At 40.5% G+C, this 113,830-nt stretch overlaps 13 protein-coding genes across 21 annotated transcripts; 9 read left to right on the top strand and 4 right to left on the bottom strand.

The window, feature by feature from the left end:
* Positions 1-520: 520 nt before the first annotated feature.
* Positions 521-7,061, top strand: LOC106651692 (MAGUK p55 subfamily member 7). Of its 2 annotated transcripts, XM_014370326.2 has the most exons (9): positions 2,214-2,253; positions 2,327-2,613; positions 2,681-2,812; positions 3,130-3,156; positions 3,631-3,798; positions 3,873-4,203; positions 4,568-4,747; positions 4,816-5,159; positions 5,230-7,061. In XM_014370326.2, exons 1-9 carry the CDS (start codon positions 2,229-2,231, stop codon positions 5,401-5,403), a joined length of 1,668 nt encoding a protein of 555 aa, XP_014225812.1. In that variant the 5' UTR covers positions 2,214-2,228; the 3' UTR covers positions 5,404-7,061. The 2 variants fall into 2 exon arrangements, with proteins under 2 accessions (XP_014225813.1, XP_014225812.1); XM_014370327.2 differs by lacking the exon at positions 3,130-3,156 and having other exon boundaries at positions 521-2,253; positions 5,230-7,060.
* Positions 7,062-7,680: 619 nt separating this feature from the next.
* Positions 7,681-17,791, top strand: LOC106651702 (cortactin-binding protein 2-like). Of its 5 annotated transcripts, XR_001339358.2 has the most exons (10): positions 7,681-8,095; positions 10,735-10,917; positions 12,189-13,166; positions 14,290-14,419; positions 14,527-14,667; positions 15,324-15,508; positions 15,567-15,841; positions 15,988-16,017; positions 16,092-16,349; positions 16,422-16,510. XR_001339358.2 is itself a non-coding variant. In XM_023463591.1 (8 exons), the coding sequence occupies exons 2-8, from the start codon at positions 10,840-10,842 to the stop codon at positions 16,558-16,560; spliced, it is 1,920 nt and encodes a 639-aa protein (XP_023319359.1). In that variant the 5' UTR covers positions 7,682-8,095; positions 10,735-10,839; the 3' UTR covers positions 16,561-17,791. The 5 variants fall into 5 exon arrangements, 4 of the variants coding, with proteins under 4 accessions (XP_023319359.1, XP_023319358.1, XP_014225830.1 ...); XM_023463591.1 differs by lacking the exons at positions 15,988-16,017; positions 16,092-16,349 and having other exon boundaries at positions 7,682-8,095; positions 12,195-13,166; positions 16,422-17,791; XM_023463590.1 differs by lacking the exons at positions 15,988-16,017; positions 16,092-16,349 and having other exon boundaries at positions 7,683-8,095; positions 12,192-13,166; positions 16,422-17,791.
* A 54-nt stretch (positions 17,792-17,845) lies between these two features.
* Positions 17,846-24,451, bottom strand: LOC106651703 (dnaJ homolog subfamily C member 22). Its single transcript, XM_014370347.2, has 5 exons — positions 23,668-24,451; positions 23,368-23,515; positions 22,745-23,109; positions 22,561-22,668; positions 17,846-18,082 (listed from the first exon to the last, which is right to left on the bottom strand). The coding sequence occupies exons 1-5, from the start codon at positions 24,100-24,102 to the stop codon at positions 17,867-17,869; spliced, it is 1,272 nt and encodes a 423-aa protein (XP_014225833.1). The 5' UTR covers positions 24,103-24,451; the 3' UTR covers positions 17,846-17,866.
* Positions 24,452-25,551: 1,100 nt separating this feature from the next.
* Positions 25,552-30,055, top strand: LOC106651636 (U2 small nuclear ribonucleoprotein auxiliary factor 35 kDa subunit-related protein 2). Its single transcript, XM_014370251.2, has 5 exons — positions 25,552-25,996; positions 26,084-26,943; positions 28,372-28,635; positions 28,720-29,074; positions 29,150-30,055. The coding sequence occupies exons 1-5, from the start codon at positions 25,727-25,729 to the stop codon at positions 29,438-29,440; spliced, it is 2,040 nt and encodes a 679-aa protein (XP_014225737.1). The 5' UTR covers positions 25,552-25,726; the 3' UTR covers positions 29,441-30,055.
* A 6-nt stretch (positions 30,056-30,061) lies between these two features.
* On the top strand, positions 30,062-32,596 carry LOC106651637 (putative serine protease K12H4.7). Its single transcript, XM_014370252.2, has 10 exons — positions 30,062-30,271; positions 30,377-30,558; positions 30,628-30,811; positions 31,039-31,087; positions 31,153-31,288; positions 31,351-31,417; positions 31,486-31,693; positions 31,768-31,900; positions 31,981-32,150; positions 32,211-32,596. Exons 1-10 carry the CDS (start codon positions 30,077-30,079, stop codon positions 32,351-32,353), a joined length of 1,467 nt encoding a protein of 488 aa, XP_014225738.1. The 5' UTR covers positions 30,062-30,076; the 3' UTR covers positions 32,354-32,596.
* A 210-nt stretch (positions 32,597-32,806) lies between these two features.
* LOC106651638 (alpha-tocopherol transfer protein-like) lies at positions 32,807-37,496 on the bottom strand. The gene is made up of 7 exons (XM_014370253.2): positions 37,282-37,496; positions 34,808-34,989; positions 34,134-34,293; positions 33,984-34,045; positions 33,478-33,671; positions 33,132-33,345; positions 32,807-33,061 (listed from the first exon to the last, which is right to left on the bottom strand). Exons 2-7 carry the CDS (start codon positions 34,977-34,979, stop codon positions 32,856-32,858), a joined length of 1,008 nt encoding a protein of 335 aa, XP_014225739.1. The 5' UTR covers positions 34,980-34,989; positions 37,282-37,496; the 3' UTR covers positions 32,807-32,855.
* Positions 37,497-39,409: 1,913 nt separating this feature from the next.
* On the bottom strand, positions 39,410-42,895 carry LOC106651410. Of its 2 annotated transcripts, none has more exons than XM_014369892.2 (3): positions 42,705-42,895; positions 42,307-42,530; positions 39,410-42,233 (listed from the first exon to the last, which is right to left on the bottom strand). In XM_014369892.2, exons 2-3 carry the CDS (start codon positions 42,495-42,497, stop codon positions 40,931-40,933), a joined length of 1,494 nt encoding a protein of 497 aa, XP_014225378.1. In that variant the 5' UTR covers positions 42,498-42,530; positions 42,705-42,895; the 3' UTR covers positions 39,410-40,930. The 2 variants fall into 2 exon arrangements, with proteins under 2 accessions (XP_014225378.1, XP_014225377.1); XM_014369891.2 differs by lacking the exon at positions 42,705-42,895 and adding an exon at positions 42,620-42,704.
* A 148-nt stretch (positions 42,896-43,043) lies between these two features.
* On the top strand, positions 43,044-46,922 carry LOC106651408 (protein GPR107). Of its 2 annotated transcripts, none has more exons than XM_014369888.2 (10): positions 43,044-43,569; positions 43,639-43,749; positions 43,820-43,986; positions 44,057-44,211; positions 44,494-44,711; positions 44,791-44,927; positions 45,034-45,301; positions 45,374-45,646; positions 45,744-45,916; positions 45,988-46,922. In XM_014369888.2, the coding sequence occupies exons 1-10, from the start codon at positions 43,489-43,491 to the stop codon at positions 46,142-46,144; spliced, it is 1,740 nt and encodes a 579-aa protein (XP_014225374.1). In that variant the 5' UTR covers positions 43,044-43,488; the 3' UTR covers positions 46,145-46,922. The 2 variants fall into 2 exon arrangements, with proteins under 2 accessions (XP_014225374.1, XP_014225375.1); XM_014369889.2 differs by having other exon boundaries at positions 46,000-46,922.
* A 490-nt stretch (positions 46,923-47,412) lies between these two features.
* LOC106651270 (probable G-protein coupled receptor B0563.6) lies at positions 47,413-50,464 on the top strand. The gene is made up of 4 exons (XM_014369709.1): positions 47,413-47,617; positions 48,884-49,036; positions 49,431-50,008; positions 50,327-50,464. The coding sequence occupies exons 1-4, from the start codon at positions 47,413-47,415 to the stop codon at positions 50,462-50,464; spliced, it is 1,074 nt and encodes a 357-aa protein (XP_014225195.1).
* A 3,144-nt stretch (positions 50,465-53,608) lies between these two features.
* Positions 53,609-63,718, top strand: LOC106651694 (frequenin-1). The gene is made up of 8 exons (XM_014370329.2): positions 53,609-53,946; positions 54,495-55,064; positions 60,735-60,759; positions 61,191-61,239; positions 61,317-61,406; positions 61,609-61,687; positions 61,765-61,853; positions 61,933-63,718. Exons 2-8 carry the CDS (start codon positions 55,001-55,003, stop codon positions 62,122-62,124), a joined length of 588 nt encoding a protein of 195 aa, XP_014225815.1. The 5' UTR covers positions 53,609-53,946; positions 54,495-55,000; the 3' UTR covers positions 62,125-63,718.
* Positions 63,719-66,836: 3,118 nt separating this feature from the next.
* Positions 66,837-71,830, top strand: LOC106651678 (4-coumarate--CoA ligase 1-like). The gene is made up of 6 exons (XM_014370306.2): positions 66,837-67,254; positions 67,328-67,535; positions 67,855-68,517; positions 68,595-68,819; positions 71,137-71,366; positions 71,442-71,830. Exons 1-6 carry the CDS (start codon positions 67,102-67,104, stop codon positions 71,598-71,600), a joined length of 1,638 nt encoding a protein of 545 aa, XP_014225792.1. The 5' UTR covers positions 66,837-67,101; the 3' UTR covers positions 71,601-71,830.
* LOC106651679 (zinc carboxypeptidase-like) lies at positions 71,597-74,547 on the bottom strand. 2 transcript variants are annotated; one of them, XM_014370307.2, is made up of 7 exons: positions 74,460-74,547; positions 74,191-74,343; positions 73,210-73,740; positions 73,045-73,129; positions 72,771-72,973; positions 72,153-72,237; positions 71,597-72,065 (listed from the first exon to the last, which is right to left on the bottom strand). In XM_014370307.2, exons 2-7 carry the CDS (start codon positions 74,341-74,343, stop codon positions 71,872-71,874), a joined length of 1,251 nt encoding a protein of 416 aa, XP_014225793.1. In that variant the 5' UTR covers positions 74,460-74,547; the 3' UTR covers positions 71,597-71,871. The 2 variants fall into 2 exon arrangements, with proteins under 2 accessions (XP_014225793.1, XP_023319357.1); XM_023463589.1 differs by lacking the exon at positions 74,460-74,547 and adding an exon at positions 74,416-74,455.
* A 3,019-nt stretch (positions 74,548-77,566) lies between these two features.
* On the top strand, positions 77,567-79,720 carry LOC106651493 (seipin). Its single transcript, XM_014370017.2, has 5 exons — positions 77,567-78,151; positions 78,219-78,373; positions 78,456-78,658; positions 78,734-79,019; positions 79,093-79,720. Exons 1-5 carry the CDS (start codon positions 77,922-77,924, stop codon positions 79,245-79,247), a joined length of 1,029 nt encoding a protein of 342 aa, XP_014225503.1. The 5' UTR covers positions 77,567-77,921; the 3' UTR covers positions 79,248-79,720.
* Positions 79,721-113,830: the final 34,110 nt, after the last annotated feature.

The raw sequence follows: 113,830 nt of genomic DNA on the forward strand, positions 1-113,830 counted from the left end.
GCGGATATCAGCGCGACTACTTGCCGTGTATATTTAGGCCCGTGAATTTCATTTCGATAGTGCTATTTTTGAACGAGGCAATCAAAAGGCTGGTAGGAGATGGCTCGATTCCGAAAATTCGATCGATCTCGCGAAACGCTCCATTTGTGCAGGTAGTTCGTTCGGATCATCGGAAAACCCGCATATATAAAATCCCTCTGCACACGAGACTTGTCGCATGCCGTATTTTTTTTTGTCGGAAACGAGTCGACAAACAGTTCGCTAGTAGCGAATGTTTTCGAATCCAAGGTCGTCGTCGTCTGGCGGTTGGCTCGTGCCAGTCGTGTGTCTCTCTCGCTGATTTTCGAAAGGGACGCATGCGCGAAATTCCCATTGATGTACGGCCGTAGGCATTGAGGCAGGTCGGAATGGTCGGATGACGACGAGAGACGGGCGAGACGATGCGGGGGGCGCCCTTGCACAGACACACACATAACAATAGTCGCACACACATAGCTACATGGTGTTTGTGGCAGTTGGTGTTGTGCAGTGTGCGCGCGAGCTCGGCCACGATGCAGTAACTCGCTACCTTTTACGCTCGTGTATTTCAACGTGTTTTCTCGTTTTCTGCAAGGGTCGTCCCCGAGTCCAAACTTCGACTCGTGTCCGAAGAGCCCAAGTGTGTGTGTGTGTGTGTGTAAATTGGGTGCATAATTGCTCGAGTTGCGACGTTGCGTCTCGAGAGTGTCGCGCGTGCATTAACCGAAGTTAAACATAGCCGTGTCGCAGACTCGCGACTATAACTATCCAAGTAGAGAGACTGTGATAGCAGTAGCCAGAAGTATTATATAGCCACGCTCTGTGCGTGTGTGTATATTATTCGCGAGATCTTGAAATAGCCAATGGGGAAGCTGTCGGCTCGCGTCACGCGTCGCGCAGTCAGCAGTTGCTCCGGGCTAGCAGACGCTCGGCTCGCGCTCCCGCGTCGTCGTCGTCTCTCGATCGCTGCTGCTGTTGCTGCAGTGTAGTCTAGGCGCGCGTACTTGAGAATGAAGAATGATTAGCCGCCGCAAAAACACGCTCAAATATATACACCTATAACTCGACGCGAGAGCAGGCGCTGCAGCTGCACACGGATATATCGTCGCAACGTCGAGCCGATCTCGTTGTTGGGCTGTTGCATTGCGGAGTTGTACAGTCGTGTCCGCAGCTGTCGCGAGCTGCATAATCGATGCGTCCGAGCACGCCACGCGTTTTCGCATAGACAACATACAGACACACACTGCCCAGTGTCGAACTGTCGACGCAGCCGCGCGCTACAGTGCCTCGCTGCTGCTGCTGCTACTGCCTCGCGCTACAAAGACTCGTGTGCACTTCCTTTTCCCCTTTGCTGACGACGGCTGAATTGCCAAAGCTCGCGAGCTACACCGTCGTTCCAGCTCATTCTCTATCTCTCTGCTGCCTTTCCACCAAGTGCGTATATACGTTATTAAAGTGTCGAGTGACAGCTTTCGCTTACGTAAGCTCGAATATCGCACACACCACCAACTCTTCGAGTCAATAATATACACATACATACATTCAGCGAGCTTGTACAGCGACACGGCCGACCATATAGGCAGTCAGTGCGCGCCTATATATACCTACACAAGTGTGCGAAAGCGTGTACTGCGCTAAGTCTGCCTTCTCTGTGCTGTGCAATCGTCGACGGACTTTGGTGCGCGGCAGCCCGCGGCTATAAAGATAGCTCCTCGAAATATATATCAGCGTTCCGGGGGCTCGATTTACTCGCGTGACTATGCTCCGCTACGTGCACCTTACGCCAGTATAGGCAAAAGATCATGACTGCGATCGCCGTCATCGTCCAGTGACCCGAATTCAACGAGCTCTTGTGTTCTCTCTCTCTCTCTCTTTCGCTCGCATTCCACTCGACCCTTACCTTCGCAAGCTTCGTAGCTTTTTTCCCCGTACTTGTGAGCTTGTCTCTCTCGCTCTCAGCACATTTCCAGCATACACACGTACACAACTTCTCGTATATGCATATATACTGCATACAGACAGGGACGGAGCTGCAGTGCCACGCGTGCGTTGGCCGTTATTGTGTCTTTTTTAATTGTGAGTAGTCAGTCACCTGTAACTGACACGAGTGCTTTTTTTTAAGAGAATACAAAAAGAGGTTTAAAGAGCGAGATTAAAAGCGCCCACCTTGGCGCAAATTATGACAAGAGGTATCACCAGCTCCTATCGCTATGGACAATTTAAACTGGGATCCTGGTAAAGTCCTTTTTCAATCTCATTTTCATTTATTTCACATAACTACTATATGATAATCTTGTTGGCTTTTCAGCTTTGAGCAAACTACTAAGTGCCTTGGAAGCCAACAGAGCTGCGATTCCCAGCTGCACAGACGAGGACTTCAACTATCTCAGCGAGTTGTTGCAGTCCAAGGAATTGAATGCACTTGTGCATGTCTACAACAAAATTTTAAGGAACCTGAAAGATGACAAATTTTGTCCTATTCTTTCTAATGCCATGGAAATCAATGTAGAAGTTCTCAACCTACTCTCTGCAAAGACTCATGTGAACGATGACATCAAGGAACTTTTTCAAACATTGCAAAAGCCTCATGTACAAGTAAGATAATTATGTTGATAATAAATCTCTTGTATTCAAGATACTGATAAGTATTTGTTTATTCTAGGCTCTTCTCATATCTCACGATACGGTTGCTCAAAAAGATTATTATCCAAGATTGCCTGATGTTCCAATGGAAATAGATGAGGATGAAGAAACTGTTAAAATTGTGCAATTGGTGAAATCTGATGAACCATTGGTATGTTGTTAACGATGTTTTGTGTTTGTCTTTTGTGTCAAATTAAGTAAACTTAATTGATAATTATTACAGTATTAACTAGAGTTTTACAAAACAACTAATTTGTGTTGTGACAAGTTACATGATGACTTGCATGCCTTGTTTTCATGTTTGACTAAATTATCATTTTGAATGTTGTTCATAAGAAATATTTTTTCTATGAAATTAATTCTTACACTAAATACTGAGACTACAAACTTTTGTGATAACTTTATAGTTACCTGTGATATACTTGTGAGTAATAATGTTTTCCTTCCTTTTTAAAATCTGCTCTGAAGTCTGGTTCAGGGGTTGAACCAATAATGGTAAGTGTAAGATAACAGTTGCAGACTGAGATTAAATGAATATATTTTTTACAATTGATGGATAGCACTATTTTATTCAATTCACAAATTGTATTATTTTTTATTTGACAAAGAGCTTTATTATTATTGTATTGTACATGCTGTGAACTTGTGTTGAGCTATTTTTCTTATAAAAATCTATTTGGTTTTACTACCTTTTGCTTTAAGAATGTTGTTTGAAAAATGATTATTAATCGTTAATGTTAATGTACATATTTATGTTTGTATCTTTGTCTACAAATTGGGCATATGCTTTTTATTTATTTTTTGCTAAATAAAACATTTTAAAAAAAAAACGGCATATCAAATTTTTTAATTTTTCCCTAACGCTTTTTCTTCCAATTTATGATTTTTATCCGCAAAATCCACATTAGTCTGTGTCGAGTAAAAATCTCTCTGCCACGCTATAAATATTTGACTTGGTAAATAATGTAGGGTGCAACCATAAAGACTGACGAGCAAAGCGGCAAAATTGTGATCGCTCGAGTGATGCACGGTGGTGCCGCTGACAGGTCAGGTCTCATTCACGTCGGCGACGAGATTCAAGAAGTCAACGGCATCAGCGTCGAAGGAAAAACTCCCAATGACGTATTAAAAATTTTGGTAACACACTTTATATATAATTCAACCTACTTTTCCACGATCGCAATTTTACAGCAAATTTTCTTTTGTTACAGCAACATTCGGAAGGGACGATCACTTTCAAAATCATACCAGCTGACAGTAAAAACATTCTTCGCGAGAGCAAAGTACGAGTGCGAGCTCACTTTTCGTACAAAGCGTCGGAAGACCCGGAGACGCCGTGCACCGAGGCCGGCCTGGACTTCGAGAAAGGTGACGTACTTCACATCGTCTGCCAGGACGACGCTCACTGGTGGCAGGCGCGGAAGGAAGGCGACCGCAACATGAGGGCAGGCCTGATACCCAGTCGGGCGCTCCAGGAGCACCGCATCACCGTTCAGCGACAAAAGCGCGAGAAGCGCGACGAAAACGAGGATGATACCTTAAGTAAGCCACCGGTCAAGTATATAACATCTCTCTCACTCACGCATAACAATTGTCACTCATCGCAGCTAACATTATATATATTTTCGCTCTCATCGCATCGATCATCCGCTCGCATAATACCATGTGTGTGTATGTGTTTTCGCCACCGCAGGCTTGTGTTCAATTTCCGTGCCTTTGACCGCTCTGTGCCCCATAATCCTGCCCCGTTCCCGCAAAAGCTCGCTTACGTCCTGCTTGCACGAATCGCAGCCCGACACCTTCATTAAAGGCATCGACGATTGTAACGATCGCTATTGCATCGGCTTGTCATCGCCACAGCTTCTGCGTGCCAATAATAAGATTAAAAAAATCATCTATGACCTAGCGGAGAACGAGGACTTTGATCGCGAGCACATACCCACTTACGAGGAAGTGACGAAATTGTATCCCCGACCCGGACTCTATCGACCGGTCGTTCTCATCGGACCACCAGGGGTTGGTCGTAACGAGCTCAAGAGGCGACTCGTCGCCACGGATCCGGAAAAGTACCGATCCCCAGTACCATGTAAGTATCGTGTGGTTTCGGAACGTCACTTTCTATCTATCTCGCTCATCCATTCTTTGTTGATGCAGTTACATCGAGGCCCCCAAGGCCAGGTGAGATCGACGGCAAAGAGTATAACTTCGTGTCGCGCGAACAAATGGAAGCCGACATCGGAGCCGGTAGATTTATCGAGCACGGCGAGTACAAAGGCAACCTGTACGGGACGAGCGCCGAGAGCGTGACTTCGCTGGTCGAAGCCGGATATCTCTGTCTTCTCAGTCCACATTATCAGGCGCTGAAAATGCTGAGGACGCCTCAGCTCAAGCCTTACATACTTTACGTGCAGCCACCGAGTTTCGAAGTGTTGAAAGAGACCAGAAACGCGACGAAAGCCCGCTCGACTTTCGACGAGACAAACTCGCGTGCCTTCAATGTGAGTTTCATCGATCTATTTACTTTACTTTACCTCGCATCTGTACTGAATTATTGACAAATTTTTACAGGACGACGAGTTGAAAGATATGCTGCGCAGCGCTGCCAGAATAGAATATTTGTATTCGCACATTTTCGACGAGACAATTGTCAATGCCGATCTGGCCAAGGCTTTCGAGCACCTGCTAGTCGCCATTCACAAACTCGAATCTGAGCCTCTATGGGTGCCGGCTTCGTGGGTCTGAATCGTTTAACATTATCTCTCTCACCGATCCCCTTCAACCGCTGATGACGTTCACATCTTCCAAATACTTGTCAAAATTCAACTATATCACAAAAAATGTCTTAACCGTAGAATTTCAATCGCAGTCTACGTGGATTTTGTCTTTTTAACTTAGTCAACAAGTAATGCAACCATATCAAACGTCTTAACTAAATACAAGCTCGTTCTTTGGTCGTTTGTAGCGCCTTAGGATATGGAACGTATATAAAAAAAATATATATATTGTGAACTCGGTGCTCTATACTCGGATGTACTGACCAATAATAATTTCCACGTATATATATCTGTAAAATAAAATTCATATCCGACTGAACTTATGCTACTAATTTTTCAGTATGATCGTTGTGTTCGCGTATACGTATTGACACAATGAACCAAGACTGAGTTCGTATGAGTCACGACATTTTTCAGCGATGCTAACCAATTAGAACTCGTGAATAATTTTGAATAACTTCGATTTTTCGCCATAGTACGTACAGTCGTCATTATTGATCTAACCAACTGCCAGACGATACACTCACGGATGTGTTTTGACGCTATTCCATTTAGAGACGCGTTATCCTGTATCAAACTTTTTTAGACGAGCAATTGACAACGGAGCCAATAAAAAATTTCATAATTTCTATACTTTATTTACACATGTGTAAGCGACGTTGTCATTTTTATGACTCCAAAAAAGACCTTTTTCAGATTCTGAAGAGCATGTTTGTTATATAGAGTGAATTTTTGACTATAAGAGTATAATATTGTAACAAGCGAAATACCTATAAATACGTTACACGTCAAAAAGTCCAAGAATTACTTTGATAATTTTTTGGTAGAATTTATTATATACATTGAATAATAATGTTCTCTGCCGATGCGTCAACTTGCGCAACACTTGCCTTTCTCATTAATATTTAAAAACCAAGACGATTTATTCGATATCCATATATTAAAATTAGTAAATATTAAGCGGATGAAAAGTGAAAAATATGTAATTGGGATTCAGAGTAATATCGCGAGAGAAAAATCAGTACAATAAATAAATGAAGGATAATGGAAAAATCGCTAAATGTGAAAAAAGCGAGATAATTTAGATTTTATGTGCAGTGATGTACACATAAATATTAATATAATTAAAGTTAATGAACGATAAATTTTAACTCGATTAAGATGGTGTGTGAGTGTGTAGAAAAGGATCCACAGCTGTTTTTAATATACTTGTACAATTTTTTTATCCTGCAACAAGTAAAAAAGTGTCATAAGTCCCCATGACAACTTGCGTAAATAGAAATCACCGATATTACATATATTGTTCCAAAAAGACACTGAGAATGGGTTGTCATGTTGTCATTTGTGCCATAGGTTGTATACTTTATACATAGATTGATAAAAATCGCTTTAATAGTGCGTTGAATCACTGCGAAGAAAATAAAAGTTTCGTTTGCAGTATAAATAATAAAAATATTCAAAAAACAAAATGTAAGAAAGAAAAATCATTTACTTCTATATTGTATAATCTAAATAATTATTATGAAGAAAATTATATAGAAGCACTGTTGAGACTCTAGCGACACAAAATAAAAGAAATTCAAATTGTTGTTAATTGTTGCCAAATAAATAAATGTGTTTAGCAATATATAAAAATTATATTACTAAGAATTATCATTGAAAATAAAAATGTACATTGTACATGACTTATTAAAAAAAGAAAAGAAACGGCGTAAATTCGTGCAATTTTCTTTTTCTCCCGAAATTTGGCTCAACGCACATGACGCAGAAAACGAGCTGCGAATCACAAACGATATTTGAAATAACTCGACGTATAGATTGTTGTCTCGCGCGTACGTTTCGTAGTCGTCGTCGTCGTATTCGTCTTCTTGCAATGCCAACGCACTGCGTCCGACTAAATAAAGCCCGAGATTACACAAGCTCGGCTCTCGCGCCTGCTGAAATAGAAAAGCTCCTCGCGCGGCTGCATACATACGAGCCGCAAGCTCGCACGCGCTCGTAACGCGCGATTCTCCCAAATGCGTCGATCCGATGGCGCGAAGCTCGTCGACTACGTCGGTGGCGGCTGATGCTGCAGTCATGTGACGACGAAAAAAAAAACAAGCAAAACGAAAAACGAATCAAAAGCTGCCGCTGTTGCAGGCAGGTGCCTGCACGAATATGATGGAGTACAGAGAGCTTGCGAACCACTACTATACGTGTGCCGCGACGAGCTGACGATGTGCGCGCCTGCGTCGTTTTTCGGTGCTCCGCTGGGCTCGGCTAAAGAAGATTTTGAACTTTGGCCCATCATCGTCTTGATTGCGCCGCTCGCACAGTAGTGGATAGTGGCTTAGTTTAGTTGCACCGCCGAGGCTATATAGTAGCCAGTCGGAGCATCATCGTCATCATCATCGGCAGCGGCAGCGTCAGTAGCAGAAGATTGCATGTATGTATAAGCAGTGGGCGCATCGCATTTTGTTCGCGCGCCTATAAGCGAAAGTTTACGAAGCGTCGGCGGCCAGTGTGCCAGCGCGGGTAAACACACGAGTCTCGGAACTCGCCCGTTGCCAGTTTTCCCAGTGTATCGAGTTTTATGGCCGTGCAATTGCGCCTCACGATGAAAACTTGATTATCCGCCTGTTTAACGATCGCGCCGATCATCGACACTGTCCAGATATGTAAGTCGAGCTTTTTTGCCTTTTTTCCCCTCTCTTTTTTTTCTGCTGCTGCTGCTTTTTCCGCTGAGACGGCGGAAAATGCACGAATGTGTGTCTGCGCGTCTGCTCTATATATGTGAGCGTGTGCGCGCCTCGTATACATCATGCAACGAAGCGGACACGAGTGGAAATTCACGTAACGGATTTATTCTCGATCGATTCATCTTGAAAAGCGAGACTTTTGCGCGAAGATGCGATATCGCAAAGACGCTCCTCCGGCCCGTGAACTCATTGTCACCGATTTACTCTCTTACACAGTTGTGTTATCTTTGATACTTACACCGAGACATCGCGCCCCCAAAAAGCCAAGGAGCAGTGATACATTTTTTTTCTCATTTACCGACGGGTGACACGTATTTTGCTGACCAAAGCGGTTTTTCCGTTGTCCCTCTCTCTCTTTCACTCTCCGTCTCTCTTTCTCGAGATACAGAGATACACGACGAGTCGTAAAATTAACAAGGCCTCGGACGGTTTGCTCGGCATTGGATCCCAAAATTATGCAACTCGAGAGATGAGAATCGAAGTCGGCGCTCACTCACGGCGCTCGATACGTACCTTCGATCGGCGAAAGATGCATAATTGCACTCGATGTGTAGGGTGCAATATACTCGCGTACATATGAATGACTGAGCAGCTCATCGGTTGGCGTACATAATGAGGATTTCGATCGAGCCGCGGGGCGTTTATATGCCAGAGAAACTCGATAGAGTTCCGCCTATAGCTTTTGGTGCGGCTGACTCGCTGTTGCGCTTCTGCTCTTCGCGGCTCGTCTTTATTGCAATAGCACATGCACTTTGGCTCATCGCTGCGAGCTGTTATCTATCGCGAGAGTAAGTAGAACTTTTCACCTCTGAGGGGCCGCCGCCGCCGCGCATACAGGCATTAAGCCGATCATCATCATAATTCATTCTATTAAACTTTCGGCTCGCTCTTGTTGTTCCTAGCTGCTTTTGTTGTTTGCAACTTTGAACGCGCTCGGCCCACCACCGACTTTGTCAAGTTGAGCATAATAAACTATAATAAACATTCGCGCATACACAGGAGTCTCTATAGATGTATGTATGTGTGAGTATACGACGTTTTTCACGAGTGGCTGCTTTGAAAGTAAACACCTTGATCATCCCGAGCTCTTTGGCATAGAGTATATTATGCGGCGCGCGACCTTCGTTTTTCACGCTCGATCGATCGAAAAGTTTGCCCTGTAGCTTCTTGCGTCGAGCTGTATCGTCGTAGTCTTATCTCGAATCGCAAATTTTCTGCCGCCGAGTTATTTGTCTTTGAGATAATTGGTCGATCTTTTTGCGAGTGTGTCTCGCGACGAGGAGGTGTGTACGTGCACGAGTCGCGCGCAAAAAGCGGCTATGTACTCTCGCTCGCGCACACAGAGGCGATAAGAACGAAAATATTGGACAATGGCCAATATTAGCACCACGTGGCGATGCACTAATACCAGTGGGTAATCAACCGAAATAGAGAAGTACTAACGTGCCGTGCGTGCGTGTAAAACAACGTGTTAATTTCCACGAGCTTGCGCGAGACTCGAGAGAGGCGAAGCGAGCTTTCAACGGCGAAAAAAATTACTCGAAGCCGTTCGTTCTTTCAATTTACTTTTTCTTTCGGCGGCAGCGAGAGCGTGTGCAAGCTCTCATCGCGACGAGTATTATTATACGGGCAGGTTTCGAACCTGTATACTGTTATTACACGAATTATTCTCTCGCGATTGGCTTTTACCCTCCAGGCTCGAAACGCGAGGGGGGCGCGAGCTCGCGCGCGGGGAGCCTTCTGCAGGCATATAAACGAGCTGTCAGAACTTTCCAAGTTCAAATTCGTGTTGAACATTCAATAGGGCCGATAATCCGCGAGCACATCTGTTACGTGTACAATTGCGCCTATGAGAATTTTTCAATTTGTACCTGCTATAACCTCGGTCACGTAGCATTTAGGTGTAGCGGGGTATTTTTGTTTTCGCGCGCAAAACTTGTTGTTTTCTTTGTACGTACTAAATGACAAGCGCTGACGAGCGCGACGCTACATACGTCAACGAAAAAAGAAACTACTGCTGCTGCTGCTGCTGCTTACTTGGCAGCTTGGGGGTAACAAATTGATATATACCATAAAAGCTCGCAGCGACCTTCGTGAAATATAGAGTTTCGTGGGCTAATTAGGTAAGGCGAAAACGTGTACACGGGCCAGGACACAAAAGCCGTGCTGCTACTGCTTCGATATAATATCTTCGGGCTTGCGATCGATTATCGCGGAATCGATAAAAGCTAGCGGAAAGCATTTTAAGCATTTTCGATAAAAGCTCCGCGCAGCTGTAAATCAGATAACGCCTCGGGCTTCTGCCGCGCATCGTCGGAGCATACGCGCAAAATGTTCTCGCGCCACCCTGCATATGGAGCGTGCCTGAAAGATTAGATTAAGTGTGCATGTATTTGACGTCGAATAAAAGCTCTGAAAGCAATTCTTATATCGACCTTGCTCGTGTTTTTTTCCAAAAAGCTCGCACACGTAAGCGCATGGTTATAGGATTTTTTCGTGCGTTACGGACGTTGTGCGCCAAGCCGAGAAAAGAAAACATTCAACTTTTATGCTTGCAGGGAATCGACTCGAGCGTCAATTCGACGGCTCGTATTTACACACGGCAATGAGTAACTCGCGCCGATGACCTTATAATCTTGGACTCGTGCGGCCCGACGGACTCAATGGCTCAATCGAGCACAAAAACGACTACGAGCAATGGCAACGGCAACGCCACGACTCATCTACATCATCAACAGGCCGTAAGTCATACGCACGTCATTTTCCTCCTTTCGCAGCCCAGAATCCAGAACATACTTGTTTCCTTCTGTTTTTTCCTTTCTTTTTTTTTTCATATTATTATAATTATTATTATCACGTGCGTATAATGCAGGATACAGGAGGAGCGAAGACTCGTCACCGCCTGCGGAGCTTTTGCCGATGTAAAATATCGTTAATCGATAAATCATGAATATAAAGTTCCTCTCTTTCTCTGTCGCTCTCTCAAGGGTTGGCCGCTACACCTCAGTAGGGCGGACGACACGTATACATACACAGGGAGAGAGAGTGAATGTCTGCTAGTGAAGTTTGCGCGAGCTCGTATATATAAGCTCACTCGAGAGCTTTTGTAGCAGCTCGCGTCGCTCGCCTACCTATATACATCACGTACAATATACGTAGATGTATTTATTCGTCGGCCAACGCCGGAAGCGTATAATATCTTGACACTTGCGCGTACCTCAATGTATACATGTATCTATCCTATGTATGTATATAGGTGCGCACGAGGCCGATATAGCTCGAACGCGTTACATATCATGTATAGAGATGCGGCTGCGGGTTCGCGCGCTTACACGGATAAATAAAAAATCATGATAATAGTAATTGAAAGCTTGGCCTACACCGATAATACCTGAGTGTGTGTGTGTTTAGGGACACTACGCGCGCGTGTGCGTTGCTGTGTAAGTCAGTGTGTGAGTATGTGTGTGCGAGAGAGTATGAGCTGGAGCTTTGAAGAAATTACCGATAAATCGCAAAAGAAAGCCTTGGGGAAAGTCGCACATGTGTGTAAGCTCGAGTGTGTTCGTAAGCTCGTTCTATGCGCGAGAGCCGCAGGCTATATTTATCCAGAGAGAGAAAGAGAGAAGAGAGAGAGAATCGCCTTCCTTCTACGTGTGTATATATATACGGCCACGCACTGACACACTCACTCTTGCACACATTTAGTTGCGAGAACGTCTATCTTTAAGCTCCACGTGTAGTTCAACGCACATCGAGTCTCTCTCTCTCTCTCTCTCTCTCTCACTCTCTCTACGGCTCTCTGGGAGTGCAAAAGATAGAGAGAGAGAAAAAAAAGAAAATCATAAAAAGAATGAAAGAGAGCAAAAAGAGGAAACGACAAGCGACAGAATTGAGCGTGGCAGTTGTTTCTGGGGGGTTGAACAAACGCGTGCTTGCGCGCGTCAGAAACTCGAGTTACAGCACTTTTATATATATATGTATCGTATTTATCTTGTTACGAAAATGTTCGCAGCAGCAGCAGCAGCAGCAAAAAGTACGCAAAGTACTGGTGGAGAATCGTGGCACTGGACACCTGGTTCAGTACAATCAGCGTAGCAGCATCAGCAGCATCAGCACAGTCAGCGCCAACAGTAGCAGTAGCAGCATCAGCAGCAGCAGCAGCAGCAGCAGTGGTAGTAGCAGCAGCGGTAGCGGCAGTAGGAGTAACAATAGGGAGAAGGAGGTAGTTGTAGCCGGCAGCGGCGCCACACCACAGCAGCAGCCACAGCATCGGACGCAGCAGCAGTCGAGAACAGTAGCGAGCGTTAATATAAGGAAGAAGCATCAGGCAACGCAGTCGGAGCGCGCCAACAACAATCGTACGCGTCGTCCGGTGAATCTCGACTTGCGACCGGCAAAGTCTAGCAGTCTGCCGAAATCGGCGTCGCTGCCCTCGGTCATCCCCCGTCAAGGCATACTCAAGTTCTCCTCGGCGGACTCGAGCAGCAGTCCCCAGCGCAAACAGCATCAGCCGCAGCAACAGGCCCCGACCAAGTGCCGAAGCTTCAGCTCTCTTCTGCAGCAACTGCGACACCCTAGTCGCAAGTCGGCCAGCAGCAGCAGCTTACACATCCGCGAGCCATCGGCGCCACTGATAGCGGTCCGGCACTCGTCGTCGAACGAGTCCTCGCCGGTCTCCCCGTACAAGTCCGTGTCGTTCAGTCCCGACACGAGCTTCGCCAGTGCCTCGGAGGCTCGACCCAGCCAGAAGCGCAAGGGCCAGCAGGCCAAGCTCCACTCGTGCGTGGGCTATCGGCAAGGTGTGCTCGCGGACGACGATCGACTGCAGTGCAATCTGCCATCCTCGTGGGAGGAGGCCCTCGGCGGGCCGAAAGCTCTCCTGATAGCGGCCCAGGATGCCGACGACGATGTCGTGCGACGCATCGTCAATCTCGTCGGCAAAGCCGGCCTGGGCGACATCGACGTCAACGCGAGGGATCCCAGTGGCAGGGTAAGCTATACCTACTCGGCTATAATCTACCTGTTGAATACACCTTGCCAAAAAGTCGATCGAATTGAATTACGCGCCGGAATACATGTACGAAAGTCGAAAGTCGCGTGACGGCTAGAGCCGAGCCGAGCAGGACGTCACTACGTTAACGCGATGTAGCGAGATCATACGGATCGGGCCGCCTCGTCTCGTGTCTCGATTCTCGACCTGCACGAGTCGCGCACAATAGCTACTGCGATGCATATATATGAGTCGCATATTATACGGATCGTGTGACGCATATACGTGTCTCGCGCGTTGACGCTGCCGCCGCCGCTGCACCGAGACGAGCGCTTAATAAGCGGACAATGAAAGGAAAAGAATGAAAAAAATTGATTACCAATGATGCGCTCCGCAGACTCGCATACTCGCTTTCTCGTGTCCACATCTATAGAGACGTCGTCGACGACGACGAAGAGACTCGGCGATCGCGTTTAATAGGAGCATATAGCTTACTGCATTCTCTCTTTTCACTCGATCCGTCGCGCTCCTCTTATGTCTGTATATGTATATTTACGCGCGACACTTACATTATGGACGAGTTCGGCATTCCGCAGCGATAAGTAACCTATGCGCATCGAGCTTTCGTTTCATTCACGGCACCTATACAGGGCCTTTTATAATGGATGGATAGGTGCTATCGGCACTCGTCTACGCACGTCCATATACTTGTGTACAGCTGTATGTACTCGATGCACTGCGACGGTGGCAGCGTTTATGTAACCCGATCGTATAGCTTTGATAAGCATGACATTGTGTTATTCGCATCGTCCGCGCGCATTTGTGCGAGGCAGAGTCGCTACTCGATTTCTCACGAGCATAATAATGATTTGCCGCGAAACGGACGCGGCGTCGGCTGCGACGAGCCCCGCAGGATACGACTCGCTCGCTGCTGCGTATCCGATCTTTACTCGCGATTCGTGCGACGACGATGACTCGCGACTTTTTCGGCGAGGCCCAAGAGCAAAAATTACTTTAAAATTATATAAAACGAGCGACTGTGTTTTGTCCGGTAAATTGGCGTTTGCATCGATGCCGCCGACGACGACGACGACGATGACGACGACGACGATGATACCGGTAGACGGCGATAAGCTACATGGCTGGCAACGGCAGTGCGCTCGTGTTGGAGGCCTGTCTGGGATTCCCCGGCGCCGATGCCAATCTACCGGACAACGAAGCCAACACGCCGCTGCACTTTGCCGCCCAAGCTGGTGAGTATAACATACAAACAAACATGATCCAACGGTGTGCAGCTCGCGTATTACATTCATATGCAGTTTTGTATTATAAAAACGTCGATGTCGACGATGATTCGCAGGACAGACCGAGTGCGTGAATATACTGCTGCAGCGCTGCCCGAGCATCGAGGTTGACGCGAGAAACTCACTTGGCTTTACTCCACTGATGAAAGCAGCGCTTCAAGGCAGGACAAAATGCGCCAAAATTCTACTTTTCGCCGGTAAACGATCGTCGCACCTCGATGTTTTATTATTAGTAGCGCTAGCTCACGCTTCGCTAATCTATCTACGCCTCTCATTTATACGCTCGCTCGAGCAGGGGTGTGCGAGTACGCTCAAAAAGTTTGACTCGCTTGAATCGAGTGTTTTTCTTTTTTTAGTTCGAGTGGAGCAATCGAATTTTCTTTGAGTACTCGAATTTTTTCGGAGGCTCCAGTTTTTTTTCTCTTGTCAAACGAGGCTTTTAAGTTTTCAATTTTTGACACGCTGTATATCGAAGTGCGTTTACTTTTTAACATTACTTATTGAATATCTTTTAAAATATCTTATCCAACTCCTCCTATAACTGCACTCCTAAGTTTAAGTTTAAGCTTTCTAGTTTTAAATTCCCCGTGAGGTGGCAATCATTTCGAATAAGTAATTAAAACATTAACATTTGAAAAAATGCGGTTATTTTATTCAACTAATGGGTTTGAATGTGCTCTGTAAGTGTCAACTGCTCGACCCACGATCTATTGTTATTTTTATAAAAGTCACATTAATTCGGTAACGATAAGAAAGTGTACGTGAAGTGTAGATCGAAGCTGATTCGTCGATTTCGAGTCGAGTAAACTTGAGCTCACCTCCACTCATGCCTCTAATATCTAATGTTAAACAGGTGCGAATCCGACGTTACGGGATCACGGGCGGGGCTTCCGGGCCGAGCAGTGGGCTCGTTTCTGCGGCCGCTACGTCTGCGCCGAGGTCATCGAGAGGTTCGCCCGCCACAGGCTGCTGGAGAAGAGCAGCTCTTGCCGATGGGGTAGCGAGCCCGAGCTGGCCGCGCAGATTCTCCAGGGCAAGGTGAGCTGGCAGCGTAACGTGACGAAACTCACTCTCACGTGTCCGCGCAATTTTGCAGTTCATGGCGATGCCGCCGCCACCGCAGCCGGTGCAGCATCACGGCACGGGCGGCAGTCTCAAGTCCAAGTTTCGTCGGGTCTTCCGTACGACTTCGAACTCTGAGCGCAGCAGCGGCGGCGGCGGTGGAGGTCACGGGAGCGGCGGTGGCTTCTCCCTCGTCTCGCAGCTGACGAGCGCCGCCCTGTGCGCCTCCAGCCCCGTACTGCCCAAATCGTCGGACGTCTCGCCCGTCGTCAAGAGCCTGCTCAGGCCCCTCAGCGTGCCCCAGTTGAGGTACAATTCGAGCTTTTACACGTAGAAAGTTTCTTATCACTGCGAATTATCTCTGCTAATTTGGCTCATCTACTGCTAACTTTCGCTTCTACTTCTGTTTACATTATGTATGATATAACTATATCTTTATGCTTTTATTTTACTAGTATACATGCTAATACACTTGGCTTTAGACGGTAAAGTGCAGCTTACGATATTATAATGCTATTGTATTACGATTTAATCATCGAGTCTGCTTTTCTTTTTATAGTAATCGCTTGTTGTAACTATCTTACTGTTAATCACGAAAATATACTTGTTATAACAAACTCGAGCACGACGCATGTTTTGCTTGAAATTACGTCAAAACCATGAAAAACAAGCCGAAGAAATGCGCAACACTAACGACATACAACACACCATCAGCAACAAAAGCATCGCATCTGCTGCTGCTACTTCTTCTCGCCTCTTCTTCTACTTCTTGTATACTCGTTCTTCATCATGTCTATCACGCTTCGCTTTTATAAAAGTAGTCGCACTTTGTGCAAAGCGTATTATATCTTGCGCGACTCATCGCACATTGATTGGTTATTTTTTGAAGGGTGACGCTGGTGACTCAGGACGCCGCCGAGATCGACAGAATCGATGCGCAACTGCAGCAACAGCAGCAGCAGCAACAGTCAACTACAGTCGTCAAGCCCGCTCGAACGAAAAAAAAGAATAGCAATAATAGTACGTAGTGCTGGTCACTGGCCAGTGCGATACACGGTGTGGTTTCGTATTATATATGTCATGTTCACTTATCTCTCCGCGTCTCTCTTGTCCTTTTTTATCATTATTATCGTGCATTTCAATCGTGAGATGAAGACGACGGCGATGTTTCTTTTTATAAACATATCTATATACAATTCACGGATACATTGTAGGCTCGGATAAATGACATAAATCATGGAAATTTCAACGTTCATGTTTATATTTATTATAATATGTATCAAGGGACATATATGTGTTTATGTAATAACGCGCATATATATACATAAAATTATAAATATGTAAAATATATAGAAGCGAGTTTGAATCTTGCATTTTGTACGAAAAAAATCGTTGTTTGAAATTATTTTATTTACATATACTCACGCATGATTCTAAAACGTCGGAAAAGTAAGATTGGAAAGTGCATTTGGAGCAAGCCTCGACAGCATCGCTCGATGCTGTCCTTTCTACCATACAATACACAAGATACATGTGTATACATAAATAATATATATCTATATGTAACAAAAGTTAAACAACGACGGCGGGTATACGATTGTTTACCATACAATAACATCGAATTCTATGCGCCGGGGCGCGCGTAAAGCTCGATCTCTTTTCAATTAATTGTCCACGGCCGAGTAGGCGTAACAATGCAAAATCTGCGCGCGCTCTCTCTCTCTCTTTTTCTCACTCGTGCTCGCTCGCTCGCGCGCGCGCAGTTAAATAGGTCGTTTACCACTCAGCCCGACGACCAAGTTTCTGCTGTCTCTCCGTGATTTCTGTATTATACACGTACTATTTTCATACTCGTTAAAATGCCCTGCCATTGTTGATTTTTCAAAACTTTTCGCGCGCGTATAGCGTTATTTAGCGCGAAAAGCTCGAAGAAAGAATTATTATAGTTACGGTGGCGCGTACGGATTAATTTTAGCCTTTTCTCATAGCTGTTGCGCGCATGATCGAAGCTTTACGAGCTTTCGCAGCACACGCACGCACGCACATACATTCACACACATATACACAATCGAGTATTTTACCCTGCGCGCAGTCTATGTAAACAAATACTGTACTATGCTTGTGGCTATAATTAATCAAACTATCCACAAAATGATTTTATCGATTTTATAAGATACGCACGTTGACTCATTGAGACCGCACAAATACACATTTACAAATAAGCGTACATACACACGCACGCATACACAGCGCTCCAACATACATATGTTACGATCAGACGAGTTATCACCTAGTTTATTTACAATTTATAAAAACACTTCATATTTTTTGAGGCTACAGATCATGGTCAGACTTTTTGTTTTTTTTCTGTCGTCGATTTTTCGCGTTCGAGAGGATCTCGTAGGCTTCCTGAATTTCCATGAATTTTTCTTGCGCCTGGCGACGCTCCTCTTCTGTACCCTTGCACTTGTCAGGGTGGTTTTCTCGGGACAATTTGCGCCACCTGGTCGTGACTTCTGTCTGCGAAGCTGTATGAGCCAACCCGAGAACCTGCAACAACAAAAAAAGATTAGTTGTAAAGACGTTAGCAAAGTATAAAAAAAATAATAAAAAATCAATATTTTAAAAATATTATTCAAAAATCATTGAAATATAAAATTTCAGTTGTAATAAGGGTTATTTAGTCCATTTTCAGCCTTTGATAACCAGATTTGAGCATGAATGTATACATTGTCCATACTTTCGACACGACCTGACCGTTAAAAGCTAGTTAAAAGGTAGTTTTAGTACTTGTAGACCTACCAGACAAACTTCATTCGGTAGGGAATAAAAATCAGAGGTGATGCAGATTTATTAATACGAAGACATGCAGCTAATCATGTCGAAATTTTATGCTTTGGATACGAAGAAATTACTATCTAAACATTTTTATCCTCAAAATTTTACTTGAGTCAGGATCAATATCATATCGATGAAGTGACGAACTTTTCGAACAAAATTTCAAAAATTCTGCAGCTTTTCTCTACACCAAAAATCTCACGAACGACAATTTTCAGGAAAACTTTACGTCCACATCGATAATTAACTTAGACGACGTTGTCAGATAATATTTTTCAGATAGATATTCGTGGAAATCGAAATAATTGCATGAATTTGACCATATTTCACTAAAAAATATTGATTAAAATAATTTATTTATCGGCAGAAACTTCCGTATCAGGAATTCAACATAAGGTAAAAATAATACATTGGATTGAAGAATCTGAAAATTTAGAGGACAACACTTGAATATAATGAACTCTTGGTACGCAAAATTATGTTTTTTTACAAAAAGACTGAATATAAATGTTTGCATAAATAAAAGAGCTAAAGTAGAGCCCCAGAGTCGTCCATCTGCGGTAACCACGGCAAGTGCAAAAGCCTCCCCGCCAAAGTACCGTCTTTTTTCATATATAATATTATATATTCATTCGATCGCAGAATCAGCGACTCACAATATGCTTCATCTGTCGGGGGATTTTTTGATTTTTTGCGTACAATCAAGCGCACGTGCGTATAAAAATAATGCGGAATTTCGAGTGCTACTGGATTCTACCTGAACATCTACATATATACAAAAAGAGGGAGCGAGAGTCAGGCAGCGAAATATCTGAAATTAAGTCGAAAAATCTTTCGGTAGTAGGTAATGTAAGTATAAGCTCGAGGAGCTCGATGCCCTTGTGTATATGCCTTCAATCCCATTACTGCATGTATACAGACTACCCGTATCGGCGAGACGGAATCGATGTAATCATCGGTTTCTCACCTGTAAGCGCACTCGAGTACTATACTTAGGCATTTCCCTCTCCCTAGCCTACCTCCGAGCTACGTCATAAAAAACTTGTATATGTGTACATTTTATAAGAAAAGAAAAAAGGACGAGAAATTTTGATGCTGCACAAAGTGAAGAATACAAGAAAAAGGTCGACGAGCTGGCCGCTGAAAAGTATACCGCGTGTCGATGCGCTCATGGGAAAATACATTGAAATTAATCTCATGTAATTCGTGTAAAGGTGTAGTTTAGTAAGGGTTGTTGGCAATATATTAAAAATTCGGTCCCACTCAAAGATAACTGCTTAGCGCGATGATTTATGACATAAAATTATTTGAATGCTAGAAAACTCTGTATTATTATGTTGTCACGGACACTACTTTATGCGTGTAAATGTATAAGGTGCGAAAGGAGCATCCTTTCACGCAGCTATAACGTTGAAATGAAACTTGCACCGGAATGAATGAATATTTTTAAACAAAAATAAGGCAAATTTTTTGAAATGTCACTTCTTTTAAAGATAGAAAATTTTGACATAATTTATTTTTGCAATTTGTATGTGACAATGCCATGTATATTATTAATTTATTTGTGACTTGGATGAAACTGACATCAACAAATGTTAATTATTGTTTTATTCTGAAAAAGAGTGAGAATGCCGGAGTATTCAATTTTTCGAGCTTTGTTCGAATGAGTTGTGTTCGTGTTGAGTTCTCAAATGTTTTCGAGTATTCGTCCTTTTCGGGTATTTGAAATTTTTAAGCTGCGTTAAAGTGTATTTTTTTAAATACTCACGTTTTTATATGTGTATAGGATATCATGGAAATGAATGTATATTTTAATATCTTTAACTTCAATTGATCGTGGGTTTATAGAAAAATCGATGCTCATTTTTCAAATTTATTTATTAGCGTGGAAAACATTGTAAAGGTTTTACAGCTGCCAAACAAATATTCCATAAATCTTCGTTATCTAAATACCCGGTGATTATGTGACAGCAAAGAATTGGTATTCGGTATTGCGTCAATTCCCAGAAAGTCATCGATGCCCATCGCCGAAAAAATCTTCTTAATAATATCTCTCCCAGGTGCGCAGCACAAGCCCCATTAGTCCTTTTGGTAAGGTAATAACTATCATCCACTTGCGCGAACTCGACAAAGTCATTAAAATCCTCAAATGTGACGAGTTTTGCCGCCACTTCGGGTCGCAACATCATAAGGTCGTAGAGTGAAAGACTCGAAGTTATCATAGTCTTTCTCGCAACTCTCCTGAATCTTTCATCATCACAGCAATTTTCGTCAATATCCGTCGATCTTTTAAATAATCTCTTCGTAGCGAATAATTTCATGATCATTAAAACTTCGTCTCGGTTCAGTTTGTATCCTTTTTTTTCAAGACTCTCGACGGTGGTTAGCAGACGAGACGCTAGTCTTAATTTAAATGGAAAATAAATGAAGAGATCCTGTTGGTGAAATTTCTTGGCCAAGTGCATTAAGTAGGAATAATCGATCGACAGTTCTGCACCGCGATCCAAGAGTATATCGACGGTTTGCGGCAGGAGATGCGACACGGCCAATTTCAGCGGTGTCCAACCTAAATTATCCGGGGCATCAATCTGAACCTTGAGCTGGTTATCGTCAACGATTTGGAAGAACATTTCCGTCAAGTTATGAGATTTAGAGTGCAAACCCATGCAAATAATGTGCAGAGGAGTCAATCCACTTCTGTTGGCCAAATTCGGATCGGCGTTTCTTCTCAGCAGCAATCGGGTAGTCTGTTCAGTATAATTTTTGCTCATTAGAGCATAGTGTAGCGGCGAGTAACCGGTTTGTGACACAAGGCAATTGGGATCGTGGCCAAAATCGAGGAATTTCTCGACCATGTCAACACAGCCAAACATGCAGGCCATGTGGAAATGTGTGCTGCCCCACTCGCTGATGTAATTAACGTCGACTCGATGGTAGATTTTAAAAAGCTGACCAACTATTCTATAAAACTCATAGTTATAAAAATGTGTTAAATTTGGATCACATAATAGAAACGCATGATGCACTGGAGTGGTACGACAAGACGATAGCTTGCCGTCTTGGCCAATTTCGGGCTCGTCCCTGTAGCCGGTTTGGACCACAAACCTGATGAATCGTTCTCCAATTACATAACCATACCGATTTAAGGAAATGTAATTTATGGAATCTGAGAGAAGCAAATCTATTTTTTCTGGTTCAATAATGTCTCGGAGATCAGGAAGTTGGTCGTTCCAATTGTTGATTAAGTTGCGTAGTTTCTTGAGAAGTTTACCACGCTTTTTTTCGGAATCCCATTTAACTTTCTTTAGTAATATTTTCAATTTTTCCAAATTTGAGCGTTTGATAAGTTTAAAAAAGCAACCTATTTCTCGAATTATAGACAACATTTTGTACAATTAAACGATCTCAAACACTAACACTAATCATTTAAGATTAAAAGTGGCTTTTTAAAATCACTTGCTGCACTCGATGTGGTATTTTTTAGGCTGTTCGCGTTGCAGCTTCTTGACGTGCACTGATCATATACACTTACTATGGTCTATACTAGAGAGTAAAAAAAGCGTGGACAAAGTAAAAGTACATGTGCGAGCTATGTACAGTCGTTGGATTCGGTAATCGTTTGTAGGGGACACTCGTGTATATAACATAGGCGGCATAAATCAAGAGAGTGCACGACTAGGCATGAGTAACGCCTCTATTTTACTGGATGTAAACTTTCTAATCATTACTGAATTAAACGATTCCGATTTACATACTATTTGGGTTGACGATGAGTCGCGTGAACACGCACACATGCATTGGAGAGGCACACAGATGCTCGAAGTCAAAGAGACACTGCATTTATTTGAAACGAATCTTACTTTCATTAGCCTATTACTAATGACTTTATATACTTTATGAAGTGTTTAGAATTGGTAGTTATCGTAGTAGCAATGCGATGCCATATGTCGGGAAAATTAGAAAATTCCCAGAACACATGCACAGTTGGTGGCCTGGGTAAAGACAAGCATTTTTCGTGGTTTACGCCTGAATACAATTTTAACGTAACGAGGGAGCGAACTCGTGTCGAAAACATGTATGTAAAACGTAGTCAGCAGGCCAAACAGACGGCAGGATAACTCTTTCTCGAGTTCGCATGTACTAATGTAATAAAATTACGACTGAACGTGATTTGAGAAAAAAAAACTTACCTTATAGGCGTTTATTTCCCCACGAGGATCGGTAAAATCGATGATTTGTCTCCAGGTCGCCCAAAAGCCGTGGTGTCTCGCGTGCCGCCATGTTTCGTCCAAGCAAGTCTGCAATGACGCGGAAAATTCAAAAATTATTTCTTACCGAGGAGTTGAAGAGAGAAAAAGAAGAAAGCAGACTCACCTTGAGGTCAAGCCAAATGGGTGATCTTAGGAAATGCTTGATCGCCTCGGATACTTTGACTTCCTCGCCCAAGCTGTCGGTGAGCGTGGCGTTGAAGTAAAAGTAGCTGGTCCACATGGAGGAGTAAACCAGAGCAAAGGCGACGAAGACGACGACGCGTCTCATGGGCTTTTGCTTTGGTTTCTTCTCGAGACGCCACTTCTTGGAGAAGGTGTCGAAGGCCAAGGTCGCGGCCACGACCATCACGCCCAGCCAGAGGGTCTCGTCGCCGATGTAGTCGAGGGTCGGATAGAAGAGGTAGGCCACGAGCAAGCTCGCCCATATCGAGCCGCGCTCGCGACCGACGTTACCGACCAGCCAAGTTCCTTTTCAAATTCAAAAATGCAATCAATCATTGGACGAGCAGCACCATTAAATAGTCGATAATAAATATTGCACGGCCCGCGTTATCGCGAATTCGTGCTATGTAAAGCAAACAAGTATAAGTAATAAGTGCGCGTGAAGTTATTGTAATAGCTTTTCGTGGCTTTTTTTTCTTATCAGTTTCGTGAAAAAGCGTCAGAGCGGGTTACGAGTGTGCGTCGCGTGCATGTTTATATGTATTGCGTTCGTATAATACTTACCAAAGGCAACTGCGATAGGAGTCAAAATAATCAGCGGCCTGAAATTGATGCCGTAGATCTCGTCGCCGGGTATGGCCATGATGAACAACTGGCCGAAGAGGTAGGCCACGATGGTCGCACCGACGTAGCGCACCGAGGCAAAAGGTGGCTGCGAAAAGTACCCGACATGTCAATTTTTCTCTTTACATCGCTGTGTATTTTGTAATTCATTTTGCCGCTTCGAGCGGGTAAACAAAACTTGGTCGAGAGCCGATAATATAAGTGGCGATAATTATGCCGAAGTCTCGGCCAAGTACTCACCTTGTTGTAAAAGCGGACACGATATTTGAACCAATTGACGTACTCGGACTCGTCGTTGGCGTCGGCCACGTAGCTCGGCAGCCGATAAATGTCCCTGAGCCATCCGCAGCCGAAGTAGCCGCCGAGGGTGCAGAACCATATCAAGGCGTGATCGTCGCGCTCGAGGTAGAAGTGGTGGGCCCCGAAGACGCCGCCGAACAGCCACCAGAAGTAGGCCCAAAACAGACTCTTTTTCCTGTCGTCTTTTTGGCTCGGTTTGATCGTCCCCGAAGACGCCTTGGCTCCATTTGTCTTGCTGTCATTGCCGTTGTTTGCATCCTTGGTCCAGGACCAGCTGGACGCCGTCTTGTTATTGGAGTCGCCGCCGCCGCCGCCGCAGCCGTTCGTCCGCGACTGCTGCTTACTGTCAAAATTCATGCTCTTCTGCTCGCCCATATGTGCGCGCGTGCCTACGTAGACGGAGGCCGATGTGACTGAAGACGCGTGCGTTTCACGACACTGATCGCGCTTTACTGTGCCTGTATGCCCGTACTAACGCTCTGTACCTGCGCGACGATCGACCTAGCTCTCTTTTCTTTCTTTCTCTCTCTCTCTCTCTCTCTCTCTCTTTCCATGCGCAACCACACAGCTGAGCAACAGGTGTGCGCGTGTCAAAGCGCTACCGAAACTCTCAATTGTAAAAACAGCACTGGCTCCTACGTTCCAATGACTTTTGACTCCGATGCAATTGGCCTTTTATTCGGCAATTAAATTTTGCGCTATGCAACGAGCGAGGACGAGTCGAGCATCGCGAGCCTGTGTTTACGGAAAAAGCGCACCAACGACTAACTGACTGACTCGCGCAGCAGTGCAGGAGTGGAGCGTGTGCGCGCAGCGAGAAGGATATAACGGTACCGGTGAACTCTGTATACAGATATATTATGATGCACACCGCGGAGCCACAGCACCGATGCCCTCCTTTTCGAGACGTCGCCTTTGTTTTGCTTCACGACTCGATGCCGGCCTGTACTCGAATAACCTCGGCCCTCGTCGCGTACTTGGCACGATATATTCACCATCCTTGCTCCGAAATTACGATTTACTTGCGTTTCGAAAACAATTGATTTTTCCCAATCGATGTTTCGGTACGTTTACTCGAACCAATCCTGATAAAACACGTAAGTGCATTACGGAACGGTACATTGCCATTGAAACGTTGATGCGATATATAACGTCATACAAACAATTTTCGATGGTAATGTAGAAACCTGCTCTCTACTTTATTTTAATACACGTGAAATGCATAATTTTTATTTGATTTCTTAAAATAACGTAGAAAATCCTAGAATAAAAATTAAAACTAATTTTACTCAATTTATTTAATAGAATGAAAATCTCACCATTATCTGTATATGACACACCCAAAAGTGGCGTATCAAATACTTTAGTTATCTGAAATTAAAAATCAAAAAGTTATTTTCAATTATTTTATATATTTCTATTGATTAATTTTAATTTTTCTAAAAATTGAAACTCGGGTCTCAATCTCGATATAAAATATCCACAAGTAAGAAGGAATTCTTTGGATATAGTCTGACATCTTGAACAAGTACGATTTACACAAATTAAAAAAATATTGAAATGAAGGTAGGTCTTGACCCGAGATAAATCTTTCCTTTTATGCAAATAACTTTTGAACGACAATTCCGCAAATAAAAATGAAGAATAACCCACGAGTATAGAATTCAATTTCCATAAAATACTTCTTCGGTTGAAAAATGCATTCTCTCTCCTTTTAAATTTCGCGCTTTTCAAAACTGTCAACTAAGAGCGCTGTTAGCCGTTAGATGCGCACGCAAAGCGAAACCAACATAACCCGGCATTTCAGCCATCGTCATTCGTGATCTTTGGCGCGGCTGATGCGACCATTTTACTTTCGTTGTTACGACGTATATAACGAGCAGTATTGAGCGTAGTTGCCGGACACGTTCTTTCATCAAATACTTTTCACGTATAATATTAATATAATATTTCGTAAAACAAGAAAGGTGTTTCAACAAAGCTTTCAAAATGTTTGGTTATGGAAAAGGAGAAGCCTGCGTCAGAGCAGCAGCAGCCTCGTAAATCTCATCGTGAATGGAGAAGACTCGTTAAAAAATTACGGCGCCAACGTTTGCGACGAAAAGCAGCAAAGCTCCGCGACCAAGAGTCAGAACAATTAGACCTCGTTCTTCAGCGAGATCCCAAATACATTGAGTGGAAGAAACAACAGGCTGAACAACAATTGAAGCTTGAAGAGGAACAACGTGCCGAACACGAAAGACTTGAAAAAGTTTGGTTAGAAACCGAGGTAAATATTCTAATGGCCTACAATGTTTATCTTTTATCCGACATTTTTCTATAGACATGTGACTGACTCATTGTTTTGTTCTTATAGAAAAAAGCGCAAGAAGATTGGGAGATAATTCAAGCTCGTAAAGTCAAGGCCCGAGAAGAGCAGAGAGCTCAACAAGAATTATTGCTCAAAGAATACGAAGAAATGCAGGACACTCATAGAAAAAAGAAAGACGCGGAGCGTCGGCGACGAGATGAGCAGAAAAAGTCCTATGACCGTATGAAAAAAGATTTTGATGCATACATAGATGATGGATCAAGGACTCCTAGCAAATTGCGCACCATTACTGAGACTCAACCAGGCAAGGAAATCTGCCCATTTTTCAACAAAACTGGAGCATGCAGATATGGTGACATTTGCTCTAGGAACCATCAAAGACCAGGTTTGAGCACTGTTATTTTGGTGCCAAACTTTTACACCCACTACTCGTTAGAAAGGCACGAGTATGATCCTGATTCAAGATTGGAATATGATCACAGAGAATCTCGCGGACATTTTAGAGATTTTTATTTCGACGTCGTACCAGAGCTTGAAAAATTTGGCAAAATCAAGACCTTACAGTACTGCAAGAATACTGAGCATCATCTAAGAGGAAACTTATATGTTGAATACATGAGTGAGCGTGAAGCTGCAAGAGCTTTACGTGGATTGAAAGGTCGTTGGTATGCTGGACGCCAACTGCATTGTGAATTTGTCAACTTGAAATCATGGAGAGGAGCCATTTGTGGAATGATGCACTGTCCTAAAGGTAGTGCCTGCAATTTTTTGCATACATTCAGAAATCCCACGGAAGATTATGGTGTCAAGAGCCCACCTTTATGGCAAAAACGACAAGAAATGTTTGCTGATGGAGCAAGAGGAGGTGGCAGCAGCTCTCGTAGAGGTGGTTTCAACTCAAGCAGGTATAATTTGACTAATTATCTTCGTAGCATAAAAATTTTGCTTGCAACCTGATATATTAATGGATTATCACAAGGAATTCGATTTTTTTCTCTTGCCACTCAATAATTATCCATAAGACTTGAAACAATGAGTGAAGTGATATTTGCTCATTAACAGTCTCACAAATGATTACAGCATTACATTTTTCAAAACTTTTACAGTCAAAATCTTTTTTCATTCAGAATTAAGTATGGAATGTGTTTAGTTATTGCTAAAGGCATTATCTGAAAGTATCAATTACAATTAGAATGGTGAAGATATCACAAATTTTACAGATCAATGTTTGCAATCAATTTTGATCCATTATGCTCTTTCTTCCTCTTATGTTGCTTGAAATATCCTTGCTGTTGCTGACACAGTTATTAGTTATTAGTAAGTTTAAAAGGAAAGCAACAGAAATGCTAACTGAATGCAGTTTATAATTGTTTGAAATGCATTCTAATGGTTAGCATGGAAGACGATTTGTGTAAGTTCTTAGTGTTCAGATACTCCAGGTGTAGTTTCCAACTCATAGTAGATATGCCTTTATCTTAGAGATTTTGTTTCATTTGCCTGCAAACAAAACTCCTGACAGGATGCAGATAACAGAAGATTTTGGTATTTAAGTATTCTACTCAGGATATAGTACAAAAAGAACATTAGATAACCAGTACTCAGATATTGAAAAGATTTTACAGATTTGCAATATTACAGATTCAATTGAAAAACTTACTGAGTTTTTCATCATCAAAATATAGAATTGTTCATACTTGAGAAATAATCAGTACGTTATTATGAAAGATTAGCAGAATTTAATTTTAATCGAGAAATCAGTAATATGCACTAATACTAAATTCTAAGGGTCAGTAAGGCATATTACAATTATTAAATAATTTGACTTGAATGATAGAAAAAAATTTCTGAAATTATCAGAATAACTGCAAAAGTGTATGATAGCAAATTTCGATTGAATTATAGTAATTAAATTTTTAAAAGGGCCTACATTAGGGTAAGTTACAAATGTACCTTTAAAGCAAAATTTTCATTTTCTATCAACTTTTCAAGGAAACAAAAATCATAAGTATTACATTTTATTTTATAAATCACTGTAATACTCATTTTACCATTTTACTTTTCAATAAACTTTCCTTGCAATGTACATAGAAACTAGAAAATAGATCATTTTAAAATATGGCAAGTGCAGTAGGCCCTTAATTTTTGATTTTCATGTGCATTACGGTTTTGGTTAAAATAAAAAATATAATTTTACTCTGCTTTCTGCGTAATAAACATGTTCAACAATTTTTGTATCTTGGTAAATACAATAAAAGCTCTGTAAAATATAAATTTAAATGGAAAGTATACAATTAATATGACTCTAGCTAATATATTCTTTATTTGATTTATAGGAGAGGTTGGGAAGATCATGATAATGGTCAAAACAGAAGAGATTGGAGATGGTCTGAATCTCCTGAACGCGATGGACGAGGAAGAATGAATCAAAGAATGAATCATAGGAATTTCAACAATCGAGGTGGTGGTCGTGGCTTTGACAATCGTGGAGGCAACAACTTTGATCGAAGAGATAACAGAGGTTTTTACGCTAGCAATAGAAGACCTAGACAGTTTGATAACAGAGGAGGTGGCAGATATGAAGATGATGGATATAGAAAGTATGATTTATTGCAATAATTTCTTTAAATATCTCTAATTTCATGAATCAATAATATATTAATCATTAATTTTTATTTCTATAGTAATTTCAACAACAAATCCAGAAGGAGGCGAAGCAGGTCCAGGTCTCGATCTCGCTCTCATAGTCGTTCTGTGTCCAGATCACGATCCCGTTCTCCACGATCCCGTACTCCACGCTCCAGATCTCGTTCGGCGTCTCGTTCCAGAACCCCTGTTTCTCGATCTCCTTCGAGATCCCGATCCAGGTCTAGATCTCGCTCTCGCAGCCCATTGAACCCAGACGCCATGATCGAAGTTGATGTTTATAATGCGAGTAAATCAAGAGATGCTGGCTCTGATAGAGAAAGCCGATCGCCATCCAGAGAACGTAAATCAAGGCGTCCACCCTCACCTAGACCTTCATCTAGAAATTCCAAGGTACCTTTTGGAATTTGAAAAAATATCATTAATAAAACAAGTATCAAAAACGTAAATTTTTCATTTAATTTGTAGAATTCAAGGAAACCGCCTCAACCTCCACAACCTCCAACTAAATGGGATACAGGTAAACGCGATCCTTCAGAGACAAGAAGCCATTCACGCTCTAGGTCAGTTTCTCCTCCTCCTCATTTTAAAGAAAAGATGGATATGGACAAAAGTTCGCATCATGAGCAAATGCCACGAGAACAAGGTCGACGTAGTGGTAGCGGCGGTGCCCACCATAGTTCAAAAGGTGGTGGCCACTCTTCTAAAAGTTCAAAGCAGGAATATGAGTGGGATACAACAGATTCGGATCGCGATTAATTTTATGTACAATTATTATGTAACTATTTAGTCTTAGTCATAAATATTACAAAGTTTTCTTTTTAAAAAGAAATATTTAAGTATACAGAATGCTCTATTACATTTTCATGATGAATTTAATGTAAGTGAACGTTAATTAAGGAGGCTCTTTATAAAGAAAAAAAAGCATTGGTAATAAAATTTATAGAAAAAGATTTGTAAAAACTTTAAACTTGACGAAAGAAAAAAAATCGTAAGCCAGGGACGAAATTATCTCGTCTTCATTGTATAATTCCAATAATTCACAGCTTGAATTATTGATTTTTCAATGGCCATGCGCTGCTGGCGTAAGCGTATCTGATCCCGCGCTCACTGTAGAACAACTTCCAGAAGAGCCTCCTTAAATAATCTTATCTAGGATCTTCGTGTCTTTGGTTTTAATTACTAGCGTATTATCTTCTAATTTGTACTAAAGCTATGCGCGTTCTTCGCCTGAATTGATAAGCTATCAAACTCAGATAGCCGTGCGTATTTAAACAAAAGTGGACAGCGTTATTCATTAGACGCATTGAAAGTTTGTAACTATTCATATAAGTAAATGTACAACAACGGATGCATTCGTATTGATAATCGAAGTAACAGTGCAAAGCATACATAATGTCAACAAAAGAAATTACGGTTTTTTTAATTGTGCTGCAAGTTGGTGTATTAATTGAAGGCTTTGGCTTTCGCGGATTGCATTATGATGGAATCGAAGAACCTGAATGGGTTGGCGTGCGCAGAGCGGATGATAAATGGGTTGAACAACCGATCGATCACTTCAATAACCGCGATAATCGAACTTGGCTTATGGTATGTTTGTAATCAAATGTTATTTCTATAAACGAATAAAACTTGCCTAAAATGAATTATAAAATTTCTTTATTTATTACGAAAACTTCATACTTGACCTGACAGAGATATTTTGAAGAAAGCAAATTTTTTAATGGATCTGGACCAATATTGATCATGTTGGGAGGAGAGTGGGAAATAAATCAGGGTTTTTTGCATGCTGGTCTAATGTATGACATTGCAGAGCAACATTCGGCTCTCATGTTTTACACCGAACACCGTTATTACGGACAAAGTAGACCAACCGAGTAAATAATTACTTTTTTTTTATTGGGTTTAAAATAGTGGAAAATAAAAAATTTTGATTCTGGCTAAAGGGACATGAGCACGGATAATTTGCAGTACCTAAGCGTCGATCAAGCATTAGAGGACGTTGCACATTTTATAAATATAAAGAAAAAAGAAAAAGATTTGCCAGACGCCAAAGTCATCGTTTTTGGTGGCTCCTATGCAGGTAACATGGCTGCCTGGATAAGAATAAAGTATCCTCACTTGATACAGGTAATGTGGGCTCATTATTGTTTTTAAAAATATTTTTTTATCGCGCATATTTTGCTACGTCACACGTTGATCCTAATCGAGTGCGGAAAAAAGATAAATTCTTAGACTTTAATCTCCAGACAATCTTGTATTGTTGATAAACATTGCCACAAAACTGGGTCATGTTTAAATTCTTTCTCATGTGCCTAAAGATAAATTTTACGCATAAAAAATTATTGATTGCTTAGGGAGCCGTATCGAGCAGTGCCCCAGTGAGAGCTAAAACTGATTTTTACGGTAATTATTGTTAAGCCCAACATAAATTTACGCAGTTGTAATTAATAGCGTTCAATTTCAAACAGAGTATTACGAGATTATAACCAAATCGATCGAAAAGAACAATGCCAGCTGCGTCGAGAGTATTAAAGAAGCGATCGATAAGACGGAGCAACTGTTAAAATATCCAGAAGGATTTACAAAGCTCAAGACGACCTTTAAGTAAGCAATACCGTTATGACAAAAAATACGATAAATTATGATTGTGCTGTCTTCACTTACAGTCTTTGCGATGAACTGAGCATTAATTCGACGAAGGACATCGCTTTTTTCATGAGTAACGTGACTGAAGTACGTTGAATTGCATGTATAGGTACTCATGATTATTCTTAGACTCTTATTTAATTTTTTCGATTTAGTTATTCGCGTCAAAAGTCCAGTACAACCGAGTCGTGAATGGAACGAGCTCGATAGACAACATCTGCAAAACCATGGGCAACTCCAGCATTTCAGATCCTGTAGAACGCTTGGCCAAATTAATCGGTTCGGGCTCGGACTGCCAAAAGTACAATTACTCGGAATACATCGAAAAGTTGCAAAGCCCGGATTGGGGAAACAGCACAATGAGTAATGAGCTTGTTTTTATGCATTCGAGGCAGGTAGCGCGCAAATTCGATAACCCATATTATTGTCGTTATCAGTGAGGCAGTGGATCTATCAGACCTGCACGGAATTCGGCTACTTCCAGACGACCGACTCGGCCAAATCAGTATTTGGCAAAATCTGCGACCTCGACTTTTACGCCGACATGTGCACCGATATTTACGGCCCTTAGTGAGTACTATATAATCCCGTATGTAGCCAACGACGCGAATCCGACACAAATTAACGTCGAAACATTTTTTAATCTGCAGCTTCAAGAGAAATCTGGTCGAGCGTGGCGTTAATCGAACGAACATCGTTTACGGCTCGGATGTGCCGGATGTGACGAACGTCATTTTTGTCAATGGAAACGTCGACCCTTGGCACAGTCTCGGGGTCCTTGAGGATCTCAATGATGCGTCACCGGCGTTCCTTATCGACGGTAATTAAAATTATGGTAATTAAAAGACGCCAAGTTAATTTTTGCTCGGTTTTTTTGCAGGATCTTCGCACTGTCAGGATTTGAATCCCGATAACATGGATGCAGATCCAGAGGACTTGCTTGAAACAAGGAGTAAAATTAAAACAATCGTTTCTTCATGGCTTAATAGTACTGATTATTCATCTAATTGTCGTAGTCTATGATTACAATTGATCGTTTGTAAATAAAGTAGATTTATGTAGGTGTAAAATTTTTGTTGCATATGGTGCAGAAACATTTTGCGCCAAGAAAAACAATTTCCATCCAAACGTTTTCTCTTACAGGCTAAAAACAATATGTTCAAGAGGAATAAATGAAATTTTGTACATTGAACGGAGAGTTCGAAAGGAGATGACGCAGCACTGCCTTTTTCTACTCGTGCGTTGCACATTTGTAACATGAAAATATCATGGTGAGTGTGTGTATAACTACGTGATGATTAAATGACCCACAATACTTTGCGTGAAGAGTAATGTCAATAATGTGGCAAATAATTCCCTGCTATGAAGTTATATGATATCTAAACTGCACCGTGGTGTGTATGCGTATCCATAATCGCGATCGATGCTGCGGTTCTCTTCCTATTCTCTTGTCCCTCCTCACTTGTATCTCTTTCATTCGTTGTAATGACGCTACGATAGCATATAATATTTGAGACGGCAGTCATCAATCGACCTCGAGTTTCCTGAAGGAACCACAAATTCCATGCATGGTGGATTCGCCAGTCGATACGGTCGAGCAATTGAATCCCTGCTTGAGAGCGGATACGGCGCCTTCTCGGGCCTTTTCCGAGTACAACTCGGGTCTCACGCGCATTTTGTCGTGGCTCAGAAGCGTCATTCTGAGGCTCATGAGTTCCTCGCGCCAGGCATCTGTAAAGCACGAAGCGAGTTTAGAACAAACTGGTATCCCGCCGTCGTCCAAGTACGTATCGAGCCTTACTGATCATCTCCTTCATCGGTATTGTGCCACCGTACTCCTTGGGCAGCATACTGCAGTCCATGCCTTTCTCTTTGGCGTCGTCGAGGCTCGTGTAGATGGTCACGCGGCTGCGAATCTTTTCCGAGATCAGCGACATGCCGAAGTCCAGGGCGAACTTGAGCGACGGGTGCACGTTGATGGCGTGCACCTCTTTGTGACGCATCGGCAAGGTGCGCTGAGAGAGACGAGAAAAAGTTGAAATTATGGTTGAGCAATCCAAAAAAAAAGGAAAAAAAAGAAAAAGAAGCCGAGTCGTGTCCGCGTATTGCGCAACGGCAAAGTACGCGACCTTGGCAGTACTGCTCACCTCGCCGTTCTTGACGATGCGCACGGCCTCCTTCGGAGTGAAGAGGGTCAGATGCGGGAAGCTAACTCCGGCTCCGTCGGCAAAGTGCACGAATCCGCGCACTTGGCTCTCCTCGTCCTCCATGAGCGCCTCGTAAGTCAGCCCGTGAATCTTGCACATGTCGGCGTTGGTGTATTTGTACGGATCGAAGACACCTGCGAGAAGAGAGAAACAAAAAACAAACACACACGCACACGCACACATACGTAACACACGATAATTTTTTGTTGTCGCTCTAACTTATTACAAAGTTGGCAAGCGAAAAAGTGCGAGATGAGTGGAAAGCGTCCGAGCTAGGAAAATGAGAGAGATTGATGATTTTATTCGATCGCGAAAGGTGAGGACTTTTTTTCTAACTCGGAACTTGATGAATCGTCGCGATCGGTAATTTGCAAAACAACATTGTATATGAGACCGATCGATGATTTATGAGGTGAATCGGCAAGTTGGCTAGTTTATTTGTTTACCGGGTCTGGCGACGATGACGCGACGTCCTTTGGGATCTCTTCCTGGCACGGCAAATATGTAGCTGTATCGTGGGGCAAGGCACGTGTTATACGTTACAATTAATTACGATCTTTGTACAAAGGAAAAATAATAATCGTCGCGAGGCTTACCCCAGAGCCAGCAGTTCCTCCATGTTTTTTTCCTTCACGTCGAGATTGTGAAAAGCGGGCTGGTAGACTTGGCGCAGGAGGAGGTAACGCTCGATCGCCTCTTGGGCCATTGGTACGTTGAACTTTTTGCAACGCAAAAATCTCAGAAGAAATCTCGCATCTGAGTAATAAAAAAGACAATCGGTGGATTAAAATTAGCTGACTGTAATTTCACATAACAATATCCCTGGTAGAAATGCTCAAAGCCGGAAAACGTTCGTTTAAAATATTTTAAAATACATGATCATAAATAAATCTGTTTTGGCGATTTTTCTGTTATAATTATTTTGCAAATATTAAATGGATTTTAAATGACGTAAAAATGAAAATTTAACTATTTCAAAAAATGTAGACCAGTTTTCAAACACTTTAAATGAAATAATACCAATAGATGGTGAGTACCTTCAACTATAAAATTGCAAGTGAAAAAGTAAAAATATTGATTCAAGTACGATTTCGCGAAATGGACGCAGTAATACTTCGCGGAAGTTAGTTAGTTTTGCGGTGTTTCCGAAAACAAGTGAAAATAATAAAATTTCAGTTTATAGTAAAAAACTGCGGTAATTAAAAAAACCGTCTATGAAATGTTGAGTGTTTCCATCAAGGACGAGGAAGAAAATAATGCGGGAGCATACCCATGCGGCTGTTCTCAACGCGAGGGTTGAGCTTGAGCCAGCTGCGCAGCTGCTCGAGGGCCTGGTCGCGAGTGTTCTTGTCCTCGCGCAGCTCGTCCTTGGCCATCTTCTGGGTCTCCTCCGACAGCTGACAGTCGTAGTCGTCCTCCGGTGTAACCCACTCGCCGCTCATGATGATGAATCTTTCGAATAAAACGAGAACGAGAATGGAAAGGGGCTATGATATAATACCGAGATATTCGCTCGTGTGTGTACCGGAGACCTACATAATTACGTGTGCAGCTGACCCAGTGCAGCGCGAGCCAGTGCACACAATAATGCGCATACGTATGGTGTATACTCGCGGCGATCTATTCGCGTCTCTTTCTCTCTCTCTCTCTCTCTCTCGATTCCGATTGCGAATATAATGTAATAACCATTATGGCTATGCCGTAATAGCGGCTGGAGCATTATATAGCATAAATATATATTATTACGTCAGCGTGACTGCAACTGCACAGTGAGTCTCGGGGAGAGTATAGCAGTAGTAGTGGTATTGCTTTTTGGGGCCTCGTGTGCGCTCGCGCGCCGTTAAATGACATAAGAGGCCCCGCGAGCGAATTGTACACCGTGTCGAGAGTCCGTGGCACATGCATACACACACAGACACTCGCATGCACATGCACACAGAGCAAAGCAAATGTGCAGCAGTATGTAGCCGAGTGTTGAAAGAACTTTCTCTCTCTCGCTCTCCTCAGCTGCGAGCCGAGCCTGTGTGTAGTTGCTACTACTACCTTATGTAATCGACATTTTTCGCCGTTGCTCTATAGAACGCGCGCGTTAACTACGTATTTTATTCAACGCTTATTCACCTAGATAATCGTTTGTTTCGTTAGTACAGGCGATTTTTATGCGTCGATTGTCAAATTTTTTTTTCTCTCTCTCTTTCTTCTTATCCGAACGAACTTTATAGTTGCGCAAATTTTCAGCATTTTCATCGCTGGAAGTCGCTTGCGGTCTGTGGCTGTTGGAAATTTAATCGATCGGCGGCATAAACGGCTAATCGCGATGCGCTGCCACCAATGTTTGTTTTATACTTTTGCCGTTGCGAAAGAGACTAGGAACTTTTGGCTTTTATAATTGCGTCTTATAAAATGAAGACGTTTTCGCCGAGAAAACGTCAATTCTCGCGTTACATTATCTCATTGCGAGCCGGGCTTCTTGTGACAGAGAAAATAACGTCGCCACGTAATCGCGGAATGGAAAAAAATGAGAAAATAAAGACGAAGCGAGAAAACCTGCAGCCCTTGATCCAGTGACCCGTTTCGAAATACTCGAGACGCCGCCGACGAAGAGAGCGAGAGCTGGGGAATTTATAATAGCGATCGCGCCGGGGCATATAATTCTGTGCATTGTCCCGATACACCCAAGGCAAAGTTCTCGGTAGCAAAACTGCACTGCATTGCGATACATGGACTTTGCGAGAGGGAGAGAAAAAAGGATCGACGACAAAAAGTGCACTTGGACGAAAAGACTTCCTGATAGAAAGTCTCTCAGACTCGACTTGGCTACGCACACGTGCTTTGGCAATATGCCGCCTATATGCGCATACGCACACAGGCCGCCGCCGCCGATTGCTCCAGCTTCTCATTATATATAGAATAACTCGACGTGTATTACGTCGTCTACGCGCGCACATGCCTTTTACCCGTCCCGATCACAGCACGCCGAGAGAGAGAGACGCGAATCGCCCATTATAAGTATATGCGTGCGCGCGTGCATGCCATAACGCATAATACGCGTTGATCCGCGCGCGCGGCTCGTGTATAATCTTCAAATATTTTCCAGCGATCTTGCGCAATTGCGGACTCGTGGGAGATCGGCATGGCGCGTGGCCGATTTTCGACCGATCTCGTGCTCGACCGATCGCGCGTCTCGAGTTTCGGAAGAAATTATGAGCACACTTGCTTGCGCACACGTACGGGTACGTACGTCTTTGACGCGACACACACACTCACACAGCTGCACACCTGCGACTTTGCGTAACTCTAAAATTCACGGAAAAAAGTGCGCACGAGTGACTAATTTTCCACTTTGTCGTTTATATTCCGATGCACACAGGCTGAGGCGATTTTTTGTCCGATTCATTATGCGGCGAACTCGTCTTGGCTTCGAAAACGATGAAGACTCGAGCTGCGCGACGCGCAAAGTAGAGGAAAAAGAAGAAGCACGATGCACAAACGCGTTTTATATATATTGTGTATATATCCGAGCGAGGATGCGTTCAAGGCCGTCGAGTGCGCATCCAGTAAATACTGCAGGACGTCGCTCTCTTTATCTCTTTCTTTCTTATACTCTTCCTCGCTTTTCCTTGCCCTTCGGCCGGTTCACTTGTACAAATCGAGCACTTTTTTTCTATACAAGTACACACTGCGATAGCACTAAGATATTTTTTTTGTTGGAAGTCGATTTTATAAAATGAAACAGTAACATACCAAAAAAGTTGGTCCCGTAGGAGTGACGAAAACAAAGCAATAACAATCGTCTGCGACAATGCGTCGATCGAGCTAGCACGAGACGTTTGAAACGACTGACCCCTTGGCGCCGAAGCCAGTGGACTTTTATAATCTCGGTGCCTGCGCGCGTTGTGTTGGCTGCGCGCCTTGTCTACTGCAGCGAAGCGACGACGTCTCGGCTTTTGCCTACCTGGGCAGCTCCTCGCGCGATCTCGTTCGCGACTCTCCCTCTTTCGCGCGCGCCACACACAAAACTCGCCGCCGCCGCCACCGCCACGGCGCAGTCGAGTGCATTATGCGCTATGCTCTCGCTCTCTTTCTCTCTCTTTCGCCTTTTCGCTCCTCCGTTTCTCGGGGCCTCTATGGATTATGTTATACTTGTACTTACACTTTCGCAGAGGAGAAGGAACGCATCTATCCACATGCGCTGCACACTCTTAATGCGCGCTCTTGAATCCACGTTGTACACGACTCCCTTCTACTCGCGACGGTGCACTCTATGCAGCATCGACGCGATCAATGCGTTTTTTTTTTTTTTTTTGACAAATTTTTCAATCCATGTCGTTGGTTTCTTATTTTCTTCTCGCTCGACGCTCGTATGCATAAATTTGAAAAATGCCAGCCGAGCTTGACCCTGACGTCACTCGTTACGATCGAAGAAGGACGGACTATAAGATACAAATATATGCAAGCACTGGCACGGATCATCTTTTCTCGACGTCGACTGACGCTTTGATTAGCACAAGAAAATCGGCCCGAGTCTTTCCAACTGTCCAACGCGCGGCCAATTTTCTATAAGCTAATATCTGTAGCGGTCGATTTCAACACACCCGGACGGTATTGTTATTGCCAATTTACGCAACAAATCGCGAGTGCAATAAAAAAGAAAAAAAAATAGAGAGAAAAAGAAAAAAAGAAAAATAATAAGAGCCAATGGGTCCTATTAGTCGGGGTGAGGGTAATGTAATTCAATGGTCATGCTAATGATTCACGCAAAGCTGGCCATTACGAGAGAGAGAGCCGGCTTACGGACTCGCTGCGCGTTTAATGCGAGGACTTCGGCCATATCATCGACTTTCGTAATTGCGCCTATATCCTCCTATCTCTTCTTCTGATATAATTAAAAAGTCTCGAAGGCTCATTGTGTACTTTCGCATATCACACACTTGCACGCATATACAGATGTGAATGTGTGGCAGGAGGGAACTCCGACACAAAAGAGTTGTATAAAGGGAGTCATGTTCTCGGAAAATCAGCTGCGGGTGTAATTTAGCGAAAGCCACTGTGCACACTTTTCTCTTTTCCAAAACGCGACTAGCCCGTGCCATGTATTGTTTGGTCTATACCAAGAGCTGCAGTGTTCTGAATTATGTTCATTTTTCTTTCTTTTTTTGCGAAATCGCGATTGTATAATTGCTACACTTTGTCATTATAAGCGTTAGGTAACTTTTTTTTTGCACTCCCTGAAAATATAATATATTTTCCAAAAATTAATTAAAAGTCGGGGAGGGACTTTTGTAAAAGTTGCCGAGATTATCATACGAATGCAGAAGGAGAATTTTCTTTTGCGAACGTTCGTAAAAATGATCGTAAATTTTTTGGAATGTTCCTAATATCGCAGAGCTCTCCCGAGTTTCGGGAGACTTTTCGCAACGGGTTATGATTTTTATGCTTTTTATCATTCCAACGATGCTGCTCGCTTACAAAGGCAAAAAGTTTATTCAAATTAACGAGTTTTTGGTTTACTTCTTCGCAGACTCCAAAAATATATCGCAAAAAACGAGACTAGGATGAGCTTGGCTAGTGAAGGAATGGAAACTAGTTTGCTTTCGAAATGTTGTCCAAGTAGCGCTTGAAAATACATACGCGTTTGGATCGATCTGGCGCGGCTATCAAATATCTATTAAGAAAATGTAAATCAAATCAGTATTTGCGTAGGTGTGACGTGGAAAGATACTCATAATGTCATCTAGGAAAAAATATTCAAATCAATTAGGAATTACATGTGAAAATCAGGTGATTTTTTGGTTCGTTAAAATAAAAAAAAAGTACTTGAAAAGGTAACAATTTATTTATTAAATCATTAATGAAAACAATCTTAGCCACTATTACAATATATTGTAAACAATCGTTGACTATATACCGATGTTTCACGCGGTTGTACAAGTTTTCGGTAAAGCTCATGAATTTAATCATTAATACGCTCTTTGACGCAGTCATCATCGGCTATTTCATAATGTGTACGCGGCAAGAAATGCATTTGCGTATAGGTTCGATAAATCTGCTCGAAACTCCGAGTGCAGTCACATGGGAGCGAGAGTCACAAGAAAATACGCGACACGTGTCCGCGCGGTGCGTGATGAAACGAAAATATATAATAACGAAACGAAGCGAAAATATAATTTCCATCAACATTAGTCAAAAGATAATTGAGCCTCGGAGAAGTGAAAATGCAAAAGAAAAAAAGAAAAATGCATATTATGACACAAAGTATGTAGACCAGCGAGGAGCACGAAATTGAACTTTTACTTTTTTTTGTGCAGTAGTAGTGGGTAAACGCGACGAATCGTTCGCTCGTACATAGGTGTATAGGCGCGCACAGGCGTACGTGCGTTACATAGGATCATGTAATGATAATCATTAGACGAGCGGGCGCGCGCGCGCGCGCGTACGCATGACAACGATCCAGACTTCGGAGCGGCCAACGCAGAACGATGGGGGAAAAAAAAGGAAAATAATGAAAGAGCAATAAAAATTGGGCCCCGCGTTATTTGCTTTGATCTTTGCATAATAAGACGCGTAAGACGTTGCATGCGACGCACGGCCCAATAGTAAAATGCACACGAGCGATCGCTCGCTCGCTCGCTCGCGCGCGCCCGCCGCAGCTATTATATATTATGGCATAGCGAGCCATAGCGCCTTCTCATAATCGGAAAAAGTGAAATGAAAAATCGAGGAAGCCTAATACAGCCTAGGCCTAACAATTACATGATGACGGAATGGCTCACTCAACGGTATGTACTCGCCTGCGGTCGGCTTTACTTGCACGAAAATTCATACCGATGAACTACATGCACTACACTGCATTGAGCGCCGTAATAAATATCGAATATGTAATGCCATAAAGCCGGCTCGCGCGCGCGCGTTCAATTGTGTCTTATGCACTCGCGTAACACGCATTTTCGTCTAACAATCAATTTTGCAATAGCTATTTCTTTATTTTCGAATGGTTTGGCTTTTTTCTCTTTGTTACATATCACCGAAATGGATTTTTTTTTCTCTGTTTTCCTTATTTTTTAATCACGATCGATTTATTTTACGATGGTTAATTAGATCGGGCTTATTCACGAATATAATTGATAATGTATTGGGACTGTACGTTGGTTAAGACCTGTTTTTTGTTGTCATAAACTTTTTCAGAATATTAGCAACCATGCAATGTTAGTACAAAAAAGACTCATTTATAGTTACGTGAAGCCGATCGTCTTTGTTTAGTGCTATTGTAGATTATAACATTTCTCGAGGACTCAATAATATTTTACATCACTTACTATTAAACTTAATTTTAATTATTAAGTATCTCTTCTGTACTATCACAGTTTGTTACACAGTTATTTTTGAATTTTTCTTATAACTCCAATTTCATTTTATCATTAAACAATTGTACTTTAGCATTAGCTCCTTTGCATCCACTATCAGAGTTTAACAAATCGCGTGTGATATAATTTATTTTCTCGATTGAAAGTACAATATTATTATAAACAGCTGCATCTTCGATGCATTTTTTCAAAACATCAGCAGTTAATTGTTTAAATTTGATTACTTTAAATGGTGTATCTATTTCGTTTTTAAATGAATTTTCAATCATGGAGGTGGCTCTCTCCCAATCTATAGATCTTTTTAAGTTATTATCAGTTTCTTGAATGTTAAATATTGCTAGAACAAGAATACAATAATTAGGTGCCTCACTTTTCAATTTTTTTGCAAAGTGCACAACATCTAAAACATCGTCAGTCTTTAAATTTTCCAGTACAATAAAATTGCAGCGACATGCTGATAAAGATGAATATGCTTCGCTTTCTTTTTTAATCAGCGGAGAAAAAAAGTTTAAATTATGTAATGTATCTCCTAATGTCTCTTTTATAATTTCTGAGGCATATGATTTACCAACACCAGTACCGCCTACAAATGAAACAATATTTAAACTACTTTGATTTTCAATGTTAACAAAATATTGATTCAATTCTCGCATGGCTAAATCTTGACCATAAAGCCTATCTTTCAATTCTTTTGATGCAGAACTTAATTTGAATGTAGGTTTACAAAACCCATCTGCGCTGTCTGATTTGTTGAGAAAAAATAAAGAATAAAAAGTCACTAATGATATAAATGCAGTAAACATGATTAACACTTGTAGCCACACACGAGTCTTTTTTTTTGGTTCTTCAGCAATGAGTGATCTCAACCGTTTCTTTAATTCAGATGTGTCAACCTTATCGTCCTCTTTTATATCACTACTAGAATGTTTATCCCACGTTATTTCATTGAAACTTTTTCTCTTAATGAGAGAATTTTCTCTTAATGCTGCATCTCTTTTTTTCCATGTATTTTTTATTGATAGTTTTGGAGTAAATAATGGTTTTGTAAATTCAAAATCACTTTCATTTGAAATCTCCTTACTTACTTCATTTCCATTACTGAAATTTGGGTCTGGTATTATTTGTACAGATTTGTCATCAGAAAGAACTAACTTTGCAGGAGCTATTAATGAAGGTTTTTTTCTTTCTGTTTTGAGTGTTCTAGAAGATTCAGCAAATGGATTAAAACCTTGATTCAAACCTCTAAAAGTAGGAATTCTTGTTGGTTTAGATTGCCAAGTAGACTTTTCTTTTCGATCTCCTGATTTGATAGTTTCAGATACTTTCAAATGGCTGAAAAATTGATAAATGAGATTTAATATTTTGATTTTGGGTACTTCTTCAGCATAAAATGTAACCAAATTACCTTGAATTTGATTTGTGGTCATATATTTGTTCACAACTATACTGTCTTACTAAACTATCCTTATTATCAGTTTCACATTTTTGTTCAAGCATTACCTTATTGCTAGAAGTTGTCAAATTGGAAAAGCTTGCCGCTCTAGACAATTTGAAATCAGAATTGTCTGAATCAGAAAATGGATAACGATTCTCCATAACATCTAACTGGGAACTGTTTACTTTCTTTTACTGAAAAAGGAATAAAATCTATATGAATAATATTTCTTGAATATAACCTTTAAAAGTTTAAATCCGTACTCAGAGATGTCACAACGTACAATTTTAAATTAAAAAAAAATTGATAATATCAGTAGCATTAATCTCAAGTCACTAATTAAAAATTAATTTGGCTGACATACTCACCATTCGATAATGGAATTCGATAGCGTTTGCGGGAAATTCCGCTAACGCAAGTCATTTATTGGCTCAAAGCTTCAGTTGAAAGAAATGAAAAATTAAACTGTTGTAAAATTATAAAAATGAATTACCAAAGTTTGAAATTTATTTTAATAAGATATGTTTGTTTTGCAATTGTGCATACAATGCAATACAACGGTTTTAGTAACTCATATTCCTTGAATTTTTAAGATACTCTTCTTTATCGGTTGGTATCATAATTTTCTGTCCCGATCGATAAAAGTGGGTGCTCCTTATCGGCTTCAACGGCTTGCAGAAATTCGCAAATCTCAGACCATATATTTGAGATTTTAGACTCGCACGGCGTATATAGGCGCAAACGTGTACCGCGCATCAATGACGAAACGATTATTTTCATAATAATAACATCAATCATTCATTCAATGTATACATGTAGTTTTTAGTGCTGCACGAATAGACTCACATACACGTCGATGATACCAGCTGATAAAGTGCAAGAGTTAATACGCCCGCCGTTGAAGTTTTTTTATTGACGTTCTTCAAGTGAGTCAACGATGCTGTAGGAAGCATTTCAAATGAAGAACGAAGCAGCGAAGTATTATACAGCTTCGTAGTAACTAGCATAAAAGCCGATATTGAATTTCTTACCAGTGATGTGAACGATTTCGACATCAACTTATAAGAATTAGCATTGCACTACACGCTCACTTGCATTAGCTAATACAGGTGGCACGTGTAAACCGTGCTTTTGGTCTTTTTCTTTTTCAAGATGAAGCTCCAATTTGTACTGGTTAATCTTTTGTTGATAGTCGGCTTCGCGACTGCTCGAATCCACAAATTTGACATCAAAGTATGTTTGTTATATTACCATTTATCCTTTCATCACTCTAGATTTATGACATTATTCAACTCTTTTCAGAATGATGTTCGTCGATTTATATCGCTTAGCACCTTTGGCTTTTATAAAAATGGCATTTTGGACGTAAATTTGATCAATTTCAAAGCAAATCCATTCAATGACAATGATGTTGTAAGTATAATAGAAATTAGCTTATAGTATACTGGCTTTGTTTTCAACTTTTTTTCATTTGTATTCGTAGTATGGTTTTAGTCTTGATAGGACTTTAAGCGATGCCTTGAACCCGTACCTGGATAGTCATGACCAGTGTGTTCTACAAGGTGGCGTCCCTTATTCTGTAAAATATGATTATGATCTAAAGGATGAGACTGCTGTTATATATTTTACTTTTGACTTGAAACATTTGCAGTAAGTCTTTTAGCTACATGAGGGAAATGAATTTTTGTTCCTTTTGAAACAAAATCATTTTATTTTATAGACTCAAGGTGAATTGCAGTAGCAATGTACACTCTGTCCACATATACAGAAGTTCTTCTGAAATCCGAAAGGCTCAAGATTTAAAAAATGCTCAATCTGGAATTTTAAGTGATACTGCCCTATTTCCACGTAAAAAGAGAGATTCCTTACCTCATGGTACGTATTCCCAATCATACTTTTAAAATTTTTATCTGTGTGAAGTATAAAAATGATTTGGTCACAAACTGTTATTTTACATCATGTTTAAAAGTTTTTGGCTCTGTTCTAAGTCATAAAACTCTAGTTTAGCTGGTAGAATAAATGATGATGTATAAATTTGACAAATTAGTTGTAGAAATTGGCAAAATTACAACGGCTTATTATTGAATGGTTTGAACTAAATAGATCAGTATAATGACTTTTTTCACAGAAAAAGTAATATTAACTTTAATTCTGTAGATATTCAATCAGTTAATTCTGGGAAATCAGGAACAAATAATCAGGAAACGAGTGCTTGCGTTTTAACATTACCAATGACAGTTAAAGAAGTGCAAGGTGAGAAATTATACAACACTAGTTTTGCTATGTACGTAGCAAATGAAGAAGAGGAAGGATTATACAATTTGTACTTCCATAATTGCCCAAATTACAATCGCAGAGTTACCGTTGATTTTTCAGTAAGTTTGAATAAAATAATCAATGAGCAATAGAAAAAATTTCTCTGTTGATATTAATCATTCTATATTAATGTTTTAGATGGAAATCAAAGAGATTAATGAAGATAACTTCTTGAGTGCTGGAGAAATGCCTTTACCAGAACTATATTTCATGATGGCTTTGCTATTTTTCTTATCAGGATGTTTCTGGGTTTTTTTCATCTTAAGAAAGAGCAAGTAAGTAAAAAATGAAATTCTGAAAAAATTTTATCAGTGAATTTAGAATCATGGTTTACTCTGAAATTCAAAACTTGATTTGACAATTTAAAATTTTTTCTTACAGAAATCCAGTTTTTAAAATTCATTATTTGATGGCAGTTCTTGTTTATTTGAAGTCATTATCTCTGTTGTTCCATGGAATCAATTTTCATTTCATTCAAACTAAAGGGGAACATGTTGCAGCATGGGCTATTCTTTATTATATAACTCATTTGTTAAAAGGAGCTGTTTTATTCATTACAATTGTTCTTGTGGGTACTGGTTGGACGTTCATCAAACACATCTTAGCTGATAAAGACAAAAAATTATTTATGATTGTCATACCTCTTCAAGTAAGAAATATTCAAACCATTTATCTACTGTATATCAAATTTTATACTTAAATACACATCATCTACTATTAGGTTTTGGCAAATGTTGCTGAAATTATCATAGAAGAAAGCGAAGAAGGTGATATTGAACACAAGAGGTGGCGTGATGTGTTTATTCTTGTTGATTTAGTATGTTGTGGTGCAATCATGTTTCCAGTAGTATGGAGCATCCGACACTTGCAGGAAGCTGCGCATATGGATGGAAAAGCTGCTGCTAATTTACGTAAACTAAAACTGTTTAGGCACTTTTATATCATGATTGTGTGCTACATTTATTTTACAAGAGTTATAGTATACTTGTTAAAAGTAAGTTGTCCTCATTAAATATATAGAGTTAATTAATGCAACATTACATTGCACGTGCATTGATGTTAATTAATGAAACATTGATTTTTTCAAATAGATAACTGTGCCATTTCAATACAAATGGTTGGATGAAATGTTTAGAGAAATGGCTACATATGTATTTTTCGTGTTAACCGGTTACAAATTCAGACCAGCATCCGCTAATCCTTATTTCACTCTATCACCCGAAGAACTGGCTCAAGGCGACGATGACGATGAAAACGATGTCGTGTAAGCTATTAAACTTATTTTTATCAATCGGGAGTAGATGTTTAGAAAAAAATGTAATAAATCTATCTCAGTTTATTTTCCAGTGTGTCAGGTGGTAGTGGACTAACTGAAGGTCTCAGCAAAGTAAAAGTAGTGAAAAATAGACCTTTGATATCAGAAGTACCATCGACTGAAGAAGAAAGAGACAATCTAATTAGCAAAAGGGAATCATCTCTTGAGTATGATTAAACCTTTTTCTACTATTTCAATATGAATGTGATTGTTTGCATTGATTATTTGTGAGAGAAGATTTGATTTAAGTTTTAAAAATGTTTTGAAATTTTGGTGAGCTTAATGATAAAATACTGCTACTTACACACCACAACATTTTTTGTAAGTAGTGATTTTTACAAACTCTGAATTGTAGAATTGCTGGTGTATATTTTAACAATGTATTATAAAAACTAACTCAGTGTAGCTCCAAAGGATGAATATCAGTTTACTATATTTGAAGAATATGAAACTGAATCAACCTTCTGAGTGATATTGAACTTAACTTTTTTTTTTGTAATGTCAATATTTTTCAAAGTATAATTTCAAATTTAACATGATTATGAATTACAGTCTATTGGTTCATGTACAATATCAAGAATACCTGAATCGACGAGGGTAATAATGATTTGCCAAAAACCCTGTGAGTCATAAAAGTACTGTAATGAGTACCATAATCAACAATATTTTTTCATAAAAATGAAAGTTAAGGATAATAATAGGATTAATGTACAACACATTTATATCGTAAAGCCTAATTCTGAAACGCATTAATTTTTTAGCATGTAAAAAAGACCAAAATAACATTTATGCTGTAAATTGTGATGTATTCTTTGTAAATAAGTAATTATATTTCGCATAATAAGTACTTTTATTCAACGTTACAAGTATGAATTTTTTAATGATTGTAGTTTAAGTGTATTAAGAGCAATAATGTGCTACACTATACTTTGAAAATAAACGAAAATAGGATCAAGTTGATTGATTTTTTTATATTCCTTATAATTTACATTTAACTTTACAAGCTTGTTAAAAGAAATGGTTATAAAATAAACATATATTTTATAACTTTATCAAGCATTTGATTAAATTTGGTGCACGAGCCCGTAACGAAGTTTGTTAATTGATGAAAGTAAAACAATTTGCACTAATTGACGCACGCGAATATCAATTAAGCTAGCTCGAATTGAGAAAAAATCGATCGTTGCCCTCGCGGCGAATGCGAAATGCACTCGATGCGCTCATCGCTTTGACAATATAGGCATCGTTCAATTTCAAGCACCCGCATTTGTCGCATGCGACTTATCCCTCTTATGCCGCCTCGAGTTGCAGCAGAGAAAGAGAGTAGAGAGACAGAGAGAGAAAGAAAAAAAAGTCAATCCGACTCCTCTTACGTTTCGTTCGCATCGGCCGCGACAGTAAAGAGTTTTCGATCGAGGAAAATATTCCAAGTTGCGCAGGCAGGCATGAATGGCACGGCGCTGCCGAGACTCGCCTGTCCGTTCAATCAGAGCCTGGACAGCGAGGAATTGAAAATTTATAATTTACGCAAAATCAGTTACGGCGCGATCATGCCGATAATATGCCTGTGCGGCATCGTCGGCAACTCGCTGAATCTCGTGGTTTTAACGAGGCGCAATATGCAGGGCATGGCCTACGCTTACATGCGGGGTGAGTTTTTCATCCTCATTATTTTATCGATACACGCTCGGGAAGCCGTGCAGGATAATAAAAATTTTAATATCGCGCATTAAAGCTGAACGCCGCACGAGCCGGTGAGGCGAATTTGATGGCTTAACGCTCGATTATATATTTCACGTCGCAGCAGCATCAGCTACTAGATAGACGCGTTAAACTCGAACGCGCGGCACAGTCACAAAAGCACTAGACTTACACGTGCCACGGCCAAGTGCTCGCGGGACCGAGTTTAATTCATATTCGAAATTAATTGCGAAAATGTTACGACAAGTCGCTCTCTCCCTCACTCTCTACCTATCTATCTCTCGTGCCAAGTACTCGAGAGCTCGACTGTTAAAGACGCGCAAGCTCGAGCGCGGATTAAACGTTACTGGCTGCGATACGCGCGAGCATACGCGAAATAATTAGCTTTATACGAGTTGCTGCACGTCTCTCGCTCGAGGGACGACGAGACAAGAGTTCAGGCATTAAAGATGTAACGGACAGGCTTGAGATACAGCGATCATCATTTTTTATTCCCTCTTTCTTTCCTTTCCGACGCTTACACGCAAGTTTTCCGATTATATTTTCGACACACTTTGCGTTGAACAACGCAGCTAAATGCAAAAAAAATAAATAAATAAATGAAATCTCTGGGCTTTATTCTCCTGAGAGAGAGAAAGTCTCGCACCGACGTTGAATTTTAAACAAATTTACGCGCCGATGGGAATCGCTTCTCGCTCGCTCGCGCCTCTCAGCGTTATATGTTTTATTCCGTTTCAGGCAACAAAATAACAACGGGCGCGCGTGCGTATACTTTTCCCAAAAAAGTAATAATACACGTGCTGCAGCGAAATTTTGAGCATCGAATAGAAAAAATAAAGCTCGCGGGCATGGGAGGGAGGGGGCATGTGTGTATATAAACGAAGAGAGAGAGAGAGAGAGAAGTGAAGGCAATCTCATCGGCAGCTGGTTCAAAACTGATTCGATGCAATTTCGTGCGCTTTGCAATATCGAGTGCGGCGCACTCATACGTACATTTTCCTTTCGCGTTATAAAATACAGAGAGAGAGCAAAAACAACACGAATAGAGGCCAAAGTATCTGCCGAGTATACAATACACCTCGCGTGGCACACAACACACACGGCTATAACGCCGTGCCACTAGATTAAACGACAAAACTTGCAAAATGTTTTGAATCAAATGAAAAAATCGATTTGATGAAATTATAAAAACAAAAAACCAAAAAATAACAACAGGATACTCGTTGGCTTCACTTCTCGCACTGTTGTTCTGCATTCCATTTGTTTCGCGTATACTCGGCAGCCAAGACGAGAACGGCTACTGGACCAGCTGGCCTCGAGCTTTTTATCACGCCCATCTTGAGCTTTACCTGGGCAACAGCTGTCTCGGTACGTATAACATTTATTTTATTCATCTTTTTTTTTTTTTTTACTTGCTGCACTTGGAGTGCAGCAGTGCATTCTTCGAGAGACATTCCCCGAATGCAGCGCTCGCTCGCGAGTTTTATATATATATCGATGCTGAAAAGAGGCTAACGATGCATTGTTAACGAAGGCTCGAAATAAAATAAATATAAATTTTTTTTTGCCGTTGCTGTTGCTTTTTTATCGCTTACTCGTCGCGCGCGCTCTGCGCATTGCAGCTTTTTCAAAGCTCGCGCGCTTCGCGGCAATTTTTCTAAGCGAATTGATTAAAATTATCCCGCTTTTCAGCCGAATGAAGATATACACACGCGCACACAGACATTGTCGTCGCTTTTTTTTCTGTATGTTTTATTTGCAGGAATTGCCGTGAGCATGTTGTCCGCGCTAACAGTCGAGAGGCACGCGAGACTCTGCTGCGAGCCACCCCAGGCCGGCGCGGCTGCAAGCACGAGACGCTGCAATAAAAATGCCTCGCCGCTGACGCGTCCCGTTTCCTCGAGGCTGTTGCTCGCATGCCTACCCCTGGCTACGCTAATTCTCCACCTGCCGCTGGTCTTTAGAGCCCGCGTCGACTCCTGTTACTCCACGAACGACGCCGATGCCTACGCCGCTGCTACCTTGTACTACTGGAAAAACGATAATCTCTCCTCCAGGCAGTTGAATTACTTTCAGCTGTACAGAGTAGTTCTGGAAATCGCCTACAAGCTCGCTCCCACTGTGCTCATAGTGAGCATGAACTTGCGCATATTCATGGTTTACAAGCGAGCTTACGAGCGACGTCTCAAGCTGACTATTCGCGGAGCCAAGAGCGCCGAGAATCGACGACTAGGATTGTTTCTCGGCACGACGAGCCTCCTGTTTCTCGTTTGCGTCAGTCCGATGGCCATTTTGCAGGTCACATTGAACAAACACAATCTGCTCTGCTTTCCCTATCAGGTAATGGTATTTTACTAATCCAGGCCGGGAAAAAAAGAAAAATTCCCTAGCGCACGTGCGATTAGTGGCCGAGGCGAATCCGAGGCTGATAAATACGCGCCCTGGGGTTTTATTTTTTTCTGGTCTAGTGCAGTATGTTATTTTTCATTCGAAAATAGCAATTTCCCGTTTAGCATAGCGATTGGGAAATGCTACTTTCGGTCCGCTGGTATGAAAACGGATATTACGTCGCAGCAACAAGTACGCTACGAACGTGTAAATCGAATATACCGAGCCAAGCAATCGAAATGATTTTTTGTCTTCCTATGATATTTTCAGGTATTCCGAGCAACTGCAAATCTACTCGAGGTGGCGAATTACGCCCTGTCGTTCTATATCAACTGTCTCTTCTCGAGGGATTTTCGTGACACTCTTGTACGAACGCTCAAGAGTTGTCATAGAGTCCAACAGACTTGAGCTCGAAACTTTGGCCAACGAGCGAGCTGGCGAACGAACGAACGAGCGAGTGAGCGAGCGACGACGACGACGACGACCTACCTAGTATTATATGAATAAAGTGCACTCGTCGCTTTTGCCTTTTCTGCCGCCTTTCCTTAAAGCCTCCACCTACATAAAGTAAATTTTCTATTTAGTTTTTAGTCTCAAAGATCTTTGAATGCGAGCGCGCAAAATAATTATTTGCGCTCTTTTTTCGCCGTAAAGAAAGAAAAGCGCCCGGGCTCGGGGAGAATAAAAATGTTGGGCCACGCACTGTAAGCTTTGTATGTATATGGAAGAGAGAAAGCGACTCTCTATATATTTACATTTGACGGCCGAGTTGCAGCTGCAGCTGGAGAGAAATGTCAAAGAAGGGCCGAGTGCAAAAGTGCGCGCGGGTGGTAGAGAGAGGGAAGATGTAATCAAATAGTCGACGTTGAGCGATTGCCCATTCGCGTACATATATGCGATGCGATGTATGTACAGTGTATATATAGAAAAAGTTGCGGCAATATAGGTAGTACATATAGCCTGGCGCAACGGCAGCATTTGAGCATTGCACATTTACATGGCACGGCATGGCGCGCGCGATCGCGAGCTTTTGCCGAGGCAGCCCTCGAAGCGTAATAAAGTAGATTACCCTCGCGCTGCCAAAAACCGCTATATCCCTTTTGCAAACAATAAAAAGAAAAAACCTTGGGTAAAACCAAACAAGCTTTCGTGTGTGTGTGTGTGTGTGAGCTTGCGCACGTGGCGTACAGTCACTGTATTTCTATGATATATATATATACCGCTTGCTGTGATACACAGAAAAAACGTTATATAGCCTCGAGCGTCACATGTGTGTGGCGTGTATACAGTCCGGAGTGCGCGGCTCGCTCGCTCGCATGCCGTCCTATCACATACATAAAAACACGCGCCACCTCTATTGTATATAGATGTATAGACGAGCCAAAGTATAAATCGTTTGAAGTTTCACTTGGTCGTGCTCCGCGTCCCTCGCTGCTGCCTCTTGCTTCTCCAAAATGAAGTCGTAAATTGTAAAAGCCCAGCAGCCACAGCAGTTGATCTCTTCTTTCCCACCTGCACGTACGCGATCGGAATACAAGCCGCGCGCTTTTCTTTCCTAAATGCAAAACTTGACCCAGTTCTCTTGCATTTTGTTATGAAAACATAATTATCTTCGGGCGTGGAGGAGAAAGAGAGCGTCGTGCTCGAGATTCCGCTCGCGCGCGAGAAAAGGACATTTTCATTTTTTAAGGCGCCTTTTGGAGGGTCGCTGCGGAAAAAAGGGCTCGAGGGAGGCTCTGCCTCGTCGATCGAATGAGCTCGTTAAATTTTACGATAACGACTCGCAGGGCCAGCATTTGTATTAATCAGCAGTTTATCATTGTATAAATAGAAACTCGGGCGAAACTGCGAGCGGCAACACGATGAACTTTATATATTGCGTAATTATGATAAATCATACAACGAGTCTCTCTCTCTCACTTTTGGTGAATTCCGGTGCGTACTTGCTCGTCGCTACAATAGGCCAGGCCGGGGCCTGCGAGTTACCTACTAGGTATGTGCGCGTCTTGCTACGTTAGTTTTGCAGTTTGTTACTGGCTCTCGCGCGCTCGAGATACGCGCGCCTTTGCACCGCCGTCGCCGCTGCTCCGAAACTTTACACGAAATTGCATTAAATGGCCTATGTATATATGCAGGGTGCAGCGGGCCGGGGCTGCACGCTGCAAACTCGAATTGTGCAGTTTTAACGAGAGAAGAAAACTGTAATACTGTCCCTGTGTGCTCTCGCGCCTGCAGATCGCGATGCCAACTGCAGACATTTTAACCTAATGAAAGCTCGTTATGTACGCGCGTACGTGTATACCCTGTAATATAGCCAAAGGTAGTGCAGCAACTTACATTGCTCTCACTCTCTCTCTCTATGTTCCGTTTGCTTCAAGCCCCATTGGTTCCGCTAGATACGTGCAGCCTCGACAAAGCTACCTTTGCTCGTAGCCTCTCGTGTTTTTCACCCTTTGCCCAAGTGCAGCTTGCGTAAGTTCTAGCTCGTCTTGGTAAACGTCTTGAAAGCTCCGCGTCGATGCGGGCTAAATCTTGCCCCCTCGGTTAGCTTCGGAATTTCGACAAATAGAAATTAGTCGGTGGGTACATTGCGTCTCGAATTTCTCAGCAAACTTACACGCAGATTTCTAAGCTAACACGGCGGAAGGGCTGCACAGAGCAGTACTGTACTCGTAGCGCCTCGTCTACAGCTCCAACAAAGAGATTCTCGAGCTAACGAGATGTACACTTACTTCATACGTTGATATAATACATAGCAGCTATATGCATGCGGTGCATGGCAGTCGCGAGGTGTGCGCGGGGGGAGGCTCTCCGCAACGAGATCTTCACAAACGAGTAGAGCTTGCTGCTGCTGCACCGCAGTACTCTCTTACTATGTGTGTACGTTATACGTTAGGTGTGTACAACACACGAGCGAGCGTCAAGTGAGAATTTGCATGTCAGCCACCCTCCTAGCCACGGCACTTGGCACTTGTACTTGCTCGGCGCGTACGTATTACGTGCATGTGTACCTATACATGTCTATATACGCGGCGGATACATATAGGACACGCAGACGACACGGAGCGTGGCTGAACATACCACGGACTCTAACTACTATATATGCTCGCGTGTGTGCGTTTAGTTCTCACGCTCGTTTTATTGCGTACCCCCCAAAGTCACGCGCGTTTCGCTTTTAATTATGGAATTATCGTTTCAGTGAAACGATTAAAAGCTCGCTCCCCCTCGAGCGATGTTTTTCTCTTCCTCTCTCTCTATTTGATCAATTTGCCGAGCCAGCACAAAGCAAATTCTCCAGTGTGCCAGTGGCGTTTAACGCATTTTTCAGCTGAAAAGTGATCAGCAGCAGCAGCAGCAGTGGCAGAAGTAGTAGTATAGTATGTAGTAGTGTAGCAGTAGCAGTAGCAGCAGCAGCAGCAGAAGCAGCGGAGGAGCTGCGCATGCTTTCGGAGGGTTTGCAGCAAAATTCGCTATATATCCTATGCGTATCGAGAGCTTCTATAGCCGCGCGCGACGAGAGCTGTCGTGGCGAGCGCCAGTCCGACGCCCAGCGCCGCGACGCTATGACGTCAAGCCGCAGCCCGCGCAGCAGTCAGCTCACGCTAGCCACCAGTAGTACCAATAAGAGTTTTCGCGAGCGATTTTCTCGAGCCTCCTCGCTCTTGTTGTTGTTGTTTCCGTTGTTGTTCTCGCGCTGCTCCTCGACGTCGACGTTGCCGCAACTCTGGCTTTTTTTATGACAATCGTGGCCGTTGCCGATGACCTTGTTGTTGTTGTAGTTGTTGCCGTAGTCGCTGTTATCGTTGTTGTTGTTGTTGCTCTTCTACTTTTTACCAAAGAGATTACTCGCTTGTTTTTCACTGATCCTCGTGCACCTCTACCTGCTGTTGGTGAGTCTGAGCTTTTTTTCATACACACGTACTTTTCTACGACTTGACGAAAAAGAGAAAAAAAAACAAGCATGTTTTTACCTTGTTTTTCTTTTATTCGACATTGAAGCTCGCGACGGCGTGAGCACTTGCACACTCGTGCAAGCTCAACATTACGCTTCGATGATAAGTGAGTGGTCGCGGCAGTGCTCAGAAAGCGATTCGTGGTTTTACAACTAGTGCCTGCAGAATGAGACAAAAGCAGAGAGATGCACATCTCTGCACTCTTGACTTGCTCCGCACATATACACAAATGCTATACCTATATGCACGCTTCACTGCAGAGACGTCTATCCTCCGCTCGCTCGCTCGTTCGCGACTCATTATTCGATTCATTTGATCGCCGACTCTTTTATTTCTCTTTGCTCCGTTATTTTATTCTGATTTATTTTTTTTACCATTCGTGCATAGATATAAGCGTCGTTGCTTCTAGTTTATTGCGTTTACACGCCAATTTTTCAAGTATTCATACAATGATATTTTATTCCTTTGTACTTTTTTTATTACAGAGTTTCTGGACACGGTTAAATGTGCTATATCTGCATAGGCGCATATAAGCACGTGCCTATGGCTGGCCGATACTGAATAATACACGCGCTATCGACGCCTGTTCCTCGGAAACACACAAAGTGCATTCAACTTTTCGCTCGCGCGTGATTTTCCACTGTGAGAATGCATAATTGCGATCGTCCGGGCGATTATTTGTGATCGCGAGACGACGAGCGTCGTAAAAATAAAAGGAAATAAAAAGTATAAGAAAGAAAGAAAGTAAAAGTGCGTAAAGACGACGACAACGACGACGACGACGACGTCGAAGTCGACTACGTCGACGGTGCGAATAGCTTTGAAAGAGAACAAAGAGAAGAAGAAGAAGCGAAAAGGCGAAGAAATTAACGCTTTGCCGATCGCCACAGCTCGTCTCTCTTGGCACATCATCGAGATATCGCTGTTGTTACAAGAATAGAGTGAGAGAGAGTGAGAGAGAAAGTCAGGCTGGCGCACGGCGGTCGCAAACATGGGCAAAAAAAACAGTAAGCTCAAGCAAGACACCATCGACCGACTGACTACCGCCACCTATTGTAAGTGTCACCCACCCTACTTTACTCTGGCTAAAGGCTTTCGTTGTTATTATATGTATACTATAAAAGGTTTGCATGAGCGGGCGCGCGCGCGAGCTTGTGTGCTAGCGTATGATGCCAAGCGACCGAATGAGTGAGTGTGCAACTGCGTGTGCAGCTGTGGCAACTTTTCCTTTTTTTTTTTGTTGTTTCTTTTTTACCTCGGTATAAGCGCGCGTGTGGATGGCTTGTGTATTTTATATATTATACGTTTAACGGGACCTGTCGATACGATAAAAAATTCAGGACGGATTGAATAATTCGTCGACACGTACGATAAGCGCTCCCTTATATACAGCTCGAGCTCTATTTGTTGTTTATAGCTCGTAAGCTCCGATTAAACGAGTAAAAAGCTTCGAGCGCTCGGCTTTCGATTCCTTCGCGTAATAGCGTATCAACTTTGTTTTTTTAATTACTTTTCTTTACAACGTGCAATAAACGATTTTATTTTATACGCGAAAAATGCGAAATACCTCACTTTTATGCGCCTTCAAAGAAAAGAATGCACTTATTGCGAGGCACTCGCAGTGCAGTCCTGAAGACAAAAAGAAAAAGATCGCAAAATCGCAGTTCTAGCTTGCATGTAAGTACACGTAGACGATTATGAAAATCGATCGCATACCATAAGTCTAAGGCAGTCGATGAAAGAGAGCTTGCAAGCTCTCTCGTTCGCTCGTTCTCCGATACGTGAGCTGCTCAAAGCACGTATAGCGAGACACGTATACGTGTATACGTGTATAATAGAGGCGCGCTTCGTGTATGCATGCGAGTATCGTGATTAACATCGGTACGGATCGTTGATCATTTCGCCTAAAAGACGCGGATGATGATGAGAAGTCGAGGCGTGTGTGTGTGTATTATACGTGTCGTGTTGTATATACGTACATATAAACGTGGGCAAAATACACTATACATCTCATCACGCTCCAATTTGCGAGCTCTGCTGCTGTCGCACACACATATTATACACGTCGCAAATACAGATGGGTTATTTTCGTTCGAGTTCTCACTCTTTGCACGCGTATATATAGCAGCAGCGGAGCATGAAAAAATTGTCGTCGCCGCCTGTCCGATTGCTAATAAATAATTCAGACTCCGCCGACTAGACCTTCCTTTTGTCTATATCTCTTCGTCGGACTGCCGTGTGCGTATGTATGCATGAATGTATAAATGTATGTGAGTATACGCGTCGAGCTCCGCCGTCCGTGTGTACGTGCATACTTGCATATTATAAAGAAAAGTGGAACGCTATATCGGCTCGTTTTTCATTCTATACGTGTTTACGCATACATAAGCCTTGTATACAAAATACTCGACTATGTATCAATCGATACATTATCGCTGTTTTAAAAGCTCACCCGAGGGTTAAAAAAAGTCTGCGAGTGGAATGAACGTGGCATCGGTCAGACGCTCCTATCCCGATGCACTCGTATGCATAACGTAAATATCGTGGCTAACGATAAAGAAAATACTCAACTCCGCAATCCAGAGATTAATACCGAAAAGTAAAAAGATATAGCGAGTATAATCCCCCGAGGTGAAAATTACGAAGGCAGAGAGGAAAGAATGAAGGAGAAAGAGAGAGGGAGGGAGAGAGCCACTCGTCTTTTCTTTTGTTCATACCCCTGCGATTAACTTTTATTGCACTTTTTTGAATGCCGTAAAAAGATCCACGAATTACAAGCCGAAAATAACTGCTCCTGCAGCTCTTTATTTTACCTATGAATATCATATTGCCTATAAAGCACGCTGTAACGTTTCGCGGTAGACATCGTTCAGCTGTTGCGCTTTTGTGTGAAGGTATGCGTGTGTGTGTATGTGTGTGTGTGTGTAAGCTTGCAGGCGTGTATGTGCATGTGTATTCGCGCGGTATACACAGCACAGTATTGCAGATATATCGCGTACGTACAACAGCGCGCATTATAATACAAAGACTCAAGAGCGTTGGTAATTTGCGCCGGAGCGATCGCTGCTCCGCTATACGCCTTAATTGCTCGATCAATTAAGCACGACGCCAATCGGGAATGGATTCCTCGGGGGCTTTGTATCATACCGAAATAAAAAAAAACGGAAAAACAAGTCGAGCAATAGAGTACGAGACTAAGCCGATGATTTATGATTTCTCGAGCTTTTTTCCCACCTAAAGCTCTTTTGAATCGATATTATCGGAGTGAGCTCTCGTATTATGATTATCGTATCTGCGGCTATCAATTTTTTCCCCCCGAGCGAATGAAGATTTTATCCCATTTTAAAAATCGCCCACATAAACACGCGCGCCCCTATACCTATGTATATAATCCACGTATGCGTACATGGCCAAATACATTATATATACAATGTAGAGCCATGCACTTATGTATTTGTGTGTGTGCGTGTGTGTGTGTGCGTCTGTCGATGTGATTTATGAAGGAAAACAAATGAACATTGTTGGCTGCCGGCCAAGACTTGAAAAGCTTATAGCTAGAGCTGCTCGGCTGCTGCTCCAAAAAGGTGATCGAGATTGCAATCACGTGACTGGAATATCTTTGCACGCGGGCCATATACTATACGCGTGCAAAACGAAAAACTGTGTAAAAACAATTTTTCGAAGCTTCGATTTTCATGTTAGCAACCTACTTTGTATGGGGAACATCGTGCAAAATTCAAATTTCCACGGGTATTCCTGTCACAACAACGATCATTCATTTAGTCGTTGCAAGACGATCGTCTCCAGTTTATTTTTTAGCAAGAAACTGAAAATGTTTTACAAGTGAAAGTATATCTAATTTCAGCTGATTTAAGTCAGATAAATGAGACAACCTGTCGTTTTGATAAAAATAAATTTGACTGTCAGACAAATTATCGCTAGTTTGCAAATTTATAGAATTTCACAAAAAATTTAAAGACAATTTTAAAGTTGGCTTTTTCTTTTAATTTTTTTAAACAGCCCGATTTTTCAGTCATTTAATTTTTTCTGAATAATACATTCACTAATGGATTCAACTTCAAATTTCTTACGATTTTAACTATGACTGATTTTGCGTTCAAATTATTCATTTTATTACTTGGCATTTATCCATTCATGTCGAAATATATAAGTAACAGAAAATTTTTTAATCAATCAAAGAGCATATGCGAATTTCTCGGAAATTTTTCATGAATCTACAAGAGAAAATAATTTTTTTTAAGCTTTGTAAATTTATAATAGAAACGTTATAAATCGATTCTTCTAGCACGTTGTCGAGCGAGTCAATGCTTTAAAAAAATTGCAATGAATTCAATGAAAATTTTACAATAAAAATAATACAGCTTAACTTTGAAGAGATCGTATTAAATTACTATTGCACCACATATTTATTTTCGATAGTGAGTATTGAAATTTTAGTCAATGAAAATAAAATAAAATCAATGGAATTCGAGATAAAACCTATATAGTTCGTGAATTCTATAGAATATTATTTACATTATTTTCAATAGCGAAATAAATATCTACGATAATTATAAAATTCAAACAGTCGATAATATTGCACCGCATATTAATTTTCGATAGTATTGAGATTTTCGTCAGTAAAAATAAAATCAAATCTGCGGAATCCGAGATAAAATCGATATAGTTTCTGAATTATATAAAATATTGCCTACATTATTTTCGATAAAGAAGTTAGCAACAGATAATTAAGATATTTGTAAAACCAAAGAATCAATTTCATTTCTAATTGTTTTAAAAATATAACGATTAATAAGTAATCTTATCTCAAAAAAAATCTAATCAAATTTTTTTAAACGTTACTTATTCAAATGGATAAGTATGTAAGTTATACACAAACTGAAATGAGGTGAATATCGACTACTTCCAAAATGTTTATTTAGATCGCGTATCCAGAGAAGTAGTATTTATTGTACAATGGTCCAAGTATTCATATCAGTCAAATTTTTAGAATTTTTTTTTTTAGTTGCAACCGTAATAAATTGGACGCGCAGAGAAAAAAAAACATATAAAAACCGTAAAGGTAACTTTTTTGGATTAACCAATAACAAATATCTATCAAATTTCTTAGGAAAAACTTTTGTAGTGCCTTTGGATCGCTTATCCGTTTTCTTAATCGTATTATTGGATTACGTGAATAATTCAATTAACTACAGCTAAAGCTTCATGTCAGTACATAAAATATGTCTCCTGACAATTCACATAAACTGAGTTTAGCCATTGGCTAGATTAGCGACTAATACATCACGTACGGCTCCAGTATTATTAAGCAAAATAAATAAGCAAACAAACGACTGCAAGTCTCTAGCGTAGCCACTCGCTTTTATTAGCTTACGGAAGTACCCTGACTTAATAAAGCTTGTTTTTACCGGCAACTTTAGTTGTATCTGCAGTTGTTTCTTCGGCTCGAGTTTAAATCACCTGCTTCCTCCCCTATCACTGTAGCGCTCTCCTAACATCATCAGCGGAAAAATCAAGACTAGTGACACCTGCACAAGCTTGCTTGAACTATAATTTGAGCATAAAACAGACGAGTACCCTCCGAGCTGTGCCTATCGCTTATGTTTCCGGCGAGACATTTATCTACTTGTACATATTCTATGCGCATAAAGTATGAGGATTACTTCGAAACTATAATATCAAATTCGATAATTTTGAACATGAATATATTCTTGAACTTTAGTATCCGCGGGAAACTGTACCCTTACTATCACTTTACCAATCAATACATGCAATCTCGGTGTAGCGTAGAAAATTTAATCGAGTACTGTTCATAGATTTAATGCACATGATTTTTTGAATTCCCTCTAAATAAACATTTATCAAAAAACTTATTTTATTAATTTTCAAGGTACCAGATTAAATTTAAGCATTAAGTTAGATAAAATTTGCTATGTATGAAATTCTATAAGAATAGTGCACATGAAAAATACTGAAAAAGCTCTGTCTCCTTGAATTAAGACGCTGATTTTGTACAGTAAAAAAAAATAATTAACAAAGGAAGAAGTCGTTTTTTTCTCACGATAACTATCATTTTGTCAGTAAAATAAGTCTGAAAAACGACTGGAAAACGTACATGTGTGCGCGCACATAGTGCTGACGAGTAATTTTATGCGATACTATATATCTTCCGGACCACTAAGTAATTGACGATGAAAAAAAAAGGAAATAAAAAAGAGCTTGGTTTTCAGATTGCTGCACACATACACACACACATACATACCCACACACATTCGCAAAGCTAGTTAAAATCGCAAGGCATTGTCCTTAGAGCGAGACAGAATAAAAGCTCATAGAATAAATCTCACGGCAAACAGCAGCCGCGAAAGCTTACTTTATCTCTCTGTCCCTCTCGAGCGAGCTCTTTTAGTGCCACACATCGCGCATACGCACACAAGATTTTTTCTCGCTCCCTCTGAAGCAAATTTTTTTTCAACGGAGATGCATTGCTGTGTTTGAATACCCGAGCAAACGTATAGCCTTCACCTACATATGACTTCATAATGTTTCCTAGTCCACGTTTGTCTGCGCCCGTGACTTCTATATATTTGTATGCGGGTGACATATAGTGTTGATATTTATATGATTTACTTTGATAAAAAACTGAAGAGTTTTACTACTGTTGTCTTACTACTATTAATTTATTTTTATTACTTTTGTTACAGTTACCGAAAAAGAAATTCGTCAGTGGTAAGTTATCATTTTGTGAATTGCCCTTTTTTTTATCTATACGATAATTACAATTGCGTACTAGGCACAATTAATGAAAATATTCTTCCCTATCTTTAAAAGTATTAATTGACACGATCTCACATATTAAAACCATTTCTGAAACTCCCCTTCATAAGGGTCAAGGTTAATCGTTGAAATTTTAATGGACTTTGAAAAAACCTTGTCGTTATATTAAACTTATAAATTTTATCTTTAAACCCGGATTTAATTGAAAATTGGGTAAAGTTTTTTTGTTGGTGTACTTTTTTTAATGTTTTACTTTTTTTAAAAATTCCTTAACGCTTTTAATCTCTAATCAAGTAAATTTGTATGAGATTTACGTGCATTGAAAGTTACTGCTAGTAATTTAAGCACGGATGAATGTAAAGGATATAATCTATGTTCCACAGGCACAAGGGTTTCTTGAAAGACTGCCCGGATGGATTACTCACGGAGCAGGTAAACGAAAAATAATAAAAAAAACCTACCCTGAGGTAACGACCAGAATATTAATTTAATTAATGTGTATTATACAGGGATTCATTAAAATTTACAAGCAATTCTTTCCTAATGGCGATCCCTCGAAATTTGCTTCTCTAGTGTTTCGAGTTTTTGATGAAAACAACGTGAGTATTTGTTATTCTCATTACGAATTATGCTTCATTTTCATCTGAAATGAAAATCATTATTTGAACATAATATAAAATTATATTAGAACAAAATGTATGTAATTATTTTAATATTGTTATGTCTCGTAACATTTTAGTACATTTATCGCCCTTTTGACATCTTTGTGTTCAATTACAATAAAAACTTTTTTATGATCAGGATGGTACAATTGAGTTCGAAGAATTTATCAGGGCATTGTCAGTGACGTCAAGGGGAAATCTCGATGAAAAGTTGCATTGTAAGATTTCTATAAAATGCTATGTGGGCAAGTTCCATTGCCAGTGATTACTTTTAATGATGCTCTTACAATTTTAGGGGCATTCCGGCTTTACGATGTCGACAACGACGGATTCATCACGAGAGATGAAATGTACAATATCGTCGATGCCATATATCAAATGGTCGTACGTATCTGATTGTGCATTTTAAATTACTATTGAATATTGTAATCGATTGATTTGTCAAAATGTTCTGCTGTTTCAGGGTCAAGCTCCGCACGCCGAAGATGAAAATACGCCTCAAAAGAGAGTTGACAAAATCTTCGATCAAATGGACAAGAATCACGATGACAAGTTAACTCTGGAGGAGTTTCGAGAGGGAAGCAAAGCCGATCCTCGTATAGTTCAAGCTCTATCATTAGGTGGTCCACCAGTGTCATCAAATCAGGAAGCTTAAACTCTCCGCGTATATGAATATCTGTAGTCCAGTCAAAGTGGATTTTTTGATTTTTACAAAAGTCTAGCATTTTTGAGTAATTTGACTGGCCTACAATACTTTAAACTCCTTATAATCTCGCTCTCTTTATTAACGTTTCGGAAAACTGCAGCTTGGCTCAGTCTTCTCATGTACGCGTACGTACACACATATCGATTGAAGTGCATCAGGGACAATGGGGAGGGGGTAGTACACGATGCTCGCGAAACATAAAACCGTAGCTCCTTCTTTCGAATGAGCCTCTGTCCACCATATGAAAATCATTACACAATTCGAGATTTTTCTCTCATTCTCGTTTCAATCGTGACGTTATCAGATCATTATTTTTTCTCGTAAAGAATATTTGACATTGCTCTTACAATCATATTCTAGAATAATGAAAAAAAGTTCACCACATCAAATTTAAAATGAGCCACCAGAAAAGCCCTTATTTATCTTCATATATTATACTATATTCTACCGAGCTGGCGAGAGGAGCGCCGAGTGGTGCATAATATATGTATATACATACTTACACATACCCCACAGAACAGTCGTATATGCTTGCCCCATTTTAAGATAATGCAAAAATTTCATAGTCTCGCTGTACGCGTAGTTTTTAATTTAAACTTTTGTTACACTCCAGCTCGAGCGAGAATTTTTTACGATTATGTCAATGCGGTGTATGTGATATTATAAAAATTCGCTACTCAACCTTCGTACATTCCTTTATTATATATATTAACAAAAAAGCGATGGACAAGCTAACATTTTAATACCCAACGCTGAAGCAAAAAGAGAAAAAAAAATTAAAAATTTTCCGTCCACTCACTCGTTCATTCTAATCCTTTGAAGATATTCGGCAAATACACGTTGCGAATTGCTGATCCATTTTCTGTACTCACTGTTGCTAAATATCCAAATCAATCAAGCGATATCATTAACGGGTTACGGTTGGCGCTATATATCTGCGATATTATACGAGTGTTTACAAATGTACCGTGATGAATCGGACAGATAACTCACTATTCGCCTAATTTAATCGTAAATATGACATATTTATATTTATACTATAATGTTCCATATTGTAATCCGATCTAAATCAGTAAAAATGTACGAACCGTTGCAATCATTATCGGTCAATTTCAAATATATAGCGCGAAAACGTATACGATAAAAGCTCAATCTATCTCATAGCAATAACAAATTTAAAAATAAAAAAATAATCAAGGTGTTTCGGAAAAGGCACGCCTTCGTAATTTTTGACATTTGACTTCCATGTAGTGATTAATAATACTCTAATTTAATTTAACAAGTATGCGTTTACTGTGAGGCTTCAAAAATTTGAAGCTGTCAAAGATTGTACTATTCACCTATATTTTATTGTGTACACACGTTTTTATAGACAAAATTTTAATGGGCTTGAAACGTAAATAAAGTGCACATCGTTGGTTTTTGAAATATTATGCCTAAAATGCTCGCAAAAAAATGATTATCGTCATTTGAGGTGTGATACCTTTTTTAAAATCTAATTCATAAAAATACTCAAACTTTTCAATCGCTTAACTAATAAAAACATTACAGCAGCTTGCAAATTTGTGCAACCTAAAAATTTATGGAAAAATTTTTTCTTCTTACTATTTTTGGTGCATAACTAAAACATGGATTAACTAAAATCTCACTAAAAATTTCCAAAAAAAATGTTTTGAAAATTGCCAATATATGAGCTTTCAATAAAAAAAAGTAAGTTTCGAAAAAATTTATATTTTTAACGCACGTTGTTAAAGCTTTTAGCTGGTAATGAACATGAAATATATTTACATTTTTTCACCAGTTTGCATCACCCTTAGTAATAAAAAATAATAGAAATAAAAATAACAATAATAAGATAAAAATTAGATTTAACAGTTGTATACACACTGTTGAATTTTAAAGCTGAAGTAATAAATAAAAAATCGACGGTCACGAATGAATAAAAAATGATGATATTGTAACGATATAAACTTCACGGTCATTAATTTATGAACTTTCTGTGATAATTATCAACAATCAATAAATAATCGCGACTTATTATATGTAATAGTTATTTAAGTATTAAGCGAAACGAACGAAAGCTCGTAAGCTACGTTATATACATCTATGAATAAATATACATGATATTATTAAAAGTTTGTAATATTATTAATGCTGTGTACGAAGCAAGTGAAGAGGAACGTTTTTAGCCAAATGCAAGTTCTTTATAAATGGCTGTACGTATGTGATGGGCTTAATTAAGTCAACCATAAGGAGCAAAATATTTAAATCCAAATTGAATTGCGAAGTATACGATACCCCAGCGTTTCGGGCAGTATTCAATAAGAGCGTTCCATAAGAACTAGAGGAAAAGGGTAAAATCAGCCATACTCTATTTCTCAAATTCTTATGTAAATGAACATTGAATGCTTAGAGGTATTGCGGTACGGTATACTCCCCAATACTTAATATTTTTAAATTTATTAATTTTGAAGATTATTTAAGCTATAGATCTTTACATCATTTCTTTTGAATTTTATCGAGAATTAAAAATAGTCCGTGATCTTCATAATTCCCTTCCCATTTTTGAAACAAGTATATGAAAATAAAAATTGTTTATATGAACATTTAAATGTTCACAATCATAAATTTTGACAACAAAATTTGACAAAAAATGAGCTCCCTTATATTGTTAATCAAAATTTTAAAAACTTAATTTAAAAAATCTGTAAATGGTTGGTGGATAATAAGATATTAATTTGTACATCAAATTAAATTATTGATGCAATATCTTATTGATTTTGTCATCAATGGAATGGGAAAGACTGTTGAGCTTAGATTATGGATTCATCAACATGAGTCTGTTAATACTCAGAGAATACGTATTTTACAATCGGATTACACAAGTAAGTTTAAAATCGTTAAGCTTAAAGATAAGGTTAATTTTCTGTTTACAATTTGTATCATCCTGAAAATAAATTTTTATATTTATTTAAATAAGCCGGAAAGTCATTTAACTTAAATAATCTCGAAAGATTCTATGCACCTTTAAAATAGTATATAGTCAAGTTTTACTTTTCCATTTGTAGTGGTTGACATGCTTAAGCCTTATAGCATATTGATGGAACGTTCAAAGTTCCTATAAAATAAAAAAAACATTTTTAAGATACATCAGCTTTGTTGCAGCGCGTAAAATTTTCTATCAATATTTCAATGAGTCAAGCATGCACTATTGGAATACAATTGCCACATTTTAATAATGTTAAATTTGAAAAAAAATTGCTCTCCGGATGCATCCGACACACGAGCATGCAGAAAAAGAGCGGGGGTGCTTGAACGCCGCAGTCAAAAAATATATTTACATTTTTTAAATGATTGTTAATTAGATAATAAAATTTTAATGCAAGATTCTATTATGCAAGTGCACCTACACTTACTCGTCAAGTGGCAATAAATCAGAAAAAAATTATATGAGTTGATACTATATGCGATGTCACGATGATGAAGCATGCGCTACGTGGCAATATCGAATGTACCGTTCGATTTCAGACGATCACAATGATTACGTGAATGAAAAAGTTATACAATTATAATCTGAAATATAAAGCCGTGTCTTTATAGATGATAATCGTACCTTATAATTATAAATAAAAATTACGTAAAAAAACATAATTGCTAGTTTATTAAGTCGATTTTATTGTTGATTGTGCTCTGCGCCTTAAATAAAACAACTATAAACTACACGATATTATGCTCATGTACGCATATGTACTTAAACGCAAACGTTCGTAATGATATTACAATTATGCCATTTTTTAACGTCAGTGTTCAATGCCCGAGCTGACATAACGATAAACATACATTACGTACTATATGAACATTAAGAAAAACATTGCTACCGAAAAATAAGTATTATAATGATATATATATTATACACATTGTTTGATGACGCCGAAATAAAATTCATCGCGTTATTGCACCGCGTTGATCGTTTTCACAAAAAATGAGCATTATATTATTGATGAAAAAAGGCTAAAAACCTAATATTGTACGCATTGTTATTTTATATCGACCCATACATGTTTTTTAAAAAGCAAAACCCTGTTATTATATTGTACGAAATAATTATACATCATCGTATGATAAAAAATATATAGAATATGAATGAAAAATACAAGACTTTTAGCTATAAATATATACTTATACAGCATAAATCGTTACAATTATAAATATAAATATTTTAAAAACATCAATCAAGCATATTTTTAATAAGTTTTAATTTTTTGTTCTCATTTGATATTTTTAGTTCTGATAAGATGTATGTAATAAAAATTTTTAATTATTTTGAAAAACAAATAAAAATAAATGAAGTGCTCTTTATTTATTCTTTAATCCAGGTCAGTAAGTATACAACAAGAGTGATTGAGTGAAAGAATCACAGCGAATTCTCAACTTTGGTTTTAATTTCTTAACGATTTAAAATAAATAACCTATACACGATTAGTAAGAATGAATGAACAATACATGAATGACAAGACGCAATTTTCTTAAATTCCATCGTTATCATTCACTGCACATGTTGGATGACTCAAGAGTTATTGGACCATCTTTATCATAGGTGATCAGGCTGTAAGTCAGAGTTAATGTTTTGAAGCAATTCTTTCCACTTTTGAAAAATTTGAGTAATACAAAAGAATCTGCTAGTCATCTCGCGTGTTCCTTCTTGATTCAATAATTGTATATTATCTAAGTCAATTATGTCACGTAAGTGTACCATTGATAGTTGCGAAGATAAATGATGAACATTTCCACTTCTCTTTCGCTTGTCAGTCCAGCACTGGCAACTGATGTACGTATACAATAACAAGATAATTTTCCAAATAGAAGGAGTTTAAAGTTTCTAGCGTGAATACATAGAAGTGTAAAATTTGAAAACAGTGGTGAAAAATGGGATCCAAGCAAGAAATTACGCAGCCGCTGAATTTCGTAATCGATAACAATGTGCTCAAGGGTGCAGTGAAAAATATTAACGTACAAACCAAGACTATCGGGAAATCTTTGCTGAAAATATTCAGCGATAATCCCAATCATGTTGGACAGGTATGTAGATAATCATTTGTTTTTACCAATGCCCGAGTCAGTGGAGAAGAAACAAAGCTAATCTTTTACACAGATCGAGGCAGAAACTGGAAAACAAACGAGATACTCTGAGATGCGGGAAAATAGCATCCGATGCGCCCAGTGGTTGCAAAAACAGGGCATCAACCATGAGGACGTTGTGACCATTTGCACACCAAACCAATTGGACGCTTACATTCCGTGCATAGCCACTTTTTTGGTCGGAGCGGTATATAATCCCTGGCATCACGAAACTACGTTACGTAAGTTTGGTTTCATGATCGCGTGTAATTTTCATCAATTTGATGAACAAAAAGTCAACTTCTTACATACTCTAATAAAAAATAGAATTAAGCTTGGCTTGCAACTTTTCCGGCTCTAAGATTTAAAATTAATTTTTTGGAAATGAATTATTTTATCTAATAATTATGATTAGCAATATTTTTTAAATTTATTGATGAAAAAAAGCTTTGAACTTCTTAATATTAATTTAAAAATGTTGAAAATTGCCAATACTCTGTTATTCTATTAATTTATTATAATCACAACGCCGAAAATATATAGTATTTATTTTGTATTCAGCAATGGCCAGGCATCTTATAAATTTGACGAGACCAAAGTTTATCTTTGCTTGTGAAAATTCAATCAAAATATTGAAAGAAGCTGCGATCCTTGAACGCTTACACGATGTTCACTTCGTTGTTTTTGGCAAATATGTAAATTTCGTGTCTCTTCGCGATATAATGCGCCTACAAAGTAATAAAGAGGTCCTCGAGTTTGAACCTCGGCTCATTGAGAATCCAGATACGCCGGCGATGATTTTATTTTCTTCGGGAACGACAGGAATGCCCAAAGGAGTAACGCATTCGTATCAAACGCTCTTCACTAACTTGGAAAATTTCAAATTGTTGTCTATTAAGAATTGCGTTTCGCTGTGGTACTCGTCGCTCTACTGGATAAGCGGCACTTTGTGCATGCTTCAAACCATTTTGGCCTGTGCGACTCGTGTTGTTCATGCCAATTTCGATCCTGAAGAAACGTGCAAAGTTATTGAAAAGTATAATGTCAATTGGTTTTTCATTCCACCGAGTTTGATTACTTACTGGTGCAAATCTAATGTTCTGTCCAAATATAAAATGCAGTCACTGAAATCACTTATGACAGGTGGCGCAAAATTGAGCAAAGAAATTATTGTATCGTTGAAAAGAGATCTTCAGCCTCACGTACAATTCAGTCAGGGATATGGTAAGGCATCAGAACATAATTTTTTTAATCACCCGGTCGTTTATAAAAAGAAATTATTTATTTTCATGATTTTACAGGCATGACAGAAATTGGTGGAATCGCATCGATTCAATCGCAAAGTTGCCAAAGTATCGAATCAGTCGGCTTCGTAGCTCCAAATATGCAAATAAAAATTATTGACATCGATACCGCAGAGATATTGGGCCCTAATCAACAAGGTGAATTATGCATAAAAACACCAACGGTGATGATCGGATATTATAAAAATGCAGCAGCAACTAAAGAAGCCATCGATGAACAAGGTACGTGTATTTGTTTGGTGTATATAGCTAGTTTCCTTATACCCTCTAGTTTCTGGATACTTTGAATAAAACCCCACTTTTTTAAACTAAAGTTTACTAAGAGTAAAAGCATTAAGCTTCAATTTTTTAAGGGTAATTTTTAATAAAAGTTTATCGGAGTCGAACTATAATAGCAAAATAATATACTTTTATCGTTAGATGCAAATTATACTTTGCATCGGGTGAGTTGTATTGTCCCTGCTGGCAGAGCTTTCTTATCGATGATTAAAGTTGTTTAATTTTTCGCTTGAATATGGAAATTCGTTAAGAGATCAACCTGTGAAATTTAAAAATAATTCTTGCTTCAAGACCCGGAGCTTTTACTCGCATATTTATCAAGAGCCAGTACTTGGGAAAAAGTTCAACTGAACAGTAATATTTAAAAAGAACGAATTAAAAATGAAATCGTCTCAATGTTTAAGTTTATGTACGAAAGGTGAGAGAAAGGTTTTTCACATTTACAACAAAATAAATAGTAGTTTGAAATAGTTTATTTTTGGTTTGCTACAATTGTATGCTTTCATCAAGTAAATTTACTCTACGATTGTGTGCTTTTATCAAGTAAATTTTGAGTATATTCGAGTATCCAAATGATTCGCAACAAAGAATACACTATAAGGATTTGCTCTGTTTATGTACAGTTAATAAGTGTTTTTTGAAGTTACCTTTTAGTCCAAATGATTTTCGACAAATGTCACATTCGAAAGGTTTCTTACGATCATGTACTGTTATATTGTGCCTTTCAAGGTCACTTTTTTCTCCAAATGATTTGTGACAGATATCACATTCGAAGGGTTTGTTTCGATTATGTACTATATTTATGTGTTTATTGAGGTGACCTTTTTGTCCAAATGATTTTTGGCAAATTTCACACTCGAATGGTTTGTTTCGATCATGTACTACATTGATGTGTTTATTGAGGTCACCTTTTTTTCCAAATGATTTTTGGCAAATTTCACACTCGAATGGTTTGTTTCGATCATGTACTATATTTCTGTGTTTATTGAGGTGACCTTTGTGTCCGAATAATTTGCGACAGATATCACACTCGAATGGTTTGATTCGATTATGTACTGCATTGATATGACGTTTCAGGTAGCTTTGGTAATCAAATGATTTGTGACAAATATCACACTCATGTGGTTTTCTACGATTGTGTACTGCAAAATCAATGAATATTTTATCATTTATGTGATTAGTCTGATTTTCATTTTCTATTTTCACAAAAGATGGATAACTTTGAAGCTCAATTTTGCAGATGGTCGTCGATAAAGACTTCATTTCAGGTTTAACATTTTTACACTCAAAGTCTACGAATATTTTTTCATCGAACTCTTTTTTAAATGACATAGTCTCGTTCGTGTGTTTTCTCTAAAATAAAAATTGATTGATAATTTTTAATTGTGAAAACGTAGAATAAAATGTCAACCACTTACTGATGATTTATAAAACTTGAACGTTGCAAAGTTTTTTGCTTCACATAAGTTTACAGAATCAAAAATATTATCGTCACCTGCATCTGGTCCAGTATCTTTCGATTCTTCCTTTACCCTGAAGACAAATCAAGTTTGATGAAGTAATCGCTTCAAGAATATCATCATTTATATAAAAAAATGTATACCTAATCATATCTACTCTACTTTCCAGCAGTCTTTATTATATGTATTCACAATGAATTTCCACAAAATACGTAGAAAAAATATTCGAGGTTATACTACCTTGTGTAGCCAACATTTTACCTCAAATTTACCCATTTGTAAACACGTGTGTATATTGGTCAAGTGACCCCGCAATTGTGATAGCTACTTGGTGACTCTTTCCCCCTCTACCGTAGACTAGCCATATGTAGTAATGTTCTGCGATATACCTACATTTATAAAGACATTTGCATGTCATTGAAGGGAGCTTACCTGTCTAAATTGAACTTTTTTACCGTGGGTCATTTTTAATAGAATTAAAAGGCACGTCTTAATGATAATTTTCACGTCTTTCACGATTTTGAACAACATGAAAATTGTTTTTTAATAATTTTAGAACCATGTGTAATTTTCTAAAAATGAAATATGACATTCAACGCCTAAGATTCCCCTTGTCCGAAAAAACTCATATTCATTTTCTGTGTTATAAATGCAAATTTTCAGGACATAAAAATGTTCTAATGAATAATATCGTTGAAAAATCGTTTAAATTAATAAGTGAAAGCCATTAAAGTCAAAAGTATCTCAAATATCCAAAAACTACTCCAAGTACTTTGTGCTAATATTTAAGTTTTTTGCAGGTTGGATACATACAGGTGACAAAGCTTATTTTTCTAACTTAGGAGAAATATTTATTGTTGACCGATTAAAAGAAGTAATGAAGTTCCGAGGACACCATGTGTCTCCCTCTGAAATCGAACAAGTATTAAATGCTCATGACGGTGTTATTGAAGCGGCCGTAGTTCCAGTGCCACATGAATTGGATTTAGAAAGACCAATGGCTTTTGTCAAGAAAGTTCCTGGATCAAAAGTAAAATCAAAATCATATTAGAAAATTGATATACTTATTAACACAAATAATAATTTAATTTTGTTTGCTTCTTAGGTCACTGAAGAGGAGCTCATTCAATTAAGCTCTACTTTAGGTGAAACAAAAAAATTATGGGGAGGTGTTGTATTTGTTGATGAATTACCTTATACGGCCTCAGGAAAATTGAGCCGGAAAGATCTTAAAGAAATGGCGAAACGATGCATTGTCAATTAAATTTTCAGTATGCAATTTATTTAATAGTTTAATTTACGTCAATATGTACATTCATCATCTCTAGTCATTGCATAACGAAATTCGAAGTACCAAAATTCATTTTATAATTTATTAAAATTGACTTTCAATCTCATTAGATATTGTACAATTAATATACATTCAAATTTTGACTAGTTTATTTATATAAATTTCTTAAATAAAGACATTAGCCTACGTGCTTAAACAATAAACTTTGTATAATTAATTTTACGTCATGTAAAACATTCCTTTATTAATTGGCTATCGTGACTCTGGCTTCTTTGAACATAGCCAGAAGAGAATCCAAAACTTCTTCCGCATTCGGGATTATTTGATTTGCTGGTAAGAGGAAACCGTAGTCACCTGTATCTCGAAGTTCATATGTAAAAACGACTGGAACTCTATACTTTGCCTTAACCCAGTCCATGGATCCACCGCTAGCCACGTCTAAGTTAAAAAAAATTTTAAATTAATGTTTTAGTTCGAGGACAAAAATATATGAAATAAGTTAAAGGTAATTTAAAGTATTCTTACATATGGTCTCAGCAACATTTCCAGTAACATATTTTGTGCCGTATCTTCTGGCAAGAGCCGCAACAGTTTTTTTACCGATGCTCAGCTGAAAATATAAAAAGACATATTTTTGATAAATAAAATATTCAAATTTATATTAAATATGTATCAAATCAAAAATTCAATATGAATCAGTATGTGCCATCGGGTTTTCGTTGTGATTATTGATAAAATGGTATTATTTTTGACAGTGGTTGTTTATTTGATATGAATTAGTTTATTGTTTCTGGAATTTATTTCTTACGTGTTTATAAAAAATAAGATTAAGCTTGATTATCAAATATCAATACTATACAGAACAAACAAAATTGTCTTCATTTGGAATTCCCAAGGGAATCAATTTTGTTTGTTAACGAAAATAACTTGAATCGTTTAATAAATAATCTATTTGCACATTAATTTGATTGTAAAAATGAAAAATAAAATTAACATATTTGAAATGAATTTACTGAAGTTGCATATTTAATATTATTGATTAATATATTTTGGTAACTTTTAAAGTTGTTTTTTACGCAAGATCGGGCTAATAAATTTTTATCTATAATTTGTTAATTAAAAAAATTGTCTTCAATTACTCACCGATTCATCATAATTATCCAAATGAGCTTTAGTATGTCCGTACGGGAACAACAGTAGTTGAGAGTAGCTGTGGAACGAAATGTAAGCGTATAGTTTTTTACCGACAGTATCGATGTACTCGGCCATGCTTCGTGTTTCGATTTCGGAAAAGGCTTTTCTACCGGCAAACGTGTCGGAGCAAGGATTGTTGCTGGCACCGCCACCTGTAAGTAAATTTTTTTACTCGGCTGTTCGAGCGTTGGCCATGATAATTCAATAAGTAGATGAATCTTACTCATCCATTTGTAGCCCCAGTTACGGTTGGCATCTGCACCTCGGCAAAATCCATTTACCGACAGAGTTTTCCGCCACAAGCGATTCTGCGAGTTAAAAAATAAACATCATAAACATTTGTCCGCGAGATACGAGTGTAAAATATAAAGAAACGCGCTGCACTAACTCTATTGTGAGTGTTGACGTATCCGTCGGGATTGAAGGACGGGAAGATGTGCCACTCGTAGGACTCGGCCAATCGGCGCACTTCCGGCTGTTCGCTCGTGAGGAATTGATTAACGATGTAAGTCACCGTTGCGGGCGATATCCATTCTCTAGCGTGGATGCCGCCTTCGATGAACACCGTCGATCTCTCCGTGCCGTTGGTCTGTCTTCCGAAATTCAAGACGACCCCCTTGATCGGGCGACCTTGGTACGTACGGCCGCCGTCGACGACCCTCACCTGTCCGGGATACTGCTTGCCGAGGTACTCGAGCCAGGCATAAATCTCGTCGAGAGTGTGGTATCTCTTCCAGCCGAAGCCGCCTTCGCGAGTCAGCGGCTGCTCGGTGTCGATCAGCCGCTGCACGTTCTCGATGTAAGTGTGGTAGTGCACGTTCGATGACGACATCAGATTGACAAAGTCCGATTGACTCTGCGGACTGACCATTATGTCGACCGCGTGACCTACCTTGTTGGGCGAGCTCCAGTAAGAATACTGCAAGAAATCGTAAAGTTTACACTGCGTTTTACGATCCGGACGACGATGAAACGTGATAAGTATTATGCAGATGAATCGCACGCGCTCAAGGTCCATTATCCGACTCACACACTATAACATTTCCTATCGATTGCTACAAGTAAAGACCGAGGTTTTCTACACTTTTTTTCTAAAGATAATTATAAACAACGACGGATACTTTAAATTAGTTCTTCAAGAGATGTCAAAGCCAACATAAAAATAAATTCTTTTTTTAATTTGCAGTGTACAATATTTAGCACAGTCGAGTTATTTGACATTTTCGCTTATTTTTTTTCAAATTACCATAAGGCTTTCTAAGAGAATATTAAATCATGAATTTCCAGAACTGCTTTTGAAAAGTTTCACTCATACATTCGCTCAAATAATTTTTTAAGAGCATGTAAATTATCGAAAAGACGCGCTCACCTGTCCATTGTAATTTTCTAGGTGTCTCAGAAGTTCCAGTTCGTCTGTGCTCTTTGGTACCACACGAAAAACTTTATAATTTTGAAAACTAACTTTTTCAGCTGTCGCAAAAGCTGCGACAGCGAGAAGCACTAAAACGATCCGCATGATCATCTGTAGAAAATACAAAAACGAAAATCAAATTTAAACTCTTCAAAATGATAGATATACTTATATAAAACCAACCGATCAACAAACACAAAGTAGTAATAGAGAATAAATATAATTACCCTTTGTCATTAGTCGGAGATAAAATTGTGAGTGACTTTGTTGCCGGTGACGCGTATTTATATAAAGAGTCAATCCCCACTTGTTAATTTTGCATCTAGCTAATATAGTCTCCAGTAATTGAACAGTTTCTCATATCGCGTACCTTAATTTTTCGTCTGATACCAATCAAACCTGCAAAATTTTTTCTCTTTTTGTTTTTTTTTCTCGCGAAGATTATTATCAAATCGATTGTATCTGACATTTTTCAAACTGATGCAATTTCGCTTTCCTAGACACTCATATGAGAATTAAAATTTTGAGTAACGGGGTTCTGCTATCTTTATTGTTGCACTTATTGTTTATTCAGAAACAGAAAGTAAAAACATATTCATAAATGGATTTTTCCCTGAGATAAACAAGATTTATTAATGTAGGTCAAACCTTCACCTGAAGGATGACTATATAGTGATACGAGCTGCACGTTGTTCTAGTTACTAATTACGTCGATGATAAATTTTTTGGCTATTTTACAGATAAAAATGTTATTTACTTCATTTTTATTAAATTTATAATAAAAATATGAATAGCGAAGTGATTGTTATAATCGTGGAAATGATAAAATTGTTTCTGAATAATGGAGTAGGAAATTTTGCGATAATTCATTTGGCACGTGCGAGCGGCCTTGCAAACAATGATGTTTTACTCGTGTTTGTAATCAGTAAACATATACGTATGCAGGTGAATATTGCCAAAAGCCCATGACATTGCTCAAGATTTCTTGCGTAAAAATTTATTGAAATGCGGGCTCCACGACGGTTCAAGTTCACACGCGAAGTGTTGGATGAAGAGTAGAAAATTTTTCCATTTTAATTGGCCACGTGAAATTAGAATTCATGTAACTACGCTTCGAGTTGCGACTGTTTGTAAATAAAGATAAAGACTTCTTGCCACTTCTTGTACAATTCGTCGATTTGAGATAATTTTCGGTTATCTGGTGCAATGCGCAAATCCAATTTCACCGAGTGAATTTCGAACTGGGCAACTTCAGGGAAAATTGACAAGTGACAAATTCAACTTCGGTGAAAATGCTCTTCAACTGCATGAAATTCTATCCGAATGAGCGTTGCAAAACCGAATACGTGTTCGTCCACCTGAAAGCGATTTTTCTTTCCCGGAAGAAGTAATTGATTGACTGTTTGTGCTCGATTAAAGAAATACCTATCATTCTCGTCGCAAAATCTAATCGGCTCGAGACTTAAATTTTTATGCTCAGATAAAATTGTCTACTGAGAGCACTTATGTTTACATACAAAAAAATGTTTGTTGTCAATGATGTTTACAAATATTATTCAAGATGCGATTTACACAGTTACGATTAATTTTTTATTTTATTTGCGGAAAAAATAAATGGCACAAAACGGGTTAAGAAGGTTGTCTACCCCCGAGTGTTGAAACAATTTTATTTGAATATTGATTTCGATTCGATTGAATAAAATAAATCGTATAGAAAAGTAATAGTTTTTTGGATGAAAAAATCTTAACTAAAACGAATACAAAGTCTAGTCTCTATCTTAAGTCGTGAAAAGAAACATTGTCCCACATTCAGGGTTCACAACTTCAAGAACAGCAAAAGCGTACAAATGTATCTTTACTATTTGTATTATTTGAGAACATGTCTGATCGAAACAAAACGCAAACTTATCGCAGTCAAATCATTAGTCATGTACACTTTCTTTGAAATCATGTGTGTCTGATTATAAACTCTCAGTAACAGTCCTACAATGCATATTGAATCAAGTATTCCATAAGTATAATAAATTGATAATGAGCTTCAGTTAATAAAAAAACCTTATACCTATTGCTTATTTGTACCACTATACAACTTAATGGTAGATTACATGACTAGGGGGCTGAAAATTAGAAAGCCTAATATTGGTCTAATGACTAAAAAATAACCATTTAAAATATTTTAAAATATTACATGAGAATTTATTGACTTGTTTTCGAGGTTTTTTTAGATCAGTTTATAACCACTTTAAATACGATCACGCTATTTTAAGCGTTTACCACTAGATGTCGAGCACTTTTATCTATAAATCTGCAAGTGGCAAAGTAAAAATAATGGTATAAGTCAAAGTTCGGATGCCATAAAAAAATTAATTTCTACTGGAAGACTTCTGAAAAATAGTATACGCACCTATGAAAAAAGGAAGCCTTGGTTTATCCGTTTCGACTGATTACGTCCTCTGAAGCTTTCCAGTTTTTCGCTTCCTGACCGTGTAATCAAACAATTATATTGTTTAAATATGCGATCAATTTTTTTGCTCAAAGTAATTGATTTAAAAAATAAGTTCGATAACAGTGATCAGTTACAATAAATGTAGAAAGTTAAAGGAAAATATTCGACAACATGAGCTAATTTTCTGCGATTTTGATCATCGGGTGTCATAATCAATTTAAAAAAAGATTTTTATTATCTGACTATGTATTATCAAATAATTATGAATGATAAAATTGATATATCTATACTGACCGGAATTGCTTTCGTCAATTAGCCTTAAGGAGGTTCGGGGGTCTCAGAAAAATACAGCCAAATTTTTAAAAACATTTGTTTGCTTTGAAACTTCATATTATGAATGTTAATATAACAAGAGATCAAAATGTACTCCCTAGTCCAAATCCAGATGTTAAGTAGTTTAAAATGGTAAATATATCAGTGAATTGAATAGATTATTGTTGTTGTAATTTATCGATAGCATTGCTACTCTTTTCAAAATTAATTTACACAGATATTACTTGCATTAATAAATTATAATGTTTGAGAAATGTAGTGCTACCTATCCTTTTAACGAAATTAAAGTTCCAGAAGTTAGAGAGCACTTCAAATACTCTGATTATTTCAAATTTTAATCAATTATATTTGTGCTTCCCATTTTATTGTATTTCTAGTAAGTTTCATATGATTTACGTATTAGCTACGAGAAAACAACATTTATACAAAATTTCAAAACTTTATCGACGATATCGAGGATTCCTGCAATTATTTCTGAGTGATAAGAGAGTGAATTACATTATCATCACTCAATACATAGAATGAATGTTATTTGTTAGGTTATGACGTTATGAGTGAACAAGTGGTTTTTAAATTATTGCATCTTGCAATTTACACGTTGATTAGATAGTATCAGAGGTGGAACATGTGCTAAAATTGTTCAAGTTAACATACATAATCATGACTTAGAACTGCAATAATCTTCTCACAAAATTTACGTATACGTATTGTGACATCTGCAAATTTTGACAACTTGATGCAGTCAATTGATGATTACTCCTTCAAATTAGCTTGGCATAGCAAGATACACGCTAATCTTATCGAGAGTTACAGTGAAAAGTTACATGAATCTGCGGCGAGCGTTAAGCAATGATATTAAAACCCACGAAATCTTCAGTCTACAGTCGAAAATTTTAAATTCGAGTGAACGATGTCTAATATTATCAATAATATAATCGACAGAATATTTGAAAAATGGTTCAACGTTCAGAAAAAAACTTCAGATGGGGTGCAATCGGCCAAGGATGCTATGTTTCGAGGAGGATTGATTGTTATAGTTGCAATTCTTATAGTTTGGATTTCAATATTTTTGTACACAGCCTTCTACTATGCTTACATGCCAAGTATGACATATGTCAGACCTGTGCACCTTCAATTTAGGTCAGTTGAATTGTGTATTGATTTATAAGTTTTGTTTACACTTTTCATGGAAATTTGTATTATTTAGGGCATGTGATCAAGAAAAGGGGGTGAAAGGAATGTGCAGTTTTCCTTCAGCTTATGTTCACATCACCAACAAACAACAAGCATTTATGGTTGGTCAGCCGTACAAAGTAAACTTACAATTAGAAATGCCTGAATCTCCTGCTAACAAAGATCTAGGTATGGTAGCAGTTATAATTTTTAATCTACTGCATTTGTTAAATTTGATATATGAGATAGTACCACCATGATGCTTTTAAAGGTATGTTTATGGTGTGTGCCCAAATGCGTAGTCGAAATGCATACATGGTTGCTCATTCCTGTAGATCAGCTATGTTACACTATCGCAGTGATTTGTTGCATACTCTGAAAACACTTACTTTCTCACCTATGATGATATTTGGATCTGCTGAAGAAAAGCAAAATGTTGTTCTGGAGCTTTTTGGTAACTTTGAAGAAGATCAAGTAATGCATTTTTTATCACTCAATTAATATCATAATTTAAGTTTGCAATAATAACTTTTACTATTGAAATTTCAGAGTCATCCAGCAACAGTCTTACATATTGAAATTCAATCACGTCAAATTGAATTTTATTCAGCATCGGTTGTCATAAGAGCACATTTATCAGGCTTGCGATACTTAATGTTTCATTGGCCCATTTTGTCAGCCTTTATTGGCATTAGTACCAACTTGTTTTTCATAGTACTCGTGTGCATTTTATCATACCTACACTTTTCTACTGATGATGAAAATATGGAAGAAACATTCAACTATCTCAAAGCAGAAATTGAAGATGAAAAAGATTCAAAATTTACAGGGGACAGTAAGGAATCTTATTTATCATATAAAATGAATTGTTCTTCAAAGTATCACTGCTTATAATTAAAATATTTTAGCTGGTGCTGATACTTCATCTACTGAAGATGTATCATTATTAGATGATGTATCAAAATTAAAAGCCGAAAAAATTCCATCAACAATGGAACCATTGGAGCCAATTATAAGTAAAACTAGTTATGTAGAAGAAATTTCTAATTTAATAGAAGAATAGCCCTGAAAGACTAGGAAAGATGAATAACTCGACATTTATTTTTATTTTTGATGCAACTTTTGTGATTATAAAATGCTACAATGAAAACTATTTCATTCCAAAAGTTATAAATGTGATCAACTTAGTGCCTTAAGAGTGGAGAGTTGAAACCAGAATATTGTTACATTTAATTGTTTATTTTATTTTTTTAGCTTATTTTTTACTTGTAAAGGACGCCAAAGCCAATGTACATAAATGTTAAAGTTTAAGCACAGTTCTCATAAGTTTAAGCGAATTATACGCAAAAAAATATAGAAAAGAATTTGTCTCGTTGTTCATCAGAAACTTGCAGTTATTTAAAAAGAAAATTCTGTACAAAATGCACAATGCTGAATATAAAAATGATTGTTCTCTTCGTTCTCAAAGTTTATTGATGATATGAAATTTAGGTCTATAGAAAAGTATTAGTTTAAGTTTTGATATTTTCTGTTAATGGCCAAATGAATAAATTTATTAACTCTTCTCAAAATGATGAATTGGTTGTTATAAAAATATGGAATTTAAATTTGTAGAAAAAGAAGCAATGTAATAATATTATGAACATTCAAATCATTGATATTATTCGAGTGGTTATGAGTAGTAAATTTTATACAACGTCAAACAATTGAATTTCAAGATCGCGTTAAAACTATTTATGATGCAAGTAACTAGTTATTAAAATGCATTCATGCTACGTTACAATTATGATAAGTGTTATAACTTGACAATAACTTCGATATATTTATGTATTATACGGTGTGCGGAGGATATCTGCAGTGCAATAATCATATCTTCTAATCGGGCGCTACAGGGCATTCGCGAGCGCTCGTGCGTAGCCAGCGCAGCACATCTCATCATTTACCTCGGCGTGTGACAGTTAACGCTTCATAAATGTGCGCTGATCGATAATGATGAATTGTCCGTTACATATGATTTCCCCCGAGAGAACTTGGACATCGCACATCTTCAATCACGCATTATGCACGGCCTACGAAATTTAGGACTCGGCGGAAGTGAACTAATGTATTGTTGTGCGCTGCTTATACTAACAACAAGCTGATATATGCGCGCACTTCGGAGCGACGAATTTACGAGGTAAACTCGGCTATAAGCCATTGTTATTTAAATGCACTTTAATAGTGTCAAAGTTAACTGGTCAATTCATGTTTTATGTAATTGCAACGGCTTTATTTAAATAAGCCGTGTATTTGGAAGTATTCAAAAGTTAGACTAACAAAAGGACCATCGTTAAAGAGTTTAAACGCGATAAAGATCCGTTAAGAATAGAATATTTATATTTTGATATGCAATGGTGCTCGAAAATGATTTTTTATGCAGATTTTGACTGAGTTTATAGTTTTATTACATTTTTGTTAAAAAATGTCGTTTCATAGATACTTTATGTAATATAGCATCTGCGCGTTTCGAGATTTTCTAAAAGTATTGATACTGGAAATATGGTTGGTAATAATCATAACTTAAATTAAGCTGAAGTTTTAATGAAAATTGTAAAAAGTGAATTTTATAGTCGCAAAAGTCACGCTAAGGGAGCTTTTTTCTTAATAAAAAATACGAGAAAAAGCAATTGTTTTTTGCGAAGCTTTGAACGTTGAAAAGAGCGAGTCGAATGAAAATTTAGAGCAACACACAGGCGTGCTCGGGCCAGTGAGAGAGAGAGAGAGAAAGAGAGAACGGGGAGAATAGAAACAAATGTTTAGAGGTGTTTTCTCCTTTGAATCCAGCTCGTTGTCTCTGTTTCTCGTAAATTGAATATTTATATCGTCGATATCTGACATGCGCCGCGTATAAAAGTGAAATATACATATAAGCCCGAAACAAGATCGTTATCCCGCGTTGACTCTTGCACACACGCGTTGCGTAGTAGTACACGTAGCACGCGTATGTATGCAGAATATATCTATTCTCTCTATGCGCGACGAGCTCGCGTATACGCATGTAGTAGTGGTGCATACGCGCGATTCGCCTCTGCGCTACGGCGCCGCGCGCATCTATAACACAGGCGCATACACGATAGTCGGGCCGCTGCACACGCTGCAACATTTACCCTTACACGCGTAAGCGTCGGCTGTATACGGGCGACGGTGGCGGCTATATGGCAGCGAGCCGTGTTCACCTGAAATATGCATTTCCAAAATCACTCGCGGGCTATGTGGTTTGGCGTTTGTCGTGTATATAGAGCCGAGTTTTGTTTACACCGCAGCTCGCGCAGCGGAGCAAGAGCGCCACATATAGTATATACGCGTGCATCGAGGGGGGTAGGTAGTAGGCAGAGCTTGCGCGTATTTATAACAAAGGTTTCAACAAAGTCCAAGGTAAAATATTATACGCCCATTTTCTATATGAATAAACCATCGTCGGCGATATAGATGCGCTGCCATTATTTTCGGGCGTTTTAATCCGTTCGGAGGCAACCTCCGCGCCCGCCGACGACACATAACAAAGTGAACGTTATATGTACGCGGGGAGAGGAACGAGAGCAACATTTTTAACGTTAAATCAGGCGTGAAATAATAATCGACGAGGCAGCCGCTTATATAATATGATAAAAGGGAAGGAACAAACACGTGTAGCTATGCGCGTTGCCGGGCTCACGGCTCTCCTGGGAGATATCGCGCCCCAGGTACTACGCTCTGTACTCTTACGATTTTGCTGCTGCTGCTGCGAGCGCGAAAAACGAGCAGCGATAGCAAGTATCGAGCCGAGCTCGAGCGCAGCCTTTCCAACAAATGCATAATGCAACAAATAATAATAATAATTGTCGGAGGTATTTTGTGCGTGCACTGCGTTCTTGTATTTTTCCGGCGTTTTTTTTACAATCCGTACTTGCGAGAGCGAGTGCTATGCTTAGAAATATTAAAATCTGTCCTTTTATTTATTGTGAAACGAGTACAATAAATGTACGTTTGTTCCGGAAATTTTTGTTTTGCGAAGAATTCTTTCTTTTCGTAGTCTTTTATTATCTTATTGCTACATTTTCACGAAATTCGTTCGAGCAAATGTTTACGTACACGATTTACATACTACTATATTATTACATAATTTCAATGTATTCAACAACTCATATTTTGTTGTTTGTGATGATCAATGAGAATTATTTTAAAATTCAAGTCGATCTCTTACGAGTATTCGAATTCTCGATACTCTGGATTGTCGCTACAATATCCTCCCTACAAATCTTTATGTTCGTCGAAATAGTCGCGAAGTAGGACCTTTTTGAAAAAAAACAAAAATATGCGACTGTACAGATTGAATCATTCGCAAAGTTTTACGCAAGCGTAATAAGTATAAGTTTTGCGTCTCAAAGTGTACCATGTATCCTTAACCGGCTCTCACTCGAAATCGGCTGTATTTATTATAATAAACACGTGGCCAACGTAATGGGCTGCTCGCGCCTATAACAATGGAAAATGTATGTGTCATACCTCGGCGATCTATCGGCACAATAAGTGCTGTACAATAAGTGTATATTATATATGTACCTGCCAAAAGCAGCGTAGCTCTGCAGCCACGTATACTTCCGATACATATTTAACGCACTGCCGCGAACGAATTCCACAAAAGTCAAACGATTTCGTTGGCCGATATCCATCCAGTTTACGCGACGGGAGAAATTTTGCGCCTTCAGTACGCGTGCAGCTGCTCAGCACAGTTTCTCGGAACATAACTTTTGGCTCTCAGTTCTCGCGTGAGTTCAGCTGCATCAAAACAATGCAACGCGCTGACTCCCTGCAGGATAAATTGTGTATACGAGTGTTTAAAGGGTATCTACGGATCGCTAGTGTGTATACGTGCGGCCGTACGATAGTGTTGTAAGAGCCGCGCGGTAATTGGCTTTATCATCGATATATATGTAATAGCACGATATAGGCGCGCGGTGTAACTAATCGGAAAACTAGCCTAGGCCGCGCGAGCTCGTATTAAATACGTATCGACGGCCAGTGTAGGTAGTGGCGAATCGAACCTTGTATATGGAGAGCCTAGGTAACGCTATACACGTATTCTTATTTTATTTTTTGTTTGTTGCTACTCTTACCTATAAGCCAAGCGTATACTTATATGTGAATTCTCACGCACACAGTCGCGCACGTTTACATAAGGATACGCGAGCTCCGCGACTAGCTGTTTTTCTCTTTGTCCCTTATGGTTTTCGATAGTCGAGCCGCTCTACATAATATAGACACGTGTGCGTGCCGCTGCAGCCGATACATACGTTCGTTCGCGCGTCGATCGGCATATTACATATACACATGCAGTACTCCGTTTCGAGCAACAAAGAAAAGGCCTCCGCGTATGGCCCTAAACTCGCTTCTCTCTCTCTCGCGAGATGCGTGTGCGTATATAATATTGCGCAGTACGTATACGTGTATGCACGTACTCGAGCTAGCAGCGAAAGGAAAGCTTATATTTATTTATCCTTGCGGCGCTTTCGATCCGCACCGGGCGTAGCACGGCTCGCGCGCACACGCATATAATAAAACCGGTTGGCTTTTTCGCCGCGCGTTATACGCTATATATACAGGTAGAGGTGTACGCGCGTGTACTCCTGGCGGCGGCAGCGGCCAAGGAAAAACATATTCAGGAGCTCCATAAACCTTGTGCGTACCGACCTCCTCCTCCTCCTCCTACTTATTCTCTTTTACAATATATTTTATGCCTATATACGCAGTACTTACCCGGGCTCATAAGACGCGATATTTTTTATTCCATTTCCGTTGCTCGAGAGCCCGAGTTTCTCTGTTGCTGCTGCTACTTGAGGTGGAGATGGTGGCGGGTCAGTTGCTGCCGATTGGATGAGCACCTCGCAGAGGACAAACAAAAAAGAAAAAGGATATCGTGTGATGTATCCGAGGCTGTGATTGTGGGCGGATTCAATTTGCGAATGGCCCGCGCGAGAGTAGGTGGGAATCATGCTTATATTGTGCAATCGGCTCAAATTCGTACATATGTCGAGTCTGCTCGGCTTAACGAGAACCTCGTTGTTGTTGTTGTTGTTGATACGTATTTACACATTACAGCACACATACGCAAATGCTGAGTTGACTCGGCTCGTTTTAGTTGGAGCAGCTGTAATAGGCGAGAAAATGTTCCATTAGCCACCCATCGACTGGTTTCCATTTCGAAGGTCATCGATCAAAATCTCGGCGCGCGATCGATTGACATTGGAATTCGCCGCCGCGCATATATCGCAACTCTATATGTATTTGTAACAATGCATCAACGATATCTCGATATACGTACATTACACCGAGCGTATATTAAATCCGCCGAGACAAAAAATATAATATATTTTAATCAATCAATTTCTATGTGGCGTGTTACAATAACATAGCGTACCACGTGCATATTCACGCCGAGAAAATGTGCATACCCTCGATCACGCGTATCATTTTAATTCTCTAACAAATTGTCAATCAATTATCACGCGGTAAAAATGCATAAGTGTTTCGAAGGAGAAAAAAAGGACAATAAGTTATGAAAAAAAGTAAACGAGAAACCCCAAAAAATGTGGTGCACGGATAATTAGAATCTTGAGGCCTTGCGACGACGTCGACGACTTATGCATACTTTCTTCGGTGTGCGTCGCGTCCTTTTAAAACACCAACTACACAGATGTAGAGTAGAGCATCGCTAAGGTTTCATCGCGATATGCTCCACATATATCCTCTTGTTGGATTGGACAGGTGTTCCCTTCTCGAATCTCCTTGCGCGCACATATACTCTTATACTCGGGGCTATTACATATATACGCACACGTTCGGCGATCGGAGGCAGCCTACATATATGCAGCTTCAATCTTCGGCCCGTAGCTCTTTTGCTTTTTTCGTTTTTTTATTTTTGCACGTGTGCGCTCCGGAGGTTGTACGCACTTTCGCTCTTTTTTTCCCATGGAACTCCTTCGGCCTGCTGCGCGTCGTATTTTTTTCTCTTCGCCTCGAAGAACATATAAACAGAAATCATTAATTCAGGTCTTTTTCATTCACTCTCAGCTGCGCGAGAGATCGTAATCGATCGACTATTTCAACTAGACTCGGAGACATCCGTATATAAGAGTATTTAACGCGCACATATAGCCTCGTCGGTTTTGGAGTCGTGCGCCACTGAATTATCCGGCATATCATGCACATGCATATTGGATAACTCATTCGACAAATGTAAAGTATATCATGCGCACACACACGTAGACGCGCACGCAAGGGAGAGAGAGAGTGAGAGAGAAAGAGCAATGGATTAATACATAAATGTTGCAAAAAGGTCGAATACATTGGAGAATCGAAATATTAGCCGGCGGCTAATTTCGTTGCGGATATTAATGCCTTCATGAATACTCGAGTTGTCTCTCGAGCTGCTGCTGCTACTGTGCGTATTACGCCGTGTAATACGCGCGTGTGGCTTGTGCTGCTAATGCTGCTGCGGCACGGCGACATATTATAGTCCTCGTTTTACGCAATGACTACCATCGCGGCTCGCATCATCAAGAGACTAATGACACATGTTTATGAAAGACGATGTTCCAGTTAATCTTATGCTCAATCATATCTTTGTGCGATCGGTGAGCAGATTCCGAGTCAATTTGTCAAGTATCGAAAGAATTCAGTCAACGCGATCATGGGAATTTTTGAAAAATCACCGCCGCGTCCGTCGCGTCAATTTATTCGTCGGCGATCGTTGCATCAACAACAAATGTTGTTTATTCGCACGGCTCGTCGCCATGCATAAAGAATAATCTATTTATAATGCGTAAAATATATAATGCATTAGATCATACACTATAGGCGGAGAAGGTTGAGAACGAAAGAGGCGGATGCGAAGCCGTTATTACATAGATTGGATGCTGACATTTTTTGCTGCTCTTTCCTATGCGCGCACCACAAGCCTGTGTATGTGTGCGTAAGTGTGTGTGTTTATGTGTGCGTAAGTGTGTGCTGCATGTGCATTCAAGGAGGTTTTCCTGCCCCGCTGGTATTGCTGCTGCTGCTGCTGTATTGAGTCGATGCACGTGAAAGTTTACACCGGAAGCCTTGTGCAGGCGAGAGCCATGTTTGTGCACTTGCATCGATTCTTTATTATATGCTTACATTGCTCTACTGAATAGACGCGCAGGATACGCCTGATTTTTGGTCTTTCCTTATTCTCCGAGCTCTCGCTGCAATTTCACCCATGCAAATTCTTCCTTTAGCGGAAAAAAAAACTTTCGTATATTTTCGTATAATACGTGTATTTTAAGGACAATTTTTCTATCATCGGCAGCTGTACCGATTCATCCATGTGCTTAGAAAAATTTCAACTATACTTTCACGTACGTCAGTATTATCATATCGACGTATAACACTTGCTTGTAGAAATATTAAATACTCTTGATAAAGTGTCAACTTTTGCAAAAGGATTAAAAACCCGTTCTAAAGGATGAGAAATTGAAATTGAAAAAATTGATGCAAGCTTTCATATTTAGGGCAACATTTCAGTAGTTTATATGACAATACAACATGTGAACGGATTACACAAATCTGTCATATAACTTTTTCGATTACTTTAATGTATATATCAAAGCCAAATCTTACTTTATCTGCGTATTGTGAGTCAATGATTCAAAGAGCTACGACAAATCCCCTTGGAATTTTTTAGAATGTCACTCGACCAAAAAATCCACTTCCAATACATTGTCGAAGAGCTTCCTATTAAAAATATAATCAAGCCCATATTTGAGTTTAATTTTCTAACTTAATAAGACATCATCCTGTTTTAAGGTATTTTTCGAATCCCCACAATTTTTCGCCTTTAATTAAAAGCTGCAACTGAATACCATAAGTTGATGGATAAAAACTCCTTTTCGAGAAAATCATAGAGTTTCCTCAAGTAAAAGTTTTTTACACCCATTTTCAGATAGATTGTTGCTTTGTCAAAGAAGCCATAAATCAGGTAAAGCTGGTAAGTTTAATCAGTCGAAATTCGTTGGAATTCGACCAATTTATCGTATCAAAGATATCGATATGAATCGCGGTAAAATACCGCGGGGAATTTTAGAAAATAGCGTAATTTTATTTGGGCTTGCAGAGAGCGGCGCTCGGTACACATAACGAAACGTCGGTACATAGTATATATAATTATACTCGAAAACGTACTGAAATTTTCAGCTAAAATACTCGGCGCGCGGGTACGCGGCTTGGTATATAAATATAGAGACTAAAATATAACAGGCGCAATACGGACTGCACTTACAGCTGCGAAGCCAGGAATGGCGTATAACAACAACAACAATAAAGTACATTGCGTAGAATAATATATACATACGTATTCCGTAATGAATGTGCATATCGCGAGCGCACACACACACACACATGGTATCCCCGTGTAAGCTGGAATCAGCTCGTTATCTTATATTTAATTTGCATCCGTACATTATATATAAATAAGCCGGGGCGCCCGTCCTAAGGTATACATTAGCAAATGTAAATTTGGAATTAAAGTTAACGCGAGTGAAATTATTGAGTAAATAAAGCCTTGCAATTCGACTAGTGACTACTAGTTGTTTGCGTGCGGCACATATCAGTCAGTTCATCGGGACATTCGATCTCGAGTTTGTCGACGGTTCTTCATGGAAGGTAAAAAGACGACGACGACGACAACAACAACAGCAACGACAAAGAAGAAGAAGAAGAAGCTATAAGGAGAAGAAGAAGAAGCAGTGCTGCCGTATGCGCCTATCCAAGCCAATACCGTACACATACGCACGATCGCCTGGGCGAAATTGCCAACTTGTCGATGCGTAAGAAACTTGGATGTTATCGGATCTTAATTCGAGTGCCTGCAGTATATATCTATAGCAGCCCTCAAATCACGTCAATTGCGAACTTGTACAGATTCCCCCCGGTCGGGGCCCCGCGCGTCCGACATGTGCTGCCACTGATGCCACGACTGCCACTGTCGATGATGCGGTAATTCGAACTTTTTTTTGCCCGTTTATACGTATACACTGTCGTTCACCGACGATCCTGTATAATGTGCTCGCCAACGAGATTCTCGAATGCGTTGCGGTTTTTCAAAACCTCTTCTCGACCTGCCTCTATTTTTCGACTTGCCCAATTTACGACTCGCTCACGGCTATAAATTGCCATGCCCCGGCTTTGCAAAATCTGCTCATAATCCCGCGCGGACGCCGAGAGAGAGAGCCCGAGATCGTAGATTACGGCCCGGTCGCGCGCGCGCTACCGCAGCGACGAGCGTGTGATTTTTCAGCCTATATCTCTTAATTAAACAAGTTGTATACATGAAATTATCATTTATTTTATTATATATATGCGCCGTACGCCTCTTTCGCTCTTTTCTAACGCAGCCGTGTATACGCGCGTAGCCGCAGCAGCGACGCGACAAGCTTTTATCGGCGAGCTTATAATTTCGTTTCGCGCGCAGCATGCGAGAACGTGATTTCCCTTATCACGAATCTAAGATCGAATTTTCTCTCTACGCCGCGTATTGCGCGCACACGCATAGCGCTGGCTTTATTGCCAATAATAAGCAAATTAACGAATCGACTTCCAATTTGCATCGTACCGTCATTTCCCACGGAATTGGACTCGTCTTGCGCGAGACGAGATTCTATGACGCAAATGCATCAATGAACCGATGACTCTATATTTATCAAATGTCATTTGGATTCATCAAACTTTCCGATCCTTTTTTGTTTTATCGCTCTCCTATATCTTAACCTTGATTGCTCAGAGAACAACTATTGTTCCCATTAAAAAATCATTCGAGCCAATAATTTAAGATAAACGAGGTGCTTGCAGTTTTATACTGCTGCGTGAGCGCGCGCGTGGCGTGATCTACGAGTGATACGAAAATTGCATTATACAACCACTTCTAATCTGTGCGATTAGATAATAAATAAAATTTTTGAATGCTCGGGAAAACTAGACAAGTAGTTGCTCGCGCGCGTCTCGCGAGCGATAAAATAATTCAGCTCCGCAGGCAATCAAATTATTATGGGGAAAAACAGTTTCGCGCGCGCGTTCGGGATGAAGTAGAAAAGCTAAGAAACGAGCTCGACGGTATAAAACGAAAACAAAAAATAAAGGAGAGGAGAAGAGAGAAAGAGGAAAAAAAGGCAGGAACGCGTTAATTTTAGCGCCGAGAGTAGCGCGCGCTGTGGTGCGTGCAGAACTCGTTCGGAAAAATTAATGAAAATTCGTTTTTTAACGACCCAATATAGCAGCTGTGGGGAGGAGAAAAAAAATAATATCCGGACTAAAATACACAAGCGAGAGAAAAAGAGTGAGAGAGAGTGAGAGAGAGTAAAGGAGAGAGAGCAGGAATAACACGATGTTGTATGGATTATCGATACTGCTTAAGACTGATCGACAGCTATAGGTAATTCAGCTGCTGAGAGGTCAACTGTTTAAAATGCATAAGTAGCATTATAAGTTATAGGATCGATATTTGTTTGGGGCCAATAATTTACATGAAATATCATTGTAAGCCGATTTGCCATTGTTTTGCCGGGCAGAGATTGGAAAATTCCTTGATTTTCTCTCTTGCTCACTCTCGCAGTCGAGTAGCCGAGAGCTGGTTGGTTGGTTGGTTGGTTGGTTGAGCGCGTCGCTCAGCTGTAATTCAGGTCACATGCAATCCTTAATCAGGCGAGGTGGCGCGCACACATATTGTCCACGCGCATAGTTGTAGTAGTACCCTATATGCTCTCGCGAGCTCGAGCACAAATATGCATATGGAAAGCATCCGATTGCCATTTAACGCTGGGGGGCTCTTCTCTAGTGCGCGCTGCACTCGTATAGCTGCAGCTAGGATCTCTGCGCGTGTACGTCTGTGTCGCGCGCGCGACTACGCCACGTCTATATATTATTTCATTCGCATGCACACATGCGCGCATAAGCAGTAGCAAGCAGATGTGAGTGCGGTTGCAGCCGAGCTATTCTCTCTGCGCATCGCCAGAGTCCGCGTGCATACGTATACGTACAAGCTCGAGCGTCGCTATGGGTCTATTACCGAGAAATCCTCCACTAATTCTCGTCCGTTTGTATGTGTGTGTGTGCAGTGCAGTGCAGTCGAGTACGCAAGCAGATCGCGTTAAATGCACAAGATATTCTGCGCAATCAGCACTGCACTGCACTGCCCGAGCTGCGATCCGATTGTCCATCGAATTTATATAGATAGCGTATACGTATATATTCGATACATTTTCAAGAGAGAGAGTCACGCTGCAGATCACCATTTAGCTGCTGCTGTCCGAGCTTCGGCTTGCTCATCTACGAATTTTCAACTATCTTGCTGGTTTTTTTTTATTATCGGGCGACCTCGTCGCACTATCGCTCGATATAATCTGGCCAAATTTGAGGAATACATTATCGTATACACCGAAACAGGCTACGCAGCTTAGGTATATAGTCAGAGTTGATGATAATTTATCACCCGATCATATTCTCTTTCTGCGTCTCTGATGCTCATATTGTGCAAGCGATCGCGGCAGAGGATATGCCGGCGAATCCCTCCAATAAACTGTCCCCGATGGTGTCTACATCAGCTGCGTCGCGTTTATCGAGCGTATACACAACGCCAGAAACAGCAGTCAAATGGCCCATCGAAATCTGCTGCTACTGCTGCTCTCTGGTCTGCGAGCTTGACGACTTAATCTTTGCTATGTGTATGTGCCCGGGATTAATCCGATGCTGCCGCTTACGCTCGTTAATGTCATCGCGCTAGACGCCTACCAACGAGCCACGCTCCAAGATTTATTGGCCGATGCGATTTTTTTCGTTGCTTTTTTTTGGCTGTCTCGCGTATACACACCTCTATACGTGCTAAAATATTCGCCGAGCCAATTTTCTCTCTCTCTATCCTCGACTTTTTTTCCTCCGGCACGAGGACACGACAAAATCATACAGTCCGCGCGACGCACGCGCATTTATAATTATTGCGCACGCGGCTGCTCGCTCGCTGCGCGCCAAACGTGCACGATCTCGCGAATATTAAATGAGCTCGCTTGTCCCCCTGATAAAATGAAGATTTACATGACAAAAATATCGAGATTTTCGCTCGTTGCCTTATAAATATATGTACTCGAAAGGGAGTATTGTAACCTGTGCTCCAAGAGCCACTAGTCTGCGCGTATATAAATGTGCTCCGCTTTTCGAAATATGCATGCGTGTATGTGTGCAGATACATGTGACTCGGACCAACTCGCTCGAGTTATGTGTATGTAAGCGGGTTGCGCGCGTACATTGGTTCGATGCCCCGTCCTGATTGGATTGGGATATTTATGGTGTATTTGTTCATACCAATATATACAAAGACATTCGTGCGCCAGTCTGGGTATGCATGCCTACAAGCGTGTTTATACTCTCACATATACTTGATTAATAATTTGATTCCAGCGTAGATATAGAAAAGCTTTTTTTCGAGCTTTTTTTTAGCGAATTTACATGCAAACGCGCGAAATACAGGCAGCCACGCGTGCGCATAAAATCCTTGAGAAGTGGCCTCTCGGTCGTCGTATTTTCGCAAATTTACTACTGCACGCTATGCGCGCAATAACTTTGAAATGCGGGCAACATCATCATCATCATCATCGTCGAGCTATTTGTCACCTGTATAGCAAGCTCAGTCTCTCCCTTGTCAATATTTGCATTGCGGCCAGAACGATAATGTCGTATTGCATTGCGCGAGCTCTGCGCTATGTTTATACGCGAAAAGCTCGCAGTCGAGATAGAGCTTCGGTATCTGCACGGTATATATACGTCGATGCCAATTATGCGCACAAAGCGCGCAGAAATCACGTGGCCCACATTTGTTGTGTAATAATCGAGGGGCTGACTTTTCGTCGTTAATTTCTCGTGGAAGCGGGGCTGGATCGATTTATAGGAAGAGCGAAAGAGGGAGAGAAGAAAGTCGGAAAAGAGAGCGAGTATTGGTCGAGTAAAAAAATTACCTCGCAAGTCGAGGAAAGCCACCGGCGTTGCTCGCCGCTTATAACTGTATATATCTATACGGATATCCGAAAAACTTTCTCTCGCCCAACTCCCCCCCGCTCACACATATACAGGTAGACTTGCCAAATCTCATTTTACATCCCCTAAGGGTTATGCCGTATATACACGTATACACACACACAGCGTAGGCACACATTCACATATATAGAGAGCTTGAGGGAGTCAGAGAGGCCAGCTTGAGCTCTGAACGTTAAGTGAAAAACGGCAACGGCAGTCGATCGGGCTCCGATGTAATTTCATTGCACTCCCAGCCTCTCTTTCCTCTCTCCCTCTCTCTCTCTTCCTCGGCGTATAAAAAAACTATATATACGTTTTCGATAAGCTAAATAATCTGGGCGTTGGACCACCAGATTGCGGTACACAACTTTTTTTTCTTCTTCTTTATCTTTACTCATTTTCGGCGCAACTTCGGGCTCCGGCAATTTCGGTTATTTCTTCGCTTTTATTTTTTTGTTATTTTAACAGATCCAAAAGTATAATAATAAAATTTTTGACTTATGAAATTTTGCTTCTGCTGCCAGCGGCATACGTGAAAGCACAGGTCGCAGTACGTAGAGACAGTCAAAAATTCGTTTTGCAAACTTTTGTCAGACTACAATATGAACGGTGTAAGCTTCTTACGAGAGAGAGCAGGGGGCTAAAAGTGCACGTAGGCGCGCGCGCGCGCAGCCGAGTCGAGTCATATTGCATTTGTCGCGGCGCGAGAGCACACAAAAACACGTGTGCGCCTGTGCCTGTGCTGTAGATGTAGGTGAAGGAGGAGATAGCAGCTAGCTGCAGCTTGTTATACTTGTTACAAAAGGAGCGAGCAGCAGCAGCAGCAGCGGCGGCGCCAAGAGCACAAGCCAGAGATGGGGCAAAAGTTTAAAATTATTTCAATCATCGGCCTAGCGAGGAGAGCAGACTAGAGGCTATATAACAAGGAGCTTTTCCAAAGTTGTTTCACTTATCAGTTTCGATTTCCTATTGCACTGCTCGCTAGACCCTACTGCCGCTGCACTTGTTATATTCTGCGGTTCTTGTGTATACGTGCGCTGCTCTCGTCTGGCTACGTATATAAATATAAATACGTGTGCCGCGCAGCTTGTGTATAAATTCAATTTAACTTTCTTTATGCTCATCTGCTACTCGCTGCTTAGCTCCGATTGCAATGAAATTTTTTTGCCTCGTGCACATTTTGTATATAAATTCATGCACTCGTCATATTATATATCGTGGCTTTTTATGGGCGTACACACACACACACTCACACACTCACACGCGCGTACGTATACGAATCGGTGAGCTCAATTTCAGCGGCCGCTGTCCAAAGAGCGCACATAATGGCCAAGTGCGGTCAATCGATGAGTAATAACATTAGAAATTCGCATGATACAAATGGAACGAGATCTCGGAAATATTATCTGGAGCATTGCGCGGACTCTCGCAGTATAGTAGTCGCGATCGATCTTTCAGGCGCGTCTATATATATGTGCGCGGAGCGAGATAGAGACGGGACATCAATTTTCTCTCTCACAGTGGCCAAGAAGCCCGAGAAAGCGACACGTGTAATCTCTCATGGTTTCTAATTACATCGTGAACGAGTATAAAGATCTGCTCGCGTGCACTGTGTGTGTGTGTGTGGATACGTGTGGATGTGCTGCTGCGCTGCTGCCGCTGATGCACCGTTACGGTATATGGATTATCGCTAGCTGTGACCAAGCATCAGCAGCGGCGGCGCAACCGTGGGTATAAATATCTCTTTTCATTCGAACTTTTCTCTCCTATATCATAGAATATATCGGGCTATCATTTATTTATCACTTATTTGCCTCGGTGCGCGCACCGCTCATGATGAACACACCCTGGAGGCTCGTTTCGCTCCTATCATGCACAGGTATTATATATACCAGTCGGTCGAGAGCGCGAGCCTCTCTGTAAAGCCCGCAGATTTTGTATTATCTGTCACGTTTTGCTCGCTCTCTCTCTTCTCTCTCGTAAACGATCAACATAGACTACGGGGCTATCATAATCGTAATATAATTTCTGGATAATATGCATCACATGTGTATGCATAGACGCGCGCGTTTGACCCTAATTGAGGTGGTGCATGGAAAAATATTCAAAACTTGATTGGCGTACAAAGAGTGGCTAACTGTTCTTCTCATCGTGCTGCATAGCAGGTACACTGTATGATGCAGGGATTTTTTACGCGCTCGTAATCGATATGACAGGTACTTAGCCGAGAGAGAGAGAGAGAGAGAGAACTTGTTTACGTATTAATGCATGAACGTCTGCGAGAGACTGCATATTGACAAGCATTTGAGCTAAGAATTAAATACATTCAGCGAATTTAATATTAATTATATTTGCTCAAAGAGCTCGTTGCACTGTAGCTGTTACTACTGCTGCGCTTCTCTCTCTCTCTTACAGCTAATTAATTCCCTGGATAGTTGTATTCCGCGTGTAATTGATATGCGTGCGGGCGTCTTTACATGCTCCATACATGTTTAATTGTCTAGTTGGGTGAATTAAATATTTGCCAACTATAAGTGTGTATGCGTGGCTAAGGAGAAGAAGGGAGAAAAAATGAGGCTCGACATTGATGAATTCCCGCGATTAGTAGCAATGACGAAACATGATTAATGAAAATGAAACGACGTAGGCACATACACACAGACGTACGGGTACTCATGCACGCGTTGAAAAACATAATTACACGGATGAAAAATGTTTGATTCGATTAAAGGCGAGTCGGTGCCGCGACGACGACGGCGGCAACGATGCGCATCGGGAGGTGTTCGATATATCTCAACGTAATTTCGACTTGAATAACATTACCGCAACGCACGCTATACTATATATAGTCGAGTATACAACTTCATCGTCGTCGTTGCTGGCCGCCACCACTGCCTGTTTAATCGTAAACTCTTTTTCTCTTTCTCTGGGTCGTCCTTGCGAAATATCCAGGCGAACGAGAGACGCGGAGAGATGCCCGAGCAAAAGAGAGAGAGAGAGAGAGAACGACGATTAAGTATACACTCGAAGACGTCGACAATTTTCTTTTCAACTTTTCTCTCTCTCGCTCTTCCTCTCTAAGTTCGCTATATGACGAAGACACGCTGCACAGAGTCACATTAAGGATCTCGTTAACGAAGCGAAAATAGGAGCGAGGAAGATCCTTAACGAAGATGTCCCTGCTATACTTGTTACCGATGTGCATGTCCCATCTACATCTATATATGTGCACGTCCCAACTCTCTCTCTCTCTCCCTGTGTAGTGTGTATGCGTGTCCGAGTTAAGTCCTGTTTTATGAGAAAGAAAAATAAAAATGCCACGATGAGTTTCTCGCTCTCTTATTTCGAATAATATATATGTATACATTTTTTTATATTTATGTTCACATATATATACACACTCGTTATGCTCACCGACTCGCAATTGTCACAAGGGATTTAGTCGTCGTCGCTATTTTATGCATGGCGCGCGCGCGCGTTTGAAATCGCATTATAAAAGAGAGAGAGAGAGAGAGAGAGAGAGAGAGAGAGAGAGAGAGAGGAAGAGAAAATGAAAACGGAATGAAAAAGAGCTTCGCGTGCGATTCCTTTTTTCTTCCTGCTAGTGCTGCAGCCACCACCGTCGCCGCTGCTTTCTTTCTCTCATTCCCTCTCTCTCTCTCTTTCTCTATCTCTCACGGAGCTTTAGGTCGCGCGATAAAGATACAGGTATACAATGTTGCACTTTGTTGTCCACCGGTATAATGTACCACAACGATGAGTATTACATGGCTGGTTTGACAAAAGAGAGAAAAAGAAAAATACGATAGAATAGAATTTGTCGATGCTTTGTTTGAGGCCATTCTTACTCTGCGAAAATTGCGCGTGACTATTATCACGCGACTCTACTGCATAGAGCCTCTATACATACGAACTTCCCGAAGTATGTCAGTGAAGAGCTGAGAAAAGTAATGAGTTGGCATGATTTTTCTAAATCGATTATCGACTTTTTCACTAGAAGTAATATATTTTTTTAAATTATTCGGCAATGATGATAACGACACTATAAAAATTATTCTTTTATTTTCAAGTAATTTTAATAGAAGTTCGTACCGGATTATTCAAGTAGCATACCTTAATGACCTTTTATATTATATTTAATTTATAATTATGATAGTTACTACTAAATAAGCAATGATTTCTAAGGTAACCAATATTAAAATTAATGAAATGGTACTGATAATAGAATTTAAGTAAATGATCCCCACGAAGAGTAATACGTTTGTGTGTTAATTTAAATGGAAACGTGTTACTCTTTGCGGGTACGTACTACTGACATTTTATGAAATTTTCTTCCAATACTCCCATTGAAAATAACGTATTTTGTTTTAAAAATGGATAACTTTAATTTATTGTGAACTAAGGCAAACAGATTGAGAACTCCTTTGTGCTAACCCATTTTTCAGGCACAAAATAGTTCAGAGACTAATGCCAGATGGAATATAGCAGAACAAAAGAGAAAAAGCAAAGTATTAGGATTTAAATACTTGAACATGAGTAAAACTTGAACTCTCTTGTGTGCTTTGATTTCAAAGTTCTATACTTTAATTATCAAACCAAGATAATTTTTGTAATTTCTATGTACTTATTATTAATATTCAATTACAAGTAGTTAAATTCAAGATCTACTGGAAAATTGCATTATAGTCGAGTTTTGAAAATGTTTCAAATATTTCAATTGAAGTTTCAAGTAGAAAATCTTTACAGTGAACGAAGTTGCTCTTAATTCACAATAAGAATAAAGTGACTGCAAAGCAAGAAGCGCAGAATTTTTTTATTTATAATTCGATCAACAAAATATTTTCACGAGAAATCGTTCAATCTTAATTTTCTATTGCGTGTTAGAAGAAATTAATTATGTAAAATCTTAATTTATTCTAAAACACGAAACACGTTCCTTTTCCTGTTGCGCGCGGGCATAAGTACGTATTACAGAGAAATTTTTTATTTCGCATTTATAACTTGTTTTTGATAAAGCCAGGAGCATGCAATCACGCATGAAAAAGGAAGTTATAGTTGCCGCACATACACACACACACACATATATACACAAGTGTATAAGCACAGAGATACACTGCAGCTGTATGTAGGTTTTTGCCGGAAGCGTCTTCGTTGTAGTGCGCGCCGCGGCGGCGATTTTACGCGAAAGCTGCGGCGCGGCGCATATTGCATACCGTAGCAGCTTTTAATATCGCATGCAGAAAAGTAGCCTAACAGAACTTGCTCAGCTAGAGGATGCAACTACCTCCCTTCCTCCTCCTACTTCTCCTTCATCCTCTCGCGCTGCATCTGATTGTTGAAAATGATTAGGAATTAACATTGGCAAAGTGTGTATTATGCATTTAGTTTTTTCCCCTTCCACTCGAACAGCAAGTTCAAAAGCACCATTCTAGCGCGCTACAAGGTACAAGCGTATAATGTACTTGCAGGGTAATTTATACACGGAAAACGATTTTGTTGCAATGCTCGATGGTGAAAAATTGGAAAGACATTTATATTGTGCAAAAGGCAGGAAGAATTACTCGCGAGAAATCGAATGTCGTCCCAACAAACGATTATGTACGTGTAGCAGAGCTGTGCTTCTTCGAAGCTGCAGGGAGATCGAGACACTCGCAGATCGTCGCAGCGAGAGCTCGCGCACAAATTGTATTCCCGATATCTACAAAAACTCGCCGCTCGATTGCATTTATAAATCGTATGTACATCGTACACAACCTTGGTCGGTGCAATTTTCAAAATACGTCCGATAATGCAGATCGAGTCGAGGCGCGGGGAGGAAAAGAAAAATGTTTATAGCACGCAGAGCCGCAGCGCAGAGTCAGAGAGTGTGATACGGGCGGCGAGAAAAATACGATCGTTTTTCAGTAGCTGCGCCTGAAATATTGTTTATACGCCTACTTAAGGTATTCATAAGATTTTTTTTTACTTTCCAGGCCGACGTGCTTAATGAGTCGCACTCGTGTCGTCTCTATCGTCGAGGGAGCTTAGAAATATATCGTGCATTCTCGCGCGTTTCGCGAATATCCTAGTCGAGTTTACGTACGTTGTGGGAATAATAACCAAAGCCAGAGGTAGGGGGCTGCAGCCGCTGCTCTTATAATAATAACGTCGCGTACATAGTTTATCGGGTTCATCTTGATTTTTTTCTTCTAATCCCGCGCGCCCGGGGTAAGCGTGAAAAAAAAGAAGAAATAAGAAAAAAGAGCGAGTCGATTATATAAAAGACGGCGGTTGAAAGAGGAGCGGCAAACAAGCCGCGGCCGTGCGATGATCCGGATACATAATTACAGCGATCGTGCAGCACATGCGGGTGTTGTAGTCCGCGGACGAGGTGCGAATTATATACAAAAAAACGCCTACGCAGCTCTGCTTCTCTCTCTCTCTCATCTGTTCTGTTTTCGGAGCCCGAAAACGAGTCTCTTGGCATCGGACAATTGGCGTTAAACCACTAATTGTACGGATACGGCGGTGATGGTATGCGCGCGCGCGCGGGTATACAGACTTGGGTTCGGCTCTGATCGAAATGCAAATTCCCGTCGGCCGAGGCAGCTCTCTCTCACTCTCGGACGCTCTCGATTCGATTGAAGCCTGCGCCCGCCCGCCCGCCTTTCTCTCTCTCCTCTCTCTCTCGCTTGATTCAGTCGAACGGACGAAATGTGCCCGGGCTATATATATAATATTGGCTTTAATGGACTGACGCGGCTCAATGTGCGCACGACGCGCAATCGAAATGCGTTTAAGGATTATTGCGCGCAAACTCCCCGTCCTTCTCTTTCTCCACACAGTATAGGTTGTGCGTGCGATAACGCGATCAGCGTTGCCGAATTTGTGTGGCTTCGACGATTTCTATGTATAGACGTAGCACACAGCTACACACATGCACGTACGTACGTATAACAAAATCCGTGTTAGCTACATAGGAAATTGCGATCGATTTGTCGAATGAATTTATTTCGTCTAATTGTTGCATCACGCGAGGAAAGTTGAAAAAGTTCGAGTTAAGCCAACTTGATACACACATAAAGCAGTGCGGTGCAGCTTAGCTTTATATCGTAGCGTAGCAGCGCGCAACAACAAAGTTTTCCCAAAGCCACAAAAGCGCTGCACTCACTGCTTTCTCTCTTTCTCTTCACTGCTGCTGCTGCTGCTGCTTCTGCTGCTGCTACTACTACCCTGTGTCCATATACGTTATAAAATCTCGAGGGAAATTGCGGACTATACGCGGTAAAAGAGTATGTCTTTTCCACTATAAGTTAATCTATCCGCAGCGCTGTAAACCAACCTGATCAAATATAATCTCGTCTGTGTGTATGCCCGCGCGTGTGTGTATGCGCCTGGCCGCACACAGTCGACTATATCGCTGTAGCTGGCACACAAGCTACTTGCAGCTATACATAAGCCAGCTTGCAAGAGATACGATGTTGTACAGTCCGAGGCGTGAGCTGCCCCATTACGATAGATACGTACAAGTTTTCGCGTCGCACCCGTCGACTCGAGATACTTTGTTTTACTTGCAAATCGACAATCGTCGACGTTTCTTTTTTGTACTAATGTCGTAAACTGGACGAGTGGCGCATGTCAATAATTACATTCATTCTCTGAAAAAAATTGATGGACTGATCGTGTCATAACGATAAATGTGTTGTAATTAGCTACCTCTGTATTGAGCGCGAATTTTTTAATTCGTAGTAATGGTTCTTGAGTCGTGCTCAGTCGGCTGGTGTATTATAGCTTGTTGGAAAACGCTCATCAAATGGTTCAAATGTTGAACGATCGGTTCAACGGCGAAACTTAACAAAATAAATTTAACAATGGTAACAAACAAATAAATAATGTTTGTTTGTCGTTTTTCACAAAATTAAAGGATATTTTTACAAAATGTTGCTTAGATTTTACATCGAGTTCTCTCATTTGATGGTCAAATTCTTCTTTATGTCGAATATATTGAGACAAATATCACATTCGTCGTTTGATACAATCATGTACTGCACTCATGCGAGTTTCAAGTACATTCAATTTTCTGAATAATTTGTAACAAATTTCATAATCGAAGGTCTTAGTAGGTTCAAATGTTCCGAGACAAATGTTATATTCAAAAGCTATGCTAAAATCATGAATTGTCATTATGCGAGTTTTGCGGTTATATTTTTGTTTAAATGATTTGTGACAAATGTCGCATATGAAGGTTTTGCACTATCGTGTTCTACATTTATGTGTTTATTGAGGTTAACCGTATCCAAATTATTTGGGACAAATATCACATCCGTCATGTATTATCATAATGTGATCTTTGAGTGCGTTGTGGTATCTAAATGACTCTTGACAAATCTCATATTCAAACGATTTTGGACCGCCATTATGAGTCTTTTGAGGTCACGTTTTTGTCTAAATGATTTGTGACAAATATCACTTTAGAAGGGTGTCTTAAGATCATGTACCGTCATTTTTTGCCTTTCAATGGTACCTTTTTTTCCAAATGACTTTTGACAATTGCTACACTCGGAAGGATTCTCTACGATCATGTACTACATTGATGTGTTTATTGAGGTGACTTTTTCGTCCAAATGATTTATGACATATATCACATTCAAAGGGTTTCTTACGATCATGTACTGTTGTTCTGTGCCTTTTAAGATGTTGTTTTTCTCCAAATAATTTTTGACAAAAATCGCATTCAAAAGGTTTGATTCGATCATGTACTACATTGATGTGTTTATTGAGGTGACCTTTGCATCCGAATAATTTGCGACAGATATCACACTCGAATCCTTTGATTCGATTATGTATTGCATTAATGTGACAGTTGAGATCACTTTTTTGTCCAAATGATTTGCGACAGATATCATCACATTCGAAGGGTTTCTTACGATCATGTACTGCATTGATATGACGTTTCAGGTAGCTTTGGTAATCAAATGATTTGTGACAAATATCACATTCATGTAGTTTTCAATGATTAAGTTCTGCAAAATCAATGGATATTTTATCATTTATGTGATTAATCTGATTTTCATTTTCTATTTTCACAAAAGATGGATAACTTTGATTCTCAGTTTTGCAGGTGGTCGTCGATAAAGACTTCAATTCAGATTTAACATTTTTACACTCAAAGTCAATGATTATTTTTTCATCTAACTCTTTTTGAAATGACATAGACTCATTCATGTGTTTTGCCTAAAATTAAAATTCTGCAATAGTTTTTAATAATAGAAAATCAGAACATTATTCAAAAATCCAACTCACCGATGTTTTATGAAATTTGTAAACACTTGCTTAGTGCAGGATTTTAGTTTTTCGCTAGCGTCTGTACGTAATACGTGCACAGTAGCGAGAAGATCCCGTGATTGTAATAGGCCTTTGATGATTTTTTCCCCCTTTATCGATGACTGGTAATACGAAGTAATGTATGTCGTTAAAATTACATCGAAATCACAATGAAAATTTGATTTATAACGGTGTAAAATTAACTTAAAAGTATATGTAATGTATGGGATAAATCATTAACTCAACAGATTTTTTTTACTCTCAAAAAATGTGATGACTCGATTGAGTCTTCGAAATAAACGCGATGTGATTGGACGTAAGATTCGGGTAGATGGTGTTTTATGCGTTGGGCGCGAGTCTTTAAATTCCTGATAATGTACTCGAGGACAGGTAGGGTATGTTCGTGTACAGCATATTGAAGAGTACCAGTATAGGACCCAGGTATGTAGTAGATATGTGGAGCGAATGAACACACCTGACCATTCTCAGCCGCATAGGAGCGCTAACCTGACTCGCGATCGCAGTCTATGAGTGCAGCCTCGCACGCGAAGTATATAGATCGCGCTGTATTGCTGCATTGACCGCACACACGCATGTATGTACACAGGACACGCGCTATCCTATACATATATATGCAGTAATTTCCCTTTGCCGTGATCGGATTTGCATCGAGCGAACAGCTGCGACCGCGAACGATGCGTCTTCGTTATGTTTTTCAATTTCCACCTTCTCATCGAGGTCTCCCGAGACGATATCGCGAAGAATAGCGCGACAATATCTCCGCGGGATCTCTGGTCAAGTACAGTTTAACCTCGACCAAAAGAATTCAGCGCGCAAACGTATCGACTCGCGAGCTTAACGTATTTAGCCGCACGTATTTCGATCATCGATATTCAATTGGATAAAGAACAGCTCGTGGAGCATCGTCGCAGGTTCGAAATTAGCCAAAATGGAAAATTTCTAGCTGGTAATTCTTGTCGATGCTGCATCGCGGTCAGGTATGCTACGACGACGCCAGCGCATAGAGAGAAAAAGAGAGGCTGGGCTCGCAGGATATCGTTTGCGAGCGAGTTTAAACGGGTTACGTAGTCAAAGCAGTAGCGCGCGCGGAGGCAGCTGCGGACGAAAAGGGTGGAGATAAAAAGAGCTGCTGGACGGCCAACGAGTATATACGATGCCGTATAGACAAGGGTAGAAGCGAAGCAGGTTGATAGCCACTGGCATAACCTCATGAGCTCGTACACACACACGCATACATGTAGCTGCCTGGTAAAAGAGAGAGAGAGAGAGAGAGAGGGAGAGAAAGAGATGCCGGATTCCTCTGGACCGGTTTTAGCAGTGAGCGCTTCTGCCGCTACTTATAAGCGGCTCGTAAATCCGCTCTCGCTTGCAGCCAAGCCGCTCCAAGCAGAGCCAAGGAGAGGGAGCAAAGAGCCACACGACAGGTGCCAGTGGCGTACGCGCTGCATCTCGCCGCGCGCTCGGCTACTCGAGTAATGACCCGATCTATATATCCCATGCTTGATATGCCACTACCTACCTACGTGTGTGTGTGTGTGTCTGTGTCTGTGTAACCGCACCTACATGTGTGCGACTCTCACCTATACATATGCATTTATGCATGCACACAGAGAGGCGAGCATAAGCTTTTTCTTTGTTGGTTTAATGTCGACAAGGTTATATAGACGACGACCAAAGGGTTATTTTTTGCGGTCGCTCTTTTATATGCGTCGAGTATGAGCCCGCGTTGCAACCAATGTGTGCGTGTGCATGTAGCTCGCTCACGTTAGTGTGTATGCATAGCTTTATCGATGGGTGTGAGAAAAAAACTTACGAGCTTCTGCACGCGCGCCTCGAGCTTCATTTGTACCTTTTTCTCTCTGTTTGTATTATGTGCTCGCGAGCGCGCCTACCTACCTATATATAATAATATAAATGCATTCGTGCAGTCTGCACTCGTTCAGATTCTCTTCTCTCTCCCTCTTCTCTCGCTTCTTTATACTTTTGAAGTTAATATACATGGCGTCGCAGCTCGTTCGCAACTCGCAAAACTGATTTTCGAGTCGACGGCGTATATATATACGGAAGAAAGGCGCATCGCAGCTGGATCGTCTTATATTAATAGCTGTACATTCAGAAAGTGCCTTGCTGGGCTTTTTTGCCACGCCAGCAGCAGCAACATGAAAAAGAGGATTCAATCGCGAGCACTGGTCAACTAAGCCTGGCAGTTATTAAGAGTCCATTTATGAAAAATCCCCCGAGATTATCTTGGGACAACTACGCCTTTCGTCGTCCTCGTATACGCGCGTATACACGTAGTAGAGAGACGAGAGAGAGATACAGACGGCACTCCGCGATGGAACCGCAAAGTCTCATAATCCTCGCGTCGCGGATTAGATTCTGTCATGCTGCGACACCGCAGCAACAGCAGCTAGCAACGGCTCTAGCCTCCTGCAGCACTAGAGCTTGAGCTCCGCTGCGTTTGTATAAGTATTTTCACTCGTCGCACCTGAGAGCGATGTGCCATTTTTCTTTCCTTCTTCTTTTTTTTCAGCTTTCTTGCCTTTTTTCAGCTCTGCAACGACTAACAACGACATCGTTTTCACAGCTTGCTCGGATCCTCTTCTTTTTTCTCTTTTTACTTCTTATCGGTATTTTAACTTTTCTCTCTCTTTTTTGCGTCGTTATCAACGAAAACGAAGCTCACCTCTTTAAAGCTTCATTCGAATATATAGTCAAGAGTTTGGACATATTTGCATGTTGCACACAAATGCACGCCACTAGACGCTCAACAGGGGCGTGAATTTCGGTGCACGGCCCGATTTTTCGACCATCCGATTTTTTTTCACATGCATATTATGACTAGCGCGCAGCGCTGCTGGCCAACTCGACGTTTTCTTTTGAAAAGTCCTCGACTCGAATTACTACAATCTAGCTTCTTTTTTTTTATTTAATAGATACTTCCTTTTTGCCAAGGAGACTTTGGCGTCCCCTCGTACCCGTAGCGTGCCCGGATCCTTTCTGAGACCGTCAAAGCAGAGGAAAGGTGCTCTCGATATAGTCGATATATACCCCCTTACCTCCCACACTTGCACGGGCAAACTGTAGTCTTTTGTCGTCGGCTTAAGTAGTCTAGAAAGGAAAAGGGATATTTTTTATGCACCAGCGATCAGAAGAAATCGATGCATTACTATTGGTTACGCTTCGGTGCATCATCATCTCATATCGCGCAGGTATTATAATAAAAGTCTGCCATATTATATATGCTGGCTCGAGCGGGCGGCTTTGCCGAGCGAGATATTTTTCCAAGTCCCCCTGTGAGACGAAAATTCAAAAATACGCTCGACATTTTTTTCTCCTATACGGATGCATACCGTATGAAAATTTTTTGCTAATTATTTAGCCGACGACGTAGCTGATCTCTTTGCGTACTCGGGGTCGGGCCGACTCGAGATTACGTAAGCAGGAAGACGCGCAGTCATATTATGTAGTTCAATGCACTCGGCTTCGTGTGCAGGATTGATTATCTCGCAGCGATCCGGGCGTATGCCTTTGAGCGTCCAAAGAGAATCTGTATACATGTGTGCGCGCTCTCGGGACTCTCGGGTTATACGCGTATATAACGCACGAATTGGACAATTATTTTCTATGCGAATGCCAACACGCGAACGCACATGACGCCGCGTTGCATTGAAAAACTATTCCGATTCTTTGCAGCTCGAATTTTTTTATACGTTTTCGAGTGCGCGTAATACGTTCATATACATACCCTGACCGCGGCGTTGAGTAAAATTTCAATGTAATGAACTGCGCGGTGCAAGTGGACGAGCGACGCCTTCGTGCGGCAGTTATATCACGGCGAATATATATAAGTAAAGCTCGGACTCGTGTTCTCAAAAGGGATTAATTGCGAGTCGTGCACTTGTGTGTGCACATATAGGAATTGCAGCTGGAAGGATTTCTCGAATGATGAAGTGGCAATAACACTTACTATACGAGCTGCGTGCATATGCATCGCTGCATTGGCTGCGGAACAGGTTCCTAATACTCCGGAGCAGAGTCGCAGCGCATACGTTTGTGTACGTGTGTATGTCAGGGAGCTTCGGCAGCGTTTCGCGGCTCGATGTTTATTCGATTGCGAGCGCCAATGATGCCATATGTCTTTAACGTGCATATACTTGGCACGAGCGCGCGCTTGCCAAAGAGAGAGAGAGAGACATCGTTAAGCCATGAAACACGCACGCCTTTATATACACACTCGGCTGCGAGCTTTGCAAGTATATATCCGCTTTAGATGCATGTCTCTGGGTGCGCGCGCGCGTGTCGTGTAAGTTTATTAATTTTTCACGATTCTCATTGACGGCTCCCGTTGCCGAGGTGAGGCTTAAATTATACATGTGTATTTTAGCAGCTCGCGCCTCTCTCTCGGCTCACGATGAATGCATAATATATTACTATTCGCTTTTAATGGATATTGTTTTTGTTCCTATGTATACGTGTGTACGCGTGTATATGGAGCTATATACGCGCGTTTTAAACGCGCCGTCTTTCGCGCCCGAGTGGGAGCGTTAATGGTTCGCTCTGCCTCGTGCATTTAATAAAGCATATGTCAATGGCGGCGCGCGCACGTTTTAAATCGCCGCGAGATCGGCGAATTTCGCTCGTGCTTTCGCTTTGCGCGCGACTCATTTTTACGTGTCATTCGAGCGTACACGTGTATACGTTATAATACAATGTGGGTGTCGTTCGCTGCGGAGCTCGAGCCGCGAAAGCAAGGAAAAAAGGAACAGGATCTGTAATTGCTCATTTTTGCACCGATATAAGTCTGGAATGGCCTGTCGAAAACGATCAATAAGCCTTTTTCCAGCGTCGAGCGTCGGTGTACATAATACATATCCTTTAAATCTCGTACGCGATCAGAGATGGAAATAAAAATTGCCGAGAGTCACGGCGCGCGCGGGTATTACAAATACGCTCTTTCGCGTGGTACGCGAGGAGAGAGACATATATCATAAATCCTCTCATCGATATTCATTTTTTACGCTACAAAACATCTGACATCATCGTCGTCGTCGTCGTCGCAGTCGGTCTCGACGATCATCAAGACTGCCGGATGTCTTTTTTTCTCTCTCTTCGAATGTACATTTCAGCACGAAATTCGTATATGCGCACATACACACACATAGTCGCGCTCGAGTCGGGCTTTTAAAGCCGCATGATTCCGTACTACCTATAGGATATAACTGTACACACGGGGCGCGCGAGCGAGCTCGCACTAAAATGTAATCCTCAAGGTACATAGAGAGATGTATAGCTACGCTACTTGTGTGTAGCGTACATATATATAGCGACGCACATGCAGTGCGTCAGCAGAGCATAGGTTCGCTGCGTGAATCCATTTAAAACCACCCTTATCCGTCCTCCAACATGCTCGTCTTGTTTTCTGCTGCCTGGTGTATGTGCGCCGGCACGTATATGCGCGCGAGTGTATCTCGCTTTTATATGCGTGTGTGCACCTGCGAACATGTACAAAATCAAACTCATAAACGCGCGGCAGCTATACACGCTGACGCGCCTTGACCACACTCTCGATCTCTCTCGTTTCTGCGAAATATATTTTCACGATAGATAGGGAATCAATTGCGGTGTAACAACATCGTAGGGAGAGAGAGAGGATATAAAGTTCGTTCGAGCGAGTGAGTGCGAAGCGGACAAAAACCTGCAGCTACGATCCGCCGATTCGAGTTTTATTTTCGATTGAGTAGCCTTACGGGAGGTAATTAATTTTAAACATATTTGAAAGTTGAGCTTCTTGAAGGTTTTTTTTTTTCATTCAAAGGAAGATTACATTATCGAAAAATCTTTACTGCATTTTTCATTCGAGTGGCAGGAAATTATAATAATTAATGAAAATTAGTCGCCACTGCATAAACTGCTTATGAATAAAACGATCTTTCTTATTGCATATTCGAGCAAATTGAGTTGACTTACATATTAATACGGAATCTGTAATGGGTTTTTGTAAAGGCAAGAAAAATAACTAATTTAATTTGTGCCATTTGTCTCTTAATCGGCTCATTTTTCATTCATAACGAGTCAGAGGCAAAATGTCAAGAAATAATGCACAAACGACAATGACTGTCACTTTAAAACAGGAACGTAAATTAAATAGTTTAAAAAAATTAATGAAATGCTTTCATTTGACTCGGCATACACTATGAATTAGTATTCATACTGGCAGCTAGTTTTTAACTAACAATCGTCTGGCCTAATTGTACGAGTGACTATTTTGAATAGCAAAACAAGCGTAACAGAACGTGACCGTTGATCTAATAAACGATTTTATTTTTTCAAGCGAAAAATCTTCCTAATCCCTAGATCGAAAGGAGCCTGGATCGAATTCAAATTGTGCAAATGACCTCGAGACAGCATGAAATCATGAGACACACTATGCCCCTTTTTCTAGCGAGCTCTCGAGTATTAATAGCGAGCGTTGCACGTGTCTGCAAAGGTTTAAACACACGTATATAAATACGCAGCCATAGGTATTAAACGCTCACGGCATCTTAATAGTTTAGAAAGTCGCTGTTATATATATAAATGCGATAATATATATGTATATCAGCCGCATGCGGAGCGCGCGAACTAACCGAGCGCGCACAGATCGAGCCGCGCCCCTTTATGTATACGCTTATACGTACGTTATACAGACTGCACGCCGTAATTAAAGCGGGCCTCTCTCTCTTTCTCGTAGGTTGAGGCGATTTTTCGAGTCTGCGTATACACACAGATACTAAAGGTATATACCGCAGCCGATCGCCGCGGAAGATAAACGTAGCGCGCGGAGCCCGAGCGAGCTCGGAAGAAATCCTCGCGTCCCTCCGCGGAGGATCGCTGACTGCGTTATATTGCGGAGCCGAGATAGATGCCGCATCGATACGGATCGCGCTCGCGAGCTGTGATCTCAATTTCAGCGCTCGTCTGCACATTACACGAGTATATATGCGGCCGATACTTTTCCACCTTTAAACGATGTATAATAGCTGTAGCTGCGAAACTACTCATCGCGCCAAGTTCGCCTGATATATCATACGTATACGAAGTTTGGAGTGATATTCGTTGCGAGGAAACGAGCGTTGTACACGCGTGCCTAGCGCTCGGCTCCCACTTACATGCTGTGCGTGTACTTGGGCGCGGGTCGAGAGTTGAAAAGTTTCGCTGCTGCCGCCGATGGCTTCGAACTTGATAATCGAGTTGCGATCTCAAGAATGCTCAGCACCACCACCGCGTGAGCTAGGAGCTGCGTAGCTGGAAAAAGGAGTCGGATCGCTACCATAGCCGACGTATATAATATAAAGTACGATCAAGTGTAATTGTTTCGATGCTATGTAACGATCGAGCCCGAGTGTATAATACCGCCTCGTACGTCTGTCTGTTCCCTTTTTTTCCGCGTCGGTTATACGCGATCGCTCGCACGCGTTTATATAGTATATAAGCCGCGATCGCTGCGTGTGTGCGTACATGTATAATTACAGTTATATCAGGACCCAGTGAAAGGTATGTGTGCACGAGTGTATGTATGCGCCGCTCACACGCACGTGTGTGTACGCGTGTACAGGACCTATAAACTCGTTCATCATATTATACATAAATACGCGAGCTATCCGTACCGAGTAAGGATTACGAACGAATACCGCTTGCACATATAGCAGCAACTCAGGAGTCTAGAGTCGAGACTGCTGCGCACACGAAACGTAACGAAGCCGATTTTAATTCGATGCAAACACGGCAACTGCGGCACAGTCAGTTACTGGTTACGGAAAAATAAATAAATAAATAAAATCCATCTCGCGCAGCTCCCTCGATTGGCTCGTGCTAGGCTATCTAGCGACGAGTCTCTATATCGATCGTCGCGCGAGCACAGGACATAGACCCGCAGGAGCATTAGATTTTCCGCTTTTCGCTATGTATATATGTATAGAGATAGAGCCTAGCGCGACGTCGTCAAATAATCTTTACGACGTCCTGCGCGCGATACACACGCATAAAACGCTTACACCCATATGTACGACGGCAAAAGATATGAATTATTGTACACACACATATCCAGTAGAGAGAGAGAGAGAAAGAGAGCGTCGTCCTGCTGCCGCCGGTTCCGCGCGCGCCAGCTATTACACGCACGGCGTGCAGGTATTATGTGCTGTGCTGTGCTGTGTACATATAGACTGCAGGTAGCCTGCTGCTGCTGCTGGCTAGTTTTCCTTTTATTTTCTCCGAATACAGTTATGCATATTCCGGTTGGAGCTTATATATCGCAATCAGTGCACGCCACGAGCCGGCCGCCGCCACCGACTGCTCCAAGTATATATGTACATTATAATATGCGCGCAGATCGTGTGCGTATTACAGGTTGTTGCAGCTGCTGCTACTCGAGAAAGAGGCAGATTCACCTCGACTCTATCTTGGGACATTATATTTTCGTTGGCGCTGCGTGTACATTGATATTGCGTATCGACGCGCGAGAGATCGATAGATGCGAATTTTTGCCTGATTATACAAGCTCGAAAGCGCATCGAAGAGCGGATATAATCGTTACGTGACTTTATGCATTCGTCAACTTTGTATTAAGATGTTATCGTGTCCAAGTTGCATCGAGTAGTTGTAGAGAAGCTGCAGCTTCTCTCGATATACAGTACATAAACACGGGAGAGGAACAAGTGCTATACGCACTTAACGGTACTCGCGCCAGTATATTTACGGAAAAAGACGGCAGTCGCTCGAGCTTATATGTATTACTGCTCTATCCTCTGCTGCGCGTTTTCCTCGATTAGATTGCGTATCGCGAGGCAGCTCGCGCGTCGCTGACGACTTACGATCCGTACATAAGCCTTGTATAGCGTATAGTAGTGCATCTCCTGGCTCTGCAGATCAGAGCGATGTATAATGACACGTACGCGCAGTAGTGCACGGCTCTCGAGGTAAAAATACGAAAAACCAATCGAAGACTCCGACATAATAGGTGGTCTCGAACTCTGTGATTACCAATCAAACTCATCGCACTCTTTCTCTCTCTCTTCCTCCCTCGATCTACCTCTGTGTCTCTCAGTCGCGAAAACGTCAATTTAGCCTTTTGCATATATACACATGCGTTGCAGTAGCTGCACCGATCGACTTGCTGCGTGGCGCAGAGGGAAGCCGCCGCCGCCGCGTTGATTCATCATCAAAATCACAAGCCACCGGCAGCTCGCTATACAGCCTTGGATATGTACATATAGCTGCTCTCGTGCAGTCACACTAATTTCTGCCGTGTATACACGCGCGTACGTACAACATCCGGCCTACGTGAAATTGGCATTCGGCGTCGAGCAGGCAGGAGCACTGCTGCAACTACTTAATAGCCGAAAACAAAGCCAACAAGAGCTGGGCGAAAAGGAAGCGGAGCAAAATCGCGTGGGGATCGTGGGCAGAAGCGTCTCATTGGGGAGCTCCTTTACGGCGCATATTAAAATGCGCGTAAGGCCCTCGTCGCGATGCTACTACTCGTAAAAAAAAAACACCTGAGCATCACCACCGGTGGCTCGAGTTTTCGGATTGGATTTTAAATAATGACTTTATAATTGACGAATAATTCAAACTGCGTCTCGACGTAAACTGATTGATTCGCGAAAATCGAGTTTCAAGCGCTACTTTCTATGTACGTGTGTGCATACATGGCGTGTATGTAACGCGCATATATACACTCGAGTCTTGAGCCGTAATATGCATCATGTGCAGTGCTTCAGTGCTAAGGCTTTCTGCATTCCAGGATAAGTACGAAGGATGCTCATGTTGGATCTGTACAACGTTCGATGATGCTACACACATGCGCTGCACACATACTATATGTATTATGTATCCTGTATGTGTATGTGCATATAAGCAGCATATAGATAGATTGCTTAGTTGCTCGTTCTTTCTCTCTCTCGAGTCCATAGCAAGACGATCGCGAATAGGATGAAAAAGGAGAGAAATGAAAATTCCCGATGATGAGCTGCGAGAGCCGTTGCCCCGCGTTATATGTGCACACACAGGCAACTTTCCAGTATTTCCAGTCGTGTACCGCATGTGCTGCAGCTATTACGCGCCGATCTAACACAGCTGCGTTTGCACTAGCGTATCGCTCGAGCTGCACCGTATATACTTCGTCCACTACTTGTACGATATGAGCATGTGTGTATGTGTGTATATGTGTAGCGATACTTGATCGAACTTGCTACAACGTATACTCACTCACACACACACGCGCGATACACATAGGCACTCCGACACGTCGTACGCCTGCCACCGTATATACTTTGTAGTTGCAAATTAACGTTGCTGCAGTTGACGCACTTGCCACCGTCGATGATGCCTTGTGTATAAAGGCGCGTGCGAGGAGCCGCCTCTCCGTATACCCGTCGCGCTGGATTATATTATTACCGAGATGAAACAAGAAGGCGGTGGCGGCGGCCTCGGGTCCGCGCTTTGACCAACCTGTGCTGCCGAGAGTCTCGAGCGAGCGACGCTTTCATCCACGCGTTCAATTTAAGCTTTGCTTCTTTTTCCTTCTCGGACTCTCCTTTTTTCCATTCGTTGCATGCCTTGATATTTTACATTTCTGCTTTATGCTGAAAATACGCGTAACGTAAGTATTTTCTTTTTCATATGGATAGTTGGACATTTAGAGCTGGGTCGTTTCATATCTTTTTGACCAGATCCTAATTGCGTCGATCAAGAAGGTGATTCGTCGCTGAATTTGGCTCTGATCTATGGCAATAATAAGGTGGCCGAATTGTGGCTAAGAAGCGATGGATTCCAAATATGCCTAACAACGATGGATCAACTTCTCTGCACATCATTTGTAAGAGAAGCGGTGAGACTCATTCGGATAACAATTTCGCAAAGCTATATTTTAAGATCATTAACTATGAGTAAACTATATTTACACATGATTTTCAACATTAATTTTTTCAATGAAAACACTAATTTATATACTTAATCACGGTCACTAAGCTCACTCTACTTTTTACACTGATTATGCATTACGTAAGTCCATTGCACAATTAAAGATAGCGGACAATATAATTAATATAATTAGCTCACTTAAAATGTCATGATATATCTAGATTTGATTTGTAGTAAGAAAACTGAGAGTTTTTATTATTGATTGATTTTTTAAAGAACAATACTTAATTATAAGAAAAGAAATGACTCCCCATATTTAAATAAACCATATTTAAGTTAACACATGATTTATTTCTAGTTAGCCTTCTCGTTCTATTGAGCAATGTTGCTACTCTACATAACATCTTACTGATGTCTCGTCGTATACCAGTGGAGTCTCTGCAGATTAGTTTACATTGTTATCCCCACTAACGCCGAGACCCCTGCGTGCGTCCCCACTCAAACGACGTGCACTGCTGCACTCGTCCCCACCTCTCGGCATCAGCCAATCAGCGGGTGGTTCGTTGGGTATACAAGCGAGCCACTTTGGCCGACTGAGGAGTCTTGATATGGTTTTTTCAAAAAATGTTTATTTTTCCATAAATACAAAATAATATCACCAATGTAAATAATTTTCATAAACTAGCCACAGCAAGGCTAAAGCAAATATGTATCAACAATTACGGCTAGTGGAAACATGGGCGCCTACATTATCTACAAAAACTTTATACATTGATTTAAGTCGTGCTGATCACGCAAATGTAATACACCATCATAATAAAAACATATATAAAAACAAAACAAAAACGACTGAGGAGTCTTCTTTCGGCAGCCAGCCAGTGCACATCGACTTTCGTCTTCGCGTTCGCGTCGACGAGCACTCGAGAGTTTTGACCTAGGGCCACTTCTCAATAGTGAACTTGGTTAAATTACAAAATACTCTCCTCATCATTTCAACACCTTTCTCCATCTTTTGACTTTTCAAACTTCCGACTCGGCCGCCAGGTGGCGCGTCGCCATTGAAAAGTCGTGTCTGCAAGAGAAAAGGTCGAGTTCAGAGTACTAGTATAAGTGCCTCTCGACTCAATTGAATCAGCTTTTAACTGTCCAACTTTACAAGTTGGACAGAAAAGTCCAAGACTCCCTTGTCCAAAACTAATACAATGTTGGTGTATTAGCTACGGCCTTTTTGCTTGGTGCCGATTTGACGCATTTGTTGTGGAGCCAAGTTCTTCTTTTGTTCTCTTATTAACGATCGATCGAAATACCCCCCCCCCCCCCCCC

The sequence above is a fragment of the Trichogramma pretiosum genome, unplaced genomic scaffold (assembly GCF_000599845.2).
Source record: "Trichogramma pretiosum strain Unisexual culture from Peru unplaced genomic scaffold, Tpre_2.0 scaffold76, whole genome shotgun sequence".
Classification (NCBI taxonomy): Eukaryota; Metazoa; Arthropoda; class Insecta; order Hymenoptera; family Trichogrammatidae; genus Trichogramma; species Trichogramma pretiosum.

What these genes read in the sequence shown, in the direction of transcription:
- LOC106651692 (XM_014370326.2), top strand. Translation starts at nt 2,229, where the DNA reads ATGGACAATTTAAACTGGGATCCTG. An exon ending in TGCAAAAGCCTCATGTACAA is followed by an intron (nt 2,614 to 2,680) that starts GTAAGATAATTA and finishes TGTTTATTCTAG; the next exon opens with GCTCTTCTCATATCTCACGA. An exon ending in AAACGAGGATGATACCTTAA is followed by an intron (nt 4,204 to 4,567) that starts GTAAGCCACCGG and finishes TCTATGACCTAG; the next exon opens with CGGAGAACGAGGACTTTGAT.
- LOC106651679 (XM_014370307.2), bottom strand. Translation starts at nt 74,343, where the DNA reads ATGATCATGCGGATCGTTTTAGTGCTTCTCGCTGTCGCAGCTTTTGCG. An exon ending in ACGTCAACACTCACAATAGA is followed by an intron (nt 73,130 to 73,209) that starts GTTAGTGCAGCG and finishes TTTAACTCGCAG; the next exon opens with AATCGCTTGTGGCGGAAAAC. An exon ending in TGGATAATTATGATGAATCG is followed by an intron (nt 72,238 to 72,770) that starts GTGAGTAATTGA and finishes TTATATTTTCAG; the next exon opens with CTGAGCATCGGTAAAAAAAC.
- LOC106651678 (XM_014370306.2), top strand. Translation starts at nt 67,102, where the DNA reads ATGGGATCCAAGCAAGAAATTACGCAGCCGCTGAATTTCGTAATCGAT. An exon ending in ATCCCAATCATGTTGGACAG is followed by an intron (nt 67,255 to 67,327) that starts GTATGTAGATAA and finishes TCTTTTACACAG; the next exon opens with ATCGAGGCAGAAACTGGAAA. An exon ending in AGAAGCCATCGATGAACAAG is followed by an intron (nt 68,820 to 71,136) that starts GTACGTGTATTT and finishes AGTTTTTTGCAG; the next exon opens with GTTGGATACATACAGGTGAC.
- LOC106651694 (XM_014370329.2), top strand. Translation starts at nt 55,001, where the DNA reads ATGGGCAAAAAAAACAGTAAGCTCAAGCAAGACACCATCGACCGACTG. An exon ending in ACTGACTACCGCCACCTATT is followed by an intron (nt 55,065 to 60,734) that starts GTAAGTGTCACC and finishes CTTTTGTTACAG; the next exon opens with TTACCGAAAAAGAAATTCGT. An exon ending in GAGTTTTTGATGAAAACAAC is followed by an intron (nt 61,407 to 61,608) that starts GTGAGTATTTGT and finishes TTTTATGATCAG; the next exon opens with GATGGTACAATTGAGTTCGA.
- LOC106651703 (XM_014370347.2), bottom strand. Translation starts at nt 24,102, where the DNA reads ATGGGCGAGCAGAAGAGCATGAATTTTGACAGTAAGCAGCAGTCGCGG. An exon ending in TCCTATCGCAGTTGCCTTTG is followed by an intron (nt 23,110 to 23,367) that starts GTAAGTATTATA and finishes GAATTTGAAAAG; the next exon opens with GAACTTGGCTGGTCGGTAAC. An exon ending in CCATTTGGCTTGACCTCAAG is followed by an intron (nt 22,669 to 22,744) that starts GTGAGTCTGCTT and finishes GCGTCATTGCAG; the next exon opens with ACTTGCTTGGACGAAACATG.
- LOC106651493 (XM_014370017.2), top strand. Translation starts at nt 77,922, where the DNA reads ATGTCTAATATTATCAATAATATAATCGACAGAATATTTGAAAAATGG. An exon ending in TCCTGCTAACAAAGATCTAG is followed by an intron (nt 78,374 to 78,455) that starts GTATGGTAGCAG and finishes ATGCTTTTAAAG; the next exon opens with GTATGTTTATGGTGTGTGCC. An exon ending in TTCAAAATTTACAGGGGACA is followed by an intron (nt 79,020 to 79,092) that starts GTAAGGAATCTT and finishes AAAATATTTTAG; the next exon opens with CTGGTGCTGATACTTCATCT.
- LOC106651637 (XM_014370252.2), top strand. Translation starts at nt 30,077, where the DNA reads ATGTCAACAAAAGAAATTACGGTTTTTTTAATTGTGCTGCAAGTTGGT. An exon ending in ATAATCGAACTTGGCTTATG is followed by an intron (nt 30,272 to 30,376) that starts GTATGTTTGTAA and finishes TTGACCTGACAG; the next exon opens with AGATATTTTGAAGAAAGCAA. An exon ending in AGCTAAAACTGATTTTTACG is followed by an intron (nt 31,088 to 31,152) that starts GTAATTATTGTT and finishes AATTTCAAACAG; the next exon opens with AGTATTACGAGATTATAACC.
- LOC106651636 (XM_014370251.2), top strand. Translation starts at nt 25,727, where the DNA reads ATGGAAAAGGAGAAGCCTGCGTCAGAGCAGCAGCAGCCTCGTAAATCT. An exon ending in GGTGGTTTCAACTCAAGCAG is followed by an intron (nt 26,944 to 28,371) that starts GTATAATTTGAC and finishes TTTGATTTATAG; the next exon opens with GAGAGGTTGGGAAGATCATG. An exon ending in CTTCATCTAGAAATTCCAAG is followed by an intron (nt 29,075 to 29,149) that starts GTACCTTTTGGA and finishes TTTAATTTGTAG; the next exon opens with AATTCAAGGAAACCGCCTCA.
- LOC106651638 (XM_014370253.2), bottom strand. Translation starts at nt 34,979, where the DNA reads ATGAGCGGCGAGTGGGTTACACCGGAGGACGACTACGACTGTCAGCTG. An exon ending in GAGGAACTGCTGGCTCTGGG is followed by an intron (nt 34,046 to 34,133) that starts GTAAGCCTCGCG and finishes CCCACGATACAG; the next exon opens with CTACATATTTGCCGTGCCAG. An exon ending in CGTCATCGTCGCCAGACCCG is followed by an intron (nt 33,672 to 33,983) that starts GTAAACAAATAA and finishes CTCTTCTCGCAG; the next exon opens with GTGTCTTCGATCCGTACAAA.
- LOC106651270 (XM_014369709.1), top strand. Translation starts at nt 47,413, where the DNA reads ATGAATGGCACGGCGCTGCCGAGACTCGCCTGTCCGTTCAATCAGAGC. An exon ending in CCTGGGCAACAGCTGTCTCG is followed by an intron (nt 49,037 to 49,430) that starts GTACGTATAACA and finishes TTTTATTTGCAG; the next exon opens with GAATTGCCGTGAGCATGTTG. An exon ending in TGCTCTGCTTTCCCTATCAG is followed by an intron (nt 50,009 to 50,326) that starts GTAATGGTATTT and finishes TGATATTTTCAG; the next exon opens with GTATTCCGAGCAACTGCAAA.
- LOC106651702 (XM_014370344.2), top strand. Translation starts at nt 10,840, where the DNA reads ATGGCTCAATCGAGCACAAAAACGACTACGAGCAATGGCAACGGCAAC. An exon ending in CGAGGGATCCCAGTGGCAGG is followed by an intron (nt 13,167 to 14,289) that starts GTAAGCTATACC and finishes TGATACCGGTAG; the next exon opens with ACGGCGATAAGCTACATGGC. An exon ending in CAAAATTCTACTTTTCGCCG is followed by an intron (nt 14,668 to 15,323) that starts GTAAACGATCGT and finishes AATGTTAAACAG; the next exon opens with GTGCGAATCCGACGTTACGG.
- LOC106651408 (XM_014369888.2), top strand. Translation starts at nt 43,489, where the DNA reads ATGAAGCTCCAATTTGTACTGGTTAATCTTTTGTTGATAGTCGGCTTC. An exon ending in CATTCAATGACAATGATGTT is followed by an intron (nt 43,750 to 43,819) that starts GTAAGTATAATA and finishes TTGTATTCGTAG; the next exon opens with TATGGTTTTAGTCTTGATAG. An exon ending in TTCATCTTAAGAAAGAGCAA is followed by an intron (nt 44,928 to 45,033) that starts GTAAGTAAAAAA and finishes TTTTTCTTACAG; the next exon opens with AAATCCAGTTTTTAAAATTC.
- LOC106651410 (XM_014369892.2), bottom strand. Translation starts at nt 42,497, where the DNA reads ATGGAGAATCGTTATCCATTTTCTGATTCAGACAATTCTGATTTCAAA. An exon ending in GACCACAAATCAAATTCAAG is followed by an intron (nt 42,234 to 42,306) that starts GTAATTTGGTTA and finishes TCAATTTTTCAG; the next exon opens with CCATTTGAAAGTATCTGAAA.